This window comes from Cryptomeria japonica, chromosome 3 (assembly GCF_030272615.1).
Source record: "Cryptomeria japonica chromosome 3, Sugi_1.0, whole genome shotgun sequence".
Taxonomy (NCBI): Eukaryota; Viridiplantae; Streptophyta; class Pinopsida; order Cupressales; family Cupressaceae; genus Cryptomeria; species Cryptomeria japonica.
Genome location: NC_081407.1, coordinates 505,286,265 through 505,430,443, shown reverse-complemented (window position 1 = coordinate 505,430,443; position 144,179 = coordinate 505,286,265).

Sequence of the window (144,179 nt, the reverse complement as noted above, 5' to 3'; positions counted from 1 at the left end):
GTTGATGCAAATCTAACATCATGCTCTAAGATATCATTTATCGTTATTGACCTACTGTCAAATTGAGAACCGGTTAGCTTTGTGATGGTTGGATTTGTTACCTTCCTCAAATTAGGTTTTCCATTAGTTTGATGTAGACATGTGAATAATTGAATGACCTACTTGGTTATCTTGTATGGTCTGTCCAACCATATGAACTCATTATGGACACAACTCAAAATGTATCTTACCCATTTAATGTTGGAAAATGAACAAATTGCGTGAAACCCTTCCTTTGTAACTATGCATATTTTGGTTTGGGGTTTTCAGTTTCATCCATTATGTGCTCAGTATACAAGGTTAAGATCTCTTTATTTCTGGTTTCCTCAATTGAGCAGTGAATGTATGCCCTAACATCATCAATGTGTAAAACTTTGTATGGCACAGATTAAAAAACACCATTGGGATCATCCCCAACAAACTTAAACGGATGTCTTTTGAATTGCGACCTTGCTCGTTCAAAAACTTCTACTACCAAAGGGGTATCTACAGAAGAAGATGCCATTTCAATAAATTTTGGGTTTCAAAGGATAATCACGCTTCGATAAATACCTTTTTTATTTTGTTGGATGCAAAAGAACTCCTTGTCAGATCACCTCAAGCCTTCTAATCACCTTGAAAATTGGTTCACCTCGCTTTGCAACTTCAATTATTCACTCGTAATGTGAGAAATGATTCATATTTCGCCCTTTTTAACTTTGCAAAACCTAACTTTAAGTTGAAATAAATGCAACTGGAAAGTTCAAATGTCCTGTTCAACATAATCCATTCCACCGAATTTTGAGATTTGTATGAAGAATTTTGGATAATCATCTCCAACCATCTACAATCAACCTTGATCGATCACAGATCTCTTCAGGGGGTTCTGGAAGATTGTGCATGAAGATGCCACCCTCTAAGGCCAAATGCCCTAGTTACCAGATGAAGATCCTGCACCGGATTCAGGTGCAGACCCACTGTCTGCCTTGGATTCATCTTTTCTGACCCACATCTTCACATGCTTGTTGTTTATCTCTTCTACTTTTGCTTTGCCTTTCTCATCGGATTTTCCTTTCTTTACTGGATCATTATTCTTGCTTTCGCAGAATTTTGCAATGTGACCGATTTTTTTGCATGCAAGACAAACAACATTTCTCTGCATAGGTCTAAACTTCATCTGATTTAGTCTCATCCTGCATTGGTTAGAGATATTTCCAAACATCCCACAAGCATAACATCTCTTGTTCTGAAAATTGTTCATTACTGCTCTACACATGTTTGACTTGTGACCAAAATTATTGCATATGAAACACTAGCCAGTAAAGGTAGGACCATTATTCATATTGTTCATTTCATTATTCATCCTACTTCTGCATTTATTTGTCATATGGCCAAATTTATTGCAAGTAAAACATCTACCATTGAATTTATGGGCATTAGGCTGTCTTATCGGAGGATTCTTTCTCTTCTTATGATTAGGCTTTGCATTGCTGTGTTCAGATCTGAAGGATTCTCCTTTCTCAAATCTGAGTCCTTGCATGTCTTTTCCATGTCTCTGACTTTCTAGCATCTCATCAATCCTTGCTGAGATAGCATTGAATTTGTCTTTGTATTCATTTGCAGTAGCAAGTTCATCTATTAGGGCAATAATCTGTCTTTCAAATTCTTGACCATTATTCCTTGATTGTGTCAACTCAAGCTTCAACTGATCATTCTCATAGGTAAGCCTGAAGCATTCATCTGATATGTATTTCAATGATTGAGTGAAAATTTCTTCATTATTCTTCTGGTATTCAATCTCCTTAGTCAACTTCATCACAATGGATTACATCTCATTCTTCAATACAACATTCTCTCTAGCAAGCTTATCACATTCATCAGCTTTGCCTTGATTTTACATACTTTGTTCTTCTTTCTCCTTCAGCTTGTCCATCAGGTCTTTCCTCTTGTCTCTTGAAGTATTTACTTGATCTTTCAAATCATTAATGAAGTCTTCAGCTACATTCAAGTTTCTCTGTAAGGAACTTATTTCATTTCTTGCTACATCAAGATCCTCAAGTGCCACACAAAGCTGCCTTTGCAAAACAAAATCCATTGATTCAATCTCTTAGAACTTCCTCAAGCGATTGTCTTCCTCGGAGGAACTAGGCTCTAATACCAGTTGTTGAAATCAAGGAACACTAAGAGGGGGGGGGGGGGGGGTGAATCAATGTTCTACCCATAAATAAACTTTCAAACTTATTCTTAGACCACGAGAAGCAAATACAAGAAAGTAAAATATAGAAACACAAGATAATCAACCACAAAATCATAACACCAAGATTTTTACGTGGAAACTCGAAAAGGGAAAAACCACGGTGGGAGTGAACCCACAATATTCATAACTGTGATCAAGAGTACATAAGTATTACATAAGGGGAATGCACTTGCATTCAAGCACACTGCCTAGAACCAAAGGTTCAATTACAATGTGGAAGTCTCACTAACTTACAAATCATTTACAATGATAACTACAATTATTGAACTCCAAAATAACATCAAACAATACCTGGATGAGTTTCGGTTAAATGCAAAAAGTCTAACTGTAACACCTTTGTAACTCTGTCCTATTTTGTTTCTTAGTTAGTTATTGGATCAAGAATGCGCATGTGAAACTATGTCAAATAGGTTTCTCGATCACCACTCGCTCATATACCCAAAAAGATCTTCTAAATCGGTCATATATATCCGCAATCACAAAATAAGACATTCATCAAGTTGTCCAAGCACACTATGCAATGTAACATGTAACCAGGTGTCATCTTAGACCGGATCACTAAAATACAACCAAATAGTGTCAAAATGATTTCTACATGTCAGCCCTATCATCCCATGCACGAAACTAACCATCACAAATATTTCGGACCGCAAGTGCTATGCTTATCCTGACATATCAGTGAAAGATTACCATGCCACTTTCTCTACCGATTACGAAAAACCATGACTACCAGATAGGATTTCCAAGGAGAATTGCCATCAATGACAACCCTAATCCATTATCCATGCACTAGAATCCACCAGATGAGTGTTAATTGCCAACACTATTATACTTCCATCAACCGATTTTAGATTTTATTTGGAGTGTTTCATAATGGCATTCACTAAACCTGATTTCTTTTCTATTTCACATGTGACTACATTATTTCTTAGTTACATTTATCAAAATGTGTTCTTTCAATTTACATTACTTCTTTCATTCATAGTATCTTGCATATGCCATCATTAGAATTTCAAAGATATTTCCTACTTGCAAATCATCTCTTAAAGCTTTTATCCATGTTGTATGTTGTTTTGTGATGATATTTTTAAGAAAATTTATTGCATACATAGATCACATAAAACATTTTGTAAACAATGATAATCCTAGAGATGACATTGAAAAGGCTAACACTTTTACCTCTCCTAGGGTATCTCATGAGAATGAGGAAAGAATTAATACTCCTATCAATGATCTCTCCAAAGGAGATCAATCATTGAAGAGAAACATGACACCATCTTCTTCCCATACACATACTCTAGTACAAGGGGGACAAGATCAAAATGTTGGTGTATCAATATGTCTAGACCCTCCTCATTCTCCAAGGGCTTATCTTAATCATCAACATATTTGTAGGAAATATGATGTTATGCATTTTATTCATGATCTTTCTTCTCACATAATATTAAGCAAAGATGAAGCCTTAGATGATAAGGACCCTTCTTCCCAACCAACCAAAGAGGACATCAAGAATGATGATAGAATGGAGAATTTTTCTACAAAGGATATCCCTTCTTCATCTAATTATCCCTTTGAACCTTCCATAGGTCCTTACACAATTTTTCTTTGAATTAATCCACAATGAAAGCCCTTCCCCTTCACAATTGAGAGCATCTTATGAATTTGGATATGATATGATTTCAAAACAAGGCTATAGAGGATAAGGACTTGGAAAATGTGAACAAGGAATTAAAATCCTTGTATACCCTGCCACACAATTTAATAAGGAAGGCTTGAGATATCCTAACTCTCAAAAATCTATTGAGGATGATTTAATGTCCAAATGGTTAAAGACTATTTTGCAAGACATAGAAACTATTGTCCATCCAAACATGCTTCTACATGAAATAATCCTCCCCCTTTAACAATTCTTTTGCGTGAAGAAAATAATCCTTCTCCTTCCACTAGCACACCTTTTCCTACATCTCAAGAGACAAGACCTAGCCATATTGACAATCAAGAAAAAATAGCTACAATAATCTTTTGGAGATTGAATTATGATAAGAATGTGATATTTGCTTTCATAAAATATAATTTAATAAGAATAAAGACGGTGATGAGCATTGTCTTTTTGATCTTTGTTATTCTCATTCTCTTGGAAATTGTAAATATTTTAAAGATTTTGTTCAATACCAATATGATTGAGCTCACATAGCTCTTACAATTGATCTTGCAATTTTTCTTCGTGGAGAGGTAGTGTCTTAGCACTCCAATCACCTTATTATGTTTCTCCTCACCCTATGACATTAGTATTTTAAATTTATTGGGGGCTCTTTGAAATGTGTGGTGATGCATCTTCAATTCCAATCATACTTGGACAACGACATAATTATTCCTTGTATCCTTGCTTGGGGGGGCAAAGATCATATATTCAATTCTCTCTCTTTTTCAAAGATTGCCTCTTCTTTTGAGTTGTATTTTTCATAACTTGATGTCTTTTCTCACATTAAATTGTTATTCATGCGAGTACATGTGTGTTTCTTGGTTATGACCTATTATTTGTTTGAAGTGGTGCATCTTTTATGTATGATCTCTCTTTAGAATGAGTGTAATACTTCTCTTTGTCCCTATGCTTGGGGGCATTGATTCTATATTCTATCTCCTATTCTTTCTAAGGATCCACTTTTCCTATGATGAGTGGTATTTCCTTATTATGGTAAAATGCCATTCCTTTTGTGAGGTTATTTTTTTTCTCAAGGATTCTCTCTTATGCAAGAGGTGTGTATACTTGAATACAACCTCTTCTTCAATTGGTGATGTATGTCTATTATAAACAAACTCCTCACTTAGGGTCAAAACTGTGTTATCCTTCATCAACTCCCTTTATCTACCAATAGGAGGAAGGTGTGAATTATTGTTCCCCTTCCTTTATTTTGGTCAATGATGTTATTTTTGTTCGAAATCTCCTCTTGGGGGTAGGTGTCTTTGAGAAAAGATCTCTTCGTCCTTCTCCTCCAAATGATTCCCTTTACACTAGTTGCAAGATATCTCCTTTACAATTATCTTTTCCTTGCTTATAAGAGTCATGCCTCTTTATCTTGGATTGATGTACATTGTTTCCAAAATGATATATCCTTGGTGATGAATGAATTTAAATGAAAACATAGTAATGTCAACCTTTCATAGATATGAATTAATTTTATTTCTATCATAGGGAGTACAACACTTGCACATAGTGCGGTAAGAAATGCTCAATTAGGAGCCAAGCATTAACATCCAAGTCTAGTCAACAAGTAACCAATCATGCCATTCCACAAGGGAGTAAAGCAACAAGACCACTCAAAGGCCACCATATACCCAAGAAAACCAGAATCAATCATCAAGGAGATCATCCTTCGATAGGAATTCATTGTCACATAGGAGGGCCATATAAACCTTAAACAACATAGTCTCATCAATATCATGCTTTATCAAATAAGGAAAAACAACCATGGTCACCAACAACATCCACACACACAAACCAATGAAGGCCAAACAAGAGCTCACTCTCATAGAGAAACTCACCAACAATCAATCATTAGCTCACTCAAGGGGGTTCTCGCACATGGGTATATATCCATCCCTAAGATGTGCAAACAATTTAGGAGGTACTTTTCCTCCACACACACTACTTGGGTCAATTCATCCCAAAGTCTTGAAAATTCCACACGAGGCACCCAAGTAAAAAACTAATGACTAGCTCACAACATGACACTCGCACATCTATACGCCAACAACATCATCTTCATGGGCAACAATGTAACCAAATCTCCTAGTGCTGCAACATGGGCTCTAATACCGGATGTAACACCCCACCAAGGAACCCTAGAGGATTAGAGAAAACTATACAAGGAATGCAAAGTTTATTTTTTATTTTTTTAAGTAATAAAGTATCATCATGTATTGCAGAAAACAAGACGTGAGGGGCATTGCAAGACAACTATTGGCCCCACAAGATGATTTTTTAGTGGGATTTTAATTAGTTGAATCTAATGAACGGTAATTGAAACATGGACGATAATGGACTCCTTCCCCTAAATAAAAATAAAAATTTAAATAAAATTATTTTACAATAATTAAATTTTCAATAAGATAAACAATTATAAACTAGATTAATTCCATGACCTTTAATTATAATTTGTAATTTCATAAAAAAGATATAAATAATTTAAATAAAGATTTAAACTTAAATCTAAATTAAAATAAATTAAATGTAAAATGAAAATATATCAAAATAAAAAATAGTAATAAAAATAATATTTTATAAGAATTAATAATAAATACTAAACTATGAACTTAATAAATAATTGAATGAAAAATAAAAGTATGTTTTTAAGTTAGTGATAATGTTATTTGTATTATGATAATTTTATTAATAGTTAACTTACAATACACATATATTAATAAATATTATTAATTTTCAAATATAAAAAAAAAAAACTTTTTCAAAGAAGAATCTCACGAGCTTTATAAACCATTAATTTTTTTAAGCATAATCTATAGTCTTCATTCAAATTTTGAGCTGCTAAAGAATGCTTTTAAAGTATGGAAACTACATAGGCATGTAGATAAATCTACATAATTTTAGGGAAATGTATTATTGGAGGACATGTAGGAACTTGATGAACTTTAATTTTTAGGGCCTTTAAAATCTACAACATTGACTTATTCTTGAATGGGAAAAAAAGAAAAAAAAAAGTATAATGGATGAATGAATAAAATATTTTAATGACATCCGCGATAAATAGTCTATGGGACTAGATAAACATCCTTAATTTATCTTTAAATTATTTTCAATGTTGGATCTCCTATTATAAATTTTGAATATGAGATTGGTTGTCTGGTTAATCCTATCCTCGTCAAATAAGTAGGTGCATGCTGTCAACCCTCAATTAATTTTCATACTGAGTATAGATATCCTCATAAGTTGTGCATTCCATGATGAAGTGTCATTTCGTTTCATCTACCCCCTTATTGCAAAATATGCAAGCTCTTTCCTTCCAAGTTTTCTTGGGTACCTACCAGTCTCATACCTAAGATGATTTGTTCCCTTATTTAATTGTGCAACTAATATCCTCACTTTCCCTTTAATAGCTGCCCCTAAATATATTTTTTCTCCATTATCCTATGTTGGGTTAAACTCTTTGATGTAGTATGTTTTTTCCTACCCAATCTGTTTTATCGATATGGCAGTTCAAAAAATTTCAATCACACAACTTTTTATTTCAACATTGGTGCTAGGAAATTCATATAAATTGATGCCCCACTTGTTCATCTAGTTGTTGTTCTGCTTCATCAATGTTTTATTCTTATGGTCTAGCATCTCCTCTACAAACTTTTTTAGCCAATGATGGATGTCCATGTTTTCAACCTTTAAATAACTTATCAATCGAGTTATTGTTGATGCTTCTAATGAAAACGTTCCTACCTCATATAAAAGAATTTCATAAGGATTCATCGTTTTAACTTTGAGATTATTTTTTATTAGATGTTTGTGTATTATTTCTAGTTGTCTCCAACTATAGTTGACAAGTTGCTTCCCACACTTCATAGCCATAAAGGACAACCGGTGTGACTAGCAAACCAAAAAGTGTTTTCTTGGTTTTCCAATTCCAAAGTCCAACTTTTTTGCACCTATTTTGAAGTATGTATAATTCTTTCCGACCTCCCTTTATTCTTTTTGTTCTACAAGTCTCCCAACTAATCTTATAGTGAAATTCAATCCCAACATACTTGTATTATTGGTGATGTTCACTTGCATCCCAACATCCTGAAGAAAGTGTTCTAAGGCCTTTAGGTGTTCACTTGCATCCCAACCTCCCGACATAAGTGTTCCCATAAGGCCATTTTTAAGATAAGGATAAGATCATCAACATATAAGAGTAAATTCACCACATAACCGTTCAACTGAATACCATCCCCATTTGTCTTGCTTAAACATGCTTCCAACTTATCTATGTATAGACCAAAAAGTATGGGAAATAGAGGGCTACCTTGCTTAACTCTAATGTTTCTACCAAAACACTTTGACATACCTTCACTTGTTCAAATTTTTTCTTCAACCTTCTTATATAGTCTATGAAAAACAACCCTCTACACATCTAGGATGCCTAATTATTACATTATGTTTCATATATTGTCTCTAGGTACAATGTTGAAAGCTTTCTTCGAGTCAACAAAATAGAAATAATCTTCCTCGCCTTGAGTGTCCCAATTTTTTTTATTAGGTGTTTGATACAGTGATCAGTGGTAGAGTGTTTTGACCTAAATCCTACCTAACCTTTTTCTCTTCTGCCCTCATTTTTTAACCATTTATTGATCCTTTGTGCTATCATGCTCCCAAAGAGCTTTCCAAAGAGAAGATTGACCATAATCGTACGGTAGTTAGATGGATTACTGATATCACCACTTTTAAAGAGAAGGATGAACATAGTGGCTGTCCACTCCATTGGAAATCCTTCCTGATTAACATTATTAAAAAATCTTTTTTTGTGAGGAACAAGACTCTTGATCCCCCATTTTAGAAATTCTACTTGTAACCCATCTATGTCCTACAATTTACCACTTACTAAATAATTTATTCCTTGTTTAATATCATCCACTGTGAAAAGATCCATTAATGTGTTAATAATAGGTGGATAATCTTTCTCATGAACTTGCTTATAAAGGAACCTAACATATTCTAACCATTATACATTCATAATACTATGTTCAATCTTCTTTTTATTTTGTTGTACTTCCTTCCAAAAACCTTTGGGATTATTTATTTCAAGAGAGATTAGTTTCTTCCTTTCATTTACACATTTTTCCTTTTTAGATTGCACCAACTTTTCATGTTTTTTCTTGTATTATGTGTCCATTTCTCTCTCTTTTAGCGATCCCTTGGATTCCTTACATTCTTTATCATACCATGGGCAGCCCCTAACTTGGGGTGAGACCTTTTGCATGCACTTAAATCCTTGTGAATTATTGGTACTCGTAAATTGTTACATGAATGTGAGCAACCACATCATTGGTTGCATTAGCCTCTATTATTTTTAGATCATGGAAATGTTTCTTGAGAACAACATTGAATATTTCTCTATTCTCCTGATTTTTGAGGTTTAACCCTTAGGGAGGATTTTCTATTGCATGTGGTGAACTTATTTATCATGATGATTGATTGGAGAAATTCCTATCTTAACAAGAAGAGGTAAGTGATCATAATGCATCTCAATAGGACAATATCCAATATCAAACTCCAACAATCTAGAAATAAAACTCTGGTAGCAAATCATGTAGTTCACCACACTTTGACAATTATAATTATTGCATGTGATAACCCTTGACCTTGGCCAATCTCTCATGCCATTGTGAATAACCATTCCAAACAAACTACAAAGCCCAAGTAATTCTTCCACAAATTGTGTCACATTATCGTTATCATCTTGTGAAGTTCTTTCCCAATATTGATCACCACCTTGTTGGCATTGTGTTGTCATTGATGTCAATAGGTATAGGATGTTACCGATATATCTGACATTGATGTCAACTATTGAATAAGAGGTTGTTGGCATTAGAGTTTGATGTCAACCAGAATAGAAGATGGACCGGTATGGGAGAAGAGTTGATGTGTTGCCATTGGTGATAACCAGGTGACCATCTTCATACAAAAGGAAGAACTGACATGTACTGATATGCTAGAGGTGCTGTAAAGTAACCACTCCACTCAATGCCAAAGGGGGAGATTGTTTGTGACCGGAATGAAGAGACTATGTAATGCCCCACTAGGAAACCCCAAAGGGTTTAAGTTAAAAACACTCAAATGGACTGTAAATATATATATATATATATATATATATATATATATATAATAATCATTAAGAGCGTTAATAATAAGACACAACAATATGATACATTAGAGTTATCTAAAGCTTAGATAACATAACATAAGACTAAACAATCCTAAGGAGTTTCCCAACATGATTACGTAACCTCACACCTAACTCAACTCGCAACAATTGATCCAATAAGATGGATATCTTAATTACGAGTAAATTCTTAAGACATGGTTATGTTATGATCGATGATTTGACATTTTAGAATTTGGGAAGCATTCATCTATTTTGATTGGAGAGGAGGCTAACATAAGGATATTTACTCCGTGCAATTTAAAACATAATTAGCTTAAGAATTCACCCATTAAGGTTTAAGTGGAGTTAACTTGATGAGTCCATCCATTTTAGATACAATGCGACTAATATAACGAAGTACATTCATTTAGGTTTTAAGGTAACCAACCACAATGAGAGCATCCTCTATAGTTAAAAATCTGGCTAACAAGATGAGATTCATTCATTACAAATTAAGTTGTAAATAATAAAATGGGGTTCCTTCATTTGGTTTTAAACATAACCAACTAATAAGTCGCAGTTCATTTATAGATGATAAAATGTAAATAGCCAAAGAGTTCTTCCATTGAAGTTAAAATAATGCTAAGAGATGGAGCTCAATTCATTAAGGTGAAAATGTACTAGGGCCACATGAGTTCATCCCTTTAATTAAAATATAGTTAGCAAGATGATATTCATTCTTTCAGGATTAAAAATATAAGTACATAGTGACGTTCATCCATTAGGATTAAAATATAACTAACTTAATGAGTTTCACTTTTTTTTAAGTTAAATTAAAGTTAATATGAAGAGATACATTTGCTAAGATTAAGATATAAACAACTAAATGAATTCTTCCCTTTCAGTTAATTATAGCTAACATAAAGAAATTTATTTATTAAGGTTATAATATGGTTAGCTAGTTTGAGTTCATCCAATTATAAAACTAATCTAGTGAGGATTATTTGTTTAGAATAAAAACATAAGCAACTAAATAAATTCATCCAATATAGTGAAATATAACTAACACGACGATGTTCATTTACTAAGATAAAAAGGTAAATACCCAAATGAGGTTCATCCATTAGATTTCCATTTAGCTATTACGACATTCGTCCTATATTTGTTACCCATTCACATTCGTTCAATTTACAAGCTTTATAACAAGTTAATCCAATAATGGTAACCTAGCGAGTTTCTTTCCACTATTACTTCTTTTAATTAATATTAACAAAATACTTTCCATAATCCTATTTACAATCTTTTATGACCCTAATTACTACATTTAACAAGAGGACTTTATTCATGCACTTGAGGTTTAGCTTCATCAAATTCCCATTATACCCTTACAAAATACAACCATACATGATAACTTAAAGTATGAAATAAAAGAGACAAAGGCATCGCATAACACGGGTATGATCTCGGAGTTCACCCCTAGAGGGCTACATCTCTGGGTCTGCTCAACTGCAAGACCCCTCTGACATTTAATATAGTTAGGGTTACATAAGTTTCAGTCTTTTACATCTTTGCCACATAGGCAAACACAATCAATATACAACAACCATCTCGGTTGTTAATTACATAATGATCCCTTTGAAGCGGATTCTACTGAATACATCAAAAGCAAATACGAGGATTATTAACTGTCGGTACCCTAAATGGAGACTTGATCGACTATGACCAGACATAAGCAACTAGATGACAGGGACCAACAAACCTAACAAGGACGTGCTATTATTATAGACATAACGATTACAAAATATTAACCATGCACAAGCGTTAATAGGTAAATACAGTCTTTTCTCATATTGTTTTAGGCATCTAAACAAGTTATCTAATCCTTAGATATGCATCCATGGCAAGTTGGCTTTACAACAATAATCTAGCCTCTTTTCTACCAACTCAAAATTACCCAATCACTATATGGAACATCTACATTAAAAGCAATTAAGGAAATGGGAAAATCATCTCCCAGCTAATTTAAGATTCCATTGCATACATTTTAAAACTAATTCCACCATTCGATTTACTCATTAGCATCTAAAAATGAGGCCCAATATCAACTAACTAAATGAAAAATAAAGTTAAATACAACATTCCAACAATTGTTAATTCAATGGAATTCATTGCCTATATTGAATCCAATGATTAATTTATAATTAATAATATGTTTATCCCCTTTTTATAAATTCCTAACTTGCTGGAAATATAAATCTCTAATCTACAACATTGCATCATGGTTAACCAACCATTCAAGAATGCCACATAGGAAGTCAACCGAGGGTCAAACAGGTTTTACAAGGCCGACTAGGGTAGGGGCATTACATTCTCCCCCCTAGGCTCCGACTTACTCCTGGAAATCGCAAGGCCAAGCGGAAGTCACACAACACATATTAGCCCTTAAACTCAATTAACAATTATCAATCTGCACAAATAACTATTTTGCCAACAATTTAAAACATTATTGATAAATCCTGTACGAATGCCATTATCCATTAATAGAATGCATCTAAATCATACACTTCTTAAAATATACTAGAATTTACACACAATCATAGTAGAGAAACGTGAATTCTTCCTTCCTTTCATTACACCATCTAAAGCAATTAAAAGATATAAGCAACAATTACCATACTCATCCTACCAAGCAGGACAAGAAACATGCCATCAAGATCAATTTCTTCTACCAATTCATCTCTTTCACAAAACTTTATCGCATAGAACTAGCTTCAAATATCAATTTCTACAACCAAGTTAACTTTCGACAAATAAGAGCAACATAAGGAACTCAATTGTTTACACTTTCCAGACATACAAGAACCTTTCCAATGACTATGTCCCATAACATAGTGACAAGTTAACACCATTTAATCCATGATTACACATAATAACCATCCACATAACTGGAATTTGCACAACACAAAAGGCCACATGTGAGCATGTCTGATGCTCAGTCAAAGATAACATGCATGATTAGCATCTCTATGCCTGCTCTTAGAACAAATAACATGATCATCAATATCCAACATCTCACTCAAGGGCTTGATGGTGCTAGGGTACACCATAGCGGTGCTACCTTCCATACAAGACCCTTGTGAACATCCCTTGTTGTGTAAGATGTTTAGCCTCCAAGAGATAGTCCCCACTCATAGGTATGTAGTGGATCCTAGCTATCTCACAACCTCACATACCTCCATCCTCAAGGTTCCCTACGTCTACTTCCTCGTATACACTCATCCAAGACCATCTCCTACGTTCTTGGAGAGGAATTCACATTGCAACACAAGACCAACTTATGAAAACAATAATGATAAACTAGTTTAGCCACCAAAGTATAGAAGAATAAAGATAATAATCGTCAATTCCAACAGTAAGGCAAGAAAATAATTCCGGAATTGCAACATCAAATAAAGTAAGAACAAGATTGCAAGATCGTGGCTAAACCTTTAAGGTCAAAATAAAATAAATTGTTGGCCCACAAGGAAATAAATAAATAAATAATAAAAGAAAATCATAAGTGCATGTTACATCACTACATGACTAGCAGCTAGCCACCAACGAGGAAGGAAGGAACAATCGTCTAGCTATCGCAGTAGCTAATCATGTGGTGTGGCCTAGTCACACATCCGCATGGCATGGCAGTGTGCACCTCGACATCACCTCGCATCACGTCGTCACGCAGCATGGCTCTACCCTATACCTATCGGTAGGCCGCATGGCAATGTCTACTACATCCCGCATCGTGTCTCAGCATGGCATGGCAATACTCCAAGCGGACAGGGCATGCAATGGACGTATCCCGCATGACAGTGTACCTTGCAGATAAGGCACGCACCGGTCACACCCCGCATAGTGATGTTCCTCTCAGGATACCCGCTATAAGCCAGAGGTATACATGGCTAAGGTTTACCCACAAGTCTACCAACACTAGTCAATTGGCAACTCATGTAAGAAAATAACACGCCTCTCATGAAGACAAGGCAAAAGATGCTCCAATAAAATACATCAATATGCTCAAGAGCTGTCATCTATATGCTCAAAATAAAGGATAGGAATTAGGCTGGCACACATGAACCTCATAAATCGGTTCATCACAAGGGAAAGTACTGAGTACACCTATAATACAGTTTCGTTATATAGCTATATTTTTCCTCGAGATAGGGAAGCTAAAGTCGCTTCGCGTCGACATTGTTAGAGTAAAGTAATTAATTAACTTTACTCTCCTCTTAAGATTTCCCTTTATGCACATATTAGTCATTTAATAATTAATATTTAATTATTAAATGCACACACCTTAGGGTTAGGTTTTCCTTTCGGTGTTGATCTCCTTTATAAGGATTGATCTCTTGTATTATTGTAATTCTCTTGATTCATTTTTCTCTGATAATAAATCTTTTCTCTTTGTTAGAGCCAAAACCCTTGTATTCGTTCTCTCTCTTTCTCTGTGACAGGTTTCTTGCATGCAGGTTTCTTTGGGTTCCTGTGGATTTGTATTTCTCAAATCCTACATGGTATCAGAGCCAGATCTGCTGCAGCTTGTTCAGACTTTTTGAAAGATTTTGAGATCCAGGTTTTGATTGCATCAGATCTGTGTTTGTCTTTGTTTTTTATTTTGGAATAGGGGGGTATTTTTTTTCGGTACACTTTGAGCCCAAACGAACCTCACCGTTGAGCTCGTAGCGCCCAAAAACCCCTATTTCCATATGAAATTCGTCTGATTTGGACATAGTTGCTCCAGAAGGCAAATTTTTTTATGCCCAAGGCCGTACGGCCCTAGGGCACGCAGAACGAGGTGAAAATTCAAAAAAAATAATTAAAAAATGCAGTTTTTTTAATAAAAAAGGTGCAGCCAGCTTTACCGCTATGCGCCACCAGTGCGCAGCCCAGCGGCCACCGCCGCCGGCAGTAACCCGCCCACGCGCCGCCCGTCGCCTGCGCGCTGCCAGCCGCCTGCCCGCAGCCCGCGCGCCGCCAGTCCGCCGCCACCGCCCCTGCGCCGCCACCGCGCCACTAGCCACTAGCACTAGCCCCTGGTCGCCCAGCGGACCAGGGGCTTATTTTTTTTAGCCCTTGAGGGCTGAAAGGGCCTATCTGGATCCTTTTTTGGAGCAGTTTTACAAAATCGGGCATAACTTGGGCGTTCGATCTCCGTTTTTCGAAAATGAATAGGCGTTGGAAAGCTGACTCCGAGCCCATTCTCATGGTGTAGGAATTTTTTCAAATTTCTCTAGTTTGATTGCATATTTTTGCAGTCAAAGTCTGAAGAGCCTTTTTTGCACTCCGAGGGGTATAACTTGCTCGTTTTTGCTCCGTTTTTCGAAAGCGAATAGGCGTCGAAAAGGTGGTTCTGTGCTCTTTCCAGATCTATAGTCTATTTCATCAGTGATTTCTTCAGGTGCTCAAAATTTTGTCTCAACCCGTTACTACTTTCTATCATTTTCTGGCTTTCAGTTTGTACTGGGGATTAGGTTTTTGCATTGTGGGGGGGTGTTTTTCTCTTGCTTTTTGTTATTTATATCAGAAAACCAAAATATAAAAATACCAATACAAAACATTCAAACCCCTTCTGCATCTTCTGTCTAGTTATGAAAGACCACTTAATAATAATTAAAAAAAATTCAGAGCAGTTGAGGCACAGTTCACAGGATGGCCGACAAACCTATTGACTCTCTCACACCGCATAATTACCACACTTGGAAGGGTCACATGATGACTCTTCTTCACTCTCAAGGGTTATGGTCCTATTTGGATGAGGTTCAGCCTCAGTTGACACGTCCTTTTGAGGTTATGCAACACAGGAACAATATGGATCAGGCTATGGGCTTGATGGCTTTACACATTTCCGACAGTCTCCAGTTTCACCTTGAGGGTTGTATCACTCCTCGAGCCATTTGGACCAAGTTTGATGGACTTTTTGGTACTGTCAACGAGTTCAGAGCTTTGCAGATTGAGGCAGAGTTAACTTCCTTGGTACCTAATTCGTTTCCCTCTATTGAGGATTTTCTGATGAAGTTCAAACAGCAACGATCTATCTTGCAGGGTTGTGGTAAGACTAAGACTGATACAGAGTGCATTTTCCTGATCCTCTCCAAGCTTCAGGGTCCATTTCAGATCTTCTCTTCGACCTTCTATTCCACCATGGATGCCTTGGGTGCTCGACATGTCATGCCTTCTTTTGAGGTCTTTTGTGATCGTTTGACTCGTGAGCAAGCTAAGCTTAAGCAGCTAGATTCACTTTCAGGTTCACAGAACCAAGCATTGGTAGCCCAATCCTCCAAAGGAAAACAGAAGCAGAAACCAAAGCCTAAGAAAGATTCAGAGGCTAGTGAGAATCCCTCCAAGCCACCACCTAAGTTTGATTCAAAACCACAGTCCAATTCTAAACAGGGTAAATCTTCAAAGTCTGGTGAGTCTTCCTCCAAGACTAAGAAGAAATCAGGTGATCCTTGCAGTTTTTGTGGCAAGGAAGGACATCCCATTTCCAGGTGTTGGAAATGTTTAGAGGCTTTGGAGGAAGCCATGCAACAGCATAATATCAGTGCACCACAACCTCCTTCACAGCCCACAGGGAAAGGTCATGCTCTTTCTGCATGAGCATTGTCCTCCGCATCCACTTGGATTCTCGATTCTGGTGCCTCTCACCATATGACACACACAGAGGATTTGGTCACTGCTCTTGCCCCTACCGGCACTAGACATATTGTAGTTGGTGACTCAGCATAAATTTCCATTCAGGGTTCTGGTACTGTTTCATTGGATGGTGGTTGTCTTCAGGATGTGCTTTTGGTTCCTGACATTTCGACAAACCTTCTATCCGTTTATCAGATTTGCCACTCTGGCTCTGGTAAGACAGTTGAGTTCTCACCTCATGATGTGGTTATTCGAGATCTTCATGATCCTGACTTGGTTGTGGCTACTGGGAGTGTGGATTTTGCATCTCGCTTATATAGTTTTGATGGCTTTGAGATTTCAGACACTGTTGGTTCCTCTGTTATAGCACATGCAGATTCAGTGAGCAGGCTTTGGCATGAGCGTTTTGGCCATGTCAATTATAGATATCTACAGCAGATGAGTACACAGGCACTTGTGATTGGGCTTCCTCAGATTTCTTGTACGGATGGTGTATGTCGTGGTTGTGTTCTTGGCAAACATCATCGAGATCCTTTTCCAAAGGGTCGAGCCTCTCGTGCTAGGGCAGCCCTAGAGTTGGTACACAGTGATCTTATGTCCTTTCTGACTCCTTCTTTTTCAGGGGCCCATTATGTACTCACTTTTATTGATGACTTCTCCAGACGTACATGGGTGTACTTTCTTAAGTACAAGTCTGATGTCTTTGACTCATTCAGGATTTTTAAGACATTTGTGGAGAAGCAATCTGGACTTTCTATCAGGCGGATATGCACAGATAATGGGGGGGAGTATGTAAATCAGGCTTTTAGAGATTTTTGCACTGAGCATGGTTTACAGCATCAGTTTACAGTTCCTTACACCCCTCAGCAGAATGGTGTTGTTGAGAGAAAGAACATAACCTTATGGGAGGTGGCAAATTGTATGATACAGTCTCGAGCTATGAGTTCTTCATTTTGGGCTGAGGCAGTCAATTGTGCCAATTATATTCAGAATCAGATGCCTCATAAGGCATTGTGACATATGACTCCTAAGGAGGCTTGGACCCATGTCAAGCCTGATGTTTCTACATTCTGAGTTTTTGGTAGTGAGGCTTGGGCATTTATTCCTGATGCTCAGTGGAACGCCATGGAGAGGAAGAGCCGACCACTCATATTTGTTGGCTACTATGAGGATGTTAAGGCATACAGGTTGTTTGATCCTGATTCCAGAGAGGTCCTGTTTCGGCGAGATGTCCAGTTTGATGAGTGCTATCCTCAAATGGATTCTCCATCACCAGCTTCTCCCTCATTGCCTACTCCTTCCTCTTCATCTCTTGAGGATTACTTATCTCTTGAGGATGATGTAGATGATGATCCACCATCTCCACCACCACCAGTTGCTCCGTCTTTGCCAAAGTGGGCCCGTGATACAGTTGATGCAGCTGGTTCTTTGGCAGGTGATCCTTCAGATACTCGTCGCACTCATGCTCAGACATTTGGTTCTAGTCTTTTGAGTCATGCCCTTTCAGATGATCCTCAAAAGTTTTTAGAGGCGATAGGACACCTTGAGTGGGATAGGGCCATGGATGAGGAGTATTCTTCTTTGATGAAGAATCATACTTGGGATCTTTGTCCTCTTCCTAAGGGAAGAAAGTTGGTTCGGTGCAAGTGGGTGTATCGTACCAAGTATGCTGCAGATGGTTCTATTGATAAGTATAAGGCTCGTCTTGTTGCGAAGGGGTTTTCTCAGGTAGAGGGTATTGACTACTCTGAGACCTTTGCTCCTGTCGCCAAGATGAATTCTATACGCCTGGTACTTTCACTTGCAGCTTCACAGGGATGGACAGTGTTTCAGATGGATGTGAAGAGTGCCTTCTTGCATGGAGACCTAGATGAGGAGATCTATATGGAGCAACCTCAGGGATTTGTGTAGGACACTTCTTTGGTTTGCAGACTTCGTCGTTCATTGTATGGTCTCAAGCAAGCCCCCAGGGCTTGGTATGAGAAGATGGACTCCTTTTTGCTTTCCTCTCACTTCACACACTATCATTTCGATCACACAGTGTATCTTCAGCGTCAGGAGGGCGATCTTTTGATTCTTGTGCTATATGTCGATGATCTCATCATTACAGGTAGCTCATCCTCTATGATTCAGAGTGTTCAGAGAGCTTTGATGGAGCAGTTTGAGATGACAGATCTTGGTCTCTTGCACTTCTTTCTGGGTCTACAGGTTATTTAGTCTTCAGATGGGATTTCCATATTTCAGGAGAAGTATGCTCTTGATATGCTTCAGCGATTTGGCATGCTTGATTGCAAGTCTGCCCCCACTCCATTTCCGTTAGGTGTTGTTTTGTCTTCCACTTGCTCTACTCCTTCAGTAGACCCCACTTTATACAGGCAGTTGGTTGGCAGTTTGTTGTACTTGACACATTCTCGTCCGGATCTTTCCTTTGTAGTTGGTCTTGTCTCTCGGTTCTCCCATGATCCTCATGAGAGCCATTGGCAAGCAGCCAAACGTATTTTGAGGTACATTCGGGGCACCACACATTATGGCATTCACTACACTTTAGGATCCCCTCCCATCATTGGCTTCACTGACTCCGATTGGGCTGGTGATGTCAATGATTGGAAGTCTACTTCTGGCTTCATTTTTTGCCTTGGTTCTGGTCCTATTACATGGTCTTGGAAGAAGCAGTCTGCTATTGCATTATCATCTACAGAGGCTGAGTACCGTGCAACAGTGTTAGCCAGTCAGGAGGTTTTATGGCTTCGGCAGTCGATGACAGAGTTTGGGTTTCCTCCAGATTGTCCCACTACTCTTTGGTGTGATAATCAGAGTGCCATTCATATTTCTTGCAACCCAGTGGAGCATCAGCGGACAAAGCACATTGAAATCCACATGCACTTCATTAGGCAGTTGATTCAGGATGGTTCTCTCATCTTGGAGTACATACCTACAGAGGAGCAGGTTGCAGACATCTTCACTAAACCTTTGGCATCTCCGCGCTATCTTCAGTTGCGCTGCATGCTTGGGGTGAAGAAAGTTGTCCTTGGGGGGTCTCAGTGAGGCCTTCCTTCCTTCATGTTTTCTTTTCAGCATGTTTCTGTATCTCTTTTTGGAGAGGAGTTTTTTCCCACTGGGTTTTCTCCTTTACTCCGCTTTATAGAGATTTTCTTGTATTAGGGTACCTGATCAGGCCTTGTTGCCGGGACCCTCTTTTGCATTGTAGTTCCTTTTCTTTCTTCTGCATTGTTTGTAGCTGCATTGTAGCTCATCTTAAGGGGGGGTGTTAGAGTAAAGTAATTATTTAACTTTACTCTCCTCTTAAGATTTCCCTTTATGCACATATTAGTCATTTAATAATTAATAGTTAATTATTAAATGCACACACCTTAGGGTTAGGTTTTCCTTTCGGTGTTGATCTCCTTTATAAGGATTGATCTCTTGTATTATTGTAATTCTCTTGATTCATTTTTCTCTGATAATAAATCTTTTCTCTTTGTCAAAGCCAAAACCCTTGTATTCGCTCTCTCTTTCTCTATGACAGGTTTCTTGCATGCAGGTTTCTTTGGGTTCTGTGGATTTGTATTTCTCAAATCCTACAGACATTACTCATATGCTGTTCATGCTATTCAAGGAATGGTGACTCCTAATACTACCCCTTCACATACTGACTTATCAACAACCCGTGGGTTGGCACTAAGTAAGGAAACAAATATGCATCATCACATAAGTAGGTATGGTTTCCCATACTCATAAGCAAACATATCCCCCATGGTTGATTACTTCACCATCCCATGGGCACACATATCAAGTACGCGTTTCTTACAACACACAAGGAATAGCACCATTACTGGTTTAGTCACATTTACGGGGCTAACATCTACTTAAGGGAATTTTTAATTATGCTTTACACATGAATCACTAAATAAAGTTTACTCTAGATACACGTTTTGAAATTCTTAACAATTCAAATTTACACAAGGAAATAACGTCATTCCAATATCCTTCTCAATTTCCACTAAGCATTTTCATTCACATTACTAACTATGCAATTTTCTTTTCCAAGGCGAACAACTTTCCTCTTTCAATTAGAAGCCAAAAGCAACATACAATTTCATATGCGTTATAAGAATTCTTCTTAAATCACTGCATTCTAAATAGTATTTCAAAAACAACAAATCCTATAATTTAGGCAAGAGGAGGAAGAGAGTTGGAAAATCAACTATTTTCTACGAATACACGAGATCAACAAGATCGCACTATATGCTCACGTATAAGTCTATCATTTTAGTTGCATGGTTTTCATTTCGCTATCTTTTAGGAGGGTGCCAAAGCAACCTAACATGACATTTCTAATTATTATTGTTGCTAACATTGAAAATTTATAATACGACAAGAAGGTACATGAGGAGCTATCTTCCAACTATTACACATTTAATGCATACAAATTAACAAGTCTTTCATTTACTCTTTCTAAACACAATAAGACAATTATCTATATCCAAAGCAAGTTAAATGGCGCGTCACTAAAATAGGTCCTAAATCACACTAGTTGAATAAGCACATAAAACAATCCTTTGAGGAACACATTAATACACTCCTGAAGCTACTATAACATGTTCTCTTGTGGTATTCCTTTCACAACAAGCAATTTTCATAGAATCAACTATATGCATACTACTGCACCTTACTTAAGATGGGCTTTAATTATATTACTCTTACAAAGCACATGGAGAAACCTTAATGCAAACATACAATTTTTCTCTCAATAACCAATATTAACTTTCAAACCAAATCCTTTTCAAATTCTAACACACATAAGCGTTATAAGGGTCACACAAGGGTTGAAGAAATATCATCCTTTCTCTTGCAATAAGAAAACTTAAATAAGAGATAATTACCAATACCACAAACATTTTAATCTCTAGGGAGAGAGAGGAGGAAAGGTGATAGTCATTTAATTTACCACAAAATAAGCATTTAATTATTATTATTATTATTATTTTTGCCATACTAGTTCTTCTAGTGGTCTTCACTAACATAGATCAAAACCATAAACAAGCACACTTCGTACTTTTAGATTCAAGACAATACCAACCAACCCAGATGGATTAGCCAAAAGAGTAAAACAAATCAAGAATGAAGGTACGTACGACTCCCTTTCAGAATAAGAGAAATCGTAGACCAAGACCTCAATAAGCAGATAAAACACCTATAGTCATTCCCAAAACACCCACATCAAGAAGGTGAAAACAAGGTGTGAACACACGCATTACACACAAGTAGGGTTTGTTCAATCACACCCTCACATCAAGGAGGACAAGCATACAACATAAGGTAGACACACACACACCAACTAAGGGCACAAGCGAAACCAGAGATCCCAGTGTTGCAACATGGGCTCTGATACCAAGTGTAATGCCCCGCCAGGAAACCCCAAAGGGTTTAAGTTAAAAGCACTCAAATGGAGTGTAAATATATATATATATATATATATATATATCATTAAGAGCGTTAATAATAAGACACAACAATATGATACATTAGAGTTATCTAAAGCTTAGATAACACAACGGAAGACTAAACAATCCTAAGGAGTTTCCCAACATGATTATGTAACCTCACACCTAACTCAACACACGACAATTGATCCAATAAGCTGGATATCTTAATTACGAGTAAATGCTTAAGACATGGTTATGTTATGATTGATGATTTGACATTTTAGAATTTGGGAAGTGTTCATCTATTTTGATTGGAGAGGAGGCTAACATAAGGATATTTACTCCGTACAATTTAAAACATAATTATCTTAAGAATTCACCCATTAAGGTTTAAGTGGAGTTAACTTGATGAGTCCATCCATTTTAGATACAATGCGACTAATATAATGAAGTACATTCATTTAGGTTTTAAGGTAACCAACCACAATGAGAGCATCCTCTATAGTTAAAAATATGGCTAACAAGATGAGATTCATTCATTACGAATTAAGTTGTAAATAATAAAATGGGGTTCCTTCATTTGGTTTTAAACATAACCAACTAATAAGTCGCAATTCATTTATAGATGATAAAATGTAAATAGCCAAAGAGTTCTTCCATTGAAGTTAAAATAATGCTAAGAGATGGAGCTCAATTCATTAAGGTGAAAATGTACTAGGGCCACATGAGTTCATCCCTTTAATTAAAATATAGTTAGCAAGATGATATTCATTCTTTCAGGATTAAAAATATAAGTACATAGTGACGTTCATCCATTAGGATTAAAATATAACTAACTTAATGAGTTTCACTTTTTTTTAAGTTAAATTAAAGTTAATATGAAGAGATACATTTGCTAAGATTAAGATATAAACAACTAAATGAATTCTTCCCTTTCAGTTCAATTATAGCTAACATAAAGAAATTCATTTATTAAGGTTATAATATGGTTAGCCAGTTTGAGTTCATCCGATTATAAAACTAATCTGGTGAGGATTATTTGTTTAGAATAAAAACATAAGCAACTAAATAAATTCATCCAATATAGTGAAATATAACTAACATGACGATGTTCATTTACTAAGATAAAAAGGTAAATACCCAAACGAGGTTCATCCATTAGATTTCCATTTAGATATTACGACATTAGTCCTATATTTTTTACCCATTCACATTCGTTCAATTTACAAGCTTTATAACAAGTTAATCCAATAATGGTAACCTAGCAAGTCTCTTTCCACTATTACTTCTTTTAATTAATATTAACAAATACTTTCCATAATCCTATTTACAATCTTTTATGACCCTAATTACTACATTTAACAAGAGGACTTTATTCATGTACTTGAGGTTTAGCTTCATCAAATTCCCATTATACCCTTACAAAATACAACCATACATGATCACTTAAAGTATGAAATAAAAGAGACAAAGGCATCGCATAACACGGGTATGATCTCGGAGTTCACCCCTAGAGGGCTACATCTCCGGGTCTGCTCAACTGCAAGACCCCTCTGACATTTAATATAGTTAGGATTACATAAGTTTTAGTCTTTTACATGTTTGCCACATAGGTGAACACAATCAATATACAACAACCATCTCGGTCGTTAATTACATAATGATCCCTTTGAAGTGGATTCTACTGAATACATCAAAAGCAAATACGAGGATTATTAACTGTCGGTACCCTAAATGGAGACTTGACCGACTATGACCAGACACAAGCAACCAGCTGACAGGGACCCAACAAACCTAACAAGGATGTGCTATTATTATAGACATAACGATTACAAAATATTAACCATGCACAAGCGTTAATGGGTAAATACAGTCTTTTCTCATATTGTTTTAGGCATCTAAACAAGTTATCTAATCCTTAGATATGCATCCATGGCAAGTTGGCTCTACAACAATAATCTAGCCTCTTTTCTACCAACTCAAAATTACCCAATCACTATATTGAACATCTACATTAAAAGCAATTAAGGAAATGGGAAAATCATTTCCCAGCTAATTTAAGATTCCATTGCATACATTTTGAAACTAATTCCACCATTCGATTTACTCATTAGCATCTAAAAATGAGGCCTGATATCAACTAACTACATGAAAAATAAAGTTAAATACAACATTCCAACAATTGTTAATTCAATGGAATTCATTGCCTATATTGAATCCAATGATTAATTTATAATTAATAATATGTTTATCCCCTTTTTATAAATTCCTAACTTGCTGGAAATATAAATCTCCATTCCCTTTAACAATACCAATATGTTACTTATGATATATTTTTCTTCTATTTATTATAAAATTCCTTTTTTTTTCCTTTTTTTTTTAACATACTAACTAAACATCATATGTAAGTTTTTTTTTAAAAATATTTAAAAAAAATTATGAATAAATAAAAAAAATCATGGGAGGGCGGCCCAAAACCCTAGGCGACAAAACCCTAGGGCGGGCCGTGCCCTACTGAAGAGTCTGCGGCCTCCATGGAGGACGCAGGGGCCTCGGCCTCCACCTACAGTGGAGCCAGGGTACTGCGGCCGCCGTGGGGTCGCAGGCCCTTCGGCCCCCACACAGTGGAGTCGAGAGGAGCTGCGGCCTCCACGGGAGTCGCAGTCCCCTCCAGCCCCCCACTGTGTGGAAGCCGGGAGGAGCTGCGGGGGCGCCGCGGGGAGGGGCAGGTTGAGCTTCGGCTCCCCCCTCGAAAACCCCAACAGAATTTGTACTTTTTTATTTTTTTATTTATTTTTTTCTCTTTTTTTTTTGTTCATATCGATTTTGTTGGAGGATACACAGTTTCGGTTTAGGGAAATAAATAATTTTTTTTTTGATTAAGAATAATGAAAACCCCAAACTCGAAATCCTCCCCATTTCTTTCTTTTGTCACAGACTCATTATTTTCCAGATTTTTACCTAAACCCTCATTGTGGGAAAATATTTTCTCAGCAAGTTTAAAACTCCAAATCCATTAAGAATATTTTGATTCAAGAACAACCCATATTTTTAAAACTGAATACTACGTTTAAACAACAATCATGGGTTTTTATTTTTTTTTAGCAAGAAATCTTCAAGAACAAATTTCAGAGATATACCCAAAATACAAATAGGAAACAAGAGGTGCATTCGAATCCTACCTCTATCGCATTTTCAGAAGAGTTTGAAGATGAGCCCAACCTGCCATTCTAGAAGAACTCCATTCTTTTTCCCATACCATTTCTTCATCCCCATTCTTTTTTTTTTCTCCAAAAATTCCACCCCAAAAATATTTTTCAACTTAGGTTAAATGGAAAACCCCCTTTTGACCTAATTTCTAATTTCGAAAATTAAGCCCTTTTTTTTAAAAAAATAAAAAGAAATGATAATTTCTTTCAACTGTTAAATTGATATAACTTGATTTTCTAATTAATATATCTCTCTCTCATTTTGATCTTAATTTTAATTTTTTCAATATTAATTAAACCAACATTTATATTTCGAATTATTGACAAGGGTAAAGTATTTAAATTAAATTAATTTCCAAAATCAACCTTTTACACTATATCAAACTTTACAAATTAAAAATGATTTTCTTTACTAATAAAATTTACCCTTTCATTTCCAAAATGCAAAAGTGGTTAAATTATTTCTATTTCCAAATGACTTTAAATCTTCCTTTTTAAAAATGCATAAACTAATTAAATTCGTTATTTAAAATTAACTATTAAATTAAACTCGCTACACATAAATAAAGAGCTCTTTTTGATAACTGACTAATCTCATGAAAGTAACCTATTTATTTTAATTTCTCAACTAATAATGCGTAAATGAACACATTAATTCAAATTAAATACTTAAGCTTGCTACAAATAGAAATAAAGCGATCTCTTAAATTAACGATTAATCATATAAAAGAAAACTATCTATTTTAAATTTCTCAATTACTAATGCGTACATCCACACATTAAATTGAATTAAATACTTAGGATAAAAATACTCCATTCCCCACACGCAAGGCACACAAACCAAGAAATCCACCAATCACACGACACACAACCCAACCAACAAAGGAACCCTACAGACCACACACGACGCTCACCTGATCATGGGTAAGGCAAGACGAGAGTTTTATGACCACCTAATCCGAATTCTAAGGATGAAGGAGGTATACTCAACCCTGCGAATCTTGAAGGAGATGAACCTTGCACCAAGGCGGTATAGTACCTGCAATCTCCTGCAACCATGAGTCACGCAAGCATACATATATATACATATTAATGAAGGTGTTAGCTCGAGATTTATAATAAGAATTAGGAAACAACTACATTTACACAAGAATCGATGCAAAAGCACAATAATAGGTATGCACAATTATTTATATTATCTAATCTACAACATTGCATCACGGTTAACCAACCATTCAAGAATGCCACATAGGAAGTCAACCCAGGGTCAAACAGGTTTTACAAGGCCGACTAGGGTAGGGGCATTACAGACTACATGACGGAAATTAATTGTGTTGAAGTGGTGGAATGCTATTTGGATCACATTATCATTGAAGGTGAAATTTGTGCAGCCCACCAGATTGCTAGTGTAAGGATAACTAGTAAGACTCCCACCAGATGAAGAAGCTATCATAGGCTAGGTGATAGGTTGACAGAGTATGTTGCCTCTGTGTGAAGGATGACATATGGAAAATCATAGGGATATATGTCATGTTGAAGATGTATCCTCCCCTCGGTAATGTCACACTTGTATTGACAAAATGATTCCCTGAGATAGACAAGTGATTGAATGCAGAAACCAAAACTACAAGTGGAAGATGAGGAAGCCTCCAGACCATGAGATAAGAAATGCACACTGGATAAGCAAGTGAAAACAAGGTGTGCTACTGGGACAGTGAAGGAAGAATGAGGAGTTGAGATGGTGTGTCTGTCATCTTGACAAACTAGTTCGTAGGAGAACCGGTTTGATGAAGAAGGATGCTAGTGAGTCTTTAGGAATATACATGGTGATACCGGGATGCTAAAGGAAGGTTGATGTAGAACAGTTGGAGTGTGATGACTTGGTGTCATCAATGTGTCTCACTGGCAAGAAGGAAAGTATGTTGTACACTGAAAGACACATCTTCCTGAATCTGCATTGGTGATAGTTGTTATGTTATGTCAACGAGTGAAACATCAGAGAAGAGACAAGGAAGATAAGGTTCTCACCTGATAAAGAGGAGTGCAGAAAACTGAAGGATAAGGAGAGTTGTCGGAGTTGCTATGGTGCCAGTAAGTGAACATATTCACAGATATGTTTCACCTAAAGAGTAGTGAAGTACAAACATAAGGGTTACACTGGCAGGATAAAAAAGGAGATGGAAGGAAGGATAACTGGCAAGGTGATTTGTGCCGGTAGGGTCAGTTGACCAGTATGTGCATACCGGTTATGTGGGTGGTTGGTGACTAAGATGAACAAACAGAGCAGTATGCCAAGGTGGATATCAACAGTAATGTCACGTGGAAGTGAAGTGGAAAACTTGCACAGGTTGGTGTAGAGTGACGATGAAGTAGTTGGATATTGGTCCAACATTTATGGTGACTGCGGAGCTCGAGGGATGTTGGCAGAGGGGTTGCGGCTCGAGGCAGGATGAAATCAGACCATATCCATGGCATACACTGATCGATGCAAATTGTTTGGATGAAGATTGAAGTTGTTGAGGCAATCCATTGTGCCATTAATGGTGATTGACCAAGGGGTGTGCAGACAGATTGATTATAGGTTGTTGAAATAGGAAGGTGTGTTATGGATGGCATGGAAATGGTGGATATGTGCAGGCAACCATCTCTATGTTGTGATCTGATCTGATTTAATTGGATTCGATGTGCCTCATGATTTGTGGAGAAAACCCTAACCACCTATGATTTGAATTGGCTTTTGGTGGGAATGCTGAGAGATAAATATGGAAGCTAAAGAGATTGTGAAGTGCTACTAAACAGAAGAAGATAGGGCTGCTGCATGTGAGAGAACATTAGTCAAGTGCTCTTCAAAGAGATAGAGAATAGATTTAGTGTGAGGGAAAAAAAGTTTGAAGCGTTCAACTGATAGAAGTGCAGAACCGGTAGTGTCCATACTGGCAGAAAAGAAGAAAAGGTAACTGCAAAGAAGGCAGGCATAGAACCGGGTGATAGTGGTATCATGGAGAGTAGTAGAGCAACTGAAAGAAGTGATAACTGACAGAGAGAGAGGTGAACCGGTAGGTGCTTGTACCGATAGGATGGCAGTTGAGAGGACTGAAGAACTGAACAGTGAGGAGCATATCCAACAGAGTAGATGAAGAGTACAGGTGAACCGGTAGAGTCTACCAACAATACAACAACAAATGAGAGCAACAAAAGAAGTGTACTGGTGTAGCAGAGAAGGTGTCTCACCGACAGAGTCAGGTATATGAAATGGTTATAAGATTCACTTGTAACAAAATAACTACTGAATCTTGTAACAAAATAACTACTTTTGTATTTGATTCTATCATTGTGGTCACTGAGTTGTAGCTCGGTGTAGGGGTTGTAGCTCCTTTGGGTTGTAGCCCATAAATTAGTTAGGGGTTGGTGCTCCTTGGGTTGGCTCCCTAAATAAGGGGTTGGTGCCCTAAATTAGGGGTTCTAGCTCCTTGGGTTGGTACCCTAAATTAGATTTTATTATGAGGCTGGATTGGAGCAGTAGACTCCAACAACATTGCTCACCGAGGTTTTTCTCATCCTGGGTTTTCCTCGTACATGCTAGTGTTATGTGATGTCCCTTTGTGTGTGATTGCATTTGTGACTAGTCTCCTCACTAACCTGTAAGTCTGCATTATATTAGATCTCATGACTGGTATACACACATAAGTTAGTTAAACGGAAAAAGATTAAGAACCACTGATTCACCCCCCCCTCTTAGTGGTGCATTGTGTCTAACAATTGGTATCAGAGCCTAGGTACCCTGTTTATCAAGCTTTCTCTTGCTTGGGTAGATCCTAGCTCAAGGACATAATGGTATGTGTAGTGTCAATCCCTACTCCAGTGTTTGACAGATCAAACTATTCTATTTGGAGTTGGGAAATGGAAGTCTACCTGTCCTCCTTAGGTTATGATGTCTGGATGGCACTTGTTAATGGTCTCCCTAGGAATATCACTCCTCCCACTAGTCCTGAAGAAGAAAGAAGATCCTTGTGCAATGAAGAAGCCATGAAGGCTATAGTCAGTGGGCTCACTGGTGATGTCTCCTCATAGGTAGATAAGTGTAAATCAGCAAAGAGTCTATGGGATAGACTGAAGAAACTTTATGGAAATGAGCCATGCATTGCTGAATTGGATTGTGGAAGCATGAAGAACAACAAAGTAGACACATGTGAAAGTGTTGATAGGAGATTGGTCAGTTGCTCCAGTTTTGATGAAGAGGAAACCCATCTCTTCATGGCACAAGAGATAGAAAGTGAAGTGCACACATCAGAGGGTGACGAGGCAGATAGATCCCACTGACAAGATGTGTTTGGAAGCGATGATGAAGATGAAGCCGAAGTAGATCTTAAAACCAAACTGGTAAGTGCACTAGAAGAGCTACAAAATGTTAGAAAGGATTTTAAAAGGTACAAAGAGTCAGTTCATGATGAATGCAGCCAGTTGAGAATATGCCTTGAATAATCAAATAACAATATCTCCATACTGACATCTCAACTAGAAGAGGCAAAAGTATTGACTGGTGAGTTGAAATCAGTCTTTGATGACAAAGAGAGAAGATGTGAGGATCTCCAACTAGAAGTGGAAACAAAGGACAAAGAGTGTCAGAAGATGAAAGAGGAAATGGAGAATCTGAGGAAAGACCACGAGAAGTGCAAAAATGAACTCAAGGTAAGAAACCGGTATGATGGCAACACTGAAGCCTTAGACAAAATGTTGAAACAACAAAAACACTCCAAGGACACTAGAGGATTAGGATGTGCTGTTGGTGAATTCTCTACAAGCAAGGAGACCTCTCACAAAGATATTCAATTTGTCTCCTCAAATGGAAATGGAAAGGGTCATACCTTCACTGTCAGAAATGCTCCAAAGAAAAGGATAGATTTGACTACAACCAGTGAGGACATGAAGCTGAGGATGAAGAATGGTGTTGCATGGAGGAACAATGCAGATCTTAAAGGAAAAGGGAAAATAGGAGAAGATAGCTTCACTGGAAGCAAGAACATGAGAAGGAAGGTTGGAAGGCCTTCCACCAGTAGACGACAAGGAGATGTTGCTACCCACACATCATGTCAAGTGAGGAAGAAGAAGGGATTTGATGGAAGACCTGTAGAAAATGGACAATCCTGGATCCATTCCCGAAGAAGCAGAAATGGAGTTGCCAAACCGGTAAGATCACCTCATGTTTGGCAGAATAAATTTGTAAGTAATAAGCCTCCTTTCTCCGGTTATTGTTTTGCATGTAAAGATTTTGGCCATAGGGAAGAAGAATGTAAAATGAGGTCTAAGAATAGATAAAGTTCTCTCCCTAGGTATAATAAATCATATGGCTATAGATTTCATGCATATAAGCAAAATGTTTCACAGAGTAGAAACATGCATGTTCTCTTTCCCGGTTATGCTAACAAGAATCCATGCACTGCTCCTAAAAATGTAAACATTGTGTGTTATAACTGCAATGGATTAGGACATAGAAGTTATGAATACAGGAAGAAGAATATGCATTCCTATGGCAACCAATGGATCAATCATGCTTAGTGTGAGAATAGTTACAGGGGATATGAGCAACATAGACCTACTTAGAATGTGATGAGAAATGTTCCTGCACATTCAAGGAATTCAAGGAAATAGGTAACCAGCCAAAATGCCTGGTTAGAAAAGGAAGAGAAAACCGGTATGTTAGAAGGTTCCCCAATTATGAGATTGATATGGATGTTGTATGTCACTATATCACTATCTGTAGAGAGAGGACCAATGAGGAGAAGAAGGTCAACCATGCTACCAAGACTGCAGATGTGGAAAGGAAACGAATCAAGCAGACATAGAGGAAGAAGCTGGAAGATAAGAGCATGGACCGGAATTGTGCATTCAATGCACAAGTGATATCTCCTATGGCTTAAAGGAGATGCAGGACTCAAGGGGAGTTACATATTGACTAGATCATTCACTCAGTTTAAAGTGGACATGGAGATGAACAAGTTACTGCTGGTAAGAGGAAGAAAATGTGATGGCAGTACATATGTAGTTACTGCCTTGACTACACATGGAAGATGGATTACTATTACAGGTGAACTAAATGGTAGCAGAGGAAATTGGAACCGAGAAATAAAGGTAAAGAGGAAAGCATCCCGGTAGAGATAAGAGACCAGTATGTGCAACATGTTACCGACACGGATGTTAGTCAGTGTTGAAGGTTATGTAAGTTAATGATTTGAGGGATCATTGCAATAACTCTGATGGTCTGGATGGATGTGGTTGTGTCTCAGGTGTTATTAGAAAGGACTTGAATGACATGTATTGTCCGGTAGCTGATCTTATGTGCATACATCTTTATGGGTCAATTAGTTGGATATGTGACCTACAGTTGGCATTGTGGTCATGATTTTGGATGTCACGGGTATTGATGTGAGTCCCAATTTAGGACCAAACCAGATAAGATGAAGATCAGAGGTTTGTGTTTTAGGGCGAGTTCAGGGCTATATCTTTCGACAAACATCAGATATACTGAACACAGAAGCAATTCAAGCAGATGCTTGATAATACTGGAAAGGAAATTTCTCATCTGACTATGGGTCATCAGTTGAATGTAAAAGAAATATGGCAAACCGGTAGGACCACATGCACAAGAGAAGAAATTCATTCCTTAACTGGTTCTGAGTTAAAGAAGGAGAGAGATCGATGTATGCTGTTAAGGGTTGTTTGGTACCTGAGCTTCCCATTTCAAGTGTTGATGATTGAGATGATGTTGTCCACAATCTTCATAGGGGGAGATGCACACGATCAAAGGGGGAGAAATATTCCTGATAGTACCCTTTGCCATTGTTGTCAAAGGGGAAGAAAGTTACTGTAGTATACTGGATACTACATGTGTTGACATCAATGCCAAAGCAGGAGATTGCTAGCATTGTGTTGTCATTGATATCAACCAGTATAGGATATTACAGGTATCACTAACATTGATGTCAACTAGTGAACAAGAGGTTGTTGGCATTAGAGTTTGATATCAACTGGAATAGAAGATGGACCGGTATGGGAGAAGAGTTGATGTGTTTTCATTGGTGACAACCAGATGACAATCTTCATGCAGAAGGAAGAACTGACATGTACCGATATGCTAGAGGTGCAGTAAAGTGACCACTCCACTCAATGCCAAAGGGGGAGATTGTTTGTGACCGGAATAAAGAGACTACATGATGGACATTGATTGTGTTGAAGTGGTGGAATGCTATTTGGATCACATTATCACCGAAGGTGAAGTTTGTGCAACCCACTAGATTGCTAGTGTAAGGATAACTAGAAGGACTCCCACTAGATGAAGAAGCTATCACAGGCTAGGTGATAGGTTGACAAAGTATGTTGCCTCTGTATGCAGGATGACATATGGAAAATCATCAGGACATATGTCATGTTGAAGATGTATCCTCCCCCCAGTAATGTCACACTTGTATCGACAAAATGATTCCTTGAGATAGACAGGTGATTGAATGCAGAAACCAGAAGTATAAGTGGAAGATGAGGAAGCCTCCAAAGCATGAGATCAGAAATGCACACCGAATAAGAAAGTTAAAACAAGGTATGCTACCAGGACAGTGAAGGAAGAATGAGGAGTTGAGATGGCATGTCTATCATCTTGACAAACTAGTTGGTAGGAGAACCGGTTTGATGAAGAAGGATGCTAGTGAGTCTGCAAGAATATACATGGTGATACTGGGATGCTGAAGGACGGTTGATGCATAACAATTGGAGTGTGATGACTTGGTGTCATCAATGTGTCTCATCGACAAGAAGGAAATTATGTTGTCCACCGGTAGACACATCTTCTTGAATCTGCATTGGTGATAGTTGACATATTATGTCAACGAGTGAAACATCAGAGAAGAGATAAGGAAGATAAGGTTCTCACCTGATAAAGAGGAGTGTAGAAAATTGAAGGATAAGGAGAGTTGTCAGAGTTGCTATGGTGTCAGTAAGTGAACATATTCATAGAGGTATTTCACCAGTAGAGCAGTGAAGTACAGACATGTAAGGGTTACACTGGTAGGATAGAAAAGGAGATGGCAGGAAGGATAACTGGCAAGGTGATTTGTGTCGGTAGGGTTAGTGGACCAGTATGTGTATACCAGTTATGTGGGTGGTCACTGACTAAGCTGAACTGACAGAGTAGTATGCCAAGGTGGATACCGATAGTAATTCCACATGGAAGTGAAGTGACAAACTTGCATAGGTTGGTGTAAAATGACGATAAATTAGTTGGTAGTTGGTCCAACATTTATGGTGATTGCGGAGCTCTAGGGATGTTGGTAGAGGGGTTGCGGCTCGAGGCATGAAAAAATCAGACCATATCCATGGCATGCACTGATCGATGCAGATTTTCTAGATGAAGATCGAAGTTGTTGAGGCAATCCATTGTGCCATTGATGGTGATTGACCAAGGGGTGTGCTGACAGATTGATTGCAGGTTGTTGAAATAGGAAGGCATGTTATGGATGGCACGAAAATGGTGGATATGTGCAGTCAGTCATCTTTGTGTTGTGATCCGATCTAATTTAATTGGATTCGATGTGCCTCATGATTTGTGGAGAAAACCCTAATCGCCTGTGATCTGAATTAGATTTTGGCGGGAATACTGGGAGATAAATATGGAAGCTAAAGAGATTGTTAAGTGCTGCTGAACAGAAGAAGATAGGGTTGCTGCATGTGAGAGAATATTAGTCAAGTTCTCTTCAAGGAGATAGAGAAGAGACTGAGTGTGAGGGAAAGCAAGGTTGAAGTGTTCAACTGGTAGAAGTGCAGAACCGGTAGTGTCCATACCGACAAAAAAGAAGAAAAGGTAATTATAGAGAAGGCAGGCATAGAACCAGGTGAGAGTAGTATCGTGGAGAGCTGTAGAGCATTTGAAAGAAGTGAGAACTGACAGAGAGAGAGGTGAATCGGTAGGTGCTTGTACTGGCAAGAAGGAAGTTGAGAGGACTAAAGAACATAATAGTAAGGAGGAGATCCAGCAGAGCAGAAGAAGAGTAGAGGTGAACTGGTAGAGTCTACCGACATTACAACAATAGATGAGAGCAGCAGAAGAAGTGTACCGGTGTAGCAAAGAAGGTGTCTCACCGACAGAGTAAGGTATATGAAATGGTTACAAGATTCACTTGTAACAGAATAACTACTTTTGTATTTGATGCTACCATTGTGATCACTGAGTTGTAGCTCGGTGCAAGGGTTGTAGCTCCTTTGGGTTGTAGCCCATAAATTAGTTAGGGGTTGGTGCTCCTTGAGTTGGTGCCCTAAATTAGGGGTTGTAGCTCCTTGGGTTGGTGCCTTGAGCTTTGTAATAGATTTCATTATGAGGCTAGTTTGGAGCAGTAGACTCCAACAACATTGCTCACTGAGGTTTTTCCCATCCTCGGTTTTCCTCGTACATGCTAGTGTTATGTGATGTCCCTTTATGTGTGATTAGTCTCCTCACTAACCGGTAAGTCTACATTATATTAGATCCCATGACTGGTATACACACATAAGTTAGTTAAAGGGAAAAAATTAAGAACCACTGATTCACCCCCCCCCCCCCCCTCTCAGTTTTGCATTGTGTCTAACACACCTTTATATAACCATAAATGATTGTTTTCCCTCATTTTTTCACTACTCAATAGAAGAGCCTAATTAGTAGTTGTCATTGCATTAAAGTCCTCCATTAACACTATATCTTCAAGTGTGCTAAAAATAGAGATGTCATTTTTTAATGATGCGTACGAGTCTTCATTATCTAAATTTCCCTTCTTATAGAACTTTGAATTTTTCATAGCAATCTGAAAGTTACCTCATTCCCTGTTATTTACATCCATATATATTGTTTATTTAAATCTTCTTTTCCAAATTTCATAATTTGTTGCTACTTCTCATCTATTAGCACTGTAACTCTTGTAACGCCCCACTATGAGGCCCAAAGAACTTAAACAAAATAATCATCAATAAAATGCGAATATTTTTTTTAATTTTTTAATAAAAAGATATACTATACATTTATATTGAGCAAAATGATACAAGTAGATTAAGTTAAGAAGTACAAATAATAATTAGCAACAGTCCTCAAGGCCCCACAATGATGATACTTCAGGATAACCAACACTGAACAAACAAGAACATGAGAAACCACATATAAGAAAACTCTATCCTTTACAAAGGAACATGATACATAATACATAGACATGAGAGAATACAATGATCATCGATTACATCACAAGGTATCCATAAGGATAAAATCTCCATGAGTACAAACAATGGAGAGAATACATAAATCTGGTACATAGTAAGAGTCTTCTATCCTTCCACGAGTCATCACGAACATGATGCAAAATGAACCAAACCCAATGGGTGTGAATATCACTCCACCCAACCATATGGTACCATTAGGTCCACCCCCTGTGCTAGGAGGTATCAACCAGACCCAAGAGACAAAAGGAAGAACATGGAGATACAAATGAAGAGGCTCACAAAATAATAGCCTCAAGAGACCCAAAAGACTATATACACAGGAATTTACATGAGACTTACAAGGCCAAAAGCACAAGGAACTCAACAAGTCTTAACCACATGAGGGTCAAAGTAAAACAACCATCTTCTAGAGGCTCAAGAAATCCACAGGAGGATAAAAGATGCCAGTTACCAAGAGGTAGGAATAGGGAAGAGTGTCATCACTAGGTTGTCATGAGTTACCTTGGTAGGTCTTCACTAGGTCTCGACCCCCATCATGGGTTACCTTGGTGACCTCTCCCGATCCCCAACCCCCATACAAATATTAGTGGACCACACCAACCTTTTGCAAGGACAAGATTAGTGAAAGCCATTCCAGGCCCTTCTCTAATTACCTCAACCCTAAACTAGCACCTGAGCATAAGAGAGGCAACAAGAATTATTTTTATCTAGCTACCCACCCAAATTTATTATTTTATATTACCATTTGATTATAAAACTCTCATTGAGTTACCTTGGCGACCACTTTGGGCCTCGACCCCCAATGAAAGCCACTCCCCCTTGACTTGTACCTAGGAATCGAAATTCATCACAAGGTCTAAGATAACCAAAACACCAAGAGTCTAAACCCTTCTACCGTAGCAAGGTTGGCTAGATTTCTAGAAGAAGATAGCATACAAGGAGTATCCAAAGTAGACTAGGAAACACCATCTAGCTTCAAAATCATTCATGGCTTGAACTCTTAACATCAAAAGAGAAGCATGACTATACATAAAAGAAACCATAAACTCCACTTCGAAGCCTCTAGAATTCAACACATAAAATCACACATCTGAGTATCCCCACAATGAAAGACAAGATCCAATAGCAAAAGCAAGGACACATGATGCCACAAACAAGAGAGTTCATTCGAATCTACCAAAGAGACCATAATAACACATAAACATGGAAGAGATCCAAATCAACATTGATTCCATTATTCCATTAGCTCAATTTACTGACATTATATTATTTCACAACAATGGTGATCCATTTCTACAAATTTGCTTTCATTAAAATTGTTCAACGACAAACTAAAATAAGATTGCCTAGGTTCATATGAAAACATACATACATATAACTAACCCTAATCAGAACTTAACTATATAAACAATTGATCTAATGAAATAAAATTTATATAAATCTAATTACATCCATTCCTCTCAAAATAATATCCAATTTCCCAATTTATCCCTATTTAGCAAAAGAGAGTATACAAATCACAAATATGTCTCTATACTAAAATCTATTAACATTTTCCATAAAAATATCTAAATCTATTCTTGATAACTATCCTTATTAGTGTCGAGCTTCATTTATCCAAAATAAACTATTTTAATCATTTATATCATCATATCAAATAATCTCTAATTTCCAAATATAACTATACTTAACACTAACCAAATATATCTCTTTACTCAAGTAATTAACCTAAACAAAATAGCAAATTCAATCTCTTATTCTATCAATACCAAAACCCTAGCTATAATCATCCAAATTATAACTAGTTTAAAACATTCTACTACCTGTATACACATAAAAATTGGCTATGAGCAATTAAATAAATATTTTATATTTATTTAATAATTATTCTTCTATTAAATAATTAATTTGAAAAGATTGATTATTTAATTCATTTTCGTGTCTTTCTATTAATTTATATTTTATTAATTAATTCATTTATCATATTCTTCTAATTAATTAAATATCTAATATTTAATTATTCCTCTAACCAAGTTAATTAAATATCTAATATTTAATTATCTACTCCAATCAAATTAAATATCCAATATTTAATAGTTATTCTCCTATCCTATAGTCTCAAATATTAAATAATTCTCAAAATTATTTAATCCCTTTTCCAACTCACCCTCCATCTCCACTTCATCTTCCCTTTGCCAACTCATCAAACATGTGGCTAAGGAAATTAATATTTCTTAAATATTAATTCATCATTTATCTTCAACTTCCAAACTTAATGAATATTGTGTACGTACACATATTTCATAACCATTTCCTATATTCTCTCCAACACCATCTACATCTTAGGAAGGACTTGAGTCCACTTGTCCTATCATGCCTAAATTTCCTCCAACCATCCCTAGATTCCCTCAGTCAACAATCCAGTCAAGGTGAGATGAGTGACACTTGTCTTCTCCTTCCCCCTTTCTCTCAACTTTCACCTTTGCTCACAACCATTCAAATCTGCAGATCTGATCAGGACCGTTGATTTAAGCCACATCATCTAATCCTCTCTAGGTCTATAAAATCAAGAGCTTTAGTTGAGAGAGAGTTAGTCTTCAAATCAATCATATGCATCCATGAGTTTTTGAAGAAAATAGAAAATAGCAATAGAAATATCATTTAGCATAATCATTTTAGCATAATCTTGTAGTATTGCATATAATAGTATGAGTTAACTACAAGTTATGAGTCCATTCTTCATATGCCATCTTGGAAGCCATCAGTGCATTGTCTGAGAGCACACCATCTGCAACCAGGAACAGTGGAGTTAGGACACAATGAGACATAAGTCATGAAGGTAATATTAATATTTTATTTCATATGTATTACATGCAGTTTCATTGGTTGAGTTTGGATTTCCTGTAGCATTTCCATTAGTATTTTGTGAAACTAACTTATTGTAGGTAACATTTTGAGGATGAAATTCAAGTCGACACATTTTGGCTCCCACCGTGGGGTTGGACCTCGCATATACCTTTAAAAATCTTGCAAAAAATAAAATTAACGCATTTGTAATGCAGATTCACGCATGTGTGAATTCTGACAGTGCTTTTGTTCCGCAGGTTAGTGCATTTCCATCCTAGGTTAGCGCATTTGCCTTCTAGGTTAGTGCATTTGCACTATAGGTTAGCGCATGAGCATTTTATGTTAGCGATTTTGTCTTAAAGTTTGCGCATTTGCATTATGGGTTCACGCATTTATGTCCTAAGTTAGCGCATTTATCAAAGAAATCATGCTTTTGTATCCACAGAGCAACGCTTTTGCAGTCTAGGTTAGCGCTTTTGACCTGCAGGTTAGCGCTTTTGAGCAAAAAGATAGCGCATGTGTTAAATTAGCACTTCTGTTTACAAATCGACAAAAATTTCTTGTAGGTTTGAATGTCCAATAAATCAGATTTTTCAGACTACTAACATGCATGTGCAAGATGGTGTTTAAGGCAAATTTCATGCATTTCCTCATCTAGTTAATTAAAAGTCTTCATTTGGGGAGTAATATATCATATCTTGTTCATCTAGTTTAACTAAGAGGATGAATTCATAGCATGCAACTTGCAGTTTTAGTATTTTCTCTTAAGTAGTTGCACATAGACTTTTAAAAGGGCTAAAATGAACACCATGCTTGTTGGAGCAACATCTCCAAATAGGACTTAGCCAACAATTGCTTTGAAAAGGTTAAAAATAACACTTGTATTTTGTGTCTCGAAAATGGTAGGTATATGCTCTCCCCTTAATTGGGTGACCAAAAAGCCAAACCCACTCTTTTAAGCTTTCTTTATTTTCAAGCAATTAAATCTTTTAGAGGGCCTACCTTCCCAAGCTGCCTTGAGGGGGCCAGTGAGAGGAGAATGACCTAAAGTGGAAACGGGCTAATACCGAGTCCTTCCAATCCACTATAAATAAATCGTGTTTGTGACGAAAGTCCCAGACAACATGTGCTAATAAGTTCATACCGACACTATGTTTCCCCATAAACCCTATGGAGCATAACCTCTATAGGCTGGGAACCTTCTGTATTTACAAAGCTGAAAGTGTCGTATGTATGGCCACATGACCGGAAGCCTTTACTAAAAACCACTTGTACTAGTTGCCAAAATCCTTCTAGTTGTTGGTGTAGGAGGTCGGACCTTTGAAGCGACTCACATACATACGGTTCCTAGTAGACATATAAAGTTTGCCATGAGGAGTTTTATGGAAACTAGTGTTTGGCTTCCCCGAAGAAGTGAGTGCCGAGGGTGGAGCCAGTAGGGTCAAGCATCTAAATATCCGCTTTGAATAGCGTAGCCTTGGGGGAAACCCCACGTGAGATTCAATAACTATTGTCTCAACCTGCCATAGGGATTGTACTTGCTTGTGCATTTTGTTTATTAAATATTGTGTCTTCTATGTCTGTAACATGTTCTAAATGGTAAAAAATTCAAGAAAATTATCATCTACAAGAAAGCAAAAATCCAACAAATTACTGAAAAAGTGTGATCAAAAGGGTATTACAAAATCTTCCCAACACTTGAAATGCCAGATCAAAATCAAAATGTCAAAACATCAATATCAAAATAATTCTTGAAGTAGATTTGTCTCTAAAACATCACATATTTTCAAACTAGCTCAAACAACTAGGTCACTAATCCAACAAGTTATACCCAAAAGGTTCTATAAACATCAACATTCAACAAGCTATTGATTCAAACATCTTAAGTACAAAAATCAACATCCCTGTCAAGTTTCTCATCAGGATAATCAAATCCTATATCACGAAGCTTGATCAATCTATACTAGGTTCCTAATCTTGGATATATCTTTTCTATTTTGAACCTAGGTTATATCAAAACCAGAATCGCACCAACATTGGAATCAAACAAACTTGTGAATTGCCAAATGCTTATATGACTTTTAAGTATCACCTTAAGAAAAGAAAACCCAGTTATAAAGCTACTGAGAAAAGGATAAGATTCTTGTATATCAATCGCAAGATCTTATTGAAACATAGGACATTCCTACACCGTTTTCGTCACTACCTATGTGGTTGTAGTACAGAATTTGACAGTGAAATTTTGCAAAAACGTGCTTTTCAATAAAGAGATGCTTTATCCCAATGAACAAACAATAGTGGTAAAATCAACAAGGCATATCTTCCTAAACCAATAATCACCTATTGATTTTGTCCTTTGGAACTTTCAAACAAACTTTGAAATAATCACATGCCAGTTTGGACTAGAGCCCAACACGAACAACTTAGAAAACAACAACAAATGGAGGAAGAAGATACTCCTGTATTCCACACTTTTGGATTTACCACTATTAACGAAGAAGCAGTCAATAGCACCATTAGAGACCTTGAGCAAGATTTCAAATTTGATAGGCTAATGGAAAAATTGTTAGCAAAACAAAAAGAAAAATATCTCTTGATGTTGGCAAAATATGGAGCTAAAATACCACAAGACTTTAACATAGAAAGCTTGAAACAAGATGCGGAGGCAAGTAACACCCAAAAAATAGATGATCCAAATAACGAGGACGTGAACAAATAAAGTCATGAAGAAACAAGGAAAGAAAAGGATGACACAAGAAAAGAGCGTAGTGATAAGAGAACTCATGAAGAAACAAGGAGAAATTATGTGGATAATCCATTGCCAAATCTTACTCAACAAATACAAACTCTACAACAAGAGATGAAAGACATGCAAAATGGGACCAGCTCCAAGAAGTATTCATTAGAAGATATATACCCATATCCGTTCGATAAAAATCTAAATATGATACCATTTCCGCAACATTGCGAGATTCCTAAATATGACAAATACGATGGAAAATCTGATCCTCAAGATCACATTAGGGAGTTTTGTATTATGAGCATGAAATTTTATCATGATGAAACTTACCTTATGCATCTTTTTCCTAGGAGTTTAAATGGACAATCAATGGAGTGGTTTTCAAGATTACCATCCGGAATCAAATCCTTTGAAGAACTTGTGAATAGGTTTATTTCACAATACTCCTACAATATAAGGAATGAAATAACAACGTTGGATCTCTGCAATGTTAAACAAAAGGATAGTGAATCCTTTATTATTTTCTTACAACAATGGAAACGCATGTTTAATAGGTATCCCTGAGATGTACCTGATCAAGAAAAAATGGACATATTCATTGACAATCTTATCAGTGAAATGAGTTATCGACTCAGGATGCAATGTCCTCCCTCTTTTGCCAAAATGATCGAGAATGTTCTAAAAATAGAGAATGGAATGGTAAAGAAAGGAGAACTAAAACTTTACAATAATTCATACAACAACAACAACAAAAACAACAACAACAACAACATCAATGACAAACCCAAGTTCTGGTCAAAGAATAGGAATGCCAGCAATGAAGGGAATGACGATAATAGTACTACAAAACAACAACAACCAATTTTTAATCTATCAAGTCAAATCCCAAGCAATAACAATCCAGAAAACAATAAAGCCAAGTCCTTTTTCTCCAATCCTCAGAGGAAATTCACAAACATTGGAGAATTCTTGGAATTAGCCCTAAAAACTTTGCTTGCCAACAAATTGATTGTTTTACCAGAAGCAAGAAGTTATGAACCACCAGTCAAGCCCAATTGGTGGAATGACAATCATTTTTGCAATTATCATCAGAATAAAGGACACCTAACAAATGATTGTCAGAGGTTGAAACACCTTATCCAAGATCTAATCGATAATGGAACCATCACAGTGGATAACCATAAGACAAACGAATCACACTTGGCTTTCAAAACTCCACTTCCGAATTATGACAAAGGTGAATCGTCCCAATTAAAAGATGACAAAGGAAAAGCCAAAGTAAATTACACTTATACATATGATGATGTGGTAAATGTGATCATTGTTAACGAAAATCCATCTTCAGAACCAATCAATGTTATCACAAGAAGCAAAGCAAAGGTTACCTTTCCAGGTATAGCAAAGGACCCAACATCCACTTCACAACAATACAACTTAGTAGAGCAATTACAAAGAATACCCACTCAAATATCAATTCTGGAACTTCTCAAGGTTTCACCTATGCATAAGGAAATTTTGGAAAAAGCTTTAGTAGAAACAATAGTTTCAAAAGACTTGGATGTAGATCAGTTCCAAAACATGGTAGGACACCTTATAGCTCCTCATTTCTTATCATTTTCTGAAAATGATGACACATCCTTACAACATCCTCACAATGCTCCCTTACATGTTGAAGTCTCCATTAATAAAACTCATGTCAAACGTGTGCTCATAGATGGAGGAGCTGGATTAAACATTTGTGCATTAAGTTTGATAAAAGCTTTGGGATATTCAGAGAATGTAGTAGACCCAAAAAAGAAAATAACCATCAAGGCTTATGATGAAGCAGAACGTTCTTCTAAAGGAACTGTTGTGCTACCAATAAGGATAGGACTTGTGGAAAGGGATACATTGTGTCAAGTTTTAGATTTGAACCTCTCTTACAACATTCTTCTAGGAAGACCATGGATTCACAAGATGCAAGAAGTTCCTTCTACATATCATCAATGTGTGAAATTTACTCATGAAGGAAAAGAGATCACTATAATTGCAGATTTGAGTCAATATTGCAATAATTTGAAGCCAACATAAGATACAAGAGTTCCACATAACAGAGAATCAGTATATCCTACCAAAGAAAATCAAGAAAAGTTATGGGAAACTTTTTAAGAAAAACTCAAGTTAAATGATGAAGGAATGGGAAAATAATCTTTGCATAATTTTCCACTTTCCCCTAAGTCATATGTTAAGCCTACAAATATTCAATCAAAGCCATCAGAAATATCAAAACATATGTTTAAAGGAACATTTGTTAGTATTGGAACTCTTGAAGAAGAAAATGAAGACAAATACATTCTTGGTTGGTTGTACAAGGATGAAGACAAAACTATAGCAATAGCAACAAAAGTCAAAATTCCCATAAAACAATATGGAAAATGATATGAAATCATGCAAAAGATGGGATATGAAGGAAAAGGACCAATTGATAAGCAACATCAAGGTATTTCAGAACCTATTTGTCCGCACTCACAATCCACAAAAGATAAATCCGGGTTGGGATATCTAAAATTAAATCAAAAGCAACATAATCATCAACAACAAAAGTGGAGAAATAAATCAATTTCTAAAGAAGAAAATTGGCAAGAAAAGCTACATCAAGCGGCCGAAATAGTAACCAATAAACAAAAAGAGCAAGAAGAACATGAAAATAAAGAAGAGGATATTATCATCAAAGGTGAAGAAAAATCTTGTCAACAAGTTCTGAAAATACAAACAAAGGCAAAATCTGAACTAGATATTCCAGAAGTAGTAAAAATAGAGATGGTAGAAATCAAAGAACTTTTTGCACCATACGACATTCCAGTATGGTATAGTGGAATAATCTTAGATCAAGATTCGGAGATAGATTCCAATGAATATGAATGGGGTCTAGATGTCTTATCTACTACATCAAGTAAGGAAAACAATGAAGATCAAACAGGTATCACGAAAGAAGACTATTCTATTGCAGAACAAAAGATGAAGTTAGAAAGAAAACAAGAGAAACTCAGAATTCAGAGAAAAGAGGCGTATGCAAAAAGAAAAGGGAATGAAAAAGACAGAGAAGCAATGCCACAAGAAGCACAAACAAAGATTGGATATGGAAGAACCATAGAAGGAGTAAGAGATAGTCAAGATGGATTGACTATTAGTCCAGAAGAAGTTGAATTTGAAAGAAGACAAAATCTAGCAAAAGAATCCTCTTTATCATGTGCACAATTATGTCAACTTCTAAATGTAAATGAGGTCAATCAAGAAGGAATTTGCAGTGTTAAAGATGTGCGTGTGGACATAATCCATTCATTTAAGGGAGAAACATCAGTTGAAGAACCACTTGAGTGTGAACTACACAATGCTAATATTAATTTTGTTAAGACTAATTCGGAGATGCTTGGGAAAGACAATTCTAAGAAACATTTAATCTCTGACAGTACCTATTCTATGCCAAGATATGATCATTATGTCATGAATGTTAAAACACCTAATGATGATAGTGATTACGATTTACCCCTTCTTCATCCTAAATTAATTGATTGGGATAATTTAGACAACCCCGAACTGAATGTCTTTTCCAATGATCATGACTTAGTCGTGTACCTTAACGCTGTTGAACCCATCCCAACTAAGGTATCTTCCATTGCAGAATCAAGTGATGTTTCTCATAGTCAGGAGAATGCCAAATTTTCCAGTCGCAAAAGCAAAATAAAATAAGGAAAGAGACCTATTGTTCAAAACCATTTCATGGCAACATTAGATCAATCAAAAGAGAAAACAAAAGACGTATCTGATGGTGAAAACCTCCTTGAGGTGCTAGAAGATGGAAAGTTTGACATTCTTCCCGCATATTTTCAAGAGAGATCTGCTATCCTGATAGAACCAATAGAAGCAATAAACATTGATACATCAAAGGATCCTAAAATACTTCATTTTGCTGCCTCATTATCAGAAAAAGAGAGGAAAGAATACATGGAATTCTTTAAGCAAAGGAAAATAAAATTTTCTTGGTCCTATGCCGATATGACAAGACTTAATCTTGATCTTATCATGCATCATCTTAATGTGGATTTAAAAGCAAAACCCGTTAAGCAGAAGCTAAGAAAGATGCATCCGCACATTGCTCTTCTTGTAAAGACCGAGTTGAAGAAACTATTAGAAGTGGGTTTCATAAGACCAGTTGCTTATCCAGAATGGGTTTCAAGTATTGTACCAGTATCAAAACCAGATAAGAGCATAAGAGTTTGTACAGATTTCAGAGATCTAAATAAAGCATGTCCAAAAGATGATTTCCCACTACCAAACATTGATATCATAGTGGACTTATCAGCAGGACACGAGATGTTTTCATTAATGGATGGCTTCTCAGGATATAATCAAATAAGAATAACACCTAAAGATCAAGAGAAAACAACTTTCACCTATGCATGGGGAACATATTGCTGGAATGTTATGCCATTTGGGCTCAAGAATGCAGGAGCAACTTATCAAAGGGCTATGACGACAATTTTCCATGATATGATGCACACATTTATGGAAGATTATGTTGATGACATACTTGCAAAATATCACACAAGAAAAGAACATTTGAACATTTTAAGCAAGATTTTTGACACGCTGGAAAGGTATCAACTGAGATTAAATCCAAAGAAATGTGCATTTGGGGTAACCTCTGGAAAGCTCCTTGGGTACATTATATCAGCTCGTGGCATTGAAGTTGATCCTGAAAAAGTCAAAGCTATCATAGAGATGGAGTCACCCAAGAACATAAGTCAATTGTGATCTTTACAAGGAAGGTTGCAATCAATCAGGATATTTGTTTCTCAGTTGGCCAATAGATGTCTTCCATTTACCCATCTTCTACATAAAAATGTTCCATTCAAATGGGATATAAAATGTGAAGAAGCTTTCTTGCAAATAAAAGAATATCTTATGAGTCCTCCAGTACTGATATCACCAACCAAAGGGAAACCATTGTTACTCTATATCTCCGCAACAAGTGTATCATTAGGCGCTCTCCTAGCTCAACATGATGATGAAGGAAAAGAAAGAGCAATTTACTATATCAGTAGAACGCTTGTTGGCTACAAATTAAATTATTCCTCAATTGAAAAGATATGTCTAGCAGTTGTATTTGCAACTCAGAAGCTACGACATTATATGTTGATTCATTATGTAAAACTAATAGCAAAGATAGATCCTCTCAAATATTTGTTCAACAATTCAACATTGACAGGGAGACTAGCCAAATGGGTTATGATACTGAGTGAATTTGACATTGAATATGTTGACCGAAAAGATATCAAGGGACAAGTCATCATTGATCAATTGGCTAATGCACCTTTACAAAATGACATGCCTTTGCACATCGAATTTCCTGATGCAGATATCCTAACAATAAGTACAAACTTTTGGGAATTATACTTTGATGTTTCTTATACCCAATATGGATCAGGCGCAGGAATCTTTTTCATCACACCTCAATGACACAATTCCAAAATCGTATAGACTACAATTTCCATGCACCAATAACATTGCAGAGTATGAAGCATTAGCTATAGGGCTTAAAATGGCTATTGAGTGGAATGTCAAAGAACTACATGTCTATTGTGATTCACAACTTATCATCAATCAAGTAAATGATGAATATCAAACAAAGGATGATAAGCTTATGCCATACAAACAGCTGGTGGAGGAATTTAAAGAACACTTTAAAGAAATCACATTCACCCAGATTCCCAGAAATGAGAATAAAGCAGCAGATGCAATGGCTACAATAGTATCTTTCTTGCAAAATAAGGAGAATCAACAACATTACAAATTTCTCATGGAAGATATCTTAACCTGTACCATCCAATCCTAGCATACCTATCGAATTTTCCATATATAAGGAACCAGTTAATCCTTATATGATCAAACCTACCAATATTTGAAAGATCATATCCTTCCTCTTGAATTATCCCGTAATCAAAGAAGAAACTTTATTCATCAGTCCTCTCGCTATACTTTAATTTCTGATATCCTATATAGGCGTGGTCTAGATGGCACTTTGTTGAGTTGTCTTGAAAAAGATGAATCTGAAAGAGTTCTTAATGACATTCATGTAGGTATTTGTGGTACACACTCAAGTGGTTTAACATTGGCTAAGAAATGTCTTCGTATGGGTTACTTTTGGCCTACTATGGAAAGAGATTCATTCACCTATGCTAGAAAATGTAAACAATGTCAGATCCATGGAAATCTCATTCATGCGCTAGCACAAGAGTTATATCCTATGACAGGATCATGGCCATTTTCACAGTGGGGCCTTGATTTGGTAGGAAAGATCAATCCCTCATCTTCTAGTGGACATAAGTTCATTATGATTGCTACTGAATATTTTACTAAGTGGATTGAAGCAGTACCTCTAACAACAGTGACAGGAAAACAAATATCATCATTCATTTTGAATTACATAATTTGTCGCTATGGCGTTCCTAAGACCATTATCACTGATAATGGAAGACCATTCAAAAATCAAGATGTGAAAGAGCTATGTGAATATTTTCATATCCAACATAGGTTCTCTACTCCATATTATCCACAAGGTAATGGTCAAGCTGAGACATCAAACAAAACTATCTTGAAAATATTGAAGAAAATAGTCAATGAAGCTTGAAAACATTGGCACATTCAACTAAATCCTGCTCTTTGGGCATACCGAACTAGTGTCCGCACACTAATAGGGGCAACTCCATATTGTTTGGTTTATGGATCAGAAGCTATATTACTTATAGAAATAGAGATACCTTCTCTATGAGTATCCTTGCACGGTCTTATACCAGAAGAAGAACAATGACTCTCTCGACTCCAGGAACTAGAATTGATTCAGGAACGTTGCCAAAATGCAATATAACATTTGAAAGTATACCAACAAATAATGGCAAGAAGCTATAACCACAGAGTCAAGCCACATATTTTCCAAATTGGAGATATAGTTCTAAGGGAGAATCCAAGAAATCAGCAAGACCGGGAAAAGAAAGGAAAATTTGAATCGAATTGGCTAGGACCTTTTGTCACAGTAGCAACATATGGATTAGGAGCATACAAGTTATCTACCCCTGAAGGTGATTGGTTTGATGAACCAATAAATTCTATCCATCTCAAGAAATTCTATGCTTGAGATATACAGTCCAAAAAAAAAAAATCAATAAAAAGCATACACAGTCCTTAAAAAATCAATAAAAAGCATACAAAATCCAAAAAATGCAATAAATTTAGGTGGTGAAAACCTGGTAAACAGGCACTATCTAAGAAGTAGGTTCCTCCAGCTATGAGATCACTTTGCGCACCTATCTACTCCATCCTATCGCATCTATCACTTCCATATATTTTAGCTTATCCATTCCATCTTTCGCATCCATTGCTTTGAACCATTTAGCAAGAAATATGCAGCTTACCAACAATTATCAATCTTTGACATACTTGTCGTAGTCAGCGTCTTGGACCTTATCAGAATCAATCAATCTGCATTTATATCCCACCATGGTTTGGATCTTGATCAATTCATACATTCATAATAATTTTGTTTCCATTGGGGGCAAAATCCTAATTCCTTTTGCTAAGGTGATCTTTTAAATCTTTGAAAAAACCAAAACATTCAGAAAATTTAGAAAAACCAAAAACACCTAGGATTTTGAAATAGATAATGAGCAAACAAAGCAATGACAATCAAGGCATTTTTATCAACAACTGAATCATGCAACTCCGAAACTGAAGAATCAATTAACAAGTAATAAAGGATTATTAAAGATCATTCATCAAGATGAGTATATTAGTTAATGACCATAAGAACATGTGAATGACATACAAGATTCATTGTTTATATCTTGATTTTAATGCTAATCATGTACTGTATGTAACTCAATGATGTCTATGACTAAGAGAAGCTATGACGGGGCATGATTATTTTCTTTGATTGCTATCTGTGGTTTATCTCTTACTATGGTATGAACTGGTCTCAGGATATGATCAACAAAAGATCAAGGAGGACGTTCCAAGCCATGCATGAAAGGAGATACTCCTTGTCTGTTCTGCAAGCAATACTCAGGTCAATTTGATCCATTATATCAAGTTGCTTGTATTAACTTGCTATATCAAAATCCATGAAAGGAATACTAAGGTCATCTTGAATCATTATGTCAAGTTGCTTGTATTTTCTTACAACATTTTAAAGCCCAATGATGAAATCAAAGCACTATTACAAGATATCATATGAAGAATGGCAGTACAATTTTTTCATTTCATTAGCTCATTATTCATTTGCATTATAAGCATTCATTTTCAGTTGCATTATAAGCATATCATTTCATTAATAGATCAATGGTCATAAATAAAGATTGAGTATACTTGGACAAACAAAATCAATTTACATTTAATCATTATAGGTGCATTCATTTCAGAATCAGTTTAAATCATTATCCATTTCATTTAGTTGCATTTCAAAAATTGCATTAGTTTGCATTCAATTAAGTGCATTTTATTCATCATATAGTGTATCATCATTATAGTTTGCATTATCATTCCATTAATGATCATTTAGTTGCATCTTTGCACTTAGATTCATAATCATTATAAACATTACATATATAAAAATACAAAAACATTCCATTAACGATCATTTAGTTGCATCTTTGCACTTAGGTTTATAAACATTGCATCCATATCATCATCACATAGAATAACATGCATAAAGAAACATCATCCATATAATCACTGCATCCTTAAAATCAAAGCATATAAAGCATCATCATCAAATAGAATAACATGCATATAAATCATCATCATCATATAGAATCCATGTCTGCATATAGATCATCATAAAACAATAAAAGTCCAAGTATACAATGATATCAGATAAACAATACAAATGCCTCATCAAATATAAATCAAGTCACGGCTGTCTTGTACCACTACCACCTAAATCTGTCCATCTCTATGGATTTGGGCGAGAAGATCCTCCAGATGTCTGTCTCCCATGCTCACCACTCCTCTAAGGAGGTCTCATGACCCCACCACTGCTAGTATCCATGAACACGGTAGTATGATAACTACCTACTCTCTGGATCTCTATAAGTGCCTCCTCATAGCATCGTCACGAGTGGGAAGTCTCCTTCCTGACCCCAACTAATGCTCTAACAGTGTCAGCAAAGAGAGTACCTGATCCAACCTGCTGAATGTGATCAAGAAGGCCCTGAGTATCCTACTGTCTCCTAACAGCTCTATCCCTCTCTGTCATAAGAGTCTGCACCTATACTCAAAGTTTCTCAATCTATGCTCTCACACTGTCAATGGTATCCTGCCGTAGCACATCATGCTCTGGTGCATCCTGCTCTAGAATATCATGCATTGGTGCCTCTTGCTCTACTAAATCTTGTTGTGGTGCATGAACCCCAATCCCCTCCTCACCACCACCATGTCCAACTGCTGGAATCTCGGTTTGAGTAACTCTCCAAACCCGTCGTCTAATCAGGGGAACATGATCCTCAAGATCCTCATCATCTCCACCATGCGCTGCAATAACCCTAGGGTCTGGCTGAATCTGTCCAAAGTCAATGCCTCTCCCACAACCCCCATCCAGTCTAGTCACCCTGCCTCCTATCAATGGCAACCCTCTCGGTGATCTCATGCCTACCCTGCCATGCTCCCTCCCAATCCATCCAACATCTCTCCCACCCGTAGGATGTGCTCTCTCAATCCTACCAACCAATCCAAACAATCCTCCACGGACTCTTAGTCGACTTCCCCTCCATCCAAGTCTCCTACCACCACCACCTCCCCTAGCCTCATGAGCAGCTCTGAGCTCTCATCTCCGTCTCCGTCTCCTAACAACTGGATCATCTAAATCATCATCCTGATCTCTTGAGCTGGGAGGAGGATCTGTTGGATCAGTAATGCGAGGAAATGGATGAGCTAATATGTACTGAGCATAATCTGCAGTAACCCCAGCATCAAGAATGTGCAATCTCATATCATAAGCCACTCTCAGTGTAGCAAGAAACTGTGCACGAGCAAGCTCAAATGACAAAGAAGGTCCCCAATCTCACCTATCTCTGTACTGCTGAGCATATATCGTCACACCAGTAGGCATAGGCTGGATGATACCAAACTGTCTCAAAATGCGACCAATCAACTATCGCTCAACAATATAAGGAGTCCGACCAATGAGATATCTACTGTACATAATAAATGGTAATGTTTGTGCATCATCCATACATGGCTCACAATCAAGATATAGTCTCCAAGTAATGCTATCCTTTTGAACAAATGCGCTAACAACTGAAGCATATGCGAAAACCCATGCAAAAACGCTACCTTATTAAGCAAAAGCGCTAACAAATGAAACATTTGCGCTATCCTACGCATAAGCGCTAACATTCTTAACATATGCGCTAACAAAAAGAGCATATGCACTAATCTATGCATTTGCGCTAATCCTAATTGCATTTGCGCTAAAACAAATTGCAAAAGTGCTAACCTAACACCGAAAAAATTGCAAAAAATTTGAAAATTCAAAAAACACATGAAAAACATGAAAAGTTGCATGAAAACTTGAAAACAAAGCTCAGGATAAGATACATACCAGATACCCATACTTGATAGGTCACTGATATCATCGTACACACTCAAAACGATGGTTCTCCACAGGAATTACCATTTCACCACCTCAACAAGAATATTTTCTCCACAAGCTGACAAGGATAACAATGAAATTAAAATTAGCCTTGGTTAATTTTATATTTACTATTTGAAGATTAATTAATTTCAATGGGGCAATTTAATTTGTTTTTTCCAAATGAATTTAATTGACTTAATTTTTATGAATTATCATGAGATCAATCGTTCAAACAAGAATTTTTGACAATTTTACGATCAATCTCCTGAGGGGGCATACAATTGGGATTTTTATCTCTATCAGGTGCATTATCGGGACTTGATTTAATCTTTGAAACAATGTTGTTTTCACATTATTTCAAAGAGGGGCAAAATGTATACACATAAAAATTGGCTATGAGCAATTAAATAAATATTTTTATATTTATTTAATAATTATTCTTCTATTAAATAGTTAATTTGAAAAGATTAATTATTTAATTCATTTTCGTGTCTTTCGATTAATTAATATTTTATTAATTAATTCATTTATCATATTCTTCTAATTAATTAAATATCTAATATTTAATTATTCCTCTAACCAGGTTAATTAAATATCTAATATTTAATTATCTACTCCAATCAAATTAAATATCCAATATTTAATAGTTATTCTCCTATCCTATAGTCTCAAATATTAAATAATTCTCAAAATTATTTAATCCCTTTTCCAACTCACCCTCCATCTCCACTTCATCTTCCCTTTGCCAACTCATCAAACATGTGGCTAAGGAAATTAATATTTCTTAAATATTAATTCATCATTTATCTTCAACTTCCAAACTTAATGAATATTGTGTATGTACACATATTTCATAACCATTTCCTATATTCTCTCCAACACCCTCTACATCTTAGGAAGGACTTGAGTCCACTTGTCCTATCATGCCTAAATTTCCTCTAACCATCCCTAGATTCCCTTAGTTAGCAACCCAGTCAAGGTGAGATGAGTGACACTTGTCTTCTCCTTCCCCCTTTCTCTCAACCTTCACCTTTGCTCACAACCATTCAAATCTGCAGATCTGATCAGGACCATTGATTTAAGCCACATCATCTAACCCTCTCAAGGTCTATAACATCAAGAGCTTCAATTGAGAGAGAGTTAGTCTTCAAATCAATCATATGCATCCATGAGTTTTTGAAGCAAATAGCAAATAGCAATAGCAATATCATTTAGCATAATCATTTTAGCATAATCTTGTAGTATTGCATATAATAGTATTAGTTAACTACAAGCTATTAGTCCATTCTTCATATGCCATCTTGGAAGCCATCAATGCATTGTCCGAGAGCACACCATCTGCAACCATGAACAGTGGAGTTAGGACACAATGAGACATAAGTCATGAAGGTAATATTAATATTTTACTTCATATGTATTTCATGTAGTTTCATTGGTTGAGTTTGGATTTCCTGTAGCATTTCCATTAGTATTTTGTGAAACTAACTTATTGCAGGTAACATTCTGAGGATGAAATTCAAGTCGACACACTACCTTATCATCACAAACTACTTATTCCTAATTATGAACATAAATTAATATTTATCTAATCATTGGACCAACATCAAAAAAACATATACCAATGTATTCACAATTAAATAATAATGAGTTGATCAGATTATATATATATATATATATATATATATATATATATATATATATATATATATATATATATATATATATATATATATATTATCAAATCATCTAACAGGGATTCACATAAAGATACAAGAAGAGAGAATAATATTACACTTGCCAAATCCAAAATTCCAAATGCACATATTCACCCAAAATATGATCTAAACCCCAATTTTTTTTGAAATCAAACAATTTATTTAAAATTTTCTCATCATAGTAAATCAAATAGGCATATTTTCATTCAAAGAGAAAGGATTAATGGCATAAAAGAAAAGAATCAAACCCAACCTTTATACGCTATCCAAAAAACAGAGGCAAAATCAATAACTGCATAGGTCCATTCCTGAGAGCTCCGATCCAGAAGATTTAGCCACAAACATCCAATATCTCTCCATCTTTTCTTATTTTCCATTTTCTCTTTCCCAACCAGAGATTTCACAAAATTCTTTTCAGAAGCCATTATCCAAAATTTCATGCAAAACCCCCCAAAAAAACTTCACGACAGAAGAGCCACCCCAAAATTTCCCAAAAGATGAATACCCCCATTTTCCCCCCAAAAGCAAGAATTAATCCCCCTTTCCAAATTGTAACTCCCACCATAAATTTGTATGCCAAGATTCCAATTAATGAATCCCATTAATTACTTTATTATTATTTATTTTCTTTTAACTCCCATGCATGCAAATTGGATTTTGAAAACAACTAATTGACATTTTTTTTCAATCTTTTATTCCATGAGCACAAGGTAAATTCCTAATTAAATATTGATTTGCCTTTTTAAATAAAATCAAAATAATAAATAACTAATTCCTTTTAAAATAATTATTTTCAAATTAATTAAATAATTTAAACCTTTTAGTTCCATAGACTAAATTAATATATTGATGCAACAATTTTCAACTTTATCTATAAATTAATCTTTAATATTTAATTACTCTATTTAATTAATCCTTTGCAACAAGGATTTAATTATTTTACCATTAACATCAGTTTAATTTTAATTTGCACAATTTCAATTTTACTAATACCATTTGTCACAAAATAATAGAAAATAGTTAAACTAAGCACTGGAGCAACGTATTGTGACAAACCAAAACACGAAGAGCAACACAAAAGACTAACAGGGCTGACAACCGACATGACATGTAACAAAACATAGGGATATATGAAAAGTATCTCGTTCTCCTAGGAACAATGGTTGCATTAGGGTCTGACTGATAACTCCTTTTTCCACTTTTCCATTGAGTCAAAGAGCACACTCAGACCTGAAGATTCAGACGGAGTTGATGCTCGGTACTTGTAGTCCTGCATCATCAAAAAAACATACATACTTACATCCAACATATACAGGCACACCAATGGAGGAGAGTCATGATAGTCCGTGTCCCTCCGAAGTGGGTGACGGAAGATCATCCCCTCGCACCCCACATAGACTCATTCCCATACAAGTAGATGAACACAAGAAATATCTCATACATAAAGAAGACATGTCAGTCCAAGGTCAATACATAAGCATATAATCTAACATACAACATTTATTAATTCCAAAACATCATATCATAGAATCATGATTAGTGAGTATCATCTAGTCACATGAGCAATAGAGAAAGTCAACCAGAGTCAAACTGGATTAAGTAGAGTCCTGATCGAGGGAGGGGCATTACAACTCTCCCATCACATTTTCTAGTTTCATTCCCTTTGTTATAAACTAAAACTTTTTAATACCCTTCAAAATTTGGAACTTTGCAACCATCATATTCATTGTTTTCGTAAGAATCATAATAATTTTTCCCTTTTCTATGGGCCCCAATCTAAGTCCTCGTCTCCAAGGATACCCTCTACAATTCCAACATGTAAGTATTTGTGTGGGGTCACTATTCCCTATTTCTTGTTTGAAAAACAATCGCTGATTTGAGCTTTCTCGTTCTTCATCCATTAAATGCAAGAAGATGGTTAAGATTAACTTTATCATCTTGCATCTTTTTTGTAACTTTTGACCTTTGATTTTTAAAGTAAGCCATTTACTTCTTATAGGAATCCCTTTGATGTAATAATAATAATCTGGTAATATAAAAATAATAATATTGTAAAATATAATAATATAATGATATCTTAATAATAATACCACCATACCTATCTTTAGAGGAATATAGGTAAAGTATGCCCAAAGATGTCATTCATTATTCCACTTAAAATATTATTATATTGTAATTAATATTAAATTATTATTTTTAGCCAATTATAATATTATCTTTTAACATATTCTTATTTTTATATTTTTATATTTTCATTAAACTCTTTATGAAAGTAAAATAAGTTTTTAGTACCAAATTATTATTGTTATATTATTATATTTTTATATTTCTATTAAACTCTTGACCAAATTTTTTTTTTTTATTAAGACTATATTATTATTTCATTATATCATTATATTATTATTATAATAATTAATAATATTAGATTGATATAATTACAAAGTTAACAAATTGTATCATGGAGATAGATATAATTGATTGATTAGTTAAACTCAAAGTAAGTGTTAGTTGAGAGGTGGAAGTGAAGATATAATTAGTGTTAAATAATTAAAATAATACAAAATTAAAAAATAATAATAAAATATTTTTTGCTTTTCATTTATTTAAGTATCACAAAAGGATAAAATTAAATGCTTCTAGTTTTTATTGTCGAATGTTTTTGCATCCATATGAGTATAATACACACCTTCAATGTAAAAAAATAAAAAATCTATTTAAAATAAATATTTTTTTAAATATAAAGAAATCCAAAAAAGAACCTAAAAATTTATCATTCATAGAGATCTGCTCTTATAATACCATTTTAAAAACTAATCATAGCGTAGATAAATGATTTATATAATATTTTATGTTAAAAAATACAAATCTCAGCTTTATAAAAATCAAGTTTATTTGATAAAAAAAATAATAGTCATTTTTGATTGGTGCAAAGCAATTGATTAATTGGACTTCATGAATGCAAAAAAGATATACCAATCAATAGGCATTATGGAAATATAATGTCTCTAATAATTTTTTGGTAATTGAAAAAGTAAAAATAAAACATCTCATATAGGGGAGAGGGACAAGAAGTGGAGCGGGGTCCAATAGTGGTGATATGTGTGGAGGGTTATGGGCCCCACAATCGAGCACTCAAGTTGTCAACACATGTCATAAAAATGATCAGAAGTAGTGATTGAATGGACTAGACAATGTATGCATACAAAGTATTTTATAATATGCATATATTTATCAAAATTAATATGAGTACAATTTTTTAAGTCAGAGCATATTCAACTAATAACTATTAGAACCCATACTGCATCAGATGTGGTATGAAAACAGCAACAACTTTAAAATAAACACCCCCACATAAGTCAACAAATAGTACAATTGCATAGTCAAATGAGCCTTAGTCACTCAGCTTAATAACTTGTACAAAAAGCTAAGTGAATCCACGTCATCGCTTTACAAGATATTTCATCCCTTCACAGGAACTAATTAGATCCAACGCCAACCAATTAGATCCACATTCACATCAGTTATCAAACCAAAACCAACACATTGTGTCCCATGGAACATATTGAAGTGCACATGTGATGGGCACTTCCACCCACTTCCCCTTGCATCTAACAACAAAAAGATGTAATGCCACCATTGAACCTATTAAATTGATAAGACACAATTTTAAACACCACCAAATTATATGAGCAATCAACAATCCCAATCAAGTCATCCATTTATGGCTAATTTGAAATCATAAAATCTAGAAGTAAAAACATAATCCAAACTACAAGACACATTTAATTCTAATTCAAATAGCCATGCAATCTACTCAAATTCATTTCATTACATGCTTCAGAGAAGGTCACGGAGTAGGAGCAGTTGATTCAGAGAAGTAAAAGCCATTTTTATTCAAGTATTCCCCGCATTCTATTTACTCTGAGGTTTTAAATTATTCTATTGTTGGGGTTTTTATTTATATTGTCATTGTGGCCATTTTTCTCTAATTGATATTTATGTGGGGTTCTAAGTTATATTGTCCATGGTTGTCTGTTTATTAATGTAAATATTATTTATGGGGTTCTAACTTATGTTGCCCATACTTGCCTGTTTAATAATGTAAATATCGTTTATGAGTTCTAAGTTATGTTGTCCATGTTTTCCCATTTAATAATGTAAATATCATTCGAATGCTATAACAATTGTATGTCCATATCAACATCTAGCTACTCTGTCATGCAAGAAAACTAGGTGCATACCTAAAAAATCTTTTTAATCCTTTCATTATGCTTGCATGTTTAAAATTTGTGTGTCCACACCAACATACACTTACTTTGTCATGTAGGAAAACTTAATTGTTGTATGTGTCCATTTAAGTATTGCTACTATCTTTTATAGACTTAAGGTTTTGTTTCAATCATTGTCATTTCATGTCTGTATATTGTAATACTCTTTTGAGTGCTATGAATGTTGTTTAATGTTCTACCTAGTTTTTTGTAACTACGCTTAAGTGATATTCTCACTTTCCTATTTGAATTGTAATTGCCTTTGTAAGAAACAAGTAATGTTCTATCATGTTTGTTATAAGTGTCATTCAAGTGCACCAACTATACTTCAATTGTTGTGTGTGTTGTTTGTTTTTAGTTTCTTTTATAGTTCACTCTTACCTATACATTTCCATGTGGCTCTAGGTTATAGTGTTTACGGTTCTAATTTATATTGTTTATGCCTCCATGCAATACTATAATGTTCTGGTTCATATTGTTTATGCCATTAAATGTTTTAGGTTGCATGAATGCATTTCTATGATTTTTACAACTATAATGTTTAGAGAATTCTCAAACACATCTAGGTTATAGTATTTATGGTTCTATGTTATACTATTTATGCCTCCATGCATTGCTATTTCTAAGTTTATGATATTTCTAAGTTATGATGTTTATGCCTCCATGGACTGCTATGATGTTTTGGTTTATAATGTTTATGCCATTTAATATTTTAGGTTGTATGAATGCATGTCTATGATATTTACAACTATAATGCTTACAAAAATCTCAAACACATCTAGGTTATAGTGTTTATGGTTCTAAGTTATACTATTTATGCCTCCATGCATTGTTATTTTTAAGTTATATTGTTTATTCCTCCATGCATTGCTATTTCTAAGTTATACAATGTATACCTCTATGCACTACTACGATGTTTTGGTTTATACTATTTACATCATTTAATGTTTTAGGTTGTATGAATACATGTCTATGATGTTTACGACTATAAAGTTTACAGAACTCTCAAACACATTTGTTACACTAAAAATGTACTGTACAATACTAAAGCATTGATTTAAACATTAGGGAAATGTTCTCAAATATTATGTTCAAGAAGCATGTAAACATTGATTTAAACTTTATATGTCATTGTTTGAAGATAATAAATCCACATGGAACTAGATCCTCACCTACAAAAAGAAGAGCAAAAACAAGGTTGGTTGAGAAAAGGAGAGTTAGAGTCCCACTAGACGAGGAAGCTCCATGTATTGTTGACAACACTCCACCACCTGATGAAGTTGAGGAGGTTACTACACCTCTAACTTGGAGATGAGAAACTATCATAGAACATTTTTTATCACCAATAGACATGGAAGGGGTGATTCATGACATAGAAGAAAATGATGTGTCAACAAGGGTGGTTGCAATAAAAGGGAATATCCCACCAACCACACTAACCAATTGGTTAGGTGGTCATACCTCCATCAACAAGAAAGGACCACCAATTGCGTTGATTGAATATGAAGGGGTACTATCATGGAATGGTGCAAAGAGATGGTTGTTGTTGGCCATGGCCTTGAAATAGTTAATCTAAAAGTGGAAGTTGTCCATATTTGTCAAACTATACCTAATTCTTTCAAGGATGGGCTACTTGGGAAATCATGGTGGACTAGTTTCAAGAGGAGGCATCTAGAACTCACACTATATACAACCAAAGGCCTTGACAAAGACAAAGAAGTCAACCTTAGACCTGCTATTGTATATATATTCTACAAGACATTATCAAAAGTGTATGATGCAAATCCATATGATCCTCACTGGATATGGGACTATGATGAGACTAGAATTCATGAAGGAAAAAACAGTGCGATGAGAGTTGTCACCAGAAGAGGTGGCATGAGTGTATTATTCAGAATTACCAAGAGTTAGGAATGGATAACAATTCTTTATTGTGTTAGTTCCCTATTGGGAAAAAACATACCAGGATTATTCTAATTCAAAGTTAAGAAGCAAGTAAAAAATTTTTTTACACATTGTGAATTGGGTGCTTGCATGGCATCGCAACCACACACTTGGATGAAAACATAATTGTTCATGAATTGGCTCCACCACTTTTCCCACTCAATTCCAAGAGGGGTCTCACCCACTAACAGACACTTTGTAATAGTCACAACCATCCAAGAAGCAAGGATGTTGAGTATTTACTTGCGGACATTGTTGAAACACACTTCACATGAATTATAGCCTCTAGATGTGAGTATCTTTCACCTTTCAAAACACACTTCAAAAGTGAGTGAGCATCATGTTTAGCCAAGTTTTCAAATATAAAAATTAGGAGGGCTAAATTGGTAGAATTAGGTAGCAGGTTGCTACAAAAAGTGTTGACGCCATTGAATATCATTGTAGGGTTAAAAAGGACCTGCATATGGACACTGAATGTACATGCATTGGAAGAAGACATGCAACCTAGTGACTCTTTCCACATAAATGTACAAGGCGATACTTCTGTTGTAAAAAAAATCCTTAGTCTTGTTGTTGAAATTTTATCTCATGAAGTGGCACAAACACTCTTGCCCACTCTTCCAAATGGTAATTACTTATCCAAATGTATCACTCTTGTTGGTATTATGGATATGTTGCATTGGTTTTGTCATTGATGTCAATACTTGTCAACACTTGAGAATGCTTGGAGATTCTTGGTTATGTTCATCGACATGTTCAGTGACTTATGCACAGTCACTGGTATTTGGTTCACCGACAGGTTATATTGTTCACCGGTACTGAGGGTGATCTGTTATCATCTAGAGACTACTTGGTTATGTCAAAAACATTGTTTGGACACTTGGTTTTGGTGATTTTATTATTGGTACAATCGAGTTTGCATATTTGCTATTACCGGTAAATAGGTCTAGGTTATGGACCAACAAGCATTATCTATTTCAGATCAACACGACACGTTATGGAGATGATTTGTTATTGTTGTAAATGCATTGAGCCGACATAATGCATCGCATATTGATTCATTTGTAATTGATTTAATTGTAATATCTTAGTGGGCTGACCTACACAATTGGTCTTAGGTTTTGGTATATATGTAAGATCTTATTTATGAGATTATGTAGTAGTGAAGTGTGAAGGATTGTATTAAGGTATATGCGAATATAAGAAGAGCTATAAACGCATACATCATTTGAAGATTCAAGGAAGGTTTGGAGAAGGAAAATCAAAGCTTAATTGGTACTGAATCCAACATATGAAGATATTATTTTGAGCAGTACATTATCATTGGATTTAACCATCTAATTGTAGTCAGTGTGACTCCCATTTTGTGATTGAGCAGTGAGCTCTAGGCAGTTGGCCTTTCTACATGTTTAGACCCTATTTGTACACACATACTGTCTACAGTAGTATCATCTGATTGTGGGTAAGGTTTCCCACCGTGGTTTTTCCCCTTACAGGGTTTCCATGTACAAATAACTGCGTTATGTGTTGTGTATGTTATTTGTCTTTCTGTTTCATGCATTAAACTTTACCGGTATTGCAATTAATAGTTAAACTATCTACCGACATTAAAGTTTGGTTTACCGGTATTATAAACTAAGTTTAATTGGGTTGAAATTAATAGACAACTGATTCACCCCCCCTCTCAGTTGCCTCCGAGTCCTAACAACTCTCACAAGCAGTGGAAGAGGGGGGTCATCTTGACACAATACACAATCAATAAAAGGACAATACAAAATTCCTCAAGCTGCATGTGCACATTTACAATTAAAGATCAAAGAATCATGAAGATTATGTAATTTTATTGAGTAGATAGTCCTAACTATTAACTTCATATGAGTACATGAATCTATTGGAGGAGAAGGAGAAAAGGAAGAAATAACTCAAGGATCTCAAATATTCAAAGAAACAATAGAATGTGGAGAAAAAGGTGGCACGTGTTGTGGCATGAGCAATGAAGGAGCAAGAAAAAATAAACAATGAAATAATGTGCAAAGAAAAGGAGAAGTTGAAGATTGAAAAACAAAAGGAAAAGGAACATAAAAGGGAGAAATAGAAGATCCAAAAGGCATAAGAGAAGAAGGAAAAATGAATGGAAATGGTGTAGCAAGCTCTATGGTGAGAAATATGCTTAAGCTGTCCAATGAACCCCTTAAAAATTATGCCTTGTTTCGAGAACTGGTGAATGCAAATATTCCAAGGTTTGTTGTTGTATTTAATTCTTCACCAATCACTGAGCCACAAGTGCCTTGCACTCAATATTCAAATCCAACTTCATTTGCAATCCCAACTCCTACTTAAAAGGAGAACATGTATCTCATTGTCACCCCATGCACCACTACAACATCATCTATGGGTTCACCGACACAATCCTTTCCAATTTGAATGGATTGGCATTGTTATCCAGTGTGCACATATTTTGTCGATAGTTACAAGTCCTATACATTTAGTTCATAGCTACAAGATGAGAAGTCATTTTTTGTAGTGATGGTTCCATGAAAATTGAATAAATCTCCATGCATGTAATATGATTTATAGATTAATATATGTATGAGTGTGATTTATTTATTTTGAATGTGATCATGTGCCAATTTGTTTTACTATAACTGCCACTATGTTCAATTGGTGACCCCAAGTGTAATGTTATTGAACATGACTATGTGCCAATTTTATTTGCATCACCTAATAAAATCCATCCTTTCCATCACCCTTGGGACTGATATGCCACATGGAAAAGGTAAAATTGGTCCAAGGTGTTAAAACGGGCCCATTTTTGGGTCAATGGGTCATGGTGCATGTCAACCAAGAGAAGTGGAATGCAAAAGCAAGTGTTCAAGTTGTATTGTCTGTGTGGTGTGCAAGCAGTTTGCCACTATCTGCAAAGGATGAGCTACATTAATGTCATGCCATCCTCCATATGTCATCTAGCAAGGAGAGTTTACTACACATCCACTCCCATTTCACTGACCTATTTACCACACAATATCCAACATGAGAACTACTTAATGGTTTATTTCATTGCTAAATGCACCAACTTTCCCTCCTTTCTTTCACACTTGTTCCAGACTATTCATCACTTTAGCAATTGGAGATGGGTTACCTAAGGATCTAAAACCACTATTTCCTACATGGCAAGATTCTCATGCACATAGAGACCTCAATGTATTCTGACACACATGCTCACCATGCTTCCATTTTGGGTTGACCAACAATAGAGAAACATGGTTTTATAAAGGCCTTTTTAGTATTAAACTATGTTGCGCACCTATGAATTGATAGACCACAACATAATTCAATTTAAAAGGTATTTATAAAACATGTGTTCCAATTCGCTAGTACCATTTTATCAGGGATAAATCTTATTGCAGAGATGATTTGAATTTTACATGTTTGAATGCTTTGAATATTCTCCAACACCCCTTTAACCGAGGACTGCAACAAAGACACTAGGTTCTAAAAAAGCCTTTTTAGTATTGAGTTATGTTGCATGCCTACAATTAACCATGAATTGATAGAATGCAACATAATTCAATATAAAAGGCACTTATAGAACCTATGTCCCCATTTGCTTGTACCATTTTATGAGGGAGCAATCTTATTGCAGAGATGATTTTAGTGTTACATTTTTGAATGCTTTGAATGTCCTTCAAGGCCCCCTCTATCGAGGACTACAATGAAAACATTAGATCCTATGAAATAATTTTTAGTATTTAATTATGTTGAATGCATACAATTTAGTCAAAGCTAGAGTGCAACACAATTCAATAGTAAATTTTTTTTGAAGTACCTTATTTCCAGTTTCTTGTATAAATGACATACCTCATCTAAGGTGGCTAAAAAGGATTTTTCCAAGTATTCTACTAGTTTTACTACATCTCAAAGTAGTTGGATGCCAACATGTGCATACATGGTACCCTATGTTGGTACTAAAACATAGGGTGGCCCACTACTTTCCCCCCTCTCCTAAAATTCAAGTTGACTAGTAATTTAGGTTTCACGGATTTTTTATTCATTTCGATTGCATAAGTTGTTGTTTGTTGTCATATTTTGCATTTACCACTTAATCTTTCAACTCATTAGATATATTGTTATTTTGTTGTTATATTTTTCATATAGTTCATTGTTTGTTGTTCAAATATCATGCATCTATATCTTGTATATATATTATATATATATCAATTCTAAATTTTGTGCATCTATATCATGTGTATATAGGCATATACATCTTGCATTTATATCTTATATATATGGGTGCATGCACCAAGATGGGGGACTAAAAAGGTTCCAAAAACCTTTTTGGCCCACATTAGGCCCTTTTGTGCACACCGAATAAGGCGTGCACCAAATAGTAAAGGTCAAATAAAACCCCAAATTTCACTCTTTACATTATTTTTTTTCTAAGCTCGTGGGTTTTGCTATTTTTTTTGCCTTCCAGACTGCACACACCAAATAGAGACCACATTTTTTCTCCCAAAGGTGTGAGATCTTCATCAAAGTGGCACCACGACATTAAGGGGGTCAAAGAAGTATGTATTCTGATTTTTTAATCTCAAATTTTGTTTAAACTATGGATTAAATTATATTTTAAATTGATTTAAAAAAAAAAGATTCGGGAATTAAAAATTCGTCTGAAAATATTGAAAACCCATCACCACCTCCTCATCAAGAGCCTTTTGAATAAGAGGCACAAACAACCCCTCCCTCAATTCCTAGACATCCCCTAGGAGAAAAATAAAACATATTAGGGGAAAATTGAAAACAACAAATAACAACTTGAGGAGTTGATAAATAGGCTTAAATATTCTAATTCAACAACCTCTCATAGGACAAGCCTTGCAGAGTCACCATAATTTATTGTAGTCCATGTAGGTTCAATGAGTGGTCAAATTAATATGTGGTCCAACAAAAGAGAATAACAAAAACAATTTTATGAAAACAAGTTATCATATGCTAAAAAGTAAAGAAAAAGAAAATAAACAAAGTTGACCTATGTGCACTTTTCACAAACCCTCAAGCCAATGAATTGTTATAGCCTGGATGCAAGAGGCTCCCTATCCATTGGTGCCACCACGAAGGGATGAGGAATAACTTTTGGGATAGGTGGTGGATGGTTTTTTCTCAACTGTCGTGAAATAATCATGAGGTGCCTCAGTACTTTTTGAGGAAACTCTAATGTGAGTTTGTCCTCAATGAGACCCCTAACTAGTTTGACTAACTAAATTTCCAAGGTGGGGGTGGGGGGTCCTCATATGATAGAGGGGGCACAATGTGACCTGAATGTGGCACTAAGACCCTTGGGTGTTGGTGGAGCATGTGACTGTTCCTTTCATTGTGAAGGGCAATGTCAAGGTGGATACTTTAGAGTCCATTAGCTCTCTGACTCGCACCGTCATACAGTATATCAAGCCTCTAGTACATGTTGATTGGGGTGAATCTTATAGGCATCAAGTTCTAGCTCACTACTGTTAGTCATGAGGCTCTTTTCACTTAAGACCTTGATAGTAGGCAACATGTACCTACACAACAACAATCTACTATAGAGAATATGGTCATGATAGAGTCTTTGCTGAATGAGACATTCGACATTGATACCTAGGTAAATTTTTGTAAGTTTATTTAATTTTTTTTATTAGATTTAATTTTGAAGTGTTAAGTACAATGATTGTGATAAAAATGCAAGGTTAGAGTGTTTTCACTACCTGTGACATTCCCGTGGCCATGTTTTACATGACACCATCGAGTGATCAAGTATGTATCTAGTAAATAATTCAACAATTACATATGAATAGTCAACATTATATGAATCGTCTTCTCATAAGTCACTTTGGATGTCAAATAGTTTGGTTTTGGACCTTCGACATTGACACCTTGTAGTGAAGTTTGTCGAGGCACTTAAACTATGGTAACCTTTATTCATTAATGGTATTGTAAAACAATTTTTGGTAGTTTTAAAAATTGAATAATATTGTAGTTTCATTTTTTGTTGTTGAGATCAGATACTCCTCCTGATGTTCGTGCTAAATTGGATCATGGTATTGTTGCAACAATAGAAAGTTTAGAATCTTTGATAGAGGTATGAGATAGATTAGTAAATTTCACTTGTTCTTTAAAATGGTCTACTATTGAAAATTGTAATGATACTCATATGTAGTTTATTTTTTATCTTAATGCTTGTTATAGGCCCTTGTCACTCCTAATTGTTAATGTGCCCTCGTTGTAGATGAACAATGTGATTATATGTTTGTGGTAAGTAATTGTTCTATTATATATTATTCTATAATTTATTTATTTTTTTGAAAAAAGGGGTAAAGATTTATTTAGAAACCACAGAATTACAAAGAACATGCCTTAGGCCCACCAAGACAGCAACAAAAACTAAAAGGATCCTAAAAGAACCACCAACACCACCACTACAAAGTCTAGTGACCATAGCAATAGATCCGACCGTTGGATTTTTAATGATAATACCTTTTTGAAAAGCCCTCAGAAAGATGACGTTCCACAAAGTAGGACCAAAGGCCAGCTACTTTGGAATTACACCAAAAATCAGGCTCATCCGGAGCCTCAAAGGGCCTCAAAAATGACAATAAAAATTAAACAAACATAAAAGGGAAATTGATCCTACACCACTGGGTGCTCTTGCATCATCCTATCTTCTAGCATTAACCTGTCTAATTTTTCAAGATAATCAGGAGGTATACCATCCCTTCCACTAAAATCTTAACCATCAACATGCTTTGAAGCCCACTTGGCCAAACAATCAGCCACTCTATTCCACTCCCTGGGAATATGACAAAAGGAGACAAATTCTAATGTATTACACATTTGTAAAATCTGTCTGACAACAAAAGCTAATTGCCAACTCACATCATTCAAATTTTGATTGTTCAACATGTCCACAACAATCTAAGAATCCGACTCACAAATAATCTTCCTCCATCCTAAAGAACAACCTCGCTCAAGAGCAATCTTAATAGCTAGGGCCTCCATAAGATTGTTAGAGTGATGCCCAATATAAATAGAGAAGAAAAAAACTGCACAACCATCATCACCTCTACCTATACCTCCAATACCTACATGTCCAAGATTCCCATGGGAAGAGCCATTTGTATTAATTTTTAAGATTCCCATAGGAGGGGGAATCCACCTTCCATCTCTACTTATCCGCTGCATTACATGTCGAGATCTATTTCCAGTAGCACAGTCCATTTTAATGTTTTCCAATTGCATATTCCTTACAATAGCATAATCACCCGGATCAACATTTTCAGACAAATTGCACTTAGCCAAGATTGTCTCCTGAAGCCTATTAACTATGTTTTGCCACATCTGAGGACTCCCTATATGTGAATCACAAAAGACCCTCTGATTCCTTTCCAGCCATAAATTCCAAATAATAAGAGCTAGCCCAATAGCCCAGGCTACTTGAAGAAAAGAGGTCTTTGTTGGGGGTCTGCCCAAGCTATCCCAAAATTCAATTAAGGAGGTAGCATGAAAATAAGCATCTTGCGAAGCCTCCCACAACTTGTGCCAAATCTCCCTGGAGAAAGGGCATAGAAAAAAACAAGTGGGAGCAATCTTCCTCATTATGCATACAAAGATAACAGATAGATGGTCCCTGGAATCCTCTCTTACGAAGATTCTCCCACGTGAGGCATTTCCTCTGAGCAACCAGCCATAAGAAGAAATTACATTTCAGCCAAGTGAATCTATTCCAAACCTTCTTGGAGCCAATCCACACAAGACTTTTGTTTCCAAAAAATCTCCTCACGCAACTCCCACTCTTCTAAGTCATTTAGAGCAAGGGACTCAACCATACTGAGCTCCACAGTCATCCCTTGATCCCTAATTTGGCGCATAACCTCATCAAGCTTGGATTGAGCTGCCATCTTGTGTCTATGAAGGTTCCCAAAACATTGTTTATTCCACCTCTTCAGCCTATATTTTACATGTTGTAATCTCTTCCCAAAGGAGTACATAGCCTGCTCGTGGGTAGGCACCCCTTCATACCACCAATCAACCATAAGATGCCTCAATGACTGACCACGAAGCCACATCAATTGAAATTTTAAAGAGGCATTTTTGGAGGTTCTAAAAGATGTAATAGAAAGCTTAATAGGCCAATGATCAAAACCCCTCCAATCAAGAATTTCTGAACTGGTAGACCACCTATTATACACCCAAAAGCAGGAAACCAAAAATCTATCAAGCCTTTTAGAGATAGTCTCAACACCACTTTTCCTATTATTCCATGTAAAGACACCATTAATTAGATTCACATCAATGACATTCAAGAGACCAATATTATCTCTAAGTAAATTTGAGGAAGGATCAAGCCTGAATAACCCACCTCGCTTTTCCTCCAAACTAGTAACGACATTAAAACCTCCAGCCAAAATCCAGGGGAGAAAAGGCTCCTGAGCCCGAACAAGATTGATGTGATCCCAAAGATGAGACTTACCCACAAGATCAGTAGGAGCATAAATATTAGAGAAGAGGCATCTTTCTCGAGTCTCAAAGCTAGAAGTGACCATAGAAATGGAAGACTTGCTAGAAAACCACCACAAAGGGGAAACTTTCCTCAAGTTCCATAAGCAAGCAACCCCCCCTGAACTACCATGAAAGCTCACTCCCTACCAAAGGCCCTAGGGTTAGACACGCAAAGCACAACTGGCCAAACCATCCACTGAAAGCTTGGTTTCCTGAATAAAAATAACATCAGGAGACTTAGAGGCAATTAATCTGCAAACAACCTTTTGTCTTGGGAAGTTGTTCAACCCCCTTATATTCCATGAGAGCACAATCATTTATGTGGTTGAGAGAAGTGGGAATCAATGAGCTTCACAGACCCCAACTCAACCAAAGTATCAACAATAAGCTTAACCTTTTCCTGATCCATTTTTTGTCCACTCCTTAAAGGATTACCTAAAGAACCCTTTTTGAGGATCTTCTATTGCAAGCCTAAAATAGGTGGGGCTTTGTTACTCTTCACTGAACCTGAAGCCACTATAGTGGAAGGAGGAGTAGACACCATGACCACTACACCTTCAGGGACCTGTGACTCACTAAGATCTTTGTTGTCCTGAACATGGGAAGGAAAATCCATAACCATTTGAACATCTTGTTGATTCTCCAAAGATAGGGCCCGACCCTCTTTCTTGAAATCCCCATCCAGCACCTCATGCTAAAATTGGGCACACAAGGACATTTCAACTGGAACTCCTTCCTCTTGGACCAAATCCTCTAGAACCTCAAACCTATTTAGGGTGACATCATTTTGCCTATCCAACCAAGTTCTCTTCTTTCCCTTGTCTTTATTTCGAGGTTTCACAAGAATGAAACCATCTTTATCAGCAGGACCATTACGCATAGAGGCTTTCCCCTTATCTTCCCATAGAACAGAGTGAGAAGGATCAGAAACAACCAGTTTAGAAGATTTATTTTTGGGACATCTCCGTTGTAAATGACCATATTCATGACAACATCTAAATGGCAGGGTCTCATAGTCCAACTGTTGGATCCAAGAAGATGTCCCCAAACAGATTTCCATAGAGTCTAGCAAAGAATTGTTTAAATCAACTTCTACACATATATGAGCATAAGAAATTACCTTTCGATCTTGAGTTTGTGAAGCCGAACCCACAAGTTTACCAAGAAGCAGTGAGATTGAGTGAAGAATATCTTCTCTCCAGAATTCCAATGGAAGCCTCGACAATCGAATCCACACGGGCACACGAGAGGGAAGCTCCTCAACAGAATTAAAGCCACTATGCCAAGGTTTGATAAAGAGTCCCACCTGGTTGAAAAATTAAGGGCCACCCTCAAAAGCCTTGTTCCTATCTGCCAGGTTCAAAAAAATAACCAGAAAATAGTTATTGGCTGCCATAAGTAGCTCCATTTCTCCTTCAGGATTCCAAACACAACATGCCCAAGACTCTAAAATAGGTATATAGAGAGGCGAAGACCGATAAATTTGCATATGAGAGCATGATTGCATCAATATTCAACATCCTCTGAAATTTGCTCAGGTTGAATAACCAAAACTAGACGATCTTGGGATCTCTCCAAACAACCATTCACCTTTTTCATGCGAAAAGGCTCTTTCAAAGAAGAAACACCTGCCCCAGATTGGGAGTGACCAATGTGTTCCTTTCCACATGCATGCATCAAATGAGACGGATCTGCCATATCCAGATCTCTAGAGACCATCTAAGAAGAGGATAATCCTCTATTCTCCATGGATCTAGAGAAAATACCAAAATAAGAAACAAATTAGGGGCGGAAAACCCAACCCCAAAAATCCCACACACCCCAACGACAACCCAGAGTAGAAGAAACAGAAAAGGGTTGCAAAAAAACCTTGTGGCAGCCCAGAAAACCCGACCACAGGCAAGAAAAAATTGACCCCCAGCAAGCAACAAACTCCCCTAGAACGAAGCAAGCAGAGCGCAGGACATTGGCTAGGGCACGTCAGCCCTAGCACGACACCCATGCACACGCAGAGCCATCTTGCTTTGAACACAATCACTCATTATTCTATAATTTATTTTATATATATATATATATATATATTATACATTGATGTCTATGCTTTTGATTGTATCAGTTGGAGCTCTAGAGAAGTCTAGAGAGGAAGAATAGTGAGCATATTAGAAAGACACCAACATCATATATATCTCCATCCCCTTGATAATCAAAGGCATCTCATGAACTATTTCCTCATGCTAGTGGGAAATCAGTAGGATATGGGCCTTTTTTGTATGGCTATATGGAATTTTTGAGCATATATTTTGTAATATGTATATGTGACATTTTATCTCCATATAGCTTTTGGAAAGCTTGTATCACCACTGTATTGGATATATAAGTTATACTCTTATCAACATGAAATGTTGTATGACTTCATGACTTTTTTGGTTAATGCCTACATTTTTTATAAAGATAAACGGGTTTTACATGGACCCGAAACCAAGAGTTTTACAAAAACTGGCCATTAGCCAACCAAAAAGAAACCAATAACAAAACAGGGGAACACCCTAGACCGAGCACAAAAGCAAAAAGAAACAACAGGCAACAAAACAAAGCACAAACAAACACTCAATTAAGCGAGTGCACCAACTCCTTGTTCTTCTGGATGGTAACCTTGTTGATTTCCTCTAAGTCCTCCATAATAAACCTAGAGGTACCCTTATTGTTGCTCCTACTTCTGGTCCTGGAACTAGGGCCCATAGTTTTATTGCCACCCACATCAGAGTCTTCATCCCCCAGTTCTTTCTTTATGTTACTATCATCAGGAAAATCATTGTTAATAGGATTGGATCTGTACTCCGCCACCATGGCATTGATATTTTCCATCTCCTCCATACTATTTCTCATGGCCTCCTTGCTTATGCCAACTAGATTCTTAAGGTTATTGTCGATCTCCACTATAGATTGCTCAACCTTCTCAATTATTTGCTCATGATTACATTTCATAACCTCCACATCATGGGAAAGCTTTTGGGTCATGATCATGAGCTTCTCCATTTTCTTAGGCTTAGGCAAATCAGTGAAGATATCAATTATCTCCTTAATCCCCTCTTTGAGGGTATCAATCTCCTTCCCCACCCACTTCTAGCAGTTCTCTTGGCTTCTAGTCACTTCCATCACCAGATTCATCAGAGTACTTTCCTTCTATAAGCCACTATCCACATCTTTAGGCAGAGTCCCCTGCTTCTCCTTCAGGACATGAAGAGGAATGTCCAATTTGATTTCCTGGTCCAAGGTCTTGGGACCATAGTCTTTAGCAACCAACTTCTTCTTTTTGGAATAAGGCTCAGTTTTAGAAACCATCTTGCTGGTCAATTTATATTTACTTGCAACCCATCTAGGGGGGTTCTTGCTTCTATGGGTTCTGGGAGTGACCAACATCTCACCCTCTTCAACTGACTTGTAATTAGGGTCAACAAGAGGTTTGGTGCTCCCATTATCCTCCATCTCCATATCTGTATCAAAGACATCTTGAACATCAGTATTAGGGATTTGGCCTTTCTGAGAGAGAGAGGGCACAACTTCATGGGCTTTGGCATACTCCATAATGAGCAGAATAAGCCCTTCATGGAGGACCAGATTATTCGGATTCTCAGCATGTTTTTCAAGACTATTCTCTAAAGAAGAAACCAGATAGAATGGAATCAAAATAACTTTACCATGCCTAAAGTGATTTAAGATGGTAAAATGATAAGAAAAGATACTGGCATATTTGCCATCAAGCATAATGTACCTCATAATGAATTCGGCCATATCCACCCGGGGAGCCATTAGGTCCTTTCTGTTGTATCCACCATCTTCTATTTTATTCTCTTAAACGCTCCTTATCTTTATCAAAAAAATTCGCCATGTCTTCCTCTCTTATTTTTCTGTCTCTGTAAAACCTTTTGCCATTCATAGCCAAACCTGTAACCGTAGCCACTAGGGTTTATCCACCTGAAATTAAGCACCATAAGCTCTCAAAACCCCTTTCTTCCACCTGTTGACAAATGTTTTCATGAGCAGAGGAGAAGGGCCATGGAGTCTTCCGAAGAAGGGAACTATTCCCCATCTACAATTTCCTGCCACACCTCCTTATTTTTCTTTCATTTATCAAAAGGGTATGTGCACAAAGATGGTGGTCAGAAAAGTGGACACCACCCAAAAAAAAACATGGAAAAAAAAGCAGCACGTACGCGGTTCTAAAATTTGAAATGACCGCGTATGCGCTTAGGTTTGTTGTTCTTGAGCCTAGAGAAGGTAGCGTGTACACGTTTCTTTTAGGGAAACTAGTGCATACGCGCTACATCTGGGAAAATGAGTGCATACATGCTACTTATAGGAAAATGAGTGTGTACATGCTAATAATCCCAAAAGAACCACGTACGCAGTGCCTATCAAATTTTAAAAAAAAAAAAACTGGGTCTTATTTTCCCGTGAATAGCGCGTTTTTAGTTTGTTTTTTCTTCATTTTCTCTCCTAAACTGTCGACGGGGTGCTAGATTTCTCCTCCAGACACTATGGATCAAGGTTAGTTTTTGTTTATTTTTGCCTTTCTTTCCCGTTTGTTCAATTTATTTTACATTTTGAATTTAATTTCATTAATTTTGATTAGGTTTTTTCATTTTTTGTTTCAAAAACCAAATTCTTCTAATCCACAACAAGAACAACCAAATGCACCTCTTGAAAACCAACAAGATACACCCCCAATTCCTCCTTTTGACCGCATACCTGAAACACAGGAGCAATTAATTAATCAGTTAGGACAAAATACGTCTAAAATCAATAGTCTGATTGTTAAATTGAAAACATCCGAACTTGAGCATCATCAATCCCTTGCCACTAGCCTAGAAACATTAGCTAGTAGTGTCATAGTTGTTTCCACACAAATTACCAAATGGGGACGCTTTAGGGATAGGTGTTGTCAATTCTATGCCGATGGGATATCATACGAGGGAGTAAAAAACAAATATGTGCCCTTTTCATTGATCCCAAAACTGGTTAGTCATTACCTCTTAATGCAAAGAGGTTTCCCATACATTGGTGTACTAATGTGCAGATTAAGAATCTTTTTTGGTAGAGGTGGTGGATGGTCTTTGATGATCCACCTTGTAATAATTATGAGGTGCCATTATATTTTTTGAGAAAAGTATATTGTGAGTTTGTGCTCAATGTGCGCCCAAACTATTTTGACATGAGAGAGTTCCATGGTAGAGGTGGTGGCTCTGCCCAAGATAGACCTGGAGCCCATAGGTGATTACCCGCGGAGAGTCATCGCCCCCTAGCACGCAAACCCAAGATGCATCAGGCTGTCCCAGTAGAGCTGAAAGATTTGATGGAGCTACAAACTCTTCAGGAAGCCGTAGCATTGACTCGTGTCATCATCTAGCATGGGACATCATTTTCACACCCTATTGTATTGGATGATGAGCCATTAGTTTTTCTAGGTGGCAACAAAGAGCCTATCCAACATTTGTGTGTCAGTTGCTTGGGGATATGCTCGGGGATAGATGATGCAACCGGTGTAGATGGATCCACATCTCATCTGTGCACGATTTGTGGGAGTAGATGTCAGGCCCGCATGACTGAGGATTTCACGTTGACAGATGAGTTGATGGACATGGTGTTTTCCCATGAGAGACAGACACAGGTGTGTTGAATTGAATTCATAGAATTTTATTTATCAGTCACTTTAAATTTATAATTACATAAATGAATTTTCATTTATACATCGATTTAAATTGATAAAAATAATATGCATTTCAGGATGCAGCAACGGTATCCCATACTCCTCCCCCAGTTACTACAGCTGCAACTTCGATGCTTGAGGTATAAATTTTGTAACATGTTAAAATAGAATAGTACACTTTGAATTCAAAAAAATACAAGATATACTAACTATCTTTAATGCTTGGTCTAATTTTTGGTTTTTAGGTGTTGACAGGGGACCAAATGTCTCAGATTGATGACTTCACGCTCTCAGCGATCGATTTTGGCCTACAAGGCTATACGGTATCATATTTTGTACAACCCTTTTTATGTATTGTTTTGATGGAATATGCAAGTCATTTCATTTTAGATTTTTAAAATTATGTTTAATTATTATATGTACTAATATCTCATGTTAATTTTGTTTTTTTAGGGTACCCCCTCCGCGTCTAGGGCTCATCCTAAGAAAAAGAATTCCTCGAAGACGCCAAAACATGGGAAGAAGGTAATTGAACACATTTTTAGTTGTACAATTGTTTGAAAATGTTGAAATCAAGTATTAGTTGGGGTTTGTAGATTGATTAGTGTTTTTTGTCTATTTTACATGTACAACGACCATTGAGCTATGTGGATTTGTTGAATGCACCTGATTCGCCCGTGGATCAAGAGAGGGGGGAGGTATGCATCTCTACTTTATTTTCTTGTTTTCATGATTATATATGCGCGTACATGTGAACTTGTGATATATTATAATCTTATAATTTTTTCATACAGGAAATATCTATACCTATTTCATCAATGGCAAACCCTCCTCCGTGCACTGGAGAAGCATCTCAAGATCCGGTACACTTTTGTTTGATATGTAAAATTAATTGTTTTTAACTTTCAATACTTATCATTATATTAATTGTATTTAATCTTTGAAATTTTTTTGTATAGGTAATAGCGACAATTTCTCCATCGATGGTGAGCCATCCTCAGTCCATTGGAGAAGCATCTCAGGCACAGGTACGTCATTGTTCTCTGTATTATAGCTTTTAAGTGTTTTATATATATTTATGTTAGTACATTGTATTAATTGTACATTTAATCTACAATAGACCCCTTCGCGGTACGCCCATAACGTGGATCCATTTAAGTATGTCTTCAAGAAAACTCCTAAGAGTGACAAGGAGAGGAGAGCAAAGACATTAGCTCCTAGATCAACCGATGAGGTAATCTACATTTCAATTGCAAAGGAATTATAGTTAAATGATTAGTTATGTTGTTAATTGTGAACTATTTTCTACAAAAGAATTCTAACTTGGCTTTTGAATTGTGGTTTTGCAACCATCTACAGAGTCGCATACTACATCGAAGAGGCTTGATTTTGATGATCCACCACAAGTTTAGTATCACATAGTGTTAGTTTTGGTCATAGAATGACCAATACATGTAGATATATTCTACATTTTTTATTGTATATCAATTTGGACATGGCATATGCTATATTTTTGTAATACTTCTATTGACTTGGTAGGCATGCCTTTTTTTATATATATAAATATCGATATTCAATCCAATAAATGTGTATTGAGTTCATTATTTTGTATTAGTTTTATTTTGTGGTTGTCCTTTTATAAATTCAATTGATCATTTGCCTATTTAATCAACAATATGAATATAAACAACAAAAATATATGATATAAAACATTGCAATCATGGAATATGATTTGATAAAATTTCTAAAATGTTGAATTAACCCTACAAAACTCCTTGTATTCTGTTCATTATTGTGGAATATCATCATGTGCACAAACTGATGTCACGAGTGCATCCGAGTGGGTAGCTTTATGCTAGGCATGCCCCTCTCATGCATCCCAAAGCATCGGAACATCGAGAGTCATACCATACCAGGGCGATCTCTCAAGTGCCATGAGTCCAAAAAATTGTCAAAATTTGACGGACTATTTCTTCCAATCCAGGACACATATGGTCAATCCATTTGAACCTATGGGGTTGCATGAGGCTCCTCTACAATTTCCTATCTCAATTTTTGACGACTCGGAGCCATTTTCAATTGGTAGCATTTTTTTGCCTGCTGCAAAAACCGTCAGTTGCATACAATGCAAAGTTGCAGGATTGGCTAGAATTGATTCGGTTTGTTGTGTGCACAATTCGACATCATGAGCATGTCTGCGTGGACAGATTTATGCTATGCATGCTCCTCTCATGCATCCAAAAGCGCCATAACGTCGAGTCATACCATACCGAGGTGATCTCTCAAGTGCCCTAAGTCCAAAAAATTGTCAAAATTTGACAGACTATTCTTCAAATCCAGGACACATATGGTCAATTTTTTTGAACCTATGGGGTCACGTGAGGCTCCTCTACAATGTCCTATCTCAGTTTTTGACGACTCGGAGCCATTTTCAATTGGTAGCATTTTTTCGCCTGCTGCAAAAATCGTCAGTTGCATGCAATGCAAAGTTGCAAGATTGGCTAGAATTGGTTCGGTTCGTCGTGTGTACAAACCAACGTCTGAGCATGTTTGGGTGGATAGGTTTATGCTAGGTATTCTCCTCTCATGCATCCCAAAATGCCAGAACGTCGAGAGTCATACCATACTGGGGCGATCTCTCAAGTGACATGAGTCCAAAAAATTTTCAAAATTTGATGGATTGTTTCTTCCAATCCAGGACCCATATGGTCCATTTTTTTGAACTTGTGGGGTTGCATGAGGCTCCTCTACAATGGCCTATCTCATTTTTTGATGACTCGGAGCCATTTTCAATTGGTAGCATTTTTTTGCCTGTAAAAACCGTTCGTTGCATGCAATGCAAAGTTGCAGGATTGGCTAGAAATGATTCGGTTCATCGTGTGCACAATTCGAAGTCACGAGTGCATCTGAGTGGGCAGGTTTATGCTATGCATGCTCCTCTCATGCATTCCAAAGTGCCAAAATGTTGAGAGTCATACTGTACTGAGGCAATCTCTCAAGTGCCCTGAGTCTAAAAAATTATCAAAATTTTACGGACTGTTTCTTCAAATCCAGGATACATATGGTCAATCCATTTGAACCTATGGGGTTGTGTGAGGCTCCTCTACAATTTTCTATCTTAGTTTTTTACGACTCGGAGCCATTTTCAATTGGTAGCATTTTTTCACCTGCTGCAAAAACGTCAGTTGCATGCAATGCAAAGTTGCAGGATTGGCTAGAATTGATTTGGTTCGTCGTGTGCACAAACTGACATCACGAGCGCGTCCAGGTGGGCAGTTTTACGCTAGGCATGCCCTTGTTGTGCATCCCAAAGTGTTAGAACATCGAGAGTCATACCCTACCGACGTAATGTAGAAGTTGCTTGACAACTTTTTTGACAATTTTTTTGACAACAATGACAATTTTTGCTCAAATTGTATCTAGTCTCAATCTATGACCCCTATGATCCGATAATGACTCAAATAATTCTCCATGATTATATAAGAATCAAGAATGCTCATGATTGACCAGGGACACATCACATATACTCAAAACATAGTCACAAAACATTGACACACAAAATAGTCACAAAACATTGTCACATATTATTCAAAAATTTGCCTCTAAATATGGTCAAATCAGCTCTTAGCTATTTGATTATACAAAAAAATGTTTTACAAATCATCTCATGGGATTTTATATAAAATTTGGCATTACAATATGTGCAATTCAGCTCATCACCATTTTAATATACAAAATTTGGCATGTACATATGTACAAATCAGCTCATTGCCATTTAAATATACAAAATTATGCCCCTAAACATGTGAAAATCAGCTCATGGGTATTTATATATACAAAAAACGAATATAGAACAATTCGTCGATGATTTATACAAAATTCTAAAAATCATTCTACTTTGAACTGTAGAATCAATCAAGTGAGCCTTCAGGATCGGCTCTAACCCATATTGTGTCAAGTATTGCCTCGTGGTCAGATTCATGAACTTTCCATAAAATATTGTTATGAGGTCTACCACGATACTTCATCAAATGAATATTTGTTGCAACAACAAGGTTAGAGAAATGAAGAATATGTCTGTGTGTTTCAAAGTCCTCAAACAACCAAACATCAGAATTCTTGATAGGGTATCTCCGAAGCCATGTTCCTGTCATGACAAAAGACCCTATTGGGTACTCAATACCCTCTCTGTCAATGATTGTGGTTGTCAATTTTCTTTTTGGCTCAACACTACAACACAAATAGTAATATGTTCCTTCTTCACTGTTCTCTTCTGCAATAGCTGCATACACATGACTTGCATTTTATAGAGTGTTAATTAATACCAAAAATAAAGTATGATGTACAACAAAATGAACCAAAAAGAATACTTGCAAAAAAATTAACTCAAAAAATCACCTGAATCCACTAGGTCAGATACATGGTCAACATCCATTGATTTCTCCATCTAGCTCAATTGCAGTGCTTTGGGAATTTGATATGGATCAATGGGAACCAGCGGTCTACAAGACCATTTGTCAACCCACTCTTGTGATTCACATTCTTCCCGCAAACAATGCATGCATGAAGAGCAAAAACATACCATCTATCTCATATAAATTACCAGTGAACTTGAATTTGAACTCATAAATGAGTGCATGTCACTCAATCCTGCAACTATACAACAATCTAGATAGTTTTCAATGTTAGATTCAGTGATCAACCAAAAATATCTATGAACCATTGACGTACCTGGATTACCTGGACCCATCGTAGACTTACACCATCGCACAATTGTTTATGCATCTATCAACTCAGCACCACCTTCGTACTTCAATTCTTCTCTAACTAGGGCTCTTTTAACACATGCTCCTACACCATCGTGCTCTCCCTTACCATGTCCAGCCTCAGTGAAATTCAAAAAATGTTGTACACCGCTTGTCATATGCATCCTTGTCAACCAATAAAACATCCTTGCATTCTTGAATTATGCGGTGCAATTATCTGACCATATTAAGTGTCGGTTGTATCGTATATTCCTTTCCCTTAAACTATCATAGAAAACTTTAAAGCATCCTTGTGCAAACTCCGATGAATGAGTAAGATCATCACTTATGTAGAAGTGATACTCTCTTACAACCTTTCTATCCTCCTCTGTGCTATCATCTGCATGCATGAATGCTATGTGTACAAAAATAGAAACTTGTGTAGAGTGATAATACATAGATTGCACTTCATTTTTAGGTTGTAGTGTATAATTTTTAGCAAAATCAACGATAGAGACAATGGTACCAAGAGGAAATGTGTCCTTACATTACTTGAATTTCTCATCTAACCATCGAGCTCTATGTGTATGCATTATATACTCAAAAACTAGTTTCTCTTGAAACATTTTCATAAATTCAGCTACACATATATCATTTTTCACTAGCTCACATCTCTTCAAATCTTTTCCATCTTTAACTCCATATGTGACTATCTTGTATTTTCTAAAAGAAACTAGTTTCGTACCAATTTCATGTGTGCTCTCCAAATGTACGCATCTTGGTAAACGTTGCAAACCACCACATATAACACAAGAACCTTCCAAACAAGGCATCTTATAATAAATGCAACCATAATGTCTATTACATAGCACACTTGAAATAAATTCTCTTATCGACTTAGGAGGTGCTTTTATATTGCATTCCTGCAAAACATCATTAGTGTGCAAAGTAGAACAAATATGACGAAAAATATCATAGTGCATGGAAAATTCAATATGCATCCTACAACAACACATGGTGCGTACACGATTAATATTAATATAAAAAGGTTTTGCCATTTCAAAAAATCTTTGAGAAATTCTTATTTGAGGAAACTTTTGAAGGAATCTTTCATAAAATTTAGTTTGAGTCATATCCAAATAGTGTTTGGCATGTGGCTAACAATTTGTAGACTCAATTCACCTTCTAACAACATCTCTTTGGTTGGGTGAAACTCTTGTGTTGTCATGCAAAAAAAATTCAATTAATGTTCTTAGTGCATCAACAACAACCTTGTTTTGCGTGGTAGTCTACCTGAGAATGCCCAAAGAGAATTATTGTTAGGTTCCTCTACTTTTTCCCACCTCTTTAATGCTTTACTTAATGTTTTTCTACTAACGTTTAATGACTTACTCGTTTTGCTTATCAAACAATCTTTTTAAATTTTCTTGCTCATTATGGTTGATGTAATGACATGTCGAGTAGCATTAGAATCTTTAGTATGTGATTTTGAACCAATAGCTTGATATGCATCAAATAGATTTCTCACAATAGTTCTTTCACTGTTACTTTTAGGTGATCTTAGGCCTAGAATTTTCACTGTCTCTCTAAAATTTAAATTTTTGATCATTTGAACAATTAATTGACATCTTGTGGTTTGATTTAAGTTTTCAAAATATTTTTTCCATATTCTTTTAACCATTCTCCTACAAGTTCGTTCATTCATTTTATTGGGCATTGGCTTCAATATATTCTCATCAATGTCAATTAGATACTTTGGTTTCCTACGAATGATTCTAGGAGGTGTTAACATCGGTGCATTATGTACATTCAATTCATCAAATAGTGAAGGTGTATGTTCATCATTTAATTGATTATTCAATATGGTATCTTCTTCAATTGCATTAGGTTCATACGGTAAATCAAATGTCTCTTCTTCAATTGCATTAGGTGCATTATGTTCGTTTGGTAAATCAAATTGAGATGTTGAGGATGGCATACCTTCTTCTCTCATTGTTCTTATGTCACGTAATTTCTTCATACACTGCCTTTGTCTTTCCTTTTCAACCTCTCGTTGTTCCATCATTCCTCGCTTGTTCTTTCCCATGGTTGATATCGGTTTTCCTAAATAGAATCATATTACATATATATGTAAACAAAAGTTCATAAATAAATAAATAACCATAAATATGCATCTTATCACTATTTTTTGGAATCAAACTATTAAACAATCACAATACTATTGACAAAACTAATAAGAACAACAATTCAATTATTTGAAATCATGCAAAAACAAAAAATTTACTTACTTCTATGTATAAAACAGTGATAGAATTGCAAACACAATTCCAGTGGGGCCTTCAACGACCTCAAAAACTTCTTTTGAGGCCGTTGAGGCTCTTGGGCAACTAAAACTATGTCTATGTACTACCGTACGCGCTAAATTAATAACTGCGTGTGCACTGTTAGTCCATAAAATGTTGGCAAGCCCAACAATATTTTTTTCCCATTCTGTACTAATAAATAACGCGTATGCACTCCTAAGCCTAAAAAATGTTATCGCAGGGTAGCAAATAATGGGCTCAGTACCCCGTACATGCTTACAAGTAATAAGTACCGCATACACACTCCTGCGCCTTAAAAAAGATATGGCAAGGTAGTGAACTAATAGGTTCAGTACCTCGTATGTGCTATTGGTAGTAGAAAAAATGTGAATGAAAAGGGAGAGAGGGAGAGAGAGAGAGAGAGAGAGAGAGAGAGAGAGAGAGAGAGAGAGAGAGAGAGAGAGAGAGAGAGAGAGAGAGAGAGGGGGGGGGAGAGTAGGGGGGAGGGAGAGAGGAGGGGGGTGGAAGGGAAGGAGGGAGAGAAGGAGGGGGGAGGGAGAGGAGAGGGGAAAGGGAGGGAGAGGAAGAGAGAAAGAGAGGGAAGGAGGGAGAGTGAGAGAGAAAGGAGGGGAGGAGGGAGAGGAAGAGAGAGAGAGGGAAGGAGGGAGAGGGAGAGAGAGGGAGAGAGAGAGGGGATGGAAGGTAGAGAGAGGGAGAGAGGTAGATGGAGGGAGAGAGGGAGAGAAGGGGGGAGGGAGGGAGAGAAGAATGGGTATGGAGGAAGGGAGAGGGAGAGTAGGGGGAGGGAGAGAGAAGGAGGGAGGGATAGAGAGAGAGAGAGGGAGAGTAGGGGGAGAGAAGAAGCAGGGGGGAGGGAGAGAGAGAGAGAGAGAGAGAGAGAGAGAGAGAGAGAGAGAGGAGGGGAGGAGGGAGAGGAAGAGAGAGAGAGAGGGAAGGAGGGAGGGAGAGGGGGAGGGAGAGAGAGGGAGAGGGGGAGGGAGAGAGAGGGAGAGAAGAGGGGGGAGGGAGGGAGAGAAGGAGTATGGAGGAAGGGAGAGGGAGAGTAGGGGGAGGGAGAGAGGGAGAGAGAGAAAGGGGGGAGGGAGGGAGGGAGGGAGAGAGAGAGAGAGAGAGAGAGAGAGAGAGAGAGAGAGAGAGAGAGAGAGAGAGAGAGAGAGAGAGAGAGAAGAAGGGGTATGGAGGAAGGGAAGGAGGGAGAGAGAGAGAGAATGGAGGAAGGGAGAGAGAGAGAGAGAGAGAGAGAGAGAGAGGGGGGGGGGGGAGGGAGAGGAAGAGAGATTGAATCCAGGACACAATATGACCCCTAACAACATCTAAGGGGTCATATGACACTATATTATCCCTTAGCACACCATAGGACCTATAACGACACCAAATAGTGTCCTAAGGGGTCATAGAACACCATATGGTGTTGTTATGGGTCATTGGTGTCCCGAGGGGTCATATGGTATCCTATGACCCCTTAGGACACCATATGGTGTTGTTATGGGTCGTATGGTGTCTTAAGGGGTCATATGGAACATCATACAATAGAACATCAGTAGTTTAGTTTTGATATAGCTAAGTTAGACCATTGTCAGTATAAGATAGACTCCAAGCGAACAAACAATGAGGCTTTGCTAAAAAGAAAGTGTAAGAGCTTGACCTAACCCTAAGAGTACTACTTAAGTTCTAAAACATATGATTCTATTAAAGTTGTAAGGTTATAGGACTGATCTCAATTTTGACTATAGGAATTACAAAAGAAGAGAAAGAGGGAGGGAGAGAAGAAGAGAAAGAGGGATGGGGTATGGAGGAAGGGAGAAGGGGAGAGAGTGAGAGAGGGAGAGGGATGGGGTATGGAGAGAGAGAGAGAGAGAGAGAGAGAGAGAGAGAGAAGAAGGAGGGGGGAGGGAGAGGAAGAGAGATCGAATCCAGGACACAATATGACCCTTAGAACCCAATATGACCCCTAAAAACATCTAAGGGGTCATATGACACTATATTATCCCTTAGCACACCATAGGACCTATAGCAACACCAAATAGTATCCTAAGGGGTCATAGAAAACCATATGACCCTTTAGAACACTATATGGTGTTGTTATGGGTCATTGGTGTCCTGAGGGGTCATATGGAATCCTATGACCCCTTAGGACACCATATGGTGTTGTTATGGGTCGTATGGTGTCTTAAGAGGTCATATGGTGTCTTAAGAGGTCATATGGTGTCCTAAGGGGTCACACGACACCATATGACCTCTTAGGAAATAATATGACCTCTAATGACACCTAAGGGGTCATATGGTGGGCTAATAAAATGATATATTAAATTTAAAGTTATGAATAGAACATCATACAATAGAACATCAATAGTTTAGTTTTGATATAGCTAAGTTAGACCATTGTCAGCATAAGAGAGACTCCAAGCGAACAAACAACAAAGCTTCACTAAAAAGCAAGAGTAAGAGCTTGACCTAACCCTAAGAGTACTGCCTAAGTTCTTAAACATATGATTCTATTAAATTTCCAAAGTTATAGGACTGATCTCTATTGTGACTATAGGAATTACACACTTGATTTCTTTCATGGGTATGTACCGTTCCAAGCCTTTTGACAAATGATGATCATCATATACTACCACTACCATGCACACAATAAACTTTAATTTCTTTAGGTGTCAGGCATTGTGTAACAACATGGGAACTCTCGCATACCCACCACTATCATTCTCCAAGACATCATCTATATTACTCTCCCTCTTTCTCTTCCTAACGGTTGTTTCCTTCTGAAAAACATATTGCAGGTACTCTGACTCATCATGTTGCTTTGTTGACACTATTTTCCACATCTTCTCTTCTCATTAAAAACACATTCGAGAATAATATTGCTGCAAGTTTCCTTGTTTGTCACGGTAATGCACCCATGGTTCAATTTCAAACCTATTTATCCTATTCAATATACACACACAAATCCATCAGTCAATTTTCTTAGGAGAGAATACATGATAAAAATCAAAGAGGAAGTTGCACACAAGAAATAAATTCACTTACTTCTATAGAAGTGCAGACACAGTTGCAGTGGGGTATGGAGGGAGGGAGGGGGAGAAGAAGAGAAAGAGGGATGGGGTATGGAGGAAGGGAGAAGGGGAGAGAGCGAGAGAGAGAGGGATGGGGTATGGATGAAGGGAGAAGAGGAGAGGGAGGGATGGGGTATGGAGGAAGGGAGAAGGGGAGAGAGGGAGGGAGAGAGAAAGAGAGAGAGAGAGAGAGAGAGAGAGAGAGAGAGAGAGAGAGAGAGAGAGAGAGAGAGATGGGGTATGGAGGAAGGGAGAAGGGGAGAGAGGGAGAGGGAGAAAGAGGGGGAGAGAGATAGAGAGAGGCACCTTGTATGCATTTGAGAGGGGGAGACAATACACACACACACACACACACACACACACACACACACACACACACACACACACATATATATATATATATATATATATATCATATTATACACACACACAAAATTTAAACAATAGCGTGTATGCTTTGTTTATAGTAAAAAGAGCGCGTATGCGCTTCTTATACCATAAGTACCCCATACATGCTTTTTATACCATAAGTACGCCGTACGCGCTTCTTATACCATAAGTACCCCATACACGCTTTTTATACCATAAGTACGCCATACGCGCTTTTGACTGTTTAGGCTTGGAAATAGGCTTGGATGACAAATCTATGGTTTGGAAGCTTGATTTCCCTCCATTTCTCTCATTTTTGATGTGTTTTATTTTATCAACTTGGTTTATCGACTTTGTCATCATCATGTTTATACTTCATCAAGTGGGTATTTCTAAAATTGCCACCATATTTTCACCCATCTTCTGAGCTTTCTAACCATATAATTTTCTTTAAATTTGAACAACAATAACATATTATTATTGAATTTCTTTTACGAGTGTCTCCATAGTTCTCAGAGACATAGGTGCACCATTTTTTTAATAACTTTTGATATAATTATCCAAATTTTAAAAAAATTATATATTATTGTAGTGCACTTGATTCTTTACGATTTTAAAAAAAAATTGTATTTTCTATTTGTTTAGTGCAACTTATGCTTCGCACATGAACAGGTACATAATTTTCAAGATGTGCTCGATTGGAAAAATCATAAAAACAAAAATATTCAACAAAAAATTACAAAAAAATATACATCTTCTAGTGCTCTTTCTTAACTATCTTTTTGCCAAAGGATTTGTCAAAATACTAAATCTAACTATGAATTTTTTGATGCGCACGTCAGACACTATGTTATGTTTTTTAGAAAAAATCAGGGTCTATTTTTCGAGGGCGAAGGATTTGACCCCCTTAATCTTATCCAATTTTGAAAAAAATTAGTAGTTTGGAAACTAGATTCAGAGTACTACAATATTTGTTCTTTGATTATCTTAATATCTTGAGTGGATGACTTTCAAATGTTGCCTCCAAGTTCAGGTTTAGCTGATTTTAGATTTAAAAAAAAAAGTGTCCACTTATACCCCCCTTTTTTACCACCATCTTTGTGCACTTACCCAAAAGTGGGTTGTTCTTACCTATTCTTGTCCCCACCCATAATGGTTTGGGTCGCCAAATAGAATCAAGAAATGGGCCACACAAGACAAGTCTCCAAACAGAATTAGGATAGGGGCCACACAAGAAGACATAAAATCCAAGCACAAGGGAAGTTTCTAGATCTTCGAATAGGGAAATCAAAAGGAAACCATTTCCCCAACAACTTAATCAAATCATGATTGTTCTCAGGGGATGCGTACTTGATTTTTTTTAGGCATCCCCGTCTCGAGGATGTCCTAGGGATAGGAGACTTCTTGGGGACGTCCCCATAAATTTTGTATATTGATAGTGAATTTTGACAATGAATTCTATAATAAATTTGACTTTGACTTTCAATTTAACACAAATTTGACATAAAAATTCTGCTAGTTCATATATGTTAAAGTTCTATAATATATATATGCATTTTGTTGGTAACAACAATGCAAGAAAACTGAGAGGGGGGGGGGGGGTAATCAGTTTTCACCAAACTTAAATAACCTAACCTCAACTTAAGATCAGATCAAGAACAACAATAACAAAGATAAACACCACATCAACAACACACATAACACATATTTTTGACGTGGAAAACCCGGTTAAGGGAAAAACCACAGTGGGAACCTACCCACAATAAGATGATACTTTGCAATAGTATGTGAAATATTACAATGGAGAATGCACATATATTCAAGCACACTGCCTAGATATCACTATTGAAAAACAACAAAGGGCTACAACCCAGGGAAGGTACACTGCTTTACAAAGATCGGACACCAATCTAGATTACATGAATTGAAAGAATAACATCTCCAAATGCATGATCATAGTTTTAGTTGAGCACACAGTCTGCTCTACAATTCTCTCTTCTCTTCTTCACACTTCCAAAAGATCAATTTGCTTGTTCGCACATACAACACTCTCAAAAAATGTAGACACACATCTTACATTATTATTACTCTTATTTATACAAATCATCAACCTCAATTTCAAGGTCGGCTCAACACATAAGACCTAATTAAAAAATTACATCACACAATACATAAATCAATATGCGAAGCAATACAATGTTGGCAAGGACATAGCATGGACCTAAAGCAAAACCTCAAACACGCAACACCACCGAATATCTCACCAAGATCATCTGCAACATGCAAAAACCATGGAGTTGGACAAAAGGTCATTTAACATGAAGAATACCACCAGAGAAATAAAATATTCAATAACACGCACAATGATCAATGCGGACCAGCAACATGGATAGAACACGATCGAGAAACATCAACAAGCAATGTGAATTGCACTGCAACAACCACAACAAATCGGATTACTAGAATCATCATCATCTCCCTTCTGAAGCTCAAGAACACCAACATAACTTGCTGACAAACTGAAAGATACGCTTGTGAAGTTTCAAATCATGAACCACTCGGACTAATGACACACATGAACGTTCCAAGCACTCTCCAAAATCCGCTCAACATAATGAATATATTTTGAAGCAATACAAATCAGAAATCATAACTTTGCAATATAGAACCAATAGAAAAACCATTCATCACACTGGACCTCATAACTTGATCAGATCACCTTCTGGAACATTGAAACTCATGCTGAAAAAACTGAAGATACTAATCTCTGAATTCTTAAATCTGCATCAGCATATCTGCAATATACAAACCAAACCAACACTTTGCAACACTGAAGCACATGAACACAAGAATATGTTGACATGAATGACAACACATTCCAACAACTCTAATATCCAACAATCTCCCCCTTTGGCATTGATGGCAACATGTGAATGTGAAAAACAATTACTGCAAAGAAAAAAATCAACTCCAACAATCTCCCCCTTAGATCATGCACACATAGCTCTCTACCTTAGATAGATAAGCCAATTTTTCACATGCTTCTCTCCCCCTTTGACATCAATACAAAAGGCTCTCAAAAATGAATAACTCTACCTCACACAATCACAAACTGAACCACATACTGACTACTCCCTCTGAGTAGAAACACCCACTCATCAATCCATATATCAGGATAAGACTATAAAGTCCATTGGATTGATGCATCTAGTTTGTTGGTATTTTGGTATGGTTTTTTCATTGATGTCAACACCTACTAAAACACTAGCACTTTGGAGATCCAGCAGCATTCACCGGCAAGCAAGTAACTATTGCATAGTTACTAGTATATGGTCCACCGACAGGATATAATGATCACCGACACTTGGAATAGCATGGAAAACACTTGGTAATGTCGAATACATCATGTGGACATCTTGTCTTTATGAATTTATCATTGGTATATTCATATTTGCATATTTGCTTTTACCGACAAATAGGTCCAGGGTTATCCAGGGTTACACCAACAGGTTTATCTTTTCCAGATCAGCATGGCACACTATGGAGATGATTAATTATTGTTGTAAATGCATTAAGCCAACATGTTCAATCGGTTATTGCATCGGATATTATATTGTTTGTAAAATGTTTTTATTGTAATATCTTGTAGAGCCAACCTACTAAAATTGGTCTTAGGTTATGGTATAAAAGTAAGATCTTATTTGTAAGATCAAATGTGGAATGCGAAAAAGAATTTTGTGAAGGTATATGCGAGATTAAGAAGAGCTATACATGTAGACATCATTTGAAGGTGAAGCTAGGTTTTTGTGAAACCAAATCAGCATAACACCGGTACTGAATCCAGCATATGAAGATGCTATTTCGAGCAGTACATTCTTATTGGATTTACCATCCAATTGTAGTCAGTGTGACTCCCATTTTGTGATTGAGCAGTGAGCTCTGGGCAGTTGGCCTTTCTGCATGTGCATGCTCCATTTATGTACACTTACTATCTGCAGTAGTATCATCTGATTGTGGGTAAGGTTTCCCACCGTGGTTTTTCCCCTTATAGGGTTTCCGCGTACAATATTGGTGTTATGTGTTGTGGATGACTTTGTGTTTATGTTTCATGCACTAATCTTTACCGGTATAGCAATTAACTGTTAAAATTGTCTACCGGCATACTTAACTGGTTTACAGGTATTAAGCATTAAGTTGGTTAAGTTGTTTTTGGTTTGAATTTATTTGACAACTGATTCACCCCCCCCCTCTCAGTTGTCCCCGGGACCTAACAATTGGTATCAGAGCTTAGTCCTATTTTGCAAAAGTTTAACAGCTTGAGGAGATCCAATGTCTACTAACTATTTCAGGAAGGACAGTCCTAAACTTGATGGAACCAACTATGGCATATGGAAGATCAGAATGGAGACACATCTAAATTGGAAAGGACATCTGGGATGTTACAAAGAATGGTTATACTACTGCTATACCAGGTTAGCCTAGTCCAACTAACTTGACAAAAGATGAAGAAAATGATTGCAAAGCAAGAGAAGCACTTTTGAGCACATTATCAGATCAACAAATCATGGGACTATCAGATAGGTCTACTGCTAAAGCTATTTGGGATCATTTGGAAACACTGAATGAAGGAGATTCCACAGTCAAAATTGCTAAACTTGAAAGCTTTCGGGTCAGGTATGAACATCTGAAAATGGAAGAAGATGAAAGGATTTCTGCTTTTATGGAAAGAGTAAATGAAATTGTTTTGGGTATTAAATGTTGTGGAGGAACCTTAAGTGAAGATGAAATTGTTTCAAAAGTTTTAAGAGGATTGCCACCGACATATAAAATGAAGGTTACTGCTATAAATGAGTTAAGAACAATGCCTAATACATCAGTTAGTAGGGATACATTGATTGGGAAACTTTCAGCTTTTGAAATTGAAGAATTTAGTCCTGTTGCTACTATAAAGACAGATTTGGCCTTTAAAGCATCAACATCATCTGCTCCATCATTTGACAAATCTGATTGGAAAGCCTTTTATGCAAGAGAACTTGAAGAAAGCAAGAAAGAAAATGAAGAACTTGAAGAACTTGAAGCACTATTTGCAAGGGAAATGCCTAAAGGTCCAATTGGAAGTAAGTATGAAGGTAAAGCACCCTTTAAATATTTAACTGCAATAAGATCGGTCATATGGCTTCGAGATGCCCCGATAGACATGCTAGACTAAGAGAAGAAGCTAGAAGAACATACAAGCCTAACCCTGAATATCAAAGATACAGATTTAAGAAGAATAAAGACAAATCTTGTTACATTGCTAATGAAGGTGTGACTGATGATTATGACGAGGATCCAACAGACAATGGATGGGTTTTTGTTGCTATAACAGAAGATCAATCAACACCTACTGCTCAACTGGTAGAACAGGCCTTGGCAGCTAAAGTTGAAGTAAAGGATGAATGGATCATTGATTCAGGATGCTCACATCATATGATAGGAGACAAAGGTAAATTCTTGAACTTTCAAGAATATAATGGTTGTTTAGTAAGATTTGGAGATGACAAAGCTTTCTCAATCAAGGGTAAGGGTATAATATCTCTTGATGGTAAGCATAACACTGACAATGTTTACTATGTTGAAGGATTAAAGCATAATATTTTGAGTGTTGGTCAATTAGTTGAGAAAGGATTTCAGTTACAATTCAAAAATGGAAAATACAAAATCATGAATAGAACTGGTTTGGAAATTGCAACCGGTAATCAGACTAGAGGTAATATCTTTCATTTGAATAACAGTGAGAAGACATGCTTAATTGCACATATAGATGAAAGTTGGTTATGGTATAAAAGACTCTGTCATGTAAACTTTGATTGCATGGTGAAGATCAGTACTACTAAGGCAGTTAGAGATTTACCTAAAATTGTCAAACCTCAGAATACAGTATGTAAGGAATGTGAATTTGGAAAACAAGTTAGAGCTAGTTTCAAAAGTATTCCAGAAAAATCCAATAATGCTCTTGATTTAATTCACACTGATTTATGTGGTCCAACTAGAACTAAAAGCTTACAAGGTGATAGATATTTCATGCTAATCATTGATGGCTATTCTAGAATGTGTTGGGTTACTTTTCTCAGAGAAAATCAGAAGCACTTGGAAAGTTCAAACTGTTCAAAGCAATGGTTGAAAATGAAACCGGTAAGAAAATCAAATTTTTAAGATCATATCAAGGAGGAGAATTTACATCTAAGGAATTTAATACATTCTGTGAAGTGAATGGAATCATAAGACAACTATCAACACCTCGGACACCACAGCAGAATGGAGTTGTTGAAAGGAAAAACAAAACTATCTTGGATGCAACAAGAAGTATGTTATCAAAAGAAAACCTACCACATGTATATTGGAGAGAAGCAGTCAGTACATCGGTCTATATATTCAACAAAGTTCACATCAAAGGTGAAACCGGTAAGATGCCTCATGAACTATGGTTTGGTAATACTCCTACTCTTAAGTATTTCAGAATATTTGGAAGCAAATGTTACATTAGAAGAGATGAATATATTGGAAAATTTGATCTTAGAAGTGATGAAGGAATATTGCTTGGTTATTCATCTAAGAGGAAGGCATATAGATGTTTTAACAAAAGATTGCAGAAAATTGTTGAAAGTACAAATGTAAAGATTGATGAACAATTCAAAGGAACTTCAAGGTATATAGACTCTGAACCGGCAATAGAAATTTTGACAAATGAACCTACACTGAATCCACTGGTACAAAATGAAGATTGAGTTACTCCGGTAACATCTGAGGATTCCACAGTAATTGAGGAACAACAGCAAACAAAGACACCCCGGTATGTAAGACTGAATCATTCTGAAGATTAGATAATTGGAAACAAGTTTAAAGGAGTTATGACAAGAGGAAGATTGGCAAATGAAGAGGTATGTCTTGTTTCTCAAATTGAACCATCATCTGTTAATGAGGCCTGTGAAGATAAATTTTGGATTAAAGCTATTGAAGAAGAATTAGAACAAATTGAGAAAAATAACACTTGGACATTAGTTCCCCGACCTAAAGATAAAAATGTAATTGGAACCAAATGGGTATTCAGAAACAAACTTAATGAAGATGGTAAAGTTGTCAGAAATAAAGCAAGACTAGTGTGTAAGGGATACTCTCAGAAGGAAGGAGTTGATTACAATGAAACCTTTGCACTGGTAGCTAGAATTGAGGTAGTCAAATTGCTTTTGGCTTTTGCAGCACACAAGAACTACAAAGTTTATCAAATGGATATTAAATGTGCATTTTTGAATGGAGATCTTGAAAAGGAAGTCTATATTGAACAACCTAATGGATTTTCTTTGACTGATGATAATGATATGGTTTGCAGGTTAAGAAAAGCTCTGTATGGATTAAAACAAGCTCCAAGAGCTTGGTATGCAAGATTGGATAAGTATCTTTTGAAGATTGGTTTTACTAAAGGAAATGCAGACAACAATTTATATTACAAAATAAGTAATGATGACATCTTGATTATAGAAGAATTTGTTGATGATATAATCTTTGGAGGAGAAGATGGATTATGTAAAGAATTTTCTATTAAAATGCAGCAAGAATTTGAAATGTCTATGATTGGAGAAATAAAATTCTTTTTAGGATTGCAAATTTCACAGACTAATAAAGGTATATTCTTGAGTCAATCCAAATACTTAAAAGAGTTACTAAAGAAATTTGGGATGGAGAACTCTAAACTGGTAAGCACACCTATGACAACAAATGACAAACTATCACAAAGGGATGAATCTACACCTGTTAATCCGACTAGATACAAATCTATGATAGGAGGTTTACTGTATTTGACACAAACTAGACCTGATATTATGAATGCAGTATGTATTGTTTCAAGATTTCAAAGTAATCCTAGAGAAAATCATGAATCAACAGTAAAAAGGATTTTTCGGTACTTACAAGGCACTACAAATCTTGAATTATGGTACCCTAGAGATGAAAAATTTGAACTATGTGCATACACAGATGCAAATTGGGCAGGAGATGTGGATGATAGAAAAAGCACCACCGGTGGAGCATTCTTTCTTGGAAAAAGATTAGTTTCTTGGTTGAGTAAGAAACAAAATTGTACATCTTTATCAACAACAGAATCAGAATATGTTGCAACAACAACTAACTGTACACAGGTACTATGGCTTAAGCAAATGTTGAAAGACATAAAGGTAAAATGCAAGGAACCTATTACTATCTATTATGATAACACTGCAGCAATTGATATATCTAAGAATCTGGTCTTACATTCTAAAACCAAACATGTTTCTATCAAACTAAATTTTCTAAGGGAAAATGTTGAAGCAAAGGAAATAAAACTGGTTTATGTGAATACTAAAGAGAAGATTGCAGATATCTTTACTAAACCTTTGCCTAAGGAGACTTTTGAATATCTCAGAGATTAGCTTCAGGTCATACCCCCACTGGTAGAGACTTAGGAAGTTGATGATTGTCATCAACTGGCAGAATTAATAGACAAATCTTTTATTCTGGTCCTTGATGGGAAGCTACTTCTCAGGGGGAGTAGTTGGTATATTGAATTGATTGGTATTTTGTATATGAACTTGGTTTTGTTGTAACTTTGGCATTTGATGTCAAGGGGGGAGAGATTGGTATGGAAAAACTTTGAAAAACACAAGGAAAACACATGTTGCTCCCAGGGGGAGAGATTGTTGTTTGGGAGAGATTATTACTCTTTGTATGTATTTTGATTTCTGGTTATGATCTTTTTGGAGATTGTTGGCTTTTGGTATTTGACATTTCTTTTTTGGCACTTTGATGGTTTTTCCATCTTGTGTTGCCATCAATGCCAAAGGGGGAGATTTTTGGTATTTTGGTATGGTTTTGTCATTGATGTCAACACCTACTTAAACACTAGCACTTTGGAGATCCAACAACATTCACCGGCAAGCAAGTAACTATTGCATAGTTACTGGTATATGGTTCACCGACAGGATATAATGATCACCGACACTTGGAATACCATGGAAAACACTTGGTAATGTCAAAGACATCATGTGGACATCTTGTCTTTATGAATTGATCATTGGTATATTCATATTTGCATTTTTTTTTTTACCGACAAATAGGTCCAGGGTTATCCAGGGTTACACCAACAGGTTTATCTTTTCTAGATCAGCATGGCATGCTATGGAGATGATTAATTATTGTTGTAAATGCATTAAGCCGACATGTTCAATCGGTTATTGCATCGGATATTATATTGTTTGTAAAATGTTTTTATTGTAATATCTTGTAGAGCCGACCTACTAAAATTGGTCTTAGGTTATTGTATAAATGTAAGATCTTATTTGTAAGATCAAATGTGGAATGTGAAAAAGAATTTTGTGAAGGTATATGCGAGATTAAGAAGAGCTATACATGCAGACATCATTTGAAGGTGAAGCTAGGTTTTTGTGAAAGCATATCAGCATTACACCGGTATTGAATCCAACATATGAAGATGCTATTTTGAGCAGTATATTCTTATTGGATTTAACCATCCAATTGTAGTTAGTGTGACTCACATTTTGTGATTGAGCAGTGAGCTCTAGGTGGTTGGCCTTTCTGTATGTGCAGACCCCATTTATGTAGACTTACTATCTACAGTAGTATCATCTGATTGTGGGTAAGGTTTCCCATCGTGGTTTTTCCCCTTACAGGGTTTCCACTTACAATATTGGTGTTATGTGTTGTGGATGACTTTGTGTTTATATTTCATGCACTAATCTTTATCAGTATAGCAATTAACTGTTAAAATTGTCTACCAACATACTTACCTGGTTTATCGGTATTAAGCATTAAGTTGGTTAAGTTGTTTTTGGTTTGAATTTATTTGACAACTGATTCACCCCCCCCCTCTCAGTTGTCCCCGGGACCTAACAATTGGTATCAGAGCATACTGAACCACACACTGACTACTCCCTCTGAGTAGAAACACCCACTCATCAATCCATATATCAGGATAAGACTATAAAGTCCATTGGATTGATGCATATTTATGCATCTAGTTCACATCAAGAGGGGAAATCACCCATAACTTCTTTCTCAGATATACAAATATATCTACAGGCAAAGGCTTCATAAACACATCTACAATGTGTTCCTTTGTAGATACATACTCCAATCCGAGTTCTTTCTCATTCACCTTCTCTCTAAAGAAATGAAACTTGATTGATATATGTTTTGTCTTGGAATGCAACACCGGATTCTTAAAAATATTGATAGCACTTGAATTGTCACAATATATAATATTAGGCTTATTATAAACAACTCTTATATCCTTCAGCATCTGCTTCATCCAAATTACCTGAGTACAATTGCTAGCAGCAACAATGTATTCAGCTTCTACAGTAGACAAAGAAATAGCATATTGCTTTTTACTTGCCCAAGCAACCAACTTCTTTCCCAAAAAGAATGCACCACCTATAGTGGTCTTCTGGTCATCAACATCACCTACCCAACTAGTATCTGTATAAGTACTTAAAATAAAATCACCATTCTTTAGATACCACAAACCATAATCAATTGTTCCCTTCAAATATCTAAATATCCTTTTCACAATAGTAATATGACTTTCCTTAGGATCAGCCTGGAATCTTGCAACAAGAAATACATCATTCATAATGCCTGGTCTAGTTTGAGTCAAATGCAACAGTCCACCAATCATATATCTATACAAAGTCTGATTATCCTTCAGAGATTCATCATCTTTTGTCATCTTGCATCCAGTTACCATATGAGTTCCAACAGGTTTGGAATCACCTAACCCAAACTTCTTCAGCAATTCCTTCACATACTTTGATTGAGATATGAAAATGCTTTTATCAGTCTGTGTATTTTGCAATCCCAAAAAGAATTTCATCTCACCTATCATAGACATCTTAAACTCTTTTTGCATATCCTCAACAAACTTCTTACTCAAATCATCATCTCCTCCAAAAATAATGTCATCAACAAAAACTTCAACAATCAAAATGTTATCATTATCAATCTTGAAGTATAAATTACTATCAGCAGTACCTTTATAGAATCTCAACTTCATCAAATACCTATCCAATCTGGCATACCAAGACCTAAGGGCTTGTTTAAGTCCATACAATGCTTTCTTCAATAGATGGATACCATATCTCCTTCATCTGTCAATGAAAATCCATCTGGTTGTTCAATGTAGACTTCTTCTTCCAACTCACCATTCAAAAAGGTCAACTTTACATCCATCTGATATACCTTGAAATTCTTATAAGAAGCATATGCAAGAAATAATCTAATAACTTCAATTCTAGCTACTGGAGCAAAAGTCTCCTCAAAATCAGTGTCTTCCATCTGTGAATATCCTTTACATACCGGTCTTGCTTTGTTTCTAACAACTTCTCCATCTTCATTCAGTTTATTCTTAAATACCCATTTAGTACTAATTACATTCTTGTCTTTAGGTCTTGGAACAAGTTCCCATGTATTGTTCTTCTCAATATGCTTTAACTCTTCTTCCATAGCATTTGCCCAATTTTCATCTTTACAAGCTTCAACAACATCTTTAGGCTCAATCTTGGAAATCAGACAGGTCTCTTCAGCAACAATTCTTCTCCTAGTCATTACACCTTTATTTTTATCACCAATAATCTAATTCTTTGAATGATTTAATCTTACATACCTGGGGGTCTTCTGATTGTTTTGATTTTTCGTCTCTTGAACTTCTTCACTGCCAACAACATATGGATTTACCGACTCTTCCGGATCACTCTGTTTGATGCTTTGAGTTTGCACTTACTTTGAACTAACATCCTGATCATCAGATTCATATCCACATGCTCTAATTTGTTTCTCATGGCATTCATCAACCTTCACATTTGCACTTTCCACTTAATTTCTCAATCTTTTATTGTAACACCGATAGGCCTTGCTCTTAGTAGAATATCCCAAAAAGATTTTGTGATCACATATTGCATCAAATTTTCCTATATCCTCATCTCTTTTGATATAACATTTGCTTCCAATAGATATGCAAAACATTTCCTTCAATCATCATAGTCCTAGTAGCATCCAAAATAGTTATGTTCTTCCTTTCAACAACTCCATTATGCCGAGGGGTTCGCATAGCATATAATTGTCTCCTAATTCCATTCTCTTCACAAAAGTAATTAAAATAACCAAAAGTGAATTCTCCACCTCTGTCAGATCTTAGATGCTTTGGCTTCAATCATGTCCCTTTCTCCACCCTATCTTTGAATATTTTGAATTTCTCCAATGCTTCAGATTTCTCCCTTAGAAAAGTGACCCACATCATTGTAGAATAGTCATCAATCAACAACATATAGTATATGTCACCCTGCAAGATTCTCACCCTAGAAGGACCACATAATTCAATATGCACAAGATCTAATATCCCATTAGATGTATATTATTTTGTATTGAATTAAATTCTTGTTTGCTTTCCCAACTGACATTCTTTACACACTAGATTAATAGGCTTCACTATCTTAGGCATATCTCTAACAACTTGGATAGAAATTATCTTAACCATGCAATCAAAATTAACATGACACATCCTCCTATGCCACAACCAACATTGATCAATCTGAACAATCAAACAACTTTTCTCACTAGCATTCAAATGAAAGATATTACCTTTAGTTTTAGTTCCTGATGCAATTTCTATACCAGAGCTATTCAAGATTTTACATTTCCCATTCTTGAATTGTAAATCATATCCCTTATCAAATATATGTCCAAGACTCAAAAGATTATGCTTCAAACCCTCAACATATAAAACATCATCATTATTATGCTTACCATCAAGAGAAATAGAACCTCTACCACAGATTACACAAGCTTTGTTGTCTCCAAATCTTACTATACCACCATCATAATTCTCTATATTTACAAATTTACCTTTATCATGTGTCGTGTGATGTGAAAAACTAATTTTAATCACCCATTCATCTTTCTCTTCAATATTAGTAGCCAAGGCTTTCTCTTCAACAATGTAGCTTGTATAATCAATGGGTACTGGATCATCTTCCTTGATAGTAATGAATACAAATTCATCTTCTAAATTCCATTTCTCAGACTCATTATCCGTCACACCTTCATCAAAAACATAATAATACTTCTTCTAATATCTATACTTGCGATTCGGCTTGTAAGGCTTATCAAAATTTGACAATCTTTCTGGACACCTAGAAGAAAAATGTCCTATCTTATTGCATGAAAAACATTTCAAAGGTAACTTTCCTTCATACTTACTAGCTCCCTTAGGCAATCATTTGGCAATAAGTGCTTCAAGTTCTTCTAGTTCTCTTTCCTATTCTTCCATCTCTCTCATTTCCCTTTCATATATGGAAACCCTAGTTGAACTCTCTCCCAAATCATACTTCTTCTTCTCGGATATAGTAGCTTTAAATGTAGTCTCAGTTTTGCCATGTGATTCTCCAAGTTCACTTAATTCAAAAGCAACAAGCTTACCAACCAACATGTCTCTAGTCATAGTTGTCATAGTCTTAATCTCATCAATAGCAGCAACTTTGTGTTTGTAAGTAGGAGGCAAGGATCTCAACACTTTAGCTACAATCTCATCTTCTTCAATGATTCGAATGGTACATTTGATGTTCAGTAAAAACTCATTCACTTTAGCCATAAAGGATGAAATATTCTCATCTTCTTCCATTCTCAGCAACTCATACTTTCCTTTCAAGCTCTGCAATTTAGTAACTTTCACATGTTTGTCTCCTTCATACAAGGTTTCTAAATTCTCCCAAATCTCATGAGCAATCTGCAATCCCATCACATTAGTCATCTCTGAATCAGTTAGGGCACTCAACAATGCTTCTTTGTCTCTTATGTTATGTTTAGCATCCTTGATCTTATTTGTAGTAACATGACCATTCCGAGGAACATTGTAGACATTCTTTGTGATTTTCCAATAATATTCTCCAAGACATTTCATGTGACACTCCATTCAGTTCTTCCATATGGTGTAATTAGTTCCATCAAATCTTGGACTCTCCTTCTTAAAAACAACATTTTCCATTCTTGATCTCCTCAAGCGGTCAAGCTTCTTCCAGAGGATCTAGCTCTGATACCAATTGTTGGCAACAACAATGCAAGAAAACAGAGAGGGGGGGTGAATCAGTTTTTACCAAACTTAAACAAATTAACTTCAACTTAAGATCTAATCAAGAACAACAATAACAAAGATAAACACCACATCAATGATACACATTGTTAGGCCCAATATAGAAAGCTAATGTACTGAGAGGGGAGGGGTGAATCAGTACTTCAAAACCTTTTCTCAACAATATCTTTATTGTTATGCATAAACCAAAAACTGTTGTAACATAACATAAAGCTAAAACAAATAAATAACAATCATACATGATTCACTCCATAACACATATTTTTTGGTTACGCAGAAACTCTTGGTTAGAGAGAAAAACAACGGTGGGGATGGCACCCACAACTTCACTACTGCAATAATAAAGAGTGCTCGGTTAGAGCTACATGTTTAGCTATTTCTGATAGCTTACCCTGTTAGGAGTATCAAGATCATTAGATCTACCTTGCTAAAGGATTTTACAACACTTAAACTAAATGTTGCACCTGGTTAAAGGCTTTACAATTTATAGACTTTGTTAGAGTCTTTTACCCTGTTAAAGGTCTCACTTACAACTTCAAACATTACAATAAAATCTTTACAAATATCTGCAACTTTACATCTGGAATGTTATAGCAGATTCTATGTGCTCAAAATGAGATTACCTTGCTTATAGCATACGTCGGTGACCCATAAAGTAACTCGGTAAACCCTTCTGTTTACTCTGTTCTTTGACTGTTCTCTAAAATCCTTCTTGGTGACCTCTATGTCTCTGTAACAGTCATAACACTTAGTGCTTTCTTATGTATCACACATGTCTATCTTCACACTCATACACACATACCTCTGTCTTAATTTCTGATCTCAATCCATGCTGTATAAATAGATCTCTTATGTCGGTGATCTGGTTCATTGCTTCGATCTTACAAACATGATTTATCAAATGAATAACCATACAAAATATTTCATTGGATAGATGACCTCAAAATCATACACAATCTACAAGTGCAATTTCCAATGTGATAATGGTTCTTTGTTCCTCGATCTTGTAACATGTTTACACATGTGTGTCTAGGTTCAATGAATCTGGTAAAACATTTCACTCAGTGTATATCAACTTGGTGTATCATTATTGCTGCTCGGTAGACATACAGTGTTACTCGGTAGACAACTCGGTGTATACTGGGCTCTGTGACTACTATCTTCTATAACCGACTGCTCTGTGCATACCGACTGAATGTTTCGGTAGTAGTAATAGACTAGAGTGTATAGAATGACTTTGGTTATAAAACTAATGGCAACTTAATAAATAGTAACAATCTCCACTTTTGACATTAGTTGAGATGTTTGACAAAACTACTTTCAAAGTCATAACTCAAAAATCTATATACTTGCAAAATTTGACTAGTTAGACAGTATATACATTAGTCAACAAAATGATATGTTTCAGATATACTCCCCTTATCAATATACTCTACAAAACTCTGATTTTGCATGCTCGGTGATCAATGTTCCATGATAACTGCTACTTCACTGCTCTGTTCTCTGTTCCTTGTCAAAATTGACTGTGCATATGAATACTCTGTTCTGCTCGGTATACTCCCCCTGTATACTACACTCCTCCTTTGATACTTTGAATACTCACTCCCCCTTTTTGACAAACATCAAAATTTAGTTACCATTCGGTGGTGGCAACTGGTCAAAAATGGATTTATACTTTGTCTTGGCATCGGTGAGAGCGACAGAGAGGGCATCCTTGACACTGTCCATGAGTGAATTCTGAGTTGTAATGTCAGTTAACAGTGAAATTAGTCCATCTAAGGTGCTTCCCTCTTGATGAGTGGATAGGGAGGTAGCTTTGTTGATCTTCTCTTGGATGGATGAAAGACGAGGAATGAATAATGTTTGAAGAGTCATTATATCCATCCTTATCTTGTGCTCTTCATTCCTGAGTTCCAATTGTTGAGCCATGAGCTTTTGTAACTTTGTATAAAAATTCTGAATAGAGTTTGGTTCAATGGTCAACTTATTTGAGAGATTGGTGATCTCTTTCTCAATCACGTCAGTTTTATTTTTGATATCCTTAATGAATAAAGAAAATGTACAAAGTTTCTGAAATAAATAAAGAATGTGCTTGAGTTGAGGGGACAACTCAGCAATAAATTTGACAAGTTTTACTTTCCCAATAGCAATAGCCTTCTGTACCTCTTCAATCATTTTAGCATTGAGCTCTTTTTCCTTTAACTTGCTCAAATATTTGGATGCGTCTACTCCAAATGTCTCTATTTTGGTTAGGAGTTCATCCAGTTGAACATGGATGGCTGCATCTGTTGTCACTATAGCTTTAGGTAGCATATTGGTTAAGAGTGCTTTCACCTTTTGAAGTACTTTGTTTTTCTTTTGAATAGCCATTTGCTTCTCTTGTTCTGCTTTGGCTTTGCATAGTTCACCGAAGTCAATGAGTGCTTTCCCTTTTAATTTGGATATGTCTACATTCAGCAACACTATTGGTTTTGACAAATCTAATTTGAAACTATGCTTTTTCATCTTCTTTTCTTTACCTTTCACTGGTTGGACTAACACAATGGATTGTGAGGCTTGTTGACCCTCGGTAGGTTGCTCGGTAGAGACAACACTTTTATTAATTACTTGAGCCTTTGATGTAGCCTTTGTTGTGTCCTTCAGTGCTTCTGTGCTTGGGGTCTCAGATGTAACATTTTCAGTGCTAGAAGGAGCTTGAGAAGACTGTTCCCTGGTGGCCTGAGAAGCAGTTTCTCGTTCTGTAGACTTGTGACCCTCTGTTCCTTGCTCAGTATCCTGAGGGGCCTCGGTTGAAGCAGTTTGAGTGACCGGAGGATAGGGATGAACTTGTTCCAAAACTGACTCACTGGATACCAGTTTGGCATATGCATTCCCTTCTATCATTTCCTATTCAGGTGCCTCGGTGTCCATGATATCCTCATCAATTTGTATAGTGTTAGCAGGGTCTTGCTCAGTGATATCAGGATCTTGTTCGGTGACATCAACTATTTCAACTTCAAATTGCTCACCATCATTCTTGATTTGAAATATTTCTTGCCATTTTTCCTTGGTCTCATTCTCTACATCCAAATAAAATCCATTCATCAATTTCAAGGCTCTTTGCTTGACTAGGAAGTTTGAGTGGTAGTTTTTCAGATGTTCAGTGATCTCATCTACCGACATGTCTGGAAAAATATGTACCAGACTTCTTTCTCTCATCTTCTTTTCCGAGTCCATGGCATATTTCCACCTCCTATCAATATGCAAATATAATTCATTTGGAAAAGATTTGGATACTTCCAATGGGACCAATCAGAATTCCAGAAGTGTGCAGATGACAGCTTCTTCTATTTGTCTCTTTTCATCAACAGATCTGGATTCATACATGACATATCTGAATGATCCAAATCCACCATATTGCTTCAGATTGTCACAAAAGTTATCAACACTATGTACTTCTTCCTTTTTTCTCTTGACAATCTGAAATTTGCTTGCATCTTCAGATTCGGTGTCACTGAACTCTTTAGTCAAAATGAGTCTCCGAGTAGATTGCTTGTAAGTTTTTGTTACCTTGGGTGCGGCCACATTCTTTGGTTTCTTACTCGGTGATGCTGCAAATGATCTTATGTTTGGGCACTTGACTGAAGGAGTCGGTGATATCTGGGATGTATCTTGTTTCTTTCTTTTCAAAACTTTTCCCTTAGGCAATTCGGTGCTCAATGTAATAGCTGCCTCTTGGGCTTCAAATTTCTCCTCGGTGATTACTGTACCCTTGACAGGTGTGGAGGAATAACCTTCTCCAAATTTCTCTGTTAATGCCTTGATCATTTTTGTTGACTTCCTTGTAGCCTTGGGTACTAGAATGCTCATCTTAACTTTTTCTTTCACTTCTTCATATGTCCCATATCTCAGCTCGGTAGCATGCCTTGGTAGTGTAAGAAAAGCATCTATCTATTGTTGTGTGATGTCAAAATCAATCTCGTAACCCATAGGTGGAAAAGATTGAGTTCTTGGTTCCACAACATTAACATAGCAGTAGTCGGTGTCCACTTCAAAACATATGTCATCCTTGTATTTCTCTACAAACTGGGGTGGGATCCAGTACCTGTTATGCATCCTTTCCTGAAACTTGCTAAAGTAATCATCCATAATATCATTAAAGTTATCACCTAGTCATTTGATGAAGTCATTGATTTGATGGGTGATTGGTCGGTGTAGCTCCCAAACTATATTACCGACTGATGGAAAGAATTTCTCAAAGTAGAAAAACATGCATACTAACAGTGATCCAAACTTCAGAGTGTTAGCCGAGTTGTTCTTCTTCAGCTTCCTTATGGTGTTTAGATTCTCAAACAGGTTTTTCAACAATACTTCACAAAGATCAATTTTCATTCCTTTCTTCACAATTTTGTATGCTAAGTCGACTGCTGCATAGGGTACACTGTTTTCCCTTGCTGATTGGAAGAAACAGTAACCTATTACTCTAATGGAAAACTTTAGCTCTGCATCTGTCACATTGTTCAATTTCAATCCTTTGTAATCAGATTCCACTCTAGTTAGAGTGATCAATTCCTTTTGTGATATCATTTTCTGAGCTCGAGCATGATCAAAGATAGGGTAACCGATGATCAAATGAATGATTTCCTTGGTGGTTTTGAATGGTTGCTCCGCTAATCGCATGAAATCATCATGAACTCTGCTCAAAACAAACTTGACCCACTGGGGTTTGAAGACACGAGGATAGGTTAGGGCTTTGATCAATCCCTTGATATTGATGTGTTCATACTTGCTATCCAATTTCCCATCGGTACACAATTCATCATATGTGTCCTTGATCTCAACATGACCTAGTTCCTCAACATGACACTTAGTGAAGAATCTGACATCCTCAACTAGTAAAACCCTATCCAGAATGAGTGAAAATGCAGTTTTATCATCCAGTTCAGATGCTACTTTGGGAGTTAAAGAGTATTTCAGTGAGGGCTTTTCAATGTTCTCAACAACAATGGGATTCTGGATCTTAGGTGCCATTGCAAATTTCGGATAATCTCTTAACAAAATATTCTTAGGGTTTGAAGACTTTCAAACGGGAAACAGATATAAAATAGATAATCACAACTGATATTTCCCAGTAGCTAGCTCTAAGAAATTCTTGAGATCGATGTGTAAATACCTTGAAATTCACTCAGGAGGTGGTTTGATCGCCTTTGAATTGCTTTGCTCTGCTTTCTTGAAAACTTGGTAAGTGTAAAATGACTGTGTAAAAGCTTTAAGTACACAATATACCTTATTGGGCTTCATGTAGTTAGGTCAAAAGACATTAAATGCACTCGGTACCACTTCCTTTTTATGCTTTTACCGAGTAGCCATTTTTCCTATATTTATCGATTAGACAGGCTTCCTGTATTTACCGACTAGACAAGCTTCCAAAAGACTTGATAAAATTTCAAATTTCCTAATGCATCTTTATCTATGCAGATTTTTTGAATTAAGTACATGATAAAATATGAACTGTTAAGATTTAACCTTTGAAAGAATGCAGTCCCTTCATACCTTTACTGATTAATTTGGAATAGGTGCACCTAACTCGATAGGTAAGGTGCTTTCTTCATTTGACACAATTTCCTTCTTTCTCCAAATCATCTGTAATTTATCTTTTATTTCCTTAGTGTCTCCTCTAGGTTGATGTCTGCAACCTCTAGCCAAGTGTCCAATTTTGTGACAATGAAAACATGCCATACCAGGATTTCTCCATGATCTTCGGTTGTTCATTCCAAACCTTATAAAGCAGTTGGCACTTATATGTCCATATCTTCCACAACATTCACACCATATCCTTGTATTGTAATCCCATGGTACTGCAAAATATTGTCAGTAAGGATCTGTGTGAGTTCGGTAACCTCTAGCATTTGCTCGGTGTGCAAGCCACATATAGTTCTTTTGCTTAAACCAACACTTCTTGGTACTATGTCCATATCTATTGCAGTTTTTACAAAACCCTTTGAATTTTGCCTTCTGATAATTGTTAACAGACTTTGTCCTATAATGGTTAGATGTGTGACCATACTTATTGCAATTATTACAATAACCATTAGACCTAATGACATTCGATTGCTTACCTTTTTTGATTTGGCACATATTAGCAGTGTGTCCTTGTTTTCCATAGTATTTACAAATAGGCTTCTTTCCTTTGATGTTCTTCTTGATTCTAGCTTGCTTTGATGATTCTCCTCTTTTAGTAGTGTGGATTCCCTTCTCGGTAGAGTCTTTTCCTTTGTAACCAAGTCCTGCATCTTTGTTGGGTCTTCTTGTATTCAGTTGCTCATCCAACATCTTTGATGCTTCATAACTCTTCTTCAGTGTTTCTTTGGATTTCTTCTCTATTTCAAGTTCATCAGTCAACCTTGATACTTCAAGTTTCAATGCTTGATTCTCATTATCTTTCAGATTTGCTTCATGATGTGCATAACCTAATTGATCTAATAGATTAATTTGTATTCCAGTCATCCTAGATTTCATCATTCTTTTTAGATACTAATGCTTCAAGTTGTTGTTTTTCTCTTTCTAGATCTCTTACTTTCTCCTTTGTTGTCCTCAATACATCAAGATTCTCAGTCATCTGTGTGCTGAAATGTTCATGTCCTCTTTTCATTGCTTTTAGCTAATCAGTTAGTGCTTTGTTCTTTTCTTTCAGTTGTCCAATCATCTCTTCAGTCTCTTCAGATATACAGTTCTTAGATGATGTTTTAATTTGTTCCACTAGCTCTTGAGAGTCCTGTAAATCATCAGATAATCTTCTTCTCACTTTCAATGATTTTTGCATTTGTCTTTGCATGTCTGCAATCACTTGATTATCATGATCCAACTCTTCTTGTAGATACACAACTCTTCAAGATTGTTTATAGCCTTCCATTGATAAGATCTTTCTCTTTAGGCTGTTAAACCTTTTTCCAAGATTCAAGCTCTAATACCAATTGTTAGGCCCAATATGGAAAGCTAATGTACTGAGAGGGGAGGGGTGAATCAGTACTTCAAAACCTTTTCTCAACAATATCTTTACTGTTATGCATAAACCAAAAACTGTTGTAACATAACATAAAGCTAAAACAAATAAATAACAATCATACATGATTCACTCCATAACACATATATTTTGGTTACGTAGAAACTCTTGGTTAGAGAGAAAAACTGTGGTGGGGATGGCACCCACAACTTCACTACTGCAATAATAAAGAGTGCTCGGTTAAAGCTACATGTTCAACTATTTCTGATAGCTTACCCTGTTAGGAGTATCAAGATCATTAGATCTACCTTGCTAAAGGATTTTACAACACTTAAACTAAATGCTGCACTTGGTTAAAGGCTTTATAATTTATAGACTTTGTTAGAGTCTTTTACCCTGTTAAAGGTTTCACTTACAGCTTCAAATATTACAATAAAATCTTTACAAATATCTGCAACTTTACATCTAGAATGTTATAGCAGATTCTATGTGCTCAAAATGAGATTACCTTGCTTAAAGCATACCTTGGTAACCCATAAGGTAACTCGGTAAACCCTTCTATTTACTCTGTTCTTTGATTGTTCTTTGAAATCCTTCTTGGTGACCTCTGTGTCTCTGTAACAGTCATAACACTCAGTGCTTTCTTATGTATCACACATGTCTGTATTCACGCTCATACACACATACCTTTGTCTTACTTTTTGATCTCAATCCATGCTGTATAAATAGATCTCTTATGTCGGTGATCTGGCTCATTGCTTCGATCTTACAAACATGATTTATCGAATGAATAACCATACAAAATATTTCATTGGATAGATGACCTCAAAATCATACACAATCTACAAGTGCAATTTCCAATGTGATAATGGTTCTTTGTTCCTCGATCTTGTAACACGTTTACACATGTGTGTCTAGGTTCAATGAATCTGGTAAAACGTTTCACTCGGTGTATATCAACTCGGTGTATCATTATTGCTGCTCGGTAGACATACAGTGTTACTCGGTAGACAACTCGGTGTATACTGGGCTCTGTGACTACTATCTTCTATAACCGACTGCTCTGTGCATACCGACTGAATGTTTCGGTAGTAGTAATAGACTAGAGTATATAGAATGACTTTGGTTATAAAACTAATGGCAACTTAATAAATAGTAACAACACATAACACATAGTTTTTTGATGTGGAAAACCCGGATAAGGAAAAAACCACGATGGGAACCTACCCACAATAAGACGATACTCTATAATAGTATGTCAAATATTATAATAGAGAATGCACATGTATTCAGGCACATTGCCTAGAGCTCACTACTCAAAAACAACAAAGGGCTACAACCAAGGGAAGGCACATTGCCTTACAAAGATTGGACACCAATCTGGATTACATGAACTGAAAGAATAGCATCTCCAAATGCTTGATCATAGTTTCGATTAAGAACAATGTCTTCTCTGCAACTCTCTTTTCTCTTCTTCACACTTCTGAAAGATCAATTCTCTTGTTTGCATACAACACTCTCAAAGAACCCAAACACAGATCTTACATGATTATTACTCTTATTTATACAAATCATCAATCTTAATTTCAAGGTCGGCTCAACACATAAGACCTAATTAAGAAATTACATCACACGATACATAAATCAATATGTAGACCAATACACTGTTGGAAAGGACATAGCATAGAACTAAATCAAAACCTCAAACATGCAACACCACTGAATATCTTGCCAAGATCATCCGCAACACGCAAGAACCATCGGGTCGGCCAGATGGTCGTATAACATGAAGAAAACCACCAGACCAATAAAATATTCAATAACATTCATAACAATCAATGTGGACCGGAAACACAGATAGAACACGGTCTAGAAATATCAACAAGCAATGTGAATTGCACCACAACAACTCGGATTACTAGAATCATCATCATCTCCCTTCCAGAGCTCACGAACACCAACATAACTTGCTGACAAACTGAAAGATACACTTGTGAAGTTTCAAATCATGAAGCACTCGAATAGATGACACACATGAATGTCCCAAACACTCTCCAAAATCCACTCAACATAATGAATCAATTCTGCTGCAATACAAACCAGAAATCATAACTCTGCAATACAGAACCAACAAAAAAACTAGTCATCACAGAAGATCTCATAACTTGATCAATTCACCTTATGGAACACTGAAACTCATGCTGAAACAACTGAAGACATTAATCTCTGAATCCTTAAATTTGCATCAGCATATCTACAATATACCAACCAAACCAACTCTCTACAACACCGAAGCACAAGAACACAAGAATATGTTGACATCAATGACAACAACACATTTCAACAACTGTAATATCCAATACATTATCTATCCATATTATCATATGATTATTTTAAATTTCCCTATATATTTTAATTTTCCCTATTTTTATATAGTCATCCCCTAGTTGTCCCCAAGATTTACAAAAAAAATCACCATCTTGGAAATGCGTACCCCCTTCCCCTGTCGTCCCCATCTCGAAAACTTGGGGTAACATAGGTTAATAAAAATTATATTACAACTATTATCCATAATCACATATATACATTTGATGATTGATATCAAGATTCTCTATTTGTATCAACATTTTTCTATGTGAGATATTATATATTCTATCGCTTTTGTCACAATTATTATTACAATCTTAATGAAAATTATTTTTGGTTCCACAATTCAACTACATAAGTTATTAGCTAGTAAATATTTTGTATTTTAATGCCTAGAATTTCAATTTTTTCATAGTCCATGGAGACATGAAGATTGTAGCTTGCATTCTAATTAAGAATGAAAATTAGGTACAATATATGATCTTGCTTAACATAGTCCCAATGAAGTTAAATCACATCTTAACAGGGTTATGACATGTGTAGTGAAACTGTGAGAGTCCTAAATAGCCTATGACTATCCTAATGAAGTTATGATTATCCTATGAACTTATCATAATCCTAAGAATGTAAAATACAATAGTAATGAACCTACAACTATCCTATAAAAGTTGTGACAATCTTAACAATGAAGCTAACATAGTCTTAACGAAGTTATGATAATCCTAGATTTTATGAACTAATCTTAACGTCTTATTTGTGCATACACATAGAAATCATCATCTTGGTAAGAAAATGACCAAGTATATAAGAATGCAACTTACAATATGTACCCTCTTAAATGCCTAGGTTGTAAGTAGCTTCTCCAAGATTAATGATACCATTTGAAATTTGTTGCAGCCCATGGTGATAGTTTTCACACTTAAGGCACTGATGAGAACACATGGCTACGGTATGGCTCGAAACGATCAAGCGACTTGGTGATAAAAATAGGGGCATGCTAGCATAAACCTGACCTCTTGGATGTGCTCGCATTGATAGTTTGTGCCCATGACAAACATAAATAAAGTTAGGGTATGTTGCAACTTTTCATTAAATGCATTTGACGCTTTTTGTTGCAACAAAAAAGTATCGACACAGGAAAATGGAATTTGAGTAATTGAAAACAAGGAGAGGTTTTTATAGAGGGGTATCACAAAATCCCATAGGTTTAGATGGTTTTTTCGTACGTCATAGGTTCCTAGAAATGCGTCCTCAAAGTTTGAAAATTTTCACACTTAGGGCACTAAAGAGAACACATGGCTACGATATGGCTTAAAATGATCAGGTGACTTGGTGAGAAAAAGAAGAGCATGCCTAGCATAAAATTGGCCTCTTGGATGCGCTCATGTTGATGATTTGTTCTCATAACAAGAAGAAGAAAAGTTAGGGTATCTTTCAACTTTTCATTGAATGCATTTGACACTTTTTGTTGCAACAAAAAAAGTGTCAGCACGGGCAAATGGATTTGAGTAATTGAAAACTAAGAGAGGTTTTTGTAGGGGGCCATCACACGACCTCGTATTTTTAGACAAATTGTTCGTATGTGTCATAGGTTTTGAGAAACATGTCATCAAATTTTGATAGTTTTCACACTTAGGGTGTTGAAGAGAACACGTGGATACAATATGGATCAAAACAATTGGGTGACTTGGCAAGTGAAACAAGGGCATGCCTAGCATAAACCCAACCTCTTGGACACACTCACGCTAACGTTTTGTACCCACGACGAGAAGAAAGAAAGTTAGGGTATGTTGCAACTTTTCATTGAATGTATCTGACGCTTTTTGTTGCAACAAAAAAAGTGTCAGCACGACCAAATGGATTTGAGTAATAAAAAACTGAGAGAGTTTTTGTAGAGGGGAATCACATGACCCTGTAGGTTTAGATGACTCATTCATATGTGCCACAATTTTTGAGAAATGTGTCATCAAAGTTTGACAATTTTCACACTTAAGGCACTAAAGAGAATGTGTGGCTACGGTATGGCTCAGAACGATCGAACAACATTGCGAGCGAAAAGGGAGCATGCCTAGTGTAAAACAAACCTCTTAAATGCGTTCGCACTGACAGTTTGTGCCCACAATGAGCAAAAAGAAAGTTAGGGTACATTGCAACTTTTCTTCGAATGCATCTGACACTTTTTGTTGCCACAGAAAAAGTCTCAGGTTGAGAAAATGGAATTTAAGTAATCAAAAACTAAGAGAAGTTTGTGTAGAGGGGTATCACATGACCTCATAGGTTCAGATAACTTATTCGTATGTGTCATAGGTTCAAAGAAATGTGTCATCAAAGTTTGACAGTTTTCACACTTAGGGCACTAAAGAGAATGTGTGGCTACGATATGGCTCGAAATGATTGGGTGAGTTGGCGAGTCAACCAAGAGCATGCCTAGTGTAAACCCGACCTCTTGGATGCCTAGTGTAAACCATGACAAATAGAAAAAAAGTTAGTGTATATTGCAAATTTTCATTGAATGCACCTAACGTTTTTTGTTACAACAAAAAAAGTATTGGCACAGAAAAATAGATTTGAGTAATTGAAAACTGAGAGAGGTTTTTATAGGGGGAATCACATGACCCCATAGGTTTAGATGACTCATTTACATGTGCCATAGGTTAAGAGAAACATGCCATCAAATTTTGATAGTTCTCACATTTAGGGAATTGAAGAGAACACGTGGCTACGGTATGGCCCATAATGAATGGGCAGCTTGGCGTGTGAAATAGGGGCATGCCAAGTGTAAACCTGACCTCATGGACGTGCTCCCACTGATAGTTTTTGCCTACAATGAGAAAAATGAAAGTTAGGGTATGTTGCAACTTTTCATTGAATGCATCTTACACTTTTAGTTGCAATGGAAAAAGTGTCGACGCTGGCAAATGGATTTGAATAATAAAAAACTAAGAGGTTTTTGCAGGGGGAATCACACGACCATATAGGTTTAGATGGGTTGTTTGTATGTATCACAAGTTCTAAGAAACGTGTCATCAAAGTTTGATAGTTTTCACACTTAGGGCACTAAAGAAAACATGTGGCTATGGTATGACTCATAACGATCGAGAAACTTGGCGAGCGAAATAGGGGCATGCTTGTTGTAAACCTGACCTCCTAGATGTGCTCGTGTTGATGCTTTGTGCCCATAATGAGTAGAATGAAAGTTAGGGTATGTTGCAACTTTTCATTGAATGCATTTAATGCTTTTTGTTGCAACATAAAAAGTCTCAGCATGGGCAAATGGATTTGAGTAATTGAAAACTAAGAAAGATTTTTGTAAGGGGGCATCACACCATCCCATATGTTCATATGGTTCATTCATGTGTGTCATAAGCCCCGAAATACACATCGTCAAAGTTTGAGAGTTTTCACACTTTTAGCACTTAAGAGAACACATCACTAAGATGTGGCTCAACATGATCAAGCGACTTGGTGAGCGAAATAGGGGCATGCCTAGCTTAAACCAACCTCCCGAACTCATTTTCACTTATAGTTTGTGCCCATTATGAGTAGAATGAAAGTTAGGGTATGTTTCAACTTTTCATTGAATGCAGTTAACGCTTTTTGTTGCAACAAAAAAAATGTCGGCACGGGCAAATGGATTTGAGTAATCAAAAATTGAGAGAGGTTTTTGTAGGGGGGCATCACATGACCCCGTAGGTTTAGACAAATCAGTTATATGTGCCACATGTTTCAAAATACGCATCGTCAAAGTTTGATAGTTTTCACACTCCAAGCACTTAACAAAATGCATCGCTAGGGTGTGACTTGAAACGATTGGGTGACTTGGCGAGCGAAATAGGGTCATGCCTAGCATAAACCTAGCCTCCTAAACACATTCACACTGGTAGTTTGGCCCCACAAAGAGAAAAATGAAACTTCTAGGATATGTTGTGACTTTTTATTAAATGCATTTTATGCTTTTTGTTGAAACAAAAAAAATCTCGGCATGGGTAAGTGGATTTTAGTAATCAAAAAGTGAGAGAGGTTTGTAGGGGGACATCACACAACTCCGTAGGTTTAGATGGATTGTTCGTGTGTGTCATAGGCTCTGAGATACGCATCATCAAAGTTTGACGGTTTTCACATTTCAAACACTTAAGAGAACATGTCTCTAGGGTGTGGCTCAGAATGATCGAGTGACTTGGTGAGGGAAATAGGGGCATGCCTAGTATAACCCAGCCTCTCTGATGTGCTTATGTTGATGGTTTGCACCCACAATGAGTAGAATGAAAGGTAAAGGTAAGTTGCAACTTTTCATTGAAAGTATTTTACACTTTTTATTGCAGGAAAAAAAGTCTCGATATGAGCAAATGGATTTCAGTAATCAGAAAAACATAGAGGTTTTTGTAGGAGGAATCACATAACCCTGTAGGTTCAAATGACTCATTCATATGTGCGACAGGTTCTGAGAAACGTGTTGTCAAAGTTTGATAGTTTTTACACTCCGAGAACTTAAGAGAATATGGTGCTAGGGTTTGGCTCAGAATGATTGGGAAACTTGGTGAGTGAAATAGGGGCATGCCTAGTGTAAACCTAACTTCCCAAATGCGCTCATATTGACCATTTGTGTCCATGATTTGTAATGCCCCTCCCTGATCCATCCTTTGTAATTGAATGTGTTAGATATTTATGGGCTTGTTTGTGTTCTTGATACTCCTTGCTTCCTATTTGATCCTTGAAATTGAAATTTTTCTTAATAATAAGTGGACATTATAATTGCTTTGATTACTATGGTGATGTCGATTCTATGATTCCTAGTTTATTATTGAAGTTAGATTTATGTTTATCTTTGTGTATGTTCTTCCATCAAGAGGATATGATGCCCTCACCTATCTTGCTTATTTTTATTTTGATGGACTTGTTATCGATCTCTGATACTTTGCCATGATGATAGAAATTTTCTTCATTGATGGACTTATGGTTAGATCAATTGTCTTGATTAGATGCATGACAATGATTACAGTGATGTTTTTTATTATGGAGATGCTTAGTATAGGTTATAATGCATTCTTTACTCGCATTATGCTTAGAATTTTGTTATTTAAAATAGAACTAGAAATGATAATGGTATTAACATGAATGATTATACAAATATAGTAATCGATTGGAATCTCATATCACTCATTCTAAGAGGCATATGAGTTCACAATCACCTTTATTCTATTGATGATATATCTTACTCTTGGATATGCACAAATGATGTTCTATGTAGTTTCTCTTGTGGACACAGCTTGCAGGTACCAGGCATCGACTCCTAATCTCAGGACTGAGCATGCCCTATTGACTTTTGAAGGTGGCAGTGGGAGATAGCACATAAGTCCTAAGTATCCACCTCATTAATTTTCTGATGTGGGAGTAGGGATAACACCCTTAACCTCTGTGTGCATTTGGTCTTGTCAGCTAGGTCGTCTGGTGTGCATTGTGAGTTGAATTAGTTGAGTGTGATCCCTAGTTTTTGTCATGATCATATTATAAAATTTTAATTATAAATGGCTAAATTAAATATATAGCATGAAGGATGTAAAATATTTATATTTAAAGGTATAAAACAAATAAATCAAATAAATACAAGTATAAATGTATATAGCAATAATTAAATATATATTCAACCTGATAGATAATTTAATCATAACAGTAGTAATTAATTAATTAAACGTATTAAATAAATTCAATAGTTTAAATAATTAAAAGATTAATGTTAAAATGATTAAGTTAATTTTAATCGATTATTTTATCAAGTATGGTTGGTTGGTTTTGACGGTTGAGAGGCTTAAATCTCTCATAAGCATTTTGAGGAAGGGGGATGGGTTTTGGATTCTGGTATGGAGAACAGGAGATGGGAGAATATTGTCGGATTGGAGGATTGCAAAGAACTCATTTTTCAAACTCCTTGATTAAATTGCGATTTTGAGGTAGGTTTGGTTTGTTTGAATGTTGATGTATAGTATATCATTCTCCATGGTCTTGAGTATTTATTAAAATGGTAGTGTGTTTTAAGACTTTAGTCCCTGTAGTCACCAGTTGCAATCGCTTGAAAGTTTCTTAAGCCCTTTTAACAAATTTGTTTTGTGCATATCCTGTAGCCTTTGTTTCCATGAGAGGACATCCCTTGGGTCAATCTGGAAACCTCATGCCATAGCTGCCATAGATTTGTAGTTGTTTTTATTTAATGAGACAACATTTATGGTGTTTTGTGAAGATGCTATGCTTTCACACTTTGCATTCTTGTCTTCCTAATGCCCATTGGGCAACCACGTTCACACTGGCTCACCACCCATTGCATTTGGCATTCTGTTTCACACCTCACTCGAGAGCGAGGGGAGTGTCTCCAGTTGCGTGGGGAGCGAGTGACCCATCACTCTACCCACCTATGTGAGCTCACCTACGTTGGGAAATGGAGATCCTAGTCTCACGCAGGTCCTCATACCCACCTATGTGAGCTCACCTACGTTGGGAAACGAAGATCCCAGTCTCGCGTAGGTCCTCATACCCACCTATGTGAGATCACCTACGTTGGGAAACAGAGATCCCAGTCTCGTGCAGGTCCTCATACCCACCTATGTGAGCTCACCTACGTTGGGAAACAGAGATCTGAGTCTTGCACAGGTCCTCATACCCACCTATGTGAGCTCACCTACGTTGGGAAACGGAGATCCCAGTCTCGCCTAGGTCCTCATACCCACCTATGTGAGCTCACCTATGTTGGGAAACGGAGATCCCAATCTCGCGCAACTCCTCATACCCACCTATGTGAGCTCACCTACGTTGGGAAACGGAGATCCCAGTCTCGCGCAGGTCCTCATACCCACCTATGTGAGCTCACCCACGTTGGGAAATGGAGATCCCAGTCTCGCGCAGCTCCTCATACCCACCTATGTGAGCTCACCTATGTTGGGAAACGAAGATCCCAGTCTCGCGCAACTCCTCATACCACTGTGGCTATAATGCACTTTGCCAGGCCGGTATACCATGCTAGGTTGCCATATCCCTATGCAAGGCATATCATACACTCAGATCATCTATCCTCTCAATCACTCACCCAACCTTCATGCCAGACCAACGTTGTACTATAATATAAAGTTTTGTTGATTTTCAATTAGATTTTAGGGTTCTTGTGTTATATATTAATATATTATAATGTTCTCTCGAATGATTGCATTGGATATTAGGGTTTCTACCCTATATATATAGCTATGTTTTGGATGCTTGAATATATTTTAGAGTTTTGCCATCTTGTCCAAATATTTATTAGATTATAATGTTTGGATTTCTTAAGTTAATCCCACTATATTTTCCTTCTCCTAGACTTTAGGAGATTAATATTTAGGTTTAGGGACTTTGTAGTCATTTGTTTGTTTTGGCCATGGAATATTGCACTATATGAGCGGTCTATTGTAATTGTCCAGTAATGTTTTAATCATAGTTATATGCAAATTTAATGAAATATAATTTATTTATTTATTAAAATATAAAATGTTAGTATTTTTTTGAGCAAAAATGCAATTTTATTTATTTATTTATATATGTGTGTGTTTTGTAAAATTGTATAAGTTAGTTTAATTGGAAACTAGATTATTAACATTAGACATTAGGCCTAGATTTATTCTCTTAAGTGATCTTGTATTTTACAATTAAATAATGTTCAAGATTATTACAAAGTAATTAATAACATATACTTTATTTAATTGTAATATATTGATAATTTAAATCAGATAAGATTTATTAGTGATAGGTAATTAGGATTGAAGGATAAAAATGTTAATTATTTATTAGATAATTAAATTTTATTATAATTATAGCTCGTAAGTGATTAATGCAACAATTTAACTATACCCTAAGCTAATGATGTTAATGTAATATTAAATGAATTTAGGTGGCTAATTGATGATGATATCTTCTAAATATTTCATTACTTTAAATCTTATTGTATTTTTTCTATTAAGTCCATTACTATCTATAGATTGCCTTAGGATTTTAATTTTGATCAAGATATAGTATCTTAGAGGCTCTTAGGGGTGGTTGGTAAACCTCATGTCTTTACCCCTATTTGGATGTTATTATTGAATATGATTGGATATCGAAATTGTGACATTATTACCTCTTTGTGATTGGTCAGACCATGTGGTTATGGTGCTAAAGTTTTACTGTGAGGATGAGGTTTTCCTTGCTTGATTTAGACTTGTTTATGCCTAGTTTACTACCCTAGAATTGGGGTAACCAATGGGAAAGTTCCATGAGGTCTTAGGGGGGAGTGGCTCTCCATGGGGGTCGAGATCCTATGTGATTGCTAGGACAACCCATCGGGAGAGTTATATTAATAAGTGATAAACTTAATTAATGAACATATGGTGGGTTAGGTAGCATTTCAAATTAATCAAGATAATGGTAATGCCTCACTCATGGTTTGAGTGCTTGTTTAGGCTCAAGGTGAGATGGGAAGGCCTATAATGGAAAGATCAATTGCCTTGTCCTCATGAAAGGTATGTTGGTTCCACATGAGTCTTGTATGGGAACTGGGGGTTGGGAGAGACTACCAAGACAACCTAGGATGGGGGTCAGGGTTTATTGAGACCTATCAGGACAACCCATACCAAGCTATGTGATGACACTCTTTCCCTAATGCATTCTAGCACCTTACTTGGAGTATTGTGGTGGCAAGCCTCTGATGGTAGACCTTGATGTTAGTGCTTGACTTTCCTTGGGGTGGCTAGATCTTGTTGACCTTAGTATGTTTGTTAGAGCCTAGTGTTTATCTCCCTATCATGGTGGGATGGTCCTTCGGGTTCCACATGGTCATGACCTGCCTTTGGAAGTCAATTCTCTTGCAGAGCATGGTTGTGGTCTTCTCTAGTTGGTGCATCTTGTTCGTGTTTCCTATTGTTGATGTTGATGATGTTTCATGTACCTTTATACGTTGTAATTATATCACTCCACTAAGGAGGAATCTTGATGTAATTGGATGATGTAATGTTAATCTATGATTAGTGGATTTAGATTGCGCAATGTTGGTGCCAACAATCCATTATGTGCTTGTGAGTTATATTTTCCATTCAATTGATATTTCTCTTTACATGATTTAGACATGTTAATTGTATGCAATGGATTAAGATAGTTGAAAGGTAGTATGTATGTATGCTTATGGTTATAATTTTATGTATCATGCAATCTGAATTGTTATATGTTGTTGAGGAACCTCTTGTGGAAATATGTGTTATGAACTTTAATTAATATTGGTTATTAAATGTTTTCTTTAAATAAATAATAATTATTGCATTTATTTGTTATTGTGTGTATGTTTATCTGGTTCCTTGAGGTTCCTCATGGGGGACATTACATGGCGAACATAATGAAAGTTAGGGTGTTGCAACTTTTTGTTGAATACATCAAACGCTTTTTGTTGCAACAAAAAATGTCTCGACATGAGCATATGTATTTCAATAATAAAAAATAGAGAGGTTTTCGTTGAGGAGCATCATACAACATTGTAGGTTTAGATAACTCATTCATATGTGTTGCAAGCTCTGAGATAAATATCGTCAAATTTTGATAGTTTTCATACTTTGAGTACTTCAGAGAACATTTCACTAGGGTGTGGCTCAGAACAATAGGGTGACTTGGTGAGTGAAATAGGGGCATGCCTAGCGTAAACCCGACCTCCCGAACATTCTTGCACTGATGGTTTGCACCCATAACAAGAAGAATGAAAGTTAGGGAATGTTGCAACTTTTTATTGAATGCATTTTATGCTTTTTGTTACAACAAAAAAAGTCTCGGCACACAAATGGATTTGAGTAATTGAAAACTGAGAGAGGTTTTTGTAGAGGGGCATTACATGACCCCATAAGTTTAGATGGCTTGTTTGTATGTGCCACAAGTTTCAAGATATGCAAGTTTGACAATTTTTCACACTTCAAGCACTTAAGAGAACATGTCACTAAGGTCTAGCTCAGAATGATCGGGTGACTTGGCAAGTGAAATAGGGGCATGCCTAGCATAAATCTAGCCTCGTGGATGCTCTCGTGTTCAAGGTTTACGTCCACGATGAACAAAATGAAAGTTAGGGTGTGTTGTAACTTTTCATTGAATGCATATGACACTTTTTGTTGCAACACAAAAAGTCTCGGCACGGTAAAATGGATTTGAGTGATAAAAAAATGAGAGGGGTTTTTGTAGAGGGGCATCACATGACCACATAGGTTTGGACAACTCATTTGTATGTACCATAGGTTTCAAGAAATGCATCATTAAAGTTTGACAGTTTTCACACTTCAAGCAATTAAGACAACACATTGCTAGGGTGTGGCTCAAAATGATCGAGCGACTTGGTGAGAAAAACAGGGGCATGCATAGTGTAAACTTGGCCTCCCAGATGTGCTCATGCTAACAATTTGCATCCATGACGAGAAGAATGAAAGTTAGGGTATGTTGCAAATTTTCATTGATTGCATCTGACACTTTTTGTTGCAACATAAAAAGTGTGGACACTATCACTTCATTGTTACTCATTTACCAAAGCGTAAATAAAGTTATTAAGCTAACATCACCAGATGAGCAAATAAAATCATCCTCCCAATGTGCCAATTTATCAAATATTAAGACCAAGCGGTTTCTGTAATATTTGATCAAAATAATGAAGCTCTCTATGTAATTAGTGTTATCATTCTTCATTTTAGGGCTTAACCAACATCCCCACATATTAAGGAAAATGATTGGTACTACTATCAAATGCCTTCATTTTAATTTTCACCCATTCTTATTTTATGTGGAATTATTTTCACCTTATGAAAACACCTGCTAATTTTGGAGGTGGCCCTAAAATTTTTATCAAAGTATATTTGGGCAACATTTGGAATGAGACACCTAATCAATGATTCCTCATGTCTTACGTATGTTTCCACGTTTTGCAGACATGTCTACCATGGCATCCAAAAAATCACCTTCTGTTCACAGCTCGTGTCTTATGCGCGATTTCCACTTTAATACCTGACAAAACAGTTCCAAAGCTGTAAAATGTTGGATTTGTATTATTCATTTTTTGGTCATATCCGGCAATCATGGTGTATCAAAGCATGCTTAATCCACCCTCACCTTCTGTTCATGGCGTGTTCTGCAAGAGATTAGGGGCAGATGTCTCTTGGATGACAGCCCCTCCTCCCCGGACAAACATTTTAAACTCTCTCTATGCCAATGAAACCCAATGCATGATCGTTGGGATTATTATGTTTGCACTCTTAACTATACTTATTTATATTAAAGGATTCTTTCCTAGCGCTATAAAAAATAAAGAGGAGGTCTTATAAAAACCTCTTTAACAAAACGAAGCTATATATTTCACTTCAAATCATTTAAAAATAAATGATTCAAAATAAGCCTCACACATTAATATTTTCATAACTATAATCATTTAAATAAAAACTTTAGGTGAAGTGTGAAGTAATATTGCAAAGTTATGAAGTAGGTAGAGTTCCCTCATGAAAACTGTATGTTGGTCTCTACCCTTGTGTGAGCCGCATTCTAACCCCACATACAGTGCAATCATTCAGTACACAATGCTATCAATAGGTTTTTTACTGATTCCTCTCATTTTAGGTAACTCTAAATTTGCAAAAAATTAGGGTTCTAACAGGCATGATGATGAATTCTACATGTATGCACAAGATATAGAGATTAGTTCATAACTTCGGTCACGAAAAATCATATACTCTTTAGGATAGTCATATTATCATGTAAGTTTCTTTGGTATCTTAATATGAATGCACTAATTACATTATTCTCTCATTAACTTGTAATTAATTGTATAGTATGAAATTTAAACAAAAAAACTCATAATGAACATATTATCATGTAAGTTTCTTTGGTATCTTAATATGAATGCATTTATTATATTATTCTCTTATGGATCTCTAGTTATTTTATATTATGAAATTTAAACAAAGAAACTCATAAAGAACATATAAATTATAAAAACATGAGAAACTTACCATATGATAAAAATCACACCAAAAAAATTAAATTTTTGTCTTCTACATTATCCAACCAACAAAAAGGTGGTCAAATGGTGATGAAATATGCTATGATATGTCAACAACATTAAAATGTGTATCTTTGTCATTATCAAAGAAAATAGTAGATGGAACCAGAGAATGTGGGGCTGATTCATGGATCCAATATCCTTTTAAACCATTTTTCAAGGGAAGGCTAGGGGCTAATTCATGGATCCAATGTCCTTTTAAAACATTTTTCAAGGGAAGGCAATATGGCGTGCACCAAATTTGGCGCACACCATATATTCTCAATTAACATTTTTAACGTTCAACAAATGGGGGGGGACAGAGTGGGGGGGGACAGAGTGAAGAGAGGATAGGAGAGAGAGAGAGAGAGAGAGAGAGAGAGAGAGAGAGAGAGAGAGAGAGAGAGAGAGAGAGAGAGAGAGAGAGAGAGAGAGGAGGGATAGAGGGAAAGAGAGTTAGGGGAAATAGAGAGAGACTCGAGAGAAAAAGAGAAAGGGAGGGGAGGGAGAGAGACCTAAGAGAGGAGAGAGAGATAAAGAGATAAAGGGTGAGAGGGAGAGAGACTAGAGAGAGAGAGAGAGAGAGAGGGGGAGGGAGGGAGAGAGTGAGAGGGAAGAGAGAGAGATATGGGGGAGGGAAAGAGAGGGATAAACCAAAGAGAGAGAGTGGGTGAGGGAGGTGAGAGAGAGAGAGAGAGAGAGAGAGAGAGAGAGAGAGAAGCATGTGAAGAGAGGGAGTGAAATGTGAGAGAGAGAGACCTAAGAGAGAAATAATGGGGGAGAGAGGGACAAAGGGAGATATAGAGATACTTGAGAGAGAGAGAGAGAGAGAGAGACCTGAGATGTGGAGGGAGGGATGGTGAGAGATATCTAGAGCCCAAGTGAAAGATTGGGAGAGAGAGGGAGAGAAAGAGAAAGCCCAAGTGAAAGAGGGAAGGAGAGGGAGAGATACCTAAGAGAGGGAGGGAGGAAGAGAGGGGTTGAGAGAGAGAGAGGGAGGAAGGTGGGGGTTGAGGGAGACGTTAGAGAGAGAGCCCAAGTGCAAGAGAGAGATAGAGACTTGAGGGAGATAGAGTGCCCAAGATAGAGAGACAAGGGAGGGAAAGACAGAAAGAGAGAGTGAGAGACAGAGATCCCAAGTGAGATGGAGGAAGGGATGGAAAGAGAGTAAGAGACCAAAGAGAGAGAATGTTGATACGAGCATGTTGATTACTAAAATTTGACTGTTTGAAATTTATATGAATACTCTAAAAACTAGAGTCTACTTTATAACTGCTAGAAATCTAAAACCACTCTCAAACATCTTGCCAATATATACATAAAATATAACTTAAAGTATAGGTTATATTTTTATATTATATTTTATGTATATATTGCATTATCGAATAGAGAGGGAGAGCGATTTAAAAAATTGCTAATGGAATACATTTGGTGTGTTCCATATTTGGCACACGCCAAATGCAAAATTTGCATTTTTTAAATTTGGCACGCACCATATTTGGTGTGCGCCAAAGTAACTGCCTTGGGAAAACCCAAGTGTTTCCCTTGGGCATCCAATGCAAAGGCTTGGATGTCCTTTTTAGGCCTAAGACATGTTTTTCAAGAAACATACGAAATCTTCTCAAATTCTTATTCATTCTCTCTGTCAGGTTTGCACGTGTTTCAATGCAAACAAAAATAAACACCATGAAATTGTCAATATTTCTTTTAGCTATCCAGCCATATAATTATTTTCTTATTTTGATTATGTTAAGGTCTTCATCACTAATTTCGTTTGTTAGTGTGTCTATTTTTTTGTCAAAAACCAACATGTCGTATTGTGGGCATAGATTTTTACACATTCATCGAATTTTGAAACAAATTACATTTTTAGAGACTAGACTCCATTATACACAATTTTCTTTAAAAAGAAAAAATGATTTTTGATTAGTTTTCACAAATTTTAGGGGGTGGCATGCTCAAAATTCTATTTTTCAGGATGTGTTCACTTCGAAAATTAGTGTAAATCATATATTCATTAAAAAATTGGCCAAAAAATCTAGCATAAACTACATGGTTTTAGCTAATTTTTCATAGAAGTGATTTTTAAAATTCCATTTTTTTTTTTGACATTTTAGGGGGAGCACACTAGGTGCTATGTTATGTTTTTTCTGAAAAAAATAGGACCACTTTGTGTGCTCCCCCTTTTTGAAACCCTTAATCTCCACCATTTAAAAAAAAAAAAAAAGTAGCTTAGAAAGTAGACTCGGAGCACTATAACTCTTGTTCTTGCTGCATCTTCATATTTTGAGTGTAACTATCTTCATTTTCTTGTTGAATTTCAGACTTTGTTGATTTCAGAACAAAAGTGGCATCTTAAGACCCCTTTTTGGTCCCCCATTTTTATGCACTTACCCATATGTCATGCATAAATTCTAAATGTTGTGCATCTATATTTTGTACAATGAAAATTCATTTGTATACAATGTAGATTTAATTACTGGTCTAATAAACATAATATGCATATTCACTTGTATAAAAAGATAAAAGAAACATAATGCAAATTCATTTATATAAAAGATCAAAGAAAAATAATGCAGATTCGTTTGTATACAAGATCAAAGAAACATAATAATCATTCATTTGTATATAGTTAAATGAAACAAACTATAGATTTCATAGCCTACCAAATTAAGCACTACCAAATTAGTCATGCACTCCAATATGTGTGTGTATGCACATATATATGTATATGTATATGTATATGTGTATATAAATGCATACATATACAAATATATATATGCATATATAAACATATATATACACATATACATATGCATACATATCTATACATATGCATATATGTATATGTATGTATGTAGATATATGTATAACATGTATATATACAAATGTATGTATATACATGTATATATATACAAATGTATGTATATACATGTATATCTCTGTGTGTGTGTACATACATACATACATACATACATACATACATACATGTGTGTGTGTGTGTTTCTATGAATGAAAGGAGAGAAAGTGGGCGGGATGTGCTTTTCATTGAAACATTAAGTGGTTTTTGCATTGGTTATTGGGAAATGCCTTAGTACTAATTTAACATGCAACACACGTTCATACCTATATGTGTCCATATATATGTACAATTATACATTATATATATAGATGTGTGTCTATATAACTACACACACATAACACATATATAACTACACATATATTTAAATATTAAGTTGCCAAATAGGAGCTCCTACAAACATAGGGGTATGTGCAAGATCATGGGGGGCCAAAAAATGGCAATGGAGAAAAAAATGTGTTTTAAACTTTTCCAAACACGCCAAAATTTGCTTTGACTTTTTGTTTGAGTCGGCCAAAATTTGAATTTGGTTTGGTAATACCAAACCAAATCGGATATCCGTTAATATTGGATATCGGATATCAGATATCCGATTTTTGATGTCATTATTGTTATGTCATACTTTTTCAAATCGGATATCCGTTTTGGAAATAAAAATGGATATTCGTTTTTCTCAACATAAAAAGTATAGTTTAGTAAAATGGGCATAACTTTTGCATTTCTTATCAAAATTTTGATCTTTTATAGGCGTTGGAAAGGTAATTTAGAGACCTATCAAATGGATAAGGTAATTTTATGATATTATAGACCAAAAATTAATTATAATCATTCGAAATTAGTCCTTCAATTTTAAAACTTTAAATACTCACAAATTTTGCATACATTAGTCTCATTTTTTTCCTATCACCTCCTTTATTTATCACTTGTCTATCTATACTTATATAAATATATTTTATCTATCTCTTTCTTCTCTACTTATGTCACTTATTTTCTCATCCCATATATTTTATCTATCTCTTTCTTCTCTACTTATGTCACTTCTTTTCTCATCCCATCTAGATAAATAAATTTCCAAGTTACATGCATCTCTGCATATATCTCCATCTTTCTATTCCTATCTCTCCCTCTCCCACTCCATCATTGTCACTCCTTATTTCTATATATCTCTCTAATAATCTCTCTTCTCTCTATTTATCTCCCTCCTCTATGTTATCCTACCTATACTTATCTATTACTTGTCTCTACCACCTCCTTTCTCTCCCTATCTTGTCCCCTCTATCTCTATATCCCTATAGATCTATCTTCATGTATATTTATATCTCATTATCTCTAAATCTCACTTATTCACTCCATCTCTCCCTCCATTTGTCTTACTCTCTCTATCACTTTCTATCCATATCTATCTCTATCTTCATCTTCACATCTCCATCTCTTTCCCTATCAATCTCTCTTTCTATATGTCCCTCTATCTTTATATATCTTCCTCTATACATGATTAATCTACCTCTCCATCTCTTCCTCTATCGCCCTCTTGAAGTATCTTTCCCTTTCTCTACCTTTATCTCTTTATTTACTCCCTCTTTATATATCTTTGGCTCTCTCCCGCCATCCTTCTCTATAGTCTTTTTATATATCTCTATATCTCCCTCTTTCTCTCTCTCCCTCTCTATCTACCCCTATCTATAATCTCTCTCTCTCTTTCTCACTCTCTTTCACTATCTATATCTCTCTATCTATCGATATTTCTCTTCCTTTATATCTCTCTATCTCTTTCATTTTTTTATCTCACTCTATTTACCCCTCTCCATCCATTTTTCTCCATCTCTTTATATATTTATCTTTGTCTTTACCTCTCTCTTTCTCTACATCTATTCATCTCCCTTTCCCTTTATCTTCATTTTTATATGTATCTTCCTCCGTCCTTTGCAATATCTAGATATGTCTATCTCTTTCTATCCATCCATGTCCTTTAGTTTTTCTCTCTCTCACTTAATACTCCTTAATATCTATATCTATATTTATGTCCATGTCCTTTAGTTCTTCTCCCTCTCTTTAGCTCTTCATCTCTCTTCACCCTTATATCTCTCCTTTTTTGAAACTTAGTACATATGGTTTCCTAAGGGGTTATATGGTGTCCTAAGGGGTCATAGAACGCCATATGACCCCTTAGGACACAATATGGCCCCTAACAACACCATATGGTCTCCTAAGGGGTCATATGGTGTCCTAAGGGGTCATAAAACACCATATGACCCCTTAAGACACAATAAGACCCCTAATGATACCATATGGTGTTCTAAGGGGTCATAAGACACCATATGACCCCTTAGGACACCATACGACCCCTAATGATACAATGTGGAATCTTAAAGGGTCATATGGTGTTTTATGATCATAGGACACCATATGACCCCTTAGGACACCATACGACCCATAACACCATATAGTATCCCAAGGGGTTATATGGTGTCCTAAGGGGTCATAGGATGCCATATGACCTGTTAGGACATAATACAACCCCTGACAACACCTAAGGGGTCATATGGTGTGCTAAGGGGTCATAGGACACCATATGACCCCTTACCACACCATATAGTGTCCTAAGGGGTCATATGGTATCCTAAGAGATCATATAACATCATATGACCCCTTAGAACACAATAAGACCCATAACGCCATGATATGGTGTCCTAAGGGGTTATATGGTGTCACGAAACACCATATGAATGTCCTAGGAACCTTTAGGACATAATATGACCCCTTAGCACACCATACAACCCCTAACAACACCATATGGTGTCCTAAGGGATCTTAGGACACCATATGACCCGTTAGGACACAATATGACCCCTAACAATACCTAAGGGGTCATATTGTGTCCTAAGGGGTTATAAGACACCATATGACCCCTAACGACATTGTATGGTGTTCTAAGGGGTCATATTGTGTCCTAAGGGGTCATAGGACACCATATGACCCCTAACGACACAAAATGACACCTAACGATACCTAAGGGGTCATAGGACACCATATGACCCCTTAGGAGACCATACAACCCATAACAACATAATATGGTGTCCTAAGGGGTCATAAAACACCATATGACCCCTTAGAACACCATACGACCCATAACGACACTATGTGGTGTCCTAAGGTGTCATAAGACAACATATGACCCCTTAGGACATAATATGACCCTTAACGATGTCATATAGTGTCCTAAGGGGTCATAGGACACCATATGACCCCTTAGGACACAATATGACCCCTTATGACACAAAATAAACCCTAAAGACACCTAAGGGGTCATATAGTTTCCTAAGGGGTCATAGGACACCATATGACTCCTTAGCACACCATACGACCCCTAACGATACTATATAGTTTTCTAAGGGGTCATATGGTGTCCTAAGGGGTCATAGAACACCATATAACCCCTTAGGACACCTTATGACACATAAAAATACCAAATGGTATCCTAAGGGGTCATATGGTGTCCTAAGGGGTCATAGGACACCATATGACCCCTTAGGAGACCATACGACCCATAACAATACCATATGGTGTCCTAAGGGGTCATAGAACACCATATGACCCCTTAGGACACCATACGACCCACAACGATACCATATGGTTTCCTAAGGGATCATAAGACACCATATGACCCCTTAGAACACAATATGACCCCCAACGACATCATATAGTGTCCTAAGGGGTCATCGGACACCATATGACCCCTTATGACACAATATGACCCATAACGATGTCATATAGTATCCTAAGGGGTCATATGGTGTCCTAAGGGGTTATAGAACACCATATGACCCCTTAGGACACCATAAGACCCATAACAACACCATATGATGTCCTAAGGGGTCATATGATGTCCTAAAGGGTCACGAGACACCATATGACCTCTTAGGACATAATATGACCCCTAACAAAACCTAATGGATCATATGGTGTCTAAGGGGTCATACAATGTCTTGTGACCCCTTAGGACACAATATGACCCCTTAGCATACCATACAACCCCTAACGACACCATATGGTGTCCTAAGGGGTCATAAGACATTATATGACATGTTAGGACACAATATGACCCCTAGCAATACCTAAGGGGTCATATGGTGTCCTAAGGGGTCATAAGACACCATATGACCCCTTAGCACACCATATGACCCCTAACAACACCATATGGTGTCCTAAAGGCTCATAGAACACCATATGACCCCTTAAGACACCATAAGACCCATAACAACATCATATGGTGTCCTAAGGTGTCATATGGTGTCCTAAAGGGTCATGAGACACCATATGACCCTTTAGGACATAATATGACCCCTAATGACACCTGAGGGGTCATATGGTGTCTTAATGAGTCATATGATGTCCTATGGCCCTTTAAAACACAATATGACCCCTTAGCACACCATATAACCCCTAATGATGTCATATGGTATCTTAAGCGGTTATAAGATGCCATATGGTGTCCTAAGGTGTTATAAGACACCATGTGACCCGTTAGGACACAATATGACCCCTAACAACACCTAAGGGGTCATAGGACACCATATGAACCCTTAGGACACAATATAACCCCTAATGACACCTAATGGGTCATATGGTGTCCTAAGTGGTCATATGATGTCCTATTAACCCTTAAGACACAATATGACCCATTAGCACACCATACAACCCCTAACGACACCATATGGTGTCCTAAGGGGTCACAGGACACCATATGACCTGTTAGGATACAATATGACCCCAAACGAAACATAAGAGATCATATGTTGTCCTAAGGGGTCATATGGTGTCCTAATGGGTCATAAGACACCATATGACCCCTTAGGACACAATATGACCCCTAACAACACCTAAGGGGTCATATGGTGTCCTCGGTGGTCATATGATATCTTATGACCCCTTAGCACACCATACAAACCCTAACGACACCATATGGTGTCCTAAGGGGTCATATGATACCATATGACCGCTTAGGACACCATACGACCCATAACGACACCATATAGTGTTTTAAGGGGTCATATGGTGTCCTAAAGGGTCATAGGACATCATATGACCCTTTAAGACACAATATGACCCCTTAGCACACCATGACCCCTAACGACATCGTATGGTGTCCTAAGGGTTCATAGGACACCATATGACCCATTAGGACACAATATGACCCCTAACGACACCTAAGGGGTCATATGGTAAAGTTAGAGGTGAGGATAGGTATGATAGAGAGATGGTATTTGGGGAGGAGAGAATCAGAGAGAGTTGGGGGTAATTAGGGGTTGGGAGGAGAGGGGGATGGGAAAGTATCAAAAAAGGGAGAGAGGGAGAGATGAGGAGATAGGTTCAAAGAGAGAGATCTAGAGAGAAGGTAATTAGGGGAAGGGGAGGTGGGAGAGAGAGGGGGGGAGTATCAACAAAGGAAGAGGGGGGAGATATGGGGAGAGAGCCCCCTGATTACCCTCTCTCTCCATCTCTTTGTTAATACTTCCCTTTTCCCCTCCGCTCCCCCTAATTATCCTCTCTATCACTCTCTTCACCTCTCTCCACATCTCTCCCTCTCTCCTTTTGTTGATACTTACTCTTCTCCCTCTCTTATTATCCGCTAATTACACCCAACTCTCTCTCACATTATTTCTTTCCCTCAATTACCCTCGATCACCTCTCTCCTCCTATGGGTTTATAGATACTTCCCTCTCCCCCTCTCCCCACCCCCTAATTACTCTCTATGTCTCTCTTCACCTCTATCCCCATCTCTCTTCTCTCTTTGTTGATACTTTCCCCTCTCCCCCTCTCCTCCTACCCCCTAATAATCTCAAACTCTCCCTCTCATTCTCTCTTCACCTCAATCACCCCCTCCCTCTCTCTCTCTTCGCCTACCACCTAATTACCTCTAGATCTCTCTCACACACTCTCTCTTCCCCAAATTACTCTCTCCTTCTCACCTCTCTCCCCCTCTCCTTTTTTTGATACTTCCCTACGCCTCTCATTGTCCCCTCTAAATTTTGTTGCTAGAGATGAGAAAGAAATGCAGAGAGACTAGTCTAGATCTTAGGGAAGAGAGAGTGACATAGAGGAGGAAATTATGAAGAGGTAGAAATATAAGCACCTTGTAGTGTTTGAGAGAATGAATGAGGTATTGAATGACAGTTAGAGATATAGGTCTAGAGAGAGATATAAATATAGACAAAAGAGAGGGAGGAAGAAACAAACAGGTGGAGTGATAGGTTTAGGAGAGAGAGGTGGAGAAAGGAACAAAAATAGATAACATGGTTTATCAAAATTTATCAAACTCAATAAAATTCCTAAAATTTCTATTATTAATTATTTATTTAGTTTATTTTGAGATGATTGTTACAAAAAATTCATGCAATAGGGAAATCATATGAAAAAGTCATGAGCTTTTTATATTTTAAAAATGAAGGATGAATTTAAATGAATTATAATTATTATTTTTAAACAAATAATTGAAAATATACCTATTCCATATCATAGAGCTCTGAATTACCTTTCCAACGCCTATAAAAAATCAAAATTTCAATATAAAACGCAAAAGTTATGCCCAATTTACTAAAAAAAAAAAATTTAAATTTTTTCAAAACGGATATCCGATTTTAAAACATAAATTTTTCCATCCATTTTTTCATTCGGGTTTGCTTTGGGATTTGGCTTGGAAGTGACAAGCCTGGAAAGTCAACTGAAAAACGTGTTTTTTCAGTATTCCTTGATTTTCCAGACTTTACACTGGTGGCTAACGATTTTTTTTATAGCCAAAATTGATAAAACAAAAATGGTTTTTTAAGGACATTCTCAGCTTTCCAACAATCTAAGGCTTGTCTTATTTCAACTTTAATAAATAATTATTATTTATTTTCTAATTGAATTCTAACAAAAGTCCTAATTGATAGACTGATTGAAAAACACTCATAACTTTCAAATGGTATAACATTTTTTGAATCCAAAACATGCGTCACATCCTATGTTTCGTCTACTATAGGGAAAAATTAAAAAACATTGAATTTCATAAGGTTTTGACCAAGTTAAGGTGGTCAGACATAGGAGTTTCTGAATTTCTGAAAAAACTGTAGTAAAAAATTCATAAATAATTATTTACTTTATAAAAAAATATGTGTCACATCCGAACATGAGTCTAATACTTATATTAGAACTCTTATAAAAAAATATTATGATTTGATTGTGATTAGGGTGGTCAGACATATGATTTAAATGGCTTCATTTATTGAACTTAAGCAACTTGGACTCTATTGATACAAAATAAAATGATTCAAATATCTTATATATTAAACTCAAAATGGCCTATACCTCTTTGGAAGCCAAAATTAATTACATAAAAAACATAGGTTGGTTCTATAAAATTAAATCATAACAATAAAGTACCACTTTATTAGTGTGAACTTGTTTTCCTTGTCATGCAAAACAACCATGTAGCAATAAACATTGTACTTGTCATTGATGCATTTCTTATTTGTTTTCCGTATCTATTAATTAATATTTTACTTTATCTTGTCATTTTCTCTCTATTAAATTTGTAATAAATTGTATAAGAAATTATTTCAGTTGTTCAATTTTAATTTTGTAATATAATTCTTCCAAATTTAAAAACAAATAAATTAAATTTTCACCATAAATTTTAAATAAAATAATTTTTCTTTGCTAAATATTGTTAAAAAAAATCATTACTAAGTTGTTAAAAAATATTAACCTCTTTCCATTATCCTCCTTTGGGTTCTAAAACCACTTGTTAGATTAGAATTTGTAAAAGATAACAAAATTTGATAACTCAATGATGAACAGTGAGTACCAAACCAGTACTAAGAGGGGGGGGGGGTGAATTAGTATAGACACAAAAACTTTTCCTGAATCGGTTTGACTACAAACAATGCACTTGACAAACAATCACTAATACCGGTCTAAACCAGATTACTACCGGTTAAACATAATGAGACTGTGAAAGACATAAACCGACAACACTTAGCTTTCCATACAATCTACTTCCTCATTTGTACTTCATCCTTATGCATAAACAGATAATCTATCATCAAAGATACAATAATTTACTAGAACAACATGATTCACCGCTAAATAGGAAGTAACAAAATATCACATGAAAGAGGCATCACACATGACACACATATTTTTCATGTGGAAACCCAACTGGGAAAAACCACGATGGGGATGAATACCCACAAGCTGTTTTTGAACTCTTTAGAAGTCCGCTCTGTTAGGAGCCTAGTCCGGTTAAAGACTGTTACAACAGGTTCTGTTAGGAACCGATCCTGTTAGGGATCACCCAGTTACGGGATGGCTAGAATACTTGGTTAAGGGCTAAACCTTGTTAAAGGTTACCTTATTAGAGGATTTTATGAACTCAATGGCTTTGAGTCACCCTGTTAAAGGATTTACAGCAAGCTGGTTAAAGCTACCCTATTAACTGTTAAGGGATTTTCCAACTGTTGAAGTGATTAGAGATCAACATGTATTATGTAATGATCTGGTAATAGCACTCAATTCCAATGCAGATCCGGTTTAGTTCCTTCCTTCTGCACACACACTTTGTAGGTATCAATTCTCTTATTTGGTCTAGCAAGAATCACATATCTCTGCACCTAGATACACACACAACATTTGCCAACAACCTCAACATAAAACACAACATCGACCTTATAGGAAACAGATAGGTCGGTAGCATAAACCCTAAACCCTGAACATTTAGGTTGAACAATTCAGTCGGTTCAATCCTGACCATTGAACACTTTGCATTTGAATACAACGGTCTTGAACAGATCTCAAGACATTCTCCATCGTTCATTCTTCATCGCTTCTTGGAGGTGATAACCCATCACGCGTTCATCACCGTTTTCAGGGACTTCGCACATTCCCAAGGTAGATAGGATCAATCCCCTTCATGCAAAATCCTTCAAGCGCACAAGGCTGATGTGGCAACATGATCTGATCTCCATTACAATGCTAACTCATGACACAATGCCATCGGTTGAATCCCACAGGCTCGAAACACTTCAACTAGAAACCTTGAGGCTGGGACTACCAACCGGTAGTCATACCATATTAAACCTTGATAGAAAAACATTCCATATACCGGTTCACTTGGACAAACGTACCGCTTCACCTTTTGCACATATACCGGTTCACAACTTTATACCGATTCACTTTGCCAGTTGCTTAACTTCAATAAACCGGTTCATCTTCGACATATTACCGGTTCACTCTTCAACATATTACCAGTTCACTCTTCAGCATATTGACATCAATGACAACACAGTATCATCATGTCAACATACTCTGCACATTAGCCAACAAAATTTATATCATGAACAACAAAATAATGTTGAGTTAGTCTTGGACTCGACCTTTTGATTATGAGGGATTCAACATCTCCAAGTCTCTTCACAAGGATTGATTTTGATAGTTAGGGATAAGCCTTGAACTCAACCTCTTGATTATGAGGGCCTCCCCTTCAAATTAGATTGATGCTTCTCCATCGATCACTTGGGTATGGATTGTCCACTCTCACATCATAATAGCTCTACTATGTGGTGAAAAGATGCTAATGAAAATCACTTAACTATTCATGCTCTTGTCCCTCTATCAAATGACTCCTCTCAGGATGATGACATGTCTCTTACTTTTGGTGTGGCTCGAACATGTCCCTCAAAGCCTATTAAGGATCCTCATGCTCTATCCTCAGAGCCGACCTACCCTTGGCTTTGGATCAACTCCAACTTTCACCTTGTTGTTAACACTTTGGCTCTACCTTGTCATGTTGACGAGCTCTTGATAAAGGAATTTCCCCTACTTCCCCTTGTTTTGAGAATGTGGATGCTAATGTCTCGTACAATATTTAAGGAGGAAGAAAGGTCTTCTCAAATTATTACCCTAAACTCATGTTGAAGTATTGGGCAAGAGGCATACCCATTATAGGTCTGGTATTGTCTAAGTGGGAGATAAAGGTCCCAACTCTTCCATTCGCTTGTTCCAGATTCTCATAGCTTGGTTGCAGTTGTTCCTCTCTTTTGGTTGGGATGTTTTTCTATTGCACCCAACCTTGGGATTGTTTTGTCTTGCCTTATGACAGTTTTGTAAAGGCTTGGGACTCTAGTTTCTTGCTCTTTTTCTTTGTTGTGTGGTCTCCTTTTGTACAAGGGTCTAGGTCCTTTCACAATCCCTACTTACTTACCTTAATCAAAAGAAAAATAATGTTGAATATCACATTCACAAGATAGTTGATAAATTTCAATATATCAACTATCTACAACCTACATACCCAACTAACAATCTAATAAGCAATAGAATTTAATCTATACTCATTAAAATAGCCTTTGACATGAAATTTAAGTTATAATATAGCCTATCCAATATGCAAACACATATTTATAAAAAATATGAAACATGATTTTGATTCGCACCAACCATAAAATCCAAGAAAAAGGGGTTTCATTGTGACTAATTCTTTTAAGATATCATAGTGCTAGAGGGTTACCTCTTGGCGAACACAATTCCTTATTATTTAAACTTGGATTTATGCTTCTAGGCCTAACTAGAATGTCTTATAGTACTAGTTAAATATTTTTGGTGTTAACTCTCATTCATATAGGTCATGAGATTAGGAAGCCATAGAAGGATGGTCATGTGAGGACATCCTAGGATGTGTAGAGGGAGGCTAAATGTAAACTTGATTCCCAATCTAAATGAGTAGAGGGAACCAAGGAAGAGGGGAAAGCTACGACCAATAGAAGCATGAGCACTTTCAACTATTGGGGAAGAAAAGATGTAGGTGGTTCAAACCTTGTTGGATCCACATTTTTGTATAATATTGTAAATCTGGATATGGGTAAGAATTAAATGGTGGTAATGGATGTTGTAATGTTCTTTTACTTGTATTACTTCCTTCTTTGCCAATCAATTTTGTGATTTGTTGCCATTCTTCAGCTTAGCAAGTTAGCTTTTGATTTTTTAGATTGTTTGTTGGTATCATTTAATCTTGTAACATGATAGTAATGTTATAGAAGAGTAGACCTTGTAGGTTTGTAGAGAAATTTTAGAAGTTATATAACCTAGTCTATGGTTTGGAGAGGAACTATTACAATCCTACAACCCTAGGTCATGGAAACTCAAAGGAGTTTAATAATCCAACCAAGGGTTTGAGCATTGAATTAATTCCTAAAACCTAAAAAAATCTAAATTAATTCAAATAATGATGACACTGTTCAATTTATACCCTAACCCATCTACATGAAGGTAAATTTGGAGATTACCTTGTGTATTTCATGATTATTTGCATGTATATATTCATTGGATCTAGTGGTTTAAGATTTTCAATCTAGTTTAATTTCTTTAATTAATAGTTTATTTGCAACCATTATCTTCCATGCTTGGGTGGATTATATAGACAAAACAAAACAAGTGAAAATTAAGTCAATCATCTAGGCTATGTGGGGTTGAGCCATCCATATAAACAAATGTTGCCAACATAATTTGGTGGCTAACCTCTCTTTTAATGACTTGAGGATGTTGTAAGTTTCTCGTGGCAAATTGTTCTATCATTGTGGGTGGATATATGAACTTTCAAAGTAGATGTATGCAAAAGTAAACTACAAAATAACTTGTATGGATTAACTAATATTAAATAAGTGTAAGCTTACATAGCTGACTTGTATTCTAAATACTGAAGAGAGATAAGATTCTTAAATAAGATCAATTAACCCAATACAATCATATAAGTTTACTTGCATTGGTTACTATATTAAGTATATGTTGTTGTAATTTCTAATACAGTTATAATGATTGTTGCACATTATATTGATTTTAATTGATTATAAGTGTTGCACAATAAATTTTTATTATAGAAATTGAAAGACAGTTTAAATTCTTAAATGATGTAAACTAATCAAGTGCAATTATTCTAAATTAAATGCAAGAGTCAATGAAGTAATCAATTTTTTTTTTATTGAATTCATAATCCAAATTAATGTGTACATCCTTTCTTTTTTAATCTCAAACATATAGATACGTAATACATATTTATTAATGGATAAAAAATAATTAGATCCTAAATCTCAGCCCATAAAAATTGTACATTTTCATATCAATATTTTGGAAAGAATATTTAGAACATTTTAACAAAACAATTTGAATGTAATTCTCTCTCTATATATGTATATATTTGTTGACAAGAAATATTACACAACATTGAACATTTGCTATTGTCTTTAACCAAGTCATCTTCTCCTCGACTTTATCTCTTTTTTGAGAGCTTCTAAAGCTTTTCTTGAGGAAAAAATGAGATCATTCAATGCATCTTCAATTCGATCCCTACAAATAGTAACAAACCTATCAAACATTAGGGAAGGAAAGGTAGCAAACCTATCAAATACTTTGAATTAGGCATCCAGAGTAACTCACCCATAAGAAACATTTCCTTGCTTTCCAAAAAGATTACGAACATTGTCAGAAGCCCAACCCCTCCCTATTCCATAACCAAACCCAAGTCCCACACCACATCCAGCACCAACACCAAATCCAAGATGCAGCCCTGGCACTCCAACACCTAGACCTGCGCCTATCTCATTAAAAGAAACGTGTTAATGCCAATAGCTGCATAGTTCATCAAATTAACTCCCATGACAATATATTGAAACTGCATGATCACAATGAATAATGCACCACCTGGTGACACCGACTATTTTTTGCACATTATGATATCCATCACACATTTAGTATCATGTACATCACCATCTCAATATTAAGAGCATGCGCATTTCGACTAGCTCTGTGTTGTGTTTCTTGAACATATGACAGAAACATTAATTGAGGCAGCACAGCAGCAACATTTGATATGTTATTGCAACACTTGAATCAAGCAAGTGGTTTTTTTATGTGCGAGACATGATCAATCCAAGAGATTAGGGGTGGTCTTTTTATCACATGGACAACCACCCATTTAAACCACTTTGTATCATATGTACAGCTAGAACCTAATAGTATTGAGTTCAAACTTCAAATAACAACAGCCGTTTATACAAGAGTGTTTTGGTGATTTTTTCTCGAGTCTAAGTTTCCTCCACCACCGTATCGTGACCAAGAATTGAACATAAGACTATCACAATGAGCACTCTATTGAATGAGTAAAATGATATAAAATGATGTAAGCAATGTAAACAAGTGCAGTGTTATCACCCAAGTGAGTTTATGAGGACCACACTATAATGATGCTCACATATTTCAATCGAAACTTTTTATAGACTTAAATGATCTCAATGGTTAGGAGCAATCAGTCACTTTCTAACTGTAATTATAGTGGTATGATGCCACAAGGATCGCTCAAGCTCATGAAAGACAGATTCTCATAAATCACTACTCAAACTCTGGTTCCAAAAGATTGACAATATTAAACATTCAGTTTAATTCCCAGAAAAAGACTAGTATAACAAAAAGATTAATTTATTATAATGCGCTTTGCATTTGCCCCCAAACTCTAATACACAATAATAATGCAGCAAATATCCAAGCACATTGCAGCTTTAAATAATTGAACCTAGACAACTATTTAGTGCAGGACCAACCCAGCATAAGTAATAAATGTTGGCAAGTTAAATAAACAAATTTGCATTTAATTCTAAATGGGCCGACCCCATTTTAGTGTCTCTTGGAAGAAGAGACATCATTCTTGATGCTGGCCGACCTGCCTATGTGAAGTGCCACTTTTGGAAAGAATAAAATTAAATCTATTTATAAACAAGGCCGAGCCTCTTAGAAAGGTCACCTCCTTTGGGCGAAGGGGTGTTTTGACAGCTATATGCAATACAAGTTGTGTGGGGGAATCAACGGATACCCATCCCCATCTATAGCAGAATTGAGAGCAGATCAACTAAAAGCAGAAATAGCAGAAGGACTTGAAGAAGAGGAATTCTCATAGATATATATATCTGAGCAAGCAGCATCGAACCAATCAGCATCAGCACATATCATATACTCTGCAATAATCTTATATTCTACAAGTATAGTGGTATGAAATGAATTATGAAATAGTAGAATCAACACTCAACTCATATAATATACTCTATATTATTGATCTATTTATAACCCATCAATCAATCATGTAGAGAAGAGAAGGAAACGCAAGAGAGGGAGAACTGATATGAGATCACCATCTAAGAAGGCCATCTCATGATGGATGACTGACGTGTGTACCATATGTGGGCCAAGGAGTATAAAGTCTGCTATTGGGCTTAGATAGGAGGATTTCCAGGCACCCTATCATGGAGAATTCATAAGCAGGTGAATAAGGTGAATCAATGTCTAACCGGTTAGTGTAATATTTGAACTTATTTATAACTTTGCAACTTAAATTAATATACCGGTAAACAAGCAATAGCGCAGCAAATAGAAATAACAGAGACAACATAAATGCACACTATTACACAAGATGTTTTGGCGAGGAAACCCGGTGTGGGAAAAACATCGGTAGGATTTGTGACCCACAATATTTACTCATTGGCCAATATGAATAAATATTACTTACAACATGGGCTAGCACATGCAGGAAGGCTAACAACTTAGAGCTCAATGCTCAAAAGAAGAGTCTCATTAACTACAAAATGGATAATTAAATCCAATACAATGTACTACTCAAAATAGCATCTGCAATGCTTGATTCAGTACTGGTTTAAGCTCTGATAGAAACCTTAACCAAAAACCTTGCCGATGAATGATATTCACTTACATAGCCTATTTGCCTTATTACAAAATCCTTTCGCTGTCTTCTACATAATATTCTTCTATTCCATGCTATTACAAAAAAGACTTAATAGATCTCATACATATATGAGTCTTTACAATACATCATGTCGGCTTACAAATAATTAATTATATTTACAATACAATTCACATAAACAAAACTTGTCTCATGTCGGCCTTAGTGTTGCTATGCTTCGTTGCCGGTGTAATCTGGATGCCAGTGAATGTGCCTGTCGGTGCCTGTAGATGATGTCTGTGTTGCCACTGACTGTGTAGAAACCTATTACCAGTTGGTTGCCATCAATGACAACATCAACCATTCTCATTGAGTTTAGAATGCCAACAATCTCCCCCTTTGGCATTGATGGCAACACTCATGAGAAAAATCCAAAAACTATTGTCCAAAAATGAAATCCAAAAGAAGTGTGCTCCCCTTGAGCAAGTGATCTCTTCTGTGCATTTATTTTTCTCCATACTACTCCCCTTTTGACATCAATGACAAAGGATGTCAAAAAGAATTAAAGAATACAAAAGTTCTACCTCATAGCCTATAACCGGTTATGTACAAGTTGAAAAATGTCTACCAAAATTAGATTCAGGCTTTGCATGAATTTTTTATTGTCAGAAATAATGATTTCTGTCCGCTAGATCAAGCCGGTCAGATAGTGCATCTGCTGCTTCGGTGACCGTTCTCCTTGAATTGTTGCCTTTGATAGCTCAACCCGCTAAGTAATAAGACTGTCTAATCTTGGACCAAGTTTTCTTTTCAGTTCTTGGGCCTTTAACCTTATCCTTGCTTTCTCTTTCTCAAGTTTCTCTAACTTTTCCTCATAAACTGCCATTTCCTGTTCAAAAACTGAGGTAAGTCCTGAAGAACCTATCATATTATCCGCAATGTCATATATCTCCTTCTGTGTCTTCTTAATTTCCTCATCAATATCTTCAAACAGATGGTGAGGCTTGCAAGCTTCTCTATATAGCTCCTTATATTCCAAAATTGTTGAGTTAAGTACCAGTAATAATGAATCCATGTGCTCAGTACAATCTTTGATAGTTTTCTCAAAGAATTCACCTTTCTCTTTATCTACTCTTTCCTTTACAGTTTCCTCATTTACCTTATCTATGGTTAGAACATTTTCAACAATAAATTTGGACAATGCGTCCAGTTTACCTAAAGAATCATTAATGTGATCTATCTTACAGGTTGGTGCAATCATCTTCAAAATAGGTAATGTGTCATCAATAGCCTTAAATGCTAAGGCATTGCAATCTGTTATCCTCTTAATTGAATCCAAAAGAACATATGTTATATTAGTGGGTCTAAATTCTCCAGTGGATGTGCTTGGTTCTGCAATGGATTTCCTTTCAATAGATACTTGCCCAATTACCTTAACTATTTGTTCCTTATTTCCATCAATTGCTTCCTCTTTATTTACATTTTCTGCCGGTTTCTCACTCTGTGTTACTACCTCTGCTTCTTTTGGTTTTTCAGTCTATGTAAGTACCTCTGCATCTGTCGGTTTCTCTGTCTCTGATTTCTCAGTGTTAGTTATCTTAGCCTCTGTTGGTATCTCTGTGTTCTGAGAGTCAATAGTGTGTGTCAGTGACTCGGAGATCTCACTGTTCTTAGCATTGGCTACCTTAACCTCTGCAGTCTCTTTATCCACAACAATTTTAAAATCTTGTGTATCAACATTCATAGTGAAAAGAATTTTAGAATCCGGGTTAGTGTCATCATGTGTTACTTCTTTAGTTGCCTTATCCGGTTGACTGTCTGTATGTACCAGTGTATCTGAAGTTATTGGTGGAGTATCCCATACTAGTGGAGGAATGTTATCTGTGACCTTTATAACATGTATACTACCAATTTTTCTTTTACCTTTGTCCTTTTGGTATACCTTTACAAAAGATTTATCCATTTTCTAGTCTCTCCCTTTCCTCTTTCTTTTCTTTTTCAACAAAAAATATGTCCCATTTGTCTACAGTTTCATCAGCTATTTCTTTCACTCTCCCAGCCATTAGGCTAACCTGTCAGTGACCACTCACAAAAATTGACCGGTTTGCTTCAGAAATTAGTTTATCAATTTTCTCTTTAGAATTAACAGGGTGTACTGCCAATAATGCTTCAACTTTTAACTTTTTATCTAATTCCAACACAGACATTCTTTTAGCCTCTAATCTTAGATACAATTCATTCGATAGATCATCTACAACTTCAATCAAAACCTTCTTATAGATGTCTAGATGCCAAATAATACTAGCCTCTATTGTGTCCTTGTCAGAATCTTTGTAAGAATGATACAATTTGATCACATTACTGAGATTACCTTCTTTTGTTATCTCATTTACCAGTTCCTCCAGTGTAAGGGTATCACGTGTCTTAGTTTGTTTCTTCTTAAGAGTTAGCTTTTTCTTAGGCTCCCTTACAACCTGCTGCTTCTTCCTTAAAGTACTTGCCTTTTTAGGAGAAGGAGAAGGTACCGGTGAGGGTTTTCTCTTCTTCCTTTCAACTCTCTTGAACTTAGTGGCTTTTCCATTGTTTGTATTCGAAGAAGTGACAACCGGTGAAACATGAGCTATCGGTTCCAATCCTTCAAGTTCACTAGCAGATATACCACTCAAGTTCATTACATTTCCCTTAACCTCCTTAGCCATCTTGGATGCATCTCGGATGAATTTTTCTCTTCTTTTTCTCTGCTTCTGCATCAAAACATCACTCTCGATGGTCTCAACATTACCAAAAATTTCTTCAGATGGTTCCTTAGGTGCATCAAGAAGTGTTTTAGCGTATGCTTCAAGAATATTTAGATCAACTTCATATCCCATTTTTGTTATCCAAATAGTTCTAGGATTAACAACTTCCATCCATGTTTCATCATGTTTGATTACAAAACATATTTGCTCGTCGTACTTGTCTACAATGCTTTGTGGTATCCTTTCTCTAGCCTTCATCTTAGTTTGGAAGTTTTTGAAGTAGTCTGCTATAATGTTGTCACTGTTAGAGCCCATACTGGTAATAGCTTCCATGATTTGTTTGCCTACCGAGATGTCATATCCAAAGTCCTTATGACCAATGTCGGGTATCTCTTTGGTGAAGTAAAGCATCAAACACACAAGTAGGTTGCCAAAATGGAATGTCCCCTTCTTGTCACCCTTAATCTTTTTCAGGTTATCTATCAGTTCATCGTTAAGCCATTCACAGATATCAATCCTAGCATTGTTCTTAACCATCTCATATGCACTATGAATACATAAGCTGGAAACTAAATTTAATCTGTTTGCATGAGTTACCCTATAGCGAAGTACCATGCTCACATATCTCACATTTGCATCAGTAATGCCATTAACCCTAAGAGATCTGTTGTCGAATGTGGCTCTGGTTAGGTCCATAACACCCTTGTTAGGTATCTTCTTTATTTTGTCGGGCCTACTACTGGTTGAGGGTAAACTAGTAACTACCTTGATTGCTTCCTTTGAAATTTTAAAGACAGAGTCTAGCCACATAAACTCTCCATGAACTTTGCTCAGTACAGGACGAACTACCTCCTTCGAAAATTCAGGTATGTTCAGAAATTCAACAAATCCTAAGTCTCCTACAATCTTGTGCTCCAGTTTAACCAAACCTTGTTCATCAGTAATAACATCATTGTACATGTTCTTTAAGTCACCAGAACCTAAATTTTCTATGTTGCAGTGAATATAAATTCTCGGGTCTTCGGCAAAAGTGACTCCTTTCAAAAATTTTGAAAAAGCTCCGATAGAATCATCTTGCTTGGCAATTTTAGGGATGATTTTAAATACAGTTCTAGGTCGCTTAATGTTCTATACCACAGTAGGGTTTGCCATAAACTCAGGTACAGAAGATGAAGATGTCATTTCGAAAGAAAAATACCTCTTACTTGAAATCTTTGAATTCGTGAAAAACACTTTGTTGCTTCGCCTTAGGATGCCTTTTCTCTCTCTTTGTGCTCTTCAAATGCTTGGATGCTTGGTGGATTGAAATGAGGGTTTTCTGGTGCTTTATAACCAAAAATTCTTCAAAAACTGCATTAAATGCTTTGCCGGTTAATTAAAATCTTAACACATTTGCCGGTAAGGAATAAATGTGTCTTCTTACAATCAACTGAGGGTAGAATGCATGATTTTCAACTTTTTGCCATACCCCCTAAGGATTATTCCTTAGTTAGATGAAGAATCTCCTACCGGTGGAGGGTTACTCTGTTCTATCGGTGTAGAGACAAATTCATCAACTCTCTAATCTCTCTTCTTAATCGATTGTTTTGAAAATTCTTGCTTTATTCCATTTACCTTTTCTTTTCCCTTCTCATTAGATCCTTTATTGTTCGCCGGTATAGTCTTGCTTCTACAAAATTTTACAATATACCCAATCTTGTTACATGCATAACAAGTTACATTATTCCTCTGAATAGCTTTTCCATATCCTTGACTGGTTTGTGTTCTGCATTGATTAGATAAATGTCCAAATCTACCACAAACATAGCATTTCACATTCATTTTGCAATTTTCTGAATTGTGACCAACTTTATTGCATTTGGAACATTGACCAGTGGGTAAGTTTGTATTTTGATTATTTCTAAATCTGCATTGATTTTCTCTATGACCAAATTTGTTGCAGTTGAAACATTTCCCATTAAATTTATAGGCATTAGGTTGTCTTATTGGTTTGCTATGATCTTGATTATTTGTAGTCCCGGAACTTTCTCCATGTTCAAATCCAAGTCCAATTGTATCTCCATCAGGTTTTTGTCTTTTCAGCATGCCATCAAGCCTTTCTGAACTTTTCTTGAATTTTTCTTTGTGTTCATTTGCAGTGATCAACTCATTTTCTAGAATGCCAATTTGTCTCCTAAGCTCCTCTTTATCATGTTGCATGTGAATTAGATCCGTCTTTAGCATATCATTCTCATGACAAAGTCTCAGATTTTCATTTGCTCCATCATTAATTCTCCTAGTCAAGTCTTCTTCATTCTTCTTTCTGTCTTCAATATCCTTACATAGCCTCATGGTTAAATCTTGCATTTCATTCCTCATGTTAGTGTTCTATTGCCTCAACTTCTCTGCAATATCACTAAGAGTTTCCTTTTCATCATCATGTTTCTGCATTTGCTCTTGAAGTTCCTTTCTCTTGTTTTGTGCTATAACCAGGTTCCCCTGAAGTCCTTTAATGAATTCCTTAGCAGTCCTTAGATCATCTTCAAGTTTGATATTCTTCAATTTTTCTACATCAAAATCTTCAAGAGCTCCTTCCAACTGTTTTAGAATCTTCCTCAAGCTGTTAGGCTTTTGCAAATAGAGGACCAGGCTCTGATACCAATTGTTAGATGCAATGACAGTCCCAAAGACACTGAGAGGGGGGGTGAATCAGTGTCTAACCGATTAGTGTAATATTTGAACTTATTTATAACTTTGCAACTTAAATTAATGTACCAGTAAACAAGCAATAGTGCAGCAAATAGAAATAACAGAGACAACATAAATGCACACCATAATACAAGATGTTTTGGCGAGGAAACTCGGTGTGGGAAAAACCTTGGTGGGATTTGTGACCCACAATATTTACTCACTGGCCAATATGAATAAATATTACTTACAACATGGGCCTGCACATGCAGGAAGGCCAACAACCTAGAGCTCACTACTCAAAAGAAGACTTTCACTGACTACAAAATGGATAATTAAATCCAATACAATGTACTGCTCAAAATAGCATCTGCAATGCTTGATTTAGTACCGGTTTAAGATCTGACAGAAACCTTAACCAAAAACCTTGCCGGTGAATGATATTCACTTACATAGCCTATCTTCCTTATTACAAAATGCTTTTGCTATCTTCTACATAATATTCTTCTATTCCATGCTATTACAAAAATGACTTATTAGATTTCATACATATATGAGTCTTTACAATACATCATGTCGGCTTACAAATAATTAATTATATTTACAATACAATTCACATAAACAAAACTTGTCTCGTGTCGGCCTGAGTGCCGGTATGCTTCGTTGCCGGTGTAATCTGGATGCCCGTGAATGTGCCTACCGGTGCCTGCAGATGATGTATGTGTTGTCGGTGAATGTGTAGAAACCTGTTACTGGTTGGTTGTCATCAATGACAACATCAACCATTCTCATTGAGTTTAGAATGCCAACAATAGCAAAGCATTTATAAAATTGCACAAAATAATTTCAAAGAAATAATTCAAAGTGATTGATATCCTCACATGACAAAACGATTGAATCTTGCATAATCTCTCACATAGGCTCATTATTCTTCTTCCTTGAATTAGAAAGTTGAACAAATGGGATTTGAATACCCTCAACTAGCTTGAAACATAAAAAAAAAATCTTGCTCAGTTTCCCAA